At 43.6% G+C, this 119803-nt stretch overlaps 18 protein-coding genes, 1 non-coding gene and 1 pseudogene across 33 annotated transcripts, besides 8 other annotated features; 11 read left to right on the top strand and 9 right to left on the bottom strand.

Annotated features, from left to right (window-relative positions):
• Positions 1 to 2523: 2523 nt before the first annotated feature.
• Positions 2524 to 3073: a mobile genetic element.
• A 130-nt stretch (positions 3074 to 3203) lies between these two features.
• Positions 3204 to 3734, bottom strand: CG43296 (uncharacterized protein; the record flags this gene model as incomplete). Its single annotated transcript, NM_001259273.1, has 2 exons — positions 3204 to 3565; positions 3652 to 3734. 2 exons carry the CDS (start codon positions 3732 to 3734, stop codon positions 3301 to 3303), a joined length of 348 nt encoding a protein of 115 aa, NP_001246202.1. The 3' UTR covers positions 3204 to 3300.
• A 3326-nt stretch (positions 3735 to 7060) lies between these two features.
• On the top strand, positions 7061 to 14605 carry CSN7 (COP9 signalosome subunit 7). The gene is made up of 5 exons (NM_136535.3): positions 7061 to 7324; positions 7385 to 7637; positions 13607 to 13827; positions 14021 to 14174; positions 14312 to 14605. The coding sequence occupies exons 1-5, from the start codon at positions 7139 to 7141 to the stop codon at positions 14332 to 14334; spliced, it is 837 nt and encodes a 278-aa protein (NP_610379.2). The 5' UTR covers positions 7061 to 7138; the 3' UTR covers positions 14335 to 14605.
• Positions 14606 to 16142: 1537 nt separating this feature from the next.
• Lcp1 (Larval cuticle protein 1) lies at positions 16143 to 17271 on the bottom strand. 2 transcript variants are annotated; one of them, NM_001273872.2, is made up of 2 exons: positions 17218 to 17271; positions 16143 to 17153 (listed from the first exon to the last, which is right to left on the bottom strand). In NM_001273872.2, the coding sequence occupies exons 1-2, from the start codon at positions 17227 to 17229 to the stop codon at positions 16773 to 16775; spliced, it is 393 nt and encodes a 130-aa protein (NP_001260801.1). In that variant the 5' UTR covers positions 17230 to 17271; the 3' UTR covers positions 16143 to 16772. The 2 variants fall into 2 exon arrangements, with proteins under 2 accessions (NP_001260801.1, NP_476619.1); NM_057271.4 differs by having other exon boundaries at positions 16665 to 17153.
• Positions 17272 to 18533: 1262 nt separating this feature from the next.
• Positions 18534 to 18652: a mobile genetic element.
• A 261-nt stretch (positions 18653 to 18913) lies between these two features.
• On the bottom strand, positions 18914 to 19412 carry Lcp1Psi (Larval cuticle protein 1 pseudogene; annotated as a pseudogene).
• A 412-nt stretch (positions 19413 to 19824) lies between these two features.
• On the bottom strand, positions 19825 to 20813 carry Lcp2 (Larval cuticle protein 2). Of its 2 annotated transcripts, none has more exons than NM_001273873.2 (2): positions 20550 to 20813; positions 19825 to 20487 (listed from the first exon to the last, which is right to left on the bottom strand). In NM_001273873.2, the coding sequence occupies exons 1-2, from the start codon at positions 20559 to 20561 to the stop codon at positions 20119 to 20121; spliced, it is 381 nt and encodes a 126-aa protein (NP_001260802.1). In that variant the 5' UTR covers positions 20562 to 20813; the 3' UTR covers positions 19825 to 20118. The 2 variants fall into 2 exon arrangements, with proteins under 2 accessions (NP_001260802.1, NP_476620.1); NM_057272.4 differs by having other exon boundaries at positions 20002 to 20487; positions 20550 to 20603.
• A 524-nt stretch (positions 20814 to 21337) lies between these two features.
• Positions 21338 to 22123, top strand: Lcp3 (Larval cuticle protein 3). Of its 2 annotated transcripts, none has more exons than NM_001273874.1 (2): positions 21338 to 21528; positions 21585 to 22123. In NM_001273874.1, the coding sequence occupies exons 1-2, from the start codon at positions 21517 to 21519 to the stop codon at positions 21909 to 21911; spliced, it is 339 nt and encodes a 112-aa protein (NP_001260803.1). In that variant the 5' UTR covers positions 21338 to 21516; the 3' UTR covers positions 21912 to 22123. The 2 variants fall into 2 exon arrangements, with proteins under 2 accessions (NP_001260803.1, NP_476621.1); NM_057273.4 differs by having other exon boundaries at positions 21471 to 21528; positions 21585 to 22039.
• Positions 22124 to 22927: 804 nt separating this feature from the next.
• Positions 22928 to 23147: a mobile genetic element.
• A 527-nt stretch (positions 23148 to 23674) lies between these two features.
• Lcp4 (Larval cuticle protein 4) lies at positions 23675 to 24523 on the top strand. Of its 2 annotated transcripts, none has more exons than NM_057274.4 (2): positions 23675 to 23735; positions 23793 to 24523. In NM_057274.4, the coding sequence occupies exons 1-2, from the start codon at positions 23724 to 23726 to the stop codon at positions 24117 to 24119; spliced, it is 339 nt and encodes a 112-aa protein (NP_476622.1). In that variant the 5' UTR covers positions 23675 to 23723; the 3' UTR covers positions 24120 to 24523. The 2 variants fall into 2 exon arrangements, with proteins under 2 accessions (NP_476622.1, NP_001260804.1); NM_001273875.1 differs by having other exon boundaries at positions 23793 to 24258.
• An 899-nt stretch (positions 24524 to 25422) lies between these two features.
• Cyp4ad1 (Cytochrome P450 4ad1) lies at positions 25423 to 28834 on the bottom strand. Of its 2 annotated transcripts, NM_136536.3 has the most exons (9): positions 28615 to 28834; positions 27743 to 27852; positions 27410 to 27689; positions 26783 to 26852; positions 26599 to 26725; positions 26378 to 26539; positions 26020 to 26260; positions 25783 to 25965; positions 25423 to 25727 (listed from the first exon to the last, which is right to left on the bottom strand). In NM_136536.3, the coding sequence occupies exons 1-9, from the start codon at positions 28778 to 28780 to the stop codon at positions 25516 to 25518; spliced, it is 1551 nt and encodes a 516-aa protein (NP_610380.1). In that variant the 5' UTR covers positions 28781 to 28834; the 3' UTR covers positions 25423 to 25515. The 2 variants fall into 2 exon arrangements, with proteins under 2 accessions (NP_610380.1, NP_001260805.1); NM_001273876.1 differs by lacking the exons at positions 27410 to 27689; positions 27743 to 27852; positions 28615 to 28834 and adding an exon at positions 26945 to 27149 and having other exon boundaries at positions 25489 to 25727.
• A 1753-nt stretch (positions 28835 to 30587) lies between these two features.
• Cyp4e2 (Cytochrome P450 4e2) lies at positions 30588 to 33192 on the top strand. Of its 2 annotated transcripts, NM_001299267.1 has the most exons (7): positions 30588 to 30701; positions 30756 to 30958; positions 31386 to 31495; positions 31562 to 31911; positions 31970 to 32339; positions 32400 to 32574; positions 32635 to 33192. In NM_001299267.1, the coding sequence occupies exons 2-7, from the start codon at positions 30799 to 30801 to the stop codon at positions 33048 to 33050; spliced, it is 1581 nt and encodes a 526-aa protein (NP_001286196.1). In that variant the 5' UTR covers positions 30588 to 30701; positions 30756 to 30798; the 3' UTR covers positions 33051 to 33192. The 2 variants fall into 2 exon arrangements, with proteins under 2 accessions (NP_001286196.1, NP_477117.2); NM_057769.4 differs by lacking the exon at positions 30588 to 30701 and having other exon boundaries at positions 30739 to 30958.
• mir-986 (mir-986 stem loop) lies at positions 31010 to 31109 on the top strand. The gene has a single exon (NR_048064.1). It is a non-coding gene; the product is annotated as a mir-986 precursor RNA (primary transcript).
• Positions 33193 to 33478: 286 nt separating the features above from the next.
• On the top strand, positions 33479 to 35773 carry Cyp4e1 (Cytochrome P450 4e1). The gene is made up of 6 exons (NM_080032.3): positions 33479 to 33690; positions 33961 to 34070; positions 34131 to 34480; positions 34555 to 34924; positions 34990 to 35164; positions 35219 to 35773. Exons 1-6 carry the CDS (start codon positions 33531 to 33533, stop codon positions 35647 to 35649), a joined length of 1596 nt encoding a protein of 531 aa, NP_524771.1. The 5' UTR covers positions 33479 to 33530; the 3' UTR covers positions 35650 to 35773.
• Positions 35692 to 37932, bottom strand: Mal-A1 (Maltase A1). Its single transcript, NM_057279.5, has 3 exons — positions 36583 to 37932; positions 36034 to 36229; positions 35692 to 35971 (listed from the first exon to the last, which is right to left on the bottom strand). Exons 1-3 carry the CDS (start codon positions 37910 to 37912, stop codon positions 35764 to 35766), a joined length of 1734 nt encoding a protein of 577 aa, NP_476627.3. The 5' UTR covers positions 37913 to 37932; the 3' UTR covers positions 35692 to 35763.
• Positions 37933 to 39654: 1722 nt separating this feature from the next.
• Positions 39655 to 41810, top strand: Mal-A2 (Maltase A2). Its single transcript, NM_057277.3, has 3 exons — positions 39655 to 41178; positions 41240 to 41368; positions 41428 to 41810. The coding sequence occupies exons 1-3, from the start codon at positions 39677 to 39679 to the stop codon at positions 41498 to 41500; spliced, it is 1704 nt and encodes a 567-aa protein (NP_476625.2). The 5' UTR covers positions 39655 to 39676; the 3' UTR covers positions 41501 to 41810.
• Positions 41811 to 41936: 126 nt separating this feature from the next.
• Positions 41937 to 43920, bottom strand: Mal-A3 (Maltase A3). The gene is made up of 4 exons (NM_057280.4): positions 43737 to 43920; positions 42309 to 43674; positions 42100 to 42243; positions 41937 to 42037 (listed from the first exon to the last, which is right to left on the bottom strand). Exons 1-4 carry the CDS (start codon positions 43882 to 43884, stop codon positions 41971 to 41973), a joined length of 1725 nt encoding a protein of 574 aa, NP_476628.2. The 5' UTR covers positions 43885 to 43920; the 3' UTR covers positions 41937 to 41970.
• A 922-nt stretch (positions 43921 to 44842) lies between these two features.
• Positions 44843 to 46912, top strand: Mal-A4 (Maltase A4). The gene is made up of 5 exons (NM_136537.3): positions 44843 to 45663; positions 45725 to 45781; positions 45838 to 46036; positions 46123 to 46574; positions 46656 to 46912. The coding sequence occupies exons 1-5, from the start codon at positions 44852 to 44854 to the stop codon at positions 46873 to 46875; spliced, it is 1740 nt and encodes a 579-aa protein (NP_610381.1). The 5' UTR covers positions 44843 to 44851; the 3' UTR covers positions 46876 to 46912.
• Positions 46913 to 47069: 157 nt separating this feature from the next.
• Positions 47070 to 47882: a mobile genetic element.
• Positions 47883 to 47887: 5 nt separating this feature from the next.
• Positions 47888 to 48130: a mobile genetic element.
• Positions 48131 to 48780: 650 nt separating this feature from the next.
• On the top strand, positions 48781 to 51120 carry Mal-A5 (Maltase A5). 3 transcript variants are annotated; one of them, NM_001299268.1, is made up of 7 exons: positions 48781 to 49083; positions 49141 to 49601; positions 49659 to 50111; positions 50173 to 50481; positions 50539 to 50627; positions 50681 to 50824; positions 50892 to 51120. In NM_001299268.1, the coding sequence occupies exons 1-7, from the start codon at positions 48873 to 48875 to the stop codon at positions 51058 to 51060; spliced, it is 1836 nt and encodes a 611-aa protein (NP_001286197.1). In that variant the 5' UTR covers positions 48781 to 48872; the 3' UTR covers positions 51061 to 51120. The 3 variants fall into 3 exon arrangements, with proteins under 3 accessions (NP_001286197.1, NP_610382.2, NP_001163088.1); NM_136538.4 differs by having other exon boundaries at positions 50173 to 50627; NM_001169617.2 differs by having other exon boundaries at positions 48781 to 49601; positions 50173 to 50627.
• A 65-nt stretch (positions 51121 to 51185) lies between these two features.
• On the top strand, positions 51186 to 53623 carry Mal-A6 (Maltase A6). Of its 2 annotated transcripts, none has more exons than NM_165608.2 (3): positions 51186 to 52340; positions 52419 to 53014; positions 53084 to 53623. In NM_165608.2, the coding sequence occupies exons 1-3, from the start codon at positions 51198 to 51200 to the stop codon at positions 53148 to 53150; spliced, it is 1806 nt and encodes a 601-aa protein (NP_724679.2). In that variant the 5' UTR covers positions 51186 to 51197; the 3' UTR covers positions 53151 to 53623. The 2 variants fall into 2 exon arrangements, with proteins under 2 accessions (NP_724679.2, NP_995779.2); NM_206057.3 differs by having other exon boundaries at positions 53084 to 53224.
• A 1050-nt stretch (positions 53624 to 54673) lies between these two features.
• Positions 54674 to 57691, bottom strand: Mal-A7 (Maltase A7). 2 transcript variants are annotated; one of them, NM_001299269.1, is made up of 3 exons: positions 56107 to 57691; positions 55739 to 55882; positions 54674 to 55661 (listed from the first exon to the last, which is right to left on the bottom strand). In NM_001299269.1, exons 1-3 carry the CDS (start codon positions 57675 to 57677, stop codon positions 55577 to 55579), a joined length of 1800 nt encoding a protein of 599 aa, NP_001286198.1. In that variant the 5' UTR covers positions 57678 to 57691; the 3' UTR covers positions 54674 to 55576. The 2 variants fall into 2 exon arrangements, with proteins under 2 accessions (NP_001286198.1, NP_610383.1); NM_136539.3 differs by having other exon boundaries at positions 55466 to 55661.
• Positions 57692 to 57981: 290 nt separating this feature from the next.
• On the top strand, positions 57982 to 59989 carry Mal-A8 (Maltase A8). The gene is made up of 4 exons (NM_136540.3): positions 57982 to 59111; positions 59169 to 59623; positions 59684 to 59827; positions 59905 to 59989. Exons 1-4 carry the CDS (start codon positions 58011 to 58013, stop codon positions 59969 to 59971), a joined length of 1767 nt encoding a protein of 588 aa, NP_610384.1. The 5' UTR covers positions 57982 to 58010; the 3' UTR covers positions 59972 to 59989.
• mtt (mangetout) lies at positions 59984 to 118322 on the bottom strand. 5 transcript variants are annotated; one of them, NM_001144147.2, is made up of 19 exons: positions 117872 to 118322; positions 107142 to 108756; positions 79249 to 80208; positions 75245 to 75387; positions 72846 to 73016; positions 72186 to 72330; positions 69631 to 69773; positions 69160 to 69268; positions 68884 to 69055; positions 68634 to 68740; positions 67976 to 68125; positions 67672 to 67805; positions 67245 to 67435; positions 66453 to 66587; positions 66209 to 66371; positions 65881 to 66094; positions 65352 to 65503; positions 62504 to 62687; positions 59984 to 61972 (listed from the first exon to the last, which is right to left on the bottom strand). In NM_001144147.2, exons 2-19 carry the CDS (start codon positions 107584 to 107586, stop codon positions 61443 to 61445), a joined length of 4248 nt encoding a protein of 1415 aa, NP_001137619.1. In that variant the 5' UTR covers positions 107587 to 108756; positions 117872 to 118322; the 3' UTR covers positions 59984 to 61442. The 5 variants fall into 4 exon arrangements, with proteins under 5 accessions (NP_001137619.1, NP_001260806.1, NP_610386.2 ...); NM_136542.3 differs by lacking the exon at positions 79249 to 80208; NM_165609.3 differs by lacking the exons at positions 107142 to 108756; positions 117872 to 118322 and having other exon boundaries at positions 79249 to 80368.
• Positions 63138 to 63378: a mobile genetic element.
• Positions 76651 to 78306: a mobile genetic element.
• Positions 115601 to 115655: a mobile genetic element.
• Positions 118323 to 119803: the final 1481 nt, after the last annotated feature.

Here is a 119803-nt window from a genome sequence, read left to right on the forward strand (position 1 = left end):
CGGATTTACGCCGAGCAAGCCACGTAAATGCAATCAATTTAAGTAATAATAAATAAAAAATCGACGTTTTCTCCTTCATATGCTGCAAATATTTTAATTTGATTCATATTAACTACTTACTGAAACAACGATGCTACACCTTTTCCTGCTCATAGCCCCAATTTGTGACCACATTAACTCAGTGCTCGGATCCCTTTATTTGTCCAACCATATTGCATTATGTTCGGCATACTAATTAAGCTGTCAATTTCACAAGCAATCGCACTCCAATTATGCGCATCTGCAATGGCTTCCTAAAATGAATACATCAGCTTCTGGTTTCCAGTTTGAATTCCGAGTGGCATGGCGCACCTGGCAATCAAACAGCCGTACATAAATCAAACACGACTCTGATCAGGTCATATTATAGTTGTTAACGACCTCATCGCGGTTTAAATGGCTTACAACTGTGCTATCGGCTATCAATACTATTAGTACTTTCTACAACTAGAGGGAAACTGGGCAGAAAAATCGCCCGAAAGACGGACCAAGCGAAATACGCGATTTAAAATGCAATTTGCCCTGCTGACATCATTCCGCTTTTAGGCGAAAATTTCATCAAAGAATTTTGTGTTTTTCGGTGCTTTGGGCAGCGTGTAAAATATATTATTCACGGGCCACGATAAATGCAATTAAGCGGACAAAAACTAATTGAAAATTCCACTGTTCGACGTTTCCAAATTTAAACTTAAATCCAGCAAAGTCATCCGCACAGGATGACAAACCGGAACTCCTTTAATTAGAATATTAAGGCCGCCCTAAGTGTTCAAAACTTTAACATGTTCCACTTACATATACATGCGCAGCCCATTTCGTGGAAATTTAATTAAAAAACTTTTGGCCAATCGCGGGTGGGTTGGGTGGTGGGTGGTGCGTAGTGGGCGAAAATCTGTTTGTTCTGCAGCCCGACAAATAAATCTTTATGGATTAAGCGAGCCGCGTGTGTTGTTGTGCCACCTCAACAAAGAATTTTTGGCGCAGCTTTAAAAACTACTTTATTGTTCGCGGCAAGACTGCGAAAAGTTTGTCGGAGCGACCAGAAATGATAGAGCCCCGTCCCGAAAGTCGGCGGGGTCTAAGGATCCATCGACGGCCTAGTGATTTATGCCCGGCCAAAACTTCCAGCCAAGCGTGTGAAAGCCAGCTGAGGCGGCCAAGCTGCTGCATTTGGTTTAATGAACTCGAATGTTAATAAATAAATTTGTCAATGGCGCTCTCTCGGTGCGCTGGGTTATCTGCTGTGTGCCAGCAACATAATGAAACGAAGATGAATGGAAAATCGACTTTCGGCCACTGTTGTTGGCCAGTTTAATTTGCTGCCGAGGGCAACTAATGAGCTGCGATGAATGGCACACAGTCCCGAATAAAGGAATCCAGGGGCTTAAGCTGACAAAGGCTCGCGAACAGCAGTCGCTGGCACTGAAATTGTCCGGCAGCTTAAAACTTGCACGCGAATTCGGCTAATTAACGATAATTAGAGGGCGAAATGGTCAATCCTGCCCGGAATGGAAATCGATCGGGGGCCAAAATATGCGACACTCCATAATCAGGCGGACTTCAAAAGGCACCACTTTACTGACCCATTTAAATGTGATTTAATTTGATTTCTATATACGCACATGCAGCGCATTTTACTGCCGGCCGACCAATCGACTGGGCTCATCTGGTCATCTGGGGGCAATCAACACATCATCGAATCCGGCCGTCCTCCTCCTAATAGCATAGGCATCCCTATTATCCGTATCCGGCTCATCATCAAACACTGAAGAGAGGAGGTGGAGGAGGGTCAGCCAGCATTATCGTTTGTTTTGATTGGTTTTTTGTTCGCTCCTCTGAGGGGATAATGCTCCACACACGTCCTGGCTTCCTGCTCTCTGATGGGCCGCTTGTTTGTTGTTCGGGCAACGGCAGAAAACATTCATCAATTTCATTATCCCAGGGTGGCTAAAAACCTAAAAACCCGGCACACGGCACCCGGCATCCCGCATCCCGCATCCCTCACCCAATCCTCAACATTGTCAGGTGCTTACATGCGCCCCAAAATAGACGCATGCAGATTGAAATTGATGGCCCGGCAGAGGGCTTATTGCCCCAGCCACTTTCTAATGTTTAAGTTCTCGATTACACGACAAAAGCGGCTTTCCGGCAATTCAGCATTCCAAAAGGCCGGGATTACTATCTGGTGAAAAGTGCTTACCGGTTGCACTTCAAAATGCGATGGATAGCACAACGAAGTTCGGGTATCGGCAGAACATCAGATAAATTGGGGTACATATGGCCAGACGAAGCCGCTTTGCAGCTTAGCTGATAGAGAGCAAATGACAGGCGCCTAAAAAAAGGGTAACAAACTAGACGGAAAATTAGGCAACTAATCTCATTTCTTTACCTTTGCAAGGTAAGTCGCTTAAACTACGCACTGCATGTTTACTTAATGTTATATCACTTGCAAACAAAATAGCTTAAATAACTAATAAATATAAAAAAAAAAAAACAGCTTAAAGCCGACCTTGCGACTAAAAATAAAGAAAACATAATAAACTGCAGTCCATGGTACCAATCTATTAATACGAATACCTCACACACATGCGATTACCTCAAACAATCTCACCCAAATTGGACCAGACTCGACCAAATAAAAATAATACGACTTAGGCTAGGACACACAAACATAACCCACCAACACTACCTAAATCCCAATACAATACCAACTTGTCCGTTTTGTCAAGTTGATATTTCAATAAGCCACATATTAAATTCATGCCTATCCCTCCTACAAACCAAACAAGACATATTTAACAACACCAACCCTCTAGACCTTCTTAGCAAACCCAATCCAGATAACATACAAAAACTCATACTTTTCCTCAAAAAAACCAAATTATACCACAAAATCTAAAAACAAAACAGGCAATTGTACATAACAAGCCAGCAATTAGTTAGCAAATTAGATATAAACTAAATTAAGATATAATAACATTGTAAATAAATATAGTTAGTCTAGTTTTCAAACTATTCTATCTATCATAATAAATAAATAAATAAAAACTAATAAAACGAGAATTTTATGAAAGTATTAAACTTAAAGCCTTTACAACTCAATCTGTAATCATATTCTATTGTATGACTAATGATATTTTTTATTTCAATCGGTCCCTCTTGGAGCCTGATTAAATATATATGTATATATATATTTACCTTAAAACTAGGTGTCACAAGACATTACCAGGATATGTACTGATGCTAAGCCAAAGTAGCAACATATCAAATCACACCCAATCGAAAAATCCCTGCCTGCGGTTGCAAATTTGGCTTACTTCCTTCGGTCCGTGAGACAGCTCGAATAATATGCGACATGCTGAATTGATTGTATTGGCAACAAGTTGGGCCAGGACCCGGCTGTTCATCGATTCGTGCACATACCCACCACCCATGGGTTATCCTTGTGCCTGGCACCAGTCGACATCGGTTTGTATCCGTGTTTTCATCGCCAGCACAGCAAGTAGTTTTTCCCCGATTTTCCCCGTCGCTGGTGCATATAAACAAAGAGCGTTATAATAATACGCCATGCTCGACTAGATTGGGATTGCGCCAAGGAAGGTCGCTGTGGCTTACCAGTTTTCCATATCCACATCCTGTTCTCGTTTGGCTGGATATGTGGCCGAAAGTGGGGGCTGTGATGAAATTTGATGTGACATTGTTATCGCTGCAATACAACCGAACAACTGACAGTTTGTTTCCAGCTAATTGTGGGCCCTGCTCGATTTGTCCGGTCGGCACTCGGGAATTTCACGGGAAGAGAATCCGAACAATTTGTAATTTAAATTAACCAGCTGGCTGTGTTCCGTGTGTCCATTTGCGTTTTGCTCTCCAAGTCCGAGAATCCGATACAAATTGCATTTTTTCGCCGCTCCATCCCACATTGCCATAGCAATTTCGCTACAAAGTTTGGCTCTAAAAGGATCCTTGGTAAATTGTCGCAGAGCGGGGGAATTTTTATCAGCAGTCTTTGTGCAACCTTTGGCTGCATTCGCTGAATGAAGTTATTCAAAGGCTCTTGTTTATTACGCTGTATTTCTGTACGCCATTTTCCCTAAGTCCGTGCCAGCAGTGTCTCCCTGGGCTCGAGTCGCGCGAAAAGTCCGTGATTTGGGTCAAGTTAACATCGTTTCGCCTAAATGGGCCAAGTTGCTCAAGTTTCCCGGCCGCCTGTCATTTGCATCGATAAGCGGAGCTACTGCCCCAGCAGCAATAACAATACGTTCAGTAAGCCAAATAATCGCGTACAACACTCGCAGAAAAGAAGTATGTTATCTAAGCCTAAATGAGTCCTTTAAATCTTTCCCCTTATAGCTTAGTCATTAAGAATTTGGCTCTAAGTTAAGATCAAACTGCAAAATACTTATACAACCATTCAAAAAGGAACAATATATTGTGATCTCAATTTCCTGTTTATCCATCGATACATTTTTTTGGGTAGTGCTCAATCGCACACAGTTGCAGGCGGGGAAAGCAATTTGAGTCCTAATGAGCAGAGCAGCCAACTCACTAAAAAGGAAGGTCAAGTCTTTGTCCTGCCGATAAAAAATGATAAGCCAAAGGCGAAAGCGAAAGCGCTGCCGCAGCTGCTGGTCAAATTGCCGCGGCAGGGGCAAGGACACGTTTTAGTACACTGTTATACGGCCGTAGGACAGTCTGAAGGATACTGAGGCGGCGGGGCCCCACCCACATTTGCATGCGGCGCGCGTTCGCGGGGCTGATTCCTTTTATTTGGCCATTTTGGGGCCCTCGAACTGTGTTGATATTTTATTTTCATACATTTTTATGGGCTAGTAAGCAAATTGTCGGGCGGGGCATGGGCGGCGATGGGCGTGGCAGGGCGGGTGATCCCCGCCAATGATTTTAATGTGCAAGCCGATGATGGATTCAGAAGGCAAAAAGTGTAATTAATTTTAAAGCTCGGTCCCAGCTGAACCGACGATGGAGTACATGAATTGGGCAAATGACGTCCTTGCTTTGCCCGCAAATGAAATTGAACGCCCTCGTTCGGTAATCTCGGAAATAGGATTGAAATCCCGGGAAACTGAACACCCGAACAACCTGCCAACTGCCGACTCATTGTGCGTCAAATTAATGACAAAGTGAAATCCACAAAAAACCAGAACACGGAGCAGAGCGGGTAAAGTTTGCCGCCGTGACAAAGAGCTTTTCAAAACTGCGAGAATCAGCGGCAAGGCGGAAAGTCTACTATAGCTTACCCTATGCGGAAATTCCAGCCAGAGACCATATATGTATATGGTCATGCCACCAAAAACATCTGGACTAACTTAAAACCTAAAATGTTATATCTTTTTTATAATATGTTCCATTTCTCAGTTGGTATTCGTTACTTCCATTTGTTCATAGATTAATACCGAAACATGGGAAACCTGAACGTTACCATTTAATTTCAGCTTAGTGTTCTTCTGTTGCAAACCAAAAACGTTTTTTTCGCTCTGCCCAATCTTCTAAGTAATTTCCAATCCCCACCTGCTGACCACTAGTGGTCCATCGCAAGAATGGCCACAGGCTTTCGTCGGTTGGCGAGCGAATATCCTCGATGGGCGCAACTTTGCGCACGCAACCCGCAAAATTGCGAACGAAGTAAAGGCAGCGGGATTTCGCATTATTCCAAAAATGTTTCAAACGCAAACTAATCCCGGATGCAATTCGGATAGCAGTCGCCGCAGGAGAAGAACCACATCCGCCGCTCCGGATGGAAGCCAAAAGCGAATCTGCAGCCGAACGCACGCAACAGAATCAAAATCACAACCAATTTTGTAATGGCTGCGTACTGGCAAATTTGGCAAAATCCCATAAAATTTGGAAGGATGGTGGGTAGAGTGGGTAGAGTGGTCGGTAGGCGTGCCAATCCAATTGGAAAAATTACAAAACAGTCCGGTCAATTTCTGTCGAAGTGTCGGCATTACAAGAGGTATGGAAAACAAAGCGATACAAGTGGAAAATATGCTGTAAAATTGAACACTGTGCTGTGGGCAATTTTAAAACAGACGCAGTATCTTTAAGGCTCGGGCTCACCTTTTTCCTGTGAGATCCTGTGTGTGAGTGTGTGTATCCCCGTGGGTCCCTGACCTTTAGTTAACTTTTCATAATCGATGAGCTGGCGCATCTCATACAGGGAATGGCGGTCCCAATCACGCTCACTCCCACTTCCATGCCGAAGTCAACCCCCCAGACACAATAAAGGGTTTTCAACTTTGACCCTAGCCTTTTTATACTCGTATTCGCATATCCGCCCCTACCCACAGCAATAATAGCAAGTGTGGCTGGCGCAAAGTTTTGGCAGTCCAAAGTAGCTCAAGGAATATATTTTTTTAGGCCCAGCCTGCCGTTTCCGCCCTCTTCTCTCCTTTTTTTATACAGCCCCCTAGGGTGCGTCTGTGTGTGCCGCCGGATGGAATGTGGAGCGAAAAGTGTTTTAAAATGGGGATGCCCTGCTTTAACATAATGACCAACATTTCCAAGAGGTGAGTGCAAATGCTAGGCTGTTATTAGAAAAAAACAATGTAGCGAACGAGGAGGTATCCCCAAAGAACATAAAATAATCATAAGCATAATGAACGGGTTAGTATCTGTGGCTAAGGTTGCATAAATCTTAAGTTTTTAATTTACTTTTTCACACAGGGCCTGACCAACTTCAGATTGTTTAAGCTTGGCGCCCACTTTTATGGCAGTCAGCTTGTGCAAGAGACATAATAGTGTGACCTTAATTCTGTTTACCGTACCAAATTTAGTATATTTACTCTGCACTGTAATTTAAACTAATTTTATTATAGGGCAACACAAATAATATTTTTATAAAAACTGTAATTTGTTTTTATGGCTAGATATACAATAATTAAATCGTAAGTATGTCCTGTCATGTGCGTAGTAAGAAATAGTTAGAACTCATTACACTAATAAGATAGAATGAATTGAAACTTCGATAAACTTCGGTCGATATAATTTGGCCATCGATGAACGGTCACACTGGCACTGTGCTTGCAAAAATCAAAACAATCCCAAAATTTAAAAACAAATTATCCAACTTGAAGTTATCAAAATGACGCAGGACATGCTGCTGGGCAACGAGGAGCCGAGCAAGAGCAAGGAGACGTTCCTGGAGAAGTTCTGTGTCCTGGCCAAGTCATCCACCGGCGCCGCTTTGCTGGATGTGATTCGCCAGGCCCTGGAAGCCCCGAATGTCTTTGTTTTTGGCGAATTACTGGCGGAGCCATCCGTTTTGCAGGTGCGTCCATCAATGAAACACATTCTGGCAGTAACTTACCAACCACAAAACCACACATAGCTTAAAGACGGTCCGGACTCCAAGCACTTCGAGACCCTGAACCTATTCGCATACGGCACATACAAGGAATACCGTGCACAGCCGGAAAAGTTCATCGAGCTGACTCCTGCCATGCAGAAGAAGCTGCAGCACCTGACTATCGTCTCGCTGGCCATTAAAGCAAAGAGCATTCCCTATGCCCTGCTGCTCAGCGAACTGGAGATCGACAACGTCCGCCACTTGGAGGATATCATCATAGAGGCCATCTACGCGGGTGAGTTCGCCTAGGTGGATAGATTCAACTAGGTTTCAACTTTACAGCCCCGATGTAGTCTATACAATGTTGCATTACTTTTATTTGCGCAAAACTCATATAAAACAGTTGTTTCCACCTCTCAAAAGTCAAAAAAAAAAGTCCCTTTTCGCATGAAATCGATTTCACGGTTACTAGGGCATTCAACAAAAAAAGCTTTCCTCCTTTTCCTTTTGGGTTAAAAACGTATTCATTTTTCAGCTGAAAGTCCAGCCAATTCAGTGCCAAGCTGACAAATCTCGACCCTGCCTCGCTCCTCAGCTTGCATTATTAAATCAAATGCTAATTTTTGACTACTTCTCACCATGGAAAGGGCGCCTCCTCGTTCAATTAGCATTTTTCAGCAGCTGTACACCTGCGCCGGCGGCCCAGCAGCTGTGAAAGCAGTAGATTCATAAAGTTGTGCTGCCGTCTAGCGCCTCCCATTCCAGACCACCACACCCCGGCCACCGCCTTTGGGCAGTGCACTTGATTAGCCGGGACAGCTGGCGCATCCTGGCAAACGAAAACAATTGGGCGAAGAAACGAGGATTATGCTCGGCAAGATTCATTAAGCCACTCGTTATGGCGCCCCACCAGTTGATTCTGCCCAACTCATCCCCGCGGGGAAACAGTTTTTACTGTTGCCGACGTCGTCAGCTGGATGAACACTTTTGCCTCGATGATTTCCTTTTTGAGCTCACGCCTCAGTGGTGGCCGCCTACAATCAAACTTCGCTACGTAATTGCCACATAAAAAGTTTGCTCCAAGCGTAAGGTGAGGAATCACAAATCGTAAATATTTCCAACTGTGGGAAAATCTTTTGTCAAGATGCTGACCATTAGTAGTTTTGTATGTACCTAAATAGGAGTAATTTGATACGATTACAATCAGTGCATACAATTCTTAGAATCCTAATAGAGACTTGTAGCCTAAATTGTGCATTTGAAACTAACAGGCAATTAGCTGTTGCTATGACTCGCATATAGGAGACGATTGTTGGTAGATGATGTGCATAATTTGCCCACTGTTGCATAGAAACTTGAAATCCATCACTGTGCGCCGGCACAGCTGCATATTTACACAATTTGCACTTGTAGTTCCGGACCGAGGACCCAGTCTGCATTGTATGTCTGCTGAAAGCCTTAAATCAAACGCAACACCCAGAAGCCGGGGCCCAAATATCGCACTCGGAAACATCGTCCGTGTAAGCATACTTAGGGCCCTCGAATGTGGTGCTAAACTTGTTGGTGCTGTTGATTTTTGAGCTTTGGCCTGTGATCTATGGACCGGAATGAAAACAAACAGAGGCTGTGCTATATGGGGCTGGAAAACGAGCCTTTCAGGCGGATTTTTGGTTAGTCCTGTTCGGTTTTCAGCGGCTCCCGACAAGTGCCCACTCGACGTATGAAACAATCTAAACATACGTACCAGAACATTAGCGCTGGATAAGCAAATAGCGTGCAGAAGTTTTTAATGGACTCTTGGACGTCCATTATGTAAGCAAATAAAGTGACAACTCAACGCCATCTGCTCCTCGCAACATCGTCTCACCTGCCCTTCCTAATTGCTTTCCAAATCCAGGCAATGAACAGACAAATAAATTCCCCCGCCCCAGCGAAGATTTATGTTATGATAGCCATCATTAGAGCATCATTGCGGGTGGCAGGAGGCCAAGTGCCAGATGTCTGGCGGAATGCGAAATCATTGCGTTCTATTAGGCGCCGTAATCTGACATCGCAATTTAATGTAGTTGGCAACGGAGCGGGGCCTCCATTAGCCGGCGGGCAGGTTGAGTGGTTCTCTCGTCGCGATTCCAGGTCATCCCATTAGAGCATCATTTGTCTACCAGGACGCTGGGTTGGGGATATGGTAATTAAATGCCTTCTAGAATTCAAATTCGCCAGAAATTCATTTCGGCTCGTTCCATTAGTGGGACAGCTCTTGATTGTTTCGGCTTTGCTCAGTGTTTGGTTTACATTAATAGTACCTAAATTTATTTCAGATATAATAATAATAAGTAATAATAATAAGTATTCCCTCAAGTTAAGTTTTGTTACCTCTGAGGATATTTAGACAACATCATGTGCTTTAACTTGTATTTTAGTTCTTTGCTCTTTCTTTCATAGCAGTTCTACGAATGTTAATTAAGTTGTAAAAATAAGAGTAAGAGTGCGGATAACCGCCCTCAAAAATGTATTGTAAGCGAGAGTCTTTGGCATCTGCTCCTAAAATCGATAAGTCGAGCATTCCCCACCAGAACAGCCTCTGTGGTTTTCAATCTCCCAGGCATTTTCAAATATTTTCCCAACTGCTTCGAACTACTTTTTATGCAATAACATCCCGGCACCAGTAGCTGTATGCTGGGAATCGCACGAATATAAGCAAAACAGTTTGTGCACTCATGTCGAGGCGAGAGTGGTGGTTCGGAATGCCACCGAGTTCACCGAGGATTGCACCCTCGCTGTTGCCGTGTCGAGTTGCTGGGATTTACAGAATGTGTCGCAGAATGCGCCTTCTTGATTTTAGTTTTTTGGTGCACTTCTTTAATTTCTTTTGTGTGTCAAAGAAAAGTTTCGCATAATTCAGGGTGCTTAAGAGCGGCTTTTGAAGTAGCTTTCCACCGGGCCGGGGGATTTGCAATTCTGAGAGAAGTGGGATGAATTTGTTTGGGGGATGCACGGCGAAGTACCAAAGCGCTGGCCACTTGTGCATAACATTTTCTGAGTAGGCCGCAAAAAGTGTAAGCCCCTTTCGCAATCGGTTAATTAACAGTGTTCCAATGACGGGAACACTGCATGGAAAGCGGCTTTTATCCTCTGAAAAGCTGTTACATCAAAGGCCAGTTTACCTTAATGAACAAGCCGCGACCTTGCCGCAGAGCCGAGTACCCAAAAGAGACGCAGTTCGGACATAATTTGCTGCCCCCGCTCTAAATCCGGACGTATCCGTCTCCTCGGGACCCGCCGATTTTGCAGCTGCTTCTGATTGCATAGATTTCGGCGCCGGGAGCCCATTGCAGTGGGTTGCCCGGAAAACTTTGAGAAGGGCGAGTGTCTGTGGGTGGCTGCGCTGAGCACTTTGTCAGTTTTAGGTGAAAACTTTGCAGCAGCTTTATATTGATGGCACAAGTTTCCAGTCCGCTAGCTTGCGGTTGCAGCCCCGGGGTTCCCAAAAGAGCTGCTGCACTATATCAGTGAGTAAGGAGCTTAAACAACTATTTATTCCTAATTTTATTTGTATTGCGTACGGCAGTTTCCTTAACAATTAAAAAAAAAAAAAACAGAATCTAAATGCGTTCTTGCACGTTTCACTGTTTTGCGAACAGTGTCCATTTTAGGGGCTTATAGTGTCTGAAACAAAGAAAGTCCTGTTTTAATGAGAAGGATTTAATAATTAAGCAATTATAACTGCTGGAAGGCAGACAGCGTAGAAACAAACCCTTTTTCTGGAAACGCCTTTAACAAATTTTATCTTGTGCCGTTTGTCCTCGCCTGCTGCTGTCGTTCGGGTTTGCTCCGAATTTCAATTAATAAATTCTATTTCTCTGGGGCAGGTGGGGAACTGTTTGAAGAGTTGCCTAAGCTGTCAGCGACAGGTCCCCAGAACTCGGGGTCCTAATGGATCCTTTTACTTTTTAATGCGTAAATGGTATGAATACAGGTCCTATAACTTAAAAGTCTGTATGTGAGCCTATATGTCTGCTTCTTTGAGAGTCTTCTTTAAGGTGTATTTAGAACTAACTAATCTAACTTAGGACAGCCGGTTATAGCCTAATCGATGAAGAATTTGGATTTATTTTAGAATTGGATCTGTCTCCTTTACGTGGCGAAGGAAGCGTATAAAAACGGAGTAAATTGTCTTTTCAAACTGCGAATCCTAGAAATGTAACATTCTTTTCATGGCAACTTCAAATTCAAACGCTTTTTTCCCGAGTCACCAAAAGAGCACTCGCCGTGGTGGTCAAATTCCTGAAGGTTTTGTACCACGGACTGCGTTTTTTTAACGTTTCCATTCATTTCCAGATAGCCATAGCCACAGCCACAGCCATTGGATTTTCATCAGCATTTGCCATAGAACCACAGCCGTCGGCGGTTTGACATCATCGCCTTCTGCCGCTTCGAAGATTCATTCTGCTGTCCCTCAACGGCTTTTTCCGCAATTTGCGGGCGGAGCAGTAAGCATGATTGATTGCCCTGGCGTTGAATTTTCCGCACGCGACAGCAGGCGCCCACAGTTTTCACATGGCTGAAAATACAAGACACATGTCAGCGCCGGAAAACCACAGGCAGTTTACAGCACTTGTGGCCAAGGCGTCGCGCAACAGCGGAATCTGAAATTCCCCCATGTTTTCCAATTATTCGAGGCGCACTCGACGGCATCAAATCAATAAGCATTTTTGCGCCAACTCTCCAGCTAATTAGAAAAGTGTCTGACAAATTGTCAACCCAAATCGCAGGGCGTCTGAGCGAGTGGATGCGAGAAATTGAATCTTCGGGCGAATTCCCTGCATATTTGAGTGAATATTTATGACGCGAAGTCGGTGCCATAAACACAGAAACTTGGTCCGCAGACTTCGTCCCCAGTCCGAGTCCGACTTTCCGCCGACTCGCAGACTCAAGGACACAAGTGGTCGTAAAGTCAAAGGCAAAGAGCGCTCAAGGACTTAACTAGGGCTTAGCCATGGCCAAAACCGGCGAACGGAGAGGCGGCTGTCACTTAGCCACTTCCTCGGCCGAGCAAGTTAGTGCCTCGGGCCATAGTTCGGATCGGGGTAGAGGTAGTGGCAGAGGCAGAGGGGTTCAGTATTCGGGACTTTGGAACTGGGACTCAGACTCATGTCGGCACGGATGAAAACGATTCCAAATCCGCTTGCTGTAAATTGTAATCCCGCAGAGCAGCTACGAGCTAAACGACGAACGACGATTTCAAATTAATTACCCAAACTACTCCTGATGTCGGCCATCGCAGCAGAGTGCATTTTCCGCTTACGCCCGCTGGGCGGTGTATTTATTTGCCAATTGAGTCAGAAACAAAGCTAATCGCCCCAAAGCCACTTTCATTTGGCTTAAAGAGATCGCCCCAAAGTATTGAAAACAAAAGTTAATACGCTGCTATTTGATTACCCATTGTGTGTGACTGGGTCACCACAGTATTTGGCCAACACTTGGGAATCTGCTGTGTGGATTTTCGAATTTATGGAACCCGGCTTCCATTTCCTTGATTGTAGCCAGCTTCGTTCTGTTGTATTTGCGCTCATCTAACTATTTTCTAATCAGTTTAATTGATTGAGAGTTTGCTGTGTGGGATAAAGGTGGCGTGATTGATTGCGCATCCGTGCTTATTGCTGGATTGGGAATTATCATTAATTTCGGAATTGTAAATAATCCATGCGAATTGTCGGTCTATGGTTTTTGTACTTATAAGCTGAATGAATAATCAAATGAATTGGCAAAGTATTGAAATTCTATTTTGCTCGCCAGCTGCGTCCGTATTATACAGAATTACCCACTCCGTAGGTGTGCCCCTCGTTCTTGTTAAGAACGGATTCTTGTTATTCCAGAGCTACCGTGCCCTACCCAACTTTTTGACCAACTTGTTTTATTGCTTTAGCCCATTCAATGCAGATTTGATTTAAGGATACTTTGTGTATTTCCATTTTTCTGCAAGACCATTTTCTAGAAACTTAAGCCACTGCTGTTTTCGTTTACCTAGGAAGGGGCTGCCCTTAAGAAAACTGCACCACTCCATAGGAGTGGTCCATAGGCATCACAACAAACTTGTTGCAATGGCATTCAGTGCACTCAGAAGCTGGCACTTGAGGCGAGAGTTTGGCCAACTTCAAAAACTGCTCGTTCTGGGCAATTAGTCAAGAAAAAGTTGACAACAAGCTTTACAGGCAACGCTAACAGGGAGAAACTCTCTAATTTTCCTTTTAATCCTCCACGCAGACATCATCCACGGAAAGCTGTTCCAGAACACACGAATTTTGGAAGTGGACTACGCCCAGGGCCGCGACATTCCGCCCGGATACACTGGCCAGATCGTGGAAACCCTTCAGGCGTGGGTCAACTCCTGCGACAGCGTTTCCAATTGCATCGAAATGCAGATTAAGTACGCGAATGCCGAGAAATCTAAAAGGCTGATTAACAAAGAGCGCGTGGAACAAGATGTGAGTACCAAAGAAAGGATATACTTTATTTTCCCCGTCTTCAAATCGTATTAGATTTATTGGCACTACGAATTTTTGTTGGATTTAAATCTACATTACTTTAGAATACACATTTATTTACACATTTCCACTTACAAAAGAAGTATCAGATTTCGGATTGTGTAATTTTATTTGTCCGCTCTAATCCCCCCAGCTCATCAATCTTAAGAAGGTTTTAAAGAGCCAGACCTCGGATAGCGATGAGAGCATGCAAATCGACACCCACGGACCGGGAACCAGTGGCGGACTGGGTCAATCGGAGCTAAGGAAGAAGCCCTCCAAGCTGAGGAATCCACGCAGCGCGGCAGGTGAGTAACGCAGCTGAAAAGGAGGAGAAATCACTTTGGAGAACTTTCCCCGCTTCATTACAAAGCCATTAGTTAGAAACATTCTCATTAATTGTCTTTCCTCTCTCGCTGGGTGCGCTTTCCTTATCCTTTTGCAGTGGGCCTCAAGTTTAGCAAGTGAGATGAGGACGGTCGAGCGGACGAGGAGTCCGAAGCTGGTTCCAACGGAGCCAGCCGACGCCCAAGGTCGCAGGCAACTCCACGCGGCACCTGAGGGGCGGAAACCGCTCGGCTTTCGGAGAAACTCGCCTCCCAGCTAATCCCATCAAAACTCAGTTCGATTCACCAGATAAAGGCTGTCCTCGTGAAGGATTCCATAATTAGCATCAAATTGATCGCCAATAAATAACAAATACAAAACCTGTAATAATAGAAACCATACGTCAAAATTCACATTAATTAGACTATTTATTTATCCACATCTGCGTGATTGGCTCCTTTAAATGGGATGCCATTGTGATTTGCGGGCAGCCTATAATGGGCGTTTAATTAATGTCAAAATAATTCGGGCTTAGACAAATGTTTACTCGACACATACGTTTAAACACAAACATTGCGTGCTGTGGTCTCTTAGTAGCGCATGTGTACAATTGTTCATTTGGTTGTTATATGTATGTAGTTGTGGCTAATTACGTGCAGCAAATTAAATCTATCCGTAGCTCCTTTGATGGGAATTCTAATTTGCACTTGGACTGGTGATCATTTCTGGATTGTTTTCGTTAAATTATGACTGCACATGGTGAATTCGCACGCTTTTGATAAATTATCGAATGATTAGCCGGCCCATGAAAATACGCACCCTGCCGTGATTAACAAAGTGCACTAAGCTAATTGCAGTAATTACGAAAATGCGAATGAGTATTTTCGCGAAAATCGACGATTCCTGCTGCCTGGACAAAGCCTGGCTCATTCGAATCCTGCAATGGAGTCACAGCGTGCACAAATATTGAAGGCAGTCTGTTATTTGATATCCCCACATCCACATCCCCATCATCAGAGCAAAGAGAAGAGATAGTGGGAACAATAAAGCATTCTGTCAGATGTGCAAAGTAGTTCCCCCATTAGCAGGGATGTCTGTCTGCTGGCAATTACTTAATTACATTTCATGCTTTTGTTTCTGCGGAAAGCAACTGAAGCCACAGAGCGTTTTTTAAACGAACGAACGAAACGCTCTGGTGGGGAAAACTTGCGAGCTGTTAGTTTACATGTTTGCACTCAATATGGAAATTTGTCGCACGTTTATCAGATTGCTGCCTTTGCTGAAGGAGCACCACATAGCGGAGTGGTCGGAACTCATTAATGGTGCAAAGTGTCGTTTTTGAATAGTACTTTTAAATCATAAACGAAAGTACTTCGCGTGTTTCAATTTAATGAGGGGCATTTGGCTTACATTTTCGTATTTGCTTTTATTTATATGTATCGTTATTTTAAGTTAGGCTGCCTAGTTATAGAATATATTCCCTATAAATCCTAAAAGAACTCGAACCAAAGTAAGTCGACTTAACTAATCGCTAAGCAAAGTACATATATCGACACCTTTGCTTATCGAGCCCACAGTCATGCCCCTTCATTTGGGATTCACTCCAGATGTTTTCAGTTTGGGGTTTTAATAAGAATCGCCTACCGGATCTCAACTGGTTATGTTACTCAGAACATTGTTATTGAAAATAAGAACAGTACAAATTATCATTTTAACAGCTTGGTGACAAATTCTGGCTTTATGCCTTTTCCGATTTTTAAATTCACGCTTTTTGCCAATCAGTTTCAAAGCTAATTCTCTTTAAACCAGAATTGGCAATCGGGTTTGTGGCCGTGATAATTATTCGAAATGTTAAAGTTGCCTTTTCGACAGGCTCTATTAAAATCTAGGGCAGATTTAAGTTATTCAAAATATTGTCAGCAAGCAAATTAAAACGAATCAGCTGTTTTACCGATACGAATTAAGGCCAAAAACGTTTATTGACAGTAATTTCTGATGGAATCTGGAGACGGTTTCAAAAAGGCTTAAAGACAATTCCCACTGAGGAGTGAACACCGCTTAATTCTGATGTTGTATGTGACAGCCAAATCACAAATCTATTCCATTTCCATTGAAAATATACGATATATGATAAATAACCTGCTCAAGTTCCTTGAGAGAATAAATGTGTTACATATTACCGACTAATTTGATATCAGCTGCATTCCTAAGTGTAAATGGATAAAACTCTAGATAATGAAGATACATGTACTCTAATAAGTACAAAGTGTGCACATTATATACTTGAGCATATTTTGTTTTTGGTGTACCTTTGTTGTGAATTCGGTTTACGGTCCAGGTAGAGACCACATTACCATATTGTACTGAACGTGCTAAACAACTAAGTAAATCGAAGGTGGTAAACGGGTAGGACGGGTTCGAAACCGTTACAGTTGTTTGCCAAATTCAAAGTCAAGGTTGCAAACTGGTTTCTGCCGTTAACAATTGCGTGTATTTTACAAACAGTACGATTACTTAAGCTAATAGTTCGAAAGGTCTTCGGGGAACAGTCCGTAGTGCGATCCGCTTTCATAGAGGTTCTAGTGATGACGGGGGTGCTCGGGTGCTGGTGGGTGGGACTCCAGCCAGGCGACGGCGCGGGCGATGGCCTCTGGGATTGGAGGAGGAGTGGGGATCCAGGCTCCCGAGGGCTGGTATCCGTTCTCATTGGCGACGTACTTAACCTCGACGTGCTCGCCCTCGGGTGAGATCCAGCCGAAGTTGCCGTGGATGTTGCCATGGGCATCACCGCTGGCGGCCTGCTCGATTCCGTTGGAGGTGTGCAGGCTGGAATCGAATCCATCGGCACGAACATCATCGGATTGGGAAAGGACATCGGCGTGGACATCCTCCGAACGGCCTAGGGAATGGGGCACCGGGGGGTTGGCCACCGCCAGGCCCAAAACTGCGCAGATCATGACCTGAAGGAGAAATAGGCATTCGTTAGGGATCGAGTATGTTGGTTCGTATCCTGCGGACACTTACAAACTTGAACATATTGGCTGACTTCTGTCTGGTCGAGAACGAACGTTGACTGATAACTGATTGTGGTCGGGCAGAGCCTTTTTATATGATTGCCACCCAAAGTGAACCCATATCAAAACGCTACATCTTGCATTCAATTGGTTCGCTGAGTTATGGGTTGACTTCGCGGATGCGCCCACACCCATTAAAAAGCATCGTCACATGCGACAGCTTAGCAAATGCCAAACAACGGGATAAGTACTATATATAATCGCTTAATAGATGCTAAAATGAAACAATCGCATCAATAAGGGGCAAACGGGTCGGGTGGCATCCCGAAATCGAAACGAGTTTGACCCGCCCCTTCATTAAATCCCCTCCTTTGAGCTTGACTTGGCATTGCCAGGCCGTGAACCACTTTTGTAGTCCCATCAAGACTCCATGGACTACAAAGCATCGCCGACTTCTTAGACTCGATGTTTTGTAATATATAAACGTGTGTCTCTACCTTGGCACCATTTCTTCTTTTTTTTATCAATTCCTCTCGACGAACAGGTTGCAGTTTGCTTTTAAACAAATTCAAGTGTGTTTTACATTATATTTCATATGCATAGCGCCTTATATTATTTTTTTATATTTCGTAAAATTAAATAAGATAATAAGACCTGTTCCATATAGGAGGCTACCGAAATACATAGTTTTTTAGTGACAATTAAAATTGTTAAGAAAACCTAATGTTAACCTAAAGAGGATATTTACTTGTCTGTATAGGCATATAAACTAAAAGTTTACTTAAAATTTATAATTCCTATAGATACATTTCATGGTATTTAAATGTGCAAGCCGAACATCTAATATAAGAGCTTGAATAGTTTGTTTTTCAGATCAGTTAGACCGCACAGTATCCTCACAAATTTGGTTTGAAAGTTAAGATTAATTTGTAATCAAACAGAATAGCCTCTTCTGAGATTTATGCTAGTGACTATCGCACCTTTAACAATCCAAGCTTCTAATATTAACTGTTGTGACGAAAATAGAGTTTTTATTCAACTAAGACAATACAATATCTAAAAGTTACTCGTTCGGGACGCTTTATGACATTATTTATTTGAGGTGCATTTGCAGACAGACAAACAACCAAACAAATTCCCAGTCTTATTTTAAAAAGAGAGAATGCTATACTCAGCTGGAAGTGTGACCGATATATTTCAATACTTTTTTGAATATCGGTAAAAATTTGGAAACAAATAATAATATGAAAAAAATTATTGAATTGTTCAAAACGTGTGGGCGTGGCAGTTTTAGGCCGTTTGTGGGCCTCTGGAATCTTCATATCTAATCTTAACTCTCTAGTTTTTGAAGTCGAGGCGTTCATACGGACATACTCTGCTATTGATCGCTTTTAAAAATATATATACTTTATATGGTGTGAAACGCCTCCTTCTACCTGTTACATAATTTTCCTAGTATTCCATTTTACTTTCGAGTAACGGGTATTATCATTTCAGTTTATCTTCGTATGTTTTTATCTCATTATCTTCTTAGATTATTTTACGGTTCAATCTCTTTACTTTTTATGCTGCCTTTCTATTGGTTATCACACAATATAATAAGACAACTACAGCAGATAGAAGTTGTCTTTGTACTCTCTGGTGCGCTTCGTCACTACGTGGAATGCCGTTCATGGTGATTCTTCTCTCTTTTTGAAACCATTTACTTATGTCGGGTAAAAAACTTTATTGAATAATATATAACATGTCGATGGAAAGTCGGTGGATGGGTCTGAGATCGGGGTGAAGAGTCTTGGTGATGGTGCGGATGCTCGGGTACCGGTCAGTGGAACGCCTTCGGGATTGGTGCAGGAGTCGGAATCAAGGCTGATCGAAGCCTGGTATCCGTTCTCACCAGCGTCGTACGTGACCTCGACGTGATCGCCCTCGGGGGTGATCCATTTTATAGTGCCCTGAAAAATACCATCGATATCTGCTTTGGCGGCCCGCTCGATTCCGTTGAATATGTGCAGACTGCTGGAATCGAATCCATCGGTATAAACATCGTATGATTGGTAGTGGACATCGGCGTTGTCACTTTCGAAACGTCCTACGGATGGGGGATGGGGGATGAGCCACTCAATCCAAAAACTGCACAGATCACCACGTGAACGAGAGCATAGACATTGAATACGTTCGTATCCTGCCGTTACTCACGAGCATGAACATTTTAGATTCCAATTTCTGTTTGCTCGAGAACGAACGTTGACTGATAACCACCAAAACTGAACCCAAGTCAATACGCTACATCTTTCATACGATTGGTGCTCTGAAATCTGGGTTGACTATGAAGATACCCCACACCCATTAAAAAGCATCGCATGGCAATCCACGGGATTAGTACTACGAGTATATACTAGGGTAATCGGCTCGTGTGGCATTGACCATTGCTTTTCTATTTCAATAAGTTTGTCCATTGGTATTGGCTTCTCTAATTGGCTTTTAAATACTACTTAAAATAAAAAAAAAATGCATTGAGACTTTTAGTGAGAATAAAATTGTATGCAAACATTTGCTTTTTTGTTTTTCAGATCTTTTAGACTGCCCAGATCCTTCTCAAATTTTAAAAGACAAAATTAATTTTTAATTCAGCACATCTTTTCTTTATGGACACATATACTCATTTTTGATAAATGGATTTAGTGAATCGAATATAAAAGGTAGAAGGAAGCATTCCCAGCGAAGGTAGAGGTATAAAAGCTCGTATTATTACAGGAACTACCTAAAAAGTGCAATGAAGAACACACACATTTTTACTGCTATAAGCAAGTGCATGTATTTTTTTGAAAGTCAAGAAGTACAGCTAAACAACTTGGGCGATTTGTTTCGGGAGAACAGTCCGTGGAGTGGTCCGGGATCCGGGTGACGAGTCCTAGTGATGACGGGGGTGCTCGGGTGCTGGGGGGTGAGACTCCAGCCAGGCAACGGCGCGGGCGATGGCCTCTGGGATTGGAGGAGGAGTGGGGATCCAGGCTCCCGAGGGCTGGTATCCGTTTTCATTCGCGACGTACTTTACCTCAACGTGCTCGCCCTCGGGTGAGATCCAGCCGAAGTTGCCGTGGATGTTGCCATGGGCATCACCGCTGGCGGCCTGCTCGATTCCGTTTGAGGTGTGCAGGCTGGAGTCGAATCCGTCGGCACGAACGTCGTCCGATCGGGAAAGGACATCAGCGTGTACATCATCGGAGCGGGAAACTGGGGCTAGGGCGGTAGCCACTCCCACAACGGCGAGAATCATCACCTGGATAGAGGAAATGATACCAATTAGATGGCGAGTTCATAAATGTCCTGTGAGCCACTCACAAACTTGAACATGTTGGCTGATTTCTGTCTGGTCGAGAACGAACGTTGACTGATAACTGACTTTGGTCGACAGAGTCTTTTTATATGATTCCCAATTTGGTTGCTTTCCAAACGAATTGCTTATTACTTTTTGGGCCAAATCTAAGTTATCACGAAACGCCCATGATGCCAACAAAAGGCAGGGCCCATAAATTCTCCACTTGACTCTGCGATACAAATGTCAAAAAACAAGTCTTGCGCTGCTGAACAGATTCCGAAATGAAACATGCTTCGGTAGAAATTTTGTAGGGGCGATGGAGTACGGTTTTCGGATTCTGTGCTCATCGATGACGTTTCGAGTTGACCAAGTCTTTATCAATCATGCCTGTACAAAATCAAAAAACCCAATACACTTCACTTGATAGCAGTCCCATCTATTTTAAAAGGTTCCGAAGTGGTAATAAACAATATACCGGAATAAACGATTTCGCAAGTGATACTGCATATTAACGTGCTAGTTGCCTATGACATTTTGTTGTATCTCAATATTTTGGATGTCACTGTTTAATTTAAAAAAACCCGCAAAGCTTTTGGCCAGAGTTGTCAACGTGCCACACACCAAATGAAACACCGAAAACTATGCTATGCTTAAGTTTAGTTCATATTGAAGTTGAATTTTAGAAAATTAAATATTGTACTGCTTAATAATTATTCTGGTTTCTGGTCCGGTTTGCTTTGCATTTCGGTTAGACTAGGGCGAATATTTCAGTTGAATAAATAACTAAGAATGCTCATCTCCTAATGAAAGTGGTTAAGCCATCTCAAGTCGACTAATTTGCATCCCAGACGGTTTTTATTATATGCATCACATTGACTTAATTATAATACGCACATTGCATCAGCTTTTGATGATATATAAACACCGATTTGAGCATAGATTGTCATCAGTCTTAGAAGATTTCTAGTCCGACAATCCACCCAAATCAAAATGTTCAAGATCGTAAGTATGCCTTGAGGAGCATAGTGACTTCGCAGTCTAATCCTGGATTATCCTAGCTGCTTGTCTGTTCTCTCGCCGCCCTGGTGGCCGCCAACGCTAATGTGGAGGTCAAGGAGCTGGTCAACGATGTCCAGCCCGATGGCTTTGTCAGCAAGTTGGTCCTCGACGACGGATCTGCCTCCTCCGCCACCGGAGACATCCACGGCAACATCGACGGAGTCTTCGAGTGGATCTCCCCCGAGGGTGTCCATGTGCGAGTGAGCTACAAGGCTGACGAGAACGGATACCAGCCCCAGAGTGACCTGCTGCCCACTCCTCCTCCGATCCCAGCTGCCATCCTGAAGGCTATCGCCTACATCGAGGCTAACCCCAGCAAGAACTAAGTGAACCCGCCGACTAGGAACATGAAAGATTGGAGACAGCTAGGTTGAGTTTGGATAATTTCTTACCAGTTGTTTTAAATTTAAGGAAAATGTTATCGAATTCGAAAATAAATTAAACCTTGCAATATAAACCAAGTGCATGTTTTACAAATCTGACAGTTCGATTTAAGAGAAGGCTCCCGGTATTATATGGTATAAGAAGGTACAATTAGAAGATTAAAAGTAATCAAAGACACTTTGGCCTTCATTAAATTACAATTGTGTTGTTATAGTATAGTACGAAATTAATTTAAATACAAAAATCTTTAAAGCATCTAAAATAAATGTAAACATTACAAAAATCTTACCTGGACAAGCCGATATCTCCTTGCATTAATTTCATATTTCCGAAAACTGGGTTATAACTAGTTATTATTTTAAGTTAAGTTCATAGGCAGCCACAAGTAATTAAATGTTGCCAACCTGATGCATCCCAGATAAGATCGCAGTATGATGAAAACGACGAGGAACTTTTTTATATCTATTATTTGTAGAGGATAAGGGTACACTTGAATTGTTAGAACGCATGTCGGTATTATGGGTATTAAGGGTATTATGAAGCGTTTTCGAACCTAAAAAGTATGTATATTCATCATCATTATCACTAGCCGAGTCGAATTTTTGTTTTTATATTGGTCTTTTTATGAATATAACTGAAATTGGCATTATAAGCCTAGATGTAAAAATCAAATTCTTCATCTTTTTTTTAACCTTTTTTAAATAGTCATACACGTAACAAAAAATAACACAGACTTCCCTGAGGTTACACGGTTATAAGATCTTGTAGTGATTTTTGGAGAAATATCAATCAAATTGCTGTGCTTTCGGATTTTTGATTATATTATGATATTGTAACTTAAGTGTTTAATAGTGATTGTATAAGTAAGAATCGTATACATTGTATATGTCAAACTCCACGGGAATGTTCATATTGACTTAACGGAAACTAGAGATAAAATATACACACAATGTTTTTTTTTATTAAACGAAATTATTTACAATAATTTAATTGACTAGCAATAGTACGCTCTTCTTAGGCAACCCAATCTTATCGGTATCAATTTAAACTATTCTTAATATCTATGTTATTTACAAAGGTTATATGAGTAAGAGTTTTTGAGGAATAGAATGTTTATGCAGATTTTAATTTAGTAGGATTTATGTCAAGTCCCGGTCAGTCAAGTCTTGAGGGTGGTGAACACAGAATGTTAGATTCCATAAACCCGTTCCCAGTCATTTCGCAGATAGAAACCAAATGATGCTCCGAAAGGTATGCTGGATCTACAAGCGGTTCGCAAAAAAGTTTTGTTTTCTAGTTATTTTTCACCTCCTAATAATTAAACTTCTACTATCAGCAGCTTAGACATTATTCAATCAAGTTATTTTTATATGATTTGTCTGGAGTAATTCAAAGTTATCTGACTAAATATTCCGGAAGATGTTAAATTATTTCAATGAGAAGGTGGACTTACCCTTTTCCGAGTAACCCGATTCTTTTTAGAATAATTACGGTAGCGATTTGCATAGACAATAGAAATCAAAAAGAGTGCAGCAGACGATTTTTATCGCCACCAAGCATGTCACTTGAACCAGTCCGTAAAACCAAACGAGACCTATGCTGGCCGAAATGTTAATTAAAAACGGGTTGCATCAGCTTTTGATCAGCTTTAAGATTTCGTGGGGAGTGCGTATAAGCGTATAAAAGCCGACGAGTGATCCCGAATTGGCATCAGTCTCACGAGTTCTTTAGTCTGACAATCTAACCAAGTCAAAATGTTCAAGATCGTAAGTATCTGAAGTTTAAAGCCGGACAGTTCAATGAGTAATCCCGGAATATCCTAGCTGCTTGTCTGCGCCCTTGTCGCCCTGGTGGCCGCCAACGAGAATCCCGAGGTCAAGGAGCTGGTCAACGATGTCCAAGCCGATGGCTTCGTAAGCAAGTTGGTCCTGGACAACGGTTCCGCTGCTTCTGCTACCGGAGATGTCCACGGAAACATCGACGGAGTTTTCGAGTGGGTCTCCCCCGAGGGCGAACACGTCCGTGTGAGCTACAAGGCCGACGAGAACGGATACCAGCCCCAGAGCGACCTCCTGCCCACTCCTCCTCCAATCCCAGAGGCCATCCTGAAGGCCATCGCCTACATCCAGGCCCATCCCAGCAAGGAATAAGCAATCGACACGACCAGGACCCACATTCGAATCGGAGGTGCAACTCCAAAGACCTTGCCCTCTAACCCTTAGAATTTAAACAGCATGCAGACATTATAAATGATTATCGAGTTAGGAAATAAATTCGATACTCTTTGGCAACAAATCTATTTAGATATGGTCTTAATTTCCCTGACGGCAGCAGGAGTTACCTTGTTTATGGCTGATTTATTTTGGCCGAGGGAACAAACGCTGCTTCAGATTATCACGAACTGTCTGGATGTTACGTGATTGATCTTAGCCAATAGTAACCTGTTTAATTAGCGATACATAAAGTGAAGACCATCAAACCAGATTTAGGTATAAATTCGGTCTGTTTATTACAGTTTTAAATGCAATAAAATATTTCATTAAACAAAAGTCATGGCTGAGCAAAATATAACCGGATTGGAATTGCTTGCGTTTACTCTTCATCTTCATATTGTTAAAAGAACAGTAAAGAACGGTATAGTGAAATTTTCGAATACTTATTATTATTATTACTCGGTTTAAATGTTGGTGGTACACCGATAGAAATTTGTAAGAAAAAAGTTAAAATAACCATTTTTTTGAAAGAATTTCGGTGCCAAAATGAGACGGTTTGAGAGCGTTACACTGGAAAAAAAACCCTGATGCAAACATGGCTTTAACGATCGACTACCTGTTATACAATACCCTTCACATTGTCAATCATCTAGTATAAACTTCAAATCTAGGAGTAGAGAGTTGGCAAAAACATCCTTGAAGATGTTAATGGACTAGCTGTTATCATGATTATATCGGGTATTCAATAGTCGAGACTTTATAGCTCTCTCTTGTTTAATTTTTTTATAATTTTTTCTCATGTAAAAGTTGTTAGGCCACGCTTTTACAGCGTTATTAATAAAACAATTTTGAATGACACTTTCTATTTCATCCATGGTTTTCAGACACTTGATGATTAGTTAACTAATCCAGTGGTCTATTTTGGCAAACATTTTTTTATAAACATGGAACATAATAGATTGGACAAATCGAACAGGTGTTTCTGTGCGCCTAAGATCTGCACATCCCATTTTTATGAGTAGTGCGAACTCAATTCCGTTTGGCAATAAAATAAAAGTCAAGCTGGTGCTCGAAATGAATATTAATTAATATTAATAAGCAAATGCTTGCAAATTAACTTGAAATGTTTGCAAAGTCAACTTTGATAATTAGCAAGGAAATAATGATGACAACTGTTTGAAACGGGTTATAATGGTCACAGAAATGCGAATCGTGTAGAATATAAAATAGTTTTGAAGTTCATAAAAAAAGAGTAAAAGTACAATTTTATTTTATATCGTGGCTAGTAAATGAAGTATAATACAATCAAGTAAAAGGGTCCTTTAATGTTAATTCATCGCTTTCTAAGCCTAATCTGGATACCATTTTCCGATTTAAGCGTGACACGAATATTCAACACAGGATCGTACTCGCTCTGTGGGACACAATCCTCGCGGGAATGGTCGTTAATTCCCGGAGGAAGTCCATCCACGGCAGGCAGAATTTCAAAGCGGCGCAGCAATTGGGACAGCAAAGCCTTCATCTGGTACATGGCGAACTTCTCGGCTGCAACAATAATATAAATTAGTAAAATAAACTATCTGACACAATTAACACTAACCAATGCAGCGCCTTGGACCTGCACTAAATGGAACGCTCTTGAAAGCCTCGATGCCCACGTTTCCAGTTGGGTTCTCGAATCTCTCTGGCCGGAATGTGCATGGATCGTCGAAGTACTTTTCGTTGTAGCCCATGGCAATGAGGCACATGATCACCGTGGTGCACTTGGCCACCTTGGTGCCATCTAAGGAAATCGGATATTATATTATGGGAAGCCCACATTTCGGTCATTACATACTGATATCGATGGGATTGCGGTTTGTTCGAGCAATCAGTGGGACAGAAGGGTACAAGCGCAGGGTCTCCCTAATAATCAACTCTAGATAATGCATCTGATCCAGCCGAGCCAAGTCCGCTTCCCCCGCGAAGTTCTCGCCAAAGATGCGTCGCTGTTCCTCGGCAGCTTTTTGCTGAATCTCCGAGTGACGGGAAAGGGTGTACAGCGTGAAAGATATGGCGGCGGCAATGGGATCGTGACCCTATATAAAAATTTTGATTTATAGTATTTGTCATATGCAACAAGTAATAACTCATTTAGAAATGTTTTTTACATACTTACTGATGAGCTAAGGTTAATAAATTTAAGTGCTACGTACTGTAAATATAAATGTGGACACTTCCTCGATAATCTCGCGCTCCTTGAGGACTTTCCCATCGAGCTTGGCGGTCAGCAGGACGTCCAGGAAGGGTTTGTTGATTGGCTGGCCCTGCTGGCACGTGTTTTCCGCAGCCAACTGGTGTCGCCGTTGCGAGATAATCTGCGAGGTAATCAGCTTTGGAGTTTTATTAATTCTCGCCCTATATTGGCTGAATTTACCCGATTCAGTTCGCTGCGCAGGAGCGACAGAGCGCGGCGCTGCTTCATGTAGTAGGAGGTGAGGCGGAAGAGGGCGTCGAAACGCTTCACGATGCTGAAGGTGCGCTCCTGGACCACATCGCATAAGCTGAGAAAGGGAGGGGGAATTAAGAGCTTAGTCCCGGGACTCCTCAGATGAACTTACTCCTTGATGGCTCCATGCAAATCCGAAGTCTCTCCATTCAGTGAGCTGCTGTCCTGCCCAGTGGCGTTTTCTGTCGGAAAAAAATTAAGTGAGAGTGAAGAGTTGCAGATCCGAGCTTACTAAATGAACCTGAACGAATCCCGAAAAATCTCAATAAATTACCAAAGGCTAACTGAAAAATCCCTCAAATCCTTTGCCCCACAAGATGCAGCAGAGTGTGTATCAATGAGCGCGAGTGCCTCGACCGCGAAACTTTTCTGCCGGCACAATCTGCGGCACTTGTACCCATTTCCTATGCAATAAATCTTTTTTTATAAAACGTTCATAATAAATTACAAAAAATAAACGGCCGAAAAAACGACTTGACAAATGTGTAAAGTTTGGCAATCGTACACATAGAGCAAATTTATAAGTCTACTCTGTCTGGCCAAAAAAGTGCCTAGAATTTGAAGAAAATAGAATAATTACTATTTTAGAACTTCAAAGTTTAAGGTATTAGTCATAATATAATGGTATTGATTTGCGTGAAATGATATTAAATATGTAACATCGTTTTTTGCTGTGCACGTAAAATTGTTCTGCAAAATTGCGATGCCAGGTTCAATAAACAAGTGCACCACCACTCACCACACACAATATCCAGGGTACACTTAGCCACCAGCTCCTGGGCATCGAAGACTTCCTGTGTATCCGACAGTACGTCGAGTTTCTGGACGAACTGTCCGCCCGTCCGGTGGACCACTCGCAGGTAACCCTCGATGGCCGAGCGCTCGAAGGCAGGGGCGTAGAGCTTCTGGTGCTTTAGCCAGCGGGCACCGGAACTGGTGAGGAGGCCATCGCCCAGCCAGGGCCTCAGAAAGGAGTACAAGTGCTCCTTGTACAGCAGCGATGAGCTCGACAGGATGTTCTGCAGGCCAAACGCAATGAGCTGGTGGATGATGGGCGCGGTGGGGGACTCACCTGAATTTCAGCCGGATCACTCAGCATCATGTGGTACTGCAGGAAGACCAGGGAGCGGAATCCCTGGAAGTCATATTTCCGACAATATTGCAGGACCTTTTTGGGGTATTCTGTGGGAGACAGATAGAGTTGATGAGCCCTCAACACTTTAGCTACCAGCCCCTACGGCCTCGTTTGCGGAGCATTACAGCTGCAGTTGGACCGAATATTCCGCAAATTAGGCTTCAAGTTAATTTTGGTAGTTGCAATCAATTTTCTTGCACTTTTGCCTCGGTATATTTGGCCTAAGGAAATCATATTACTAATTGTAGCTTTGGTCAGTAAACAACAATCTCTGCATCCGAGTAATTTTACATTTTTTCGAACGTCTTCTTGAAGCCATGACAGAGCAATCTAAGCTGGCATAAAAATAACAAATAATAACAATTCCATAACAATGTGCAGCTCTTGCCAATCCATATTGAAATGGAACCCCAGCCGGGCAGGGAGCAGAATTATATCATCGAAAGTATAGTGCACCATCGCTTTTCCCCTGGGCATTGTGCATTTGAAATGATTACTTTAGGCACGAGCAGGGAAGGGCGGAAAACAGGACCGAATTTATTCAGCTGTGCAAGGAAAGGCACTCGGGAAATGTGCACGGCGCCTGATGATGAAAGCTGTAGCAAATATTACAATAAATAAGTCGAGGAAATCAGCACAATCCGAGATGAAATCCAAATGTGCAACTCGATACCACCGGAAAATGAACGCATTGAATCGCTGCAAAATTCCCAGGTGATTGCGGCGGGCTGATTCGGTCAGAGCCACGATTTTGGCATTAAACGTTGAAGAGTTCATAAATATAGGCAGGCTATTTGGTCAGTACTCACCGGCTGGCTTGAGACCGAACTGGAACAGATTACCCACGAAGGGGTATGGCGTGGGTCCTGGGATCATCTCCATGATGCCAGCCATGTGGTCTATGTAGTTGAATATCCTCACTCCCTTGAACACCAAAATGGTGGCCAAAATAATGGCAATGGCTATTAGAAACATGATGCCGCCCAACTGTTCTCGCTCGCAATGCCGCACAGACTGTGGTTTGCCGTAACATTCGCAGATTAGTCGGTGACCAATTTTCGCCCGATTATGCCTTCGATAGCTTATCTGAACTTTATGCATTTTATTTTTTGTTTGTTGCTTGCAATCGATGTACTATTAACATAGTACTTTATTGCCGTCGGTAATTGATAAATATAACTATTGTGGACTACCTAGTGGGAATTGACTCACTAAACTGATGACGTGTAGGTCTAAAGGCCTTTTGGTATCGCCAGAAGATTTGGGGCCAATAAACGATTGTTAGTCGCTTCGTGATAATGAATTAGGGCGGTAGCCATAATTTTTGACACGCAATAATTATTAATAGGGACACTTTTGATTGAGGGATTAACAACGGCACGATAAGCTGTTTGTTCAACATAGTAAACACAAAATAGATAACTTTTGGAAAAGCAATCAAATTGAAAAGGTGTGTGGTAAAAAGATTGATATTAACAACTAAATACATATAAATTTAAAAAAAAATTTGATTGGTGTTTATATTTATATTTATACTTACCAGACGATCATGACTTTTCAATTTATTAATGCATTTAAAAAAATTTTAATATTAATAAGGAATTTTAATAGCTACACAGCATTGAATTTTAAAACGAATAAGTTTAAATAGTTTTTTTTTTTCAAAATAGGACAAAAAATTAAGAATTACCATATACATAAGTATAAACATTTCTTAAGTTCGTACAACTACAGAACTTATCATTTAATTGTGTATATATATATGTACATATAGCAGTCGCATTCGCACACACTCCTAGTGCGATTAGTCACTAGGTGGAATGCCGTCCAAAGTAATTTATTTGCTTTAGCAAATATAAATATAACATATATATATATAATGTAATTATACATAACAGCGTTTTCTTGAAAAATATATAGCATTGTGCTGATAACGGAAGAACAACGAACAGAATAATGCCGCTTTTTAACATTTTCTTCTCTTCCACTAGATTTATCTTCAAAGCTATTCATTTTGATGTAAATTCACAAATTAACTCGTTTCCGAAAGCATATTTTTACGAAAGAATGCATTTCCCATATGCTTTTATAATGCTTTTATCATACTACAAGTCATGATGCAGAGACAATGTAAAAAATTGGATTTCTTTTAAAACGTTTTTCGTGTTTGGCTTAAGTTCGAATTTTGCAGCGAGAATATAAAGTATATATATTCTTGATCAGTATCATGTTTTATTGACTGATATTATATCGATATAGCCATGTGCGTCTCTCAGTTCTAAAACTATCTCTATAAAACTCTTCCAAAAAGATTGCTTCTATTTACATATGTAACTCAAAACGTGACGGAGCGGAACAGAATAATCGAAAAATAAACGCACACTGTGCTGATATCATTTCTTAAATGTAAATGTAAATTTAAATTTGCAGTGGATTTTACCTTACGTCTGTGATTTCTACCAAATTTAAGTCTTGCTGCTGATAAGCTAAGAAGAGCAAGCGACTTTCTCTCTCTTCTCTTCAATTTCTGTAAGAGTAATCTTAAAAACATTTTGCAAACATAATGTGTTCATCAATTCTCCCGATTTCTCTTTCTTGTTGTGAGCGAATGTTTATCAACGTTTTGTTTTATTCCATTTTTTGCTGCCATAAAACAATATATACTGGATACAGTTTTAAAAAAAGTTAACTGTTACACATTTAAGCGCAGTCTCGAAAACTATTGGTTCTCCATCTCATCTAACGATTAATCAGGGGGCTCATCTTAAAAAACCTGATATTGATTCGGCAAGTCATGCTGAAAGCACCAAAATATATACTTATATTCGGGAGACTACAGTTGGATTAGGAAAACGGCAGATAAGGGAGCAAGCGACTGGGGAGCTGGCTGATATTGGTATCTCTCGTATTTAAACCGCCCGCCGGCCCAAATAAGCTCTCATATTTCCAGTGATTCGCGGGCTGGACGGTTGTCGTGGAACTCGCGATCGAAAATGTGGTTCGTGTTGTATATTTTTCTGGCCCTACCACTGCTGCTGGTTGCATATCTGGAGTTGAGCACATTCCGCCGGAGAAGAGTGCTTAACAAGTTCAACGGCCCCCGCGGCCTGCCGCTGATGGGAAACGCTCATCAAATGGGCAAGAATCCGTCAGGTGGGTTTTTCATAGGAGCCGGAAAAGTCGTAGCGTTAGCCACGCAGAGGACACACCTGAAATTACCCATCTCGAATAGCGTTGTGACTGAGGTAACTGCGCATCGAATCTACTCAGCGGCGAGGCTATTCAAGTAAGGTTATTTTGGGCCAGCGACTTTACGACCGGAAAACAAGGGTGTTAACTATCAGATAATGGGGCTACTGGCACTTGTAGAAATGGGCTAATCGTAGCCTAGGTCGAGTATCGCAAAAATAATGACGAGGCTTTGATTTGTGTTGTGTAATATACGATGTATGTATGTATGTATTATACTGCACTAATGAATACTGAAAATCGCGTGCCAAAAACAAGCAATGATTATCTACGGAATACCGATATTGGTACGCGATCCGCCTACTAATGGCATTTTCTCACGTCTATATAGAAATACTCGACACGGTTTTCTCCTGGTGGCATCAGTATGGAAAAGACAACTTCGTCTTTTGGATTGGAACGTATTCTAATGTATTGGTCACCAGCTCCAAGTACCTTGAAGTGAGTTACAGCGAATTTCCACCAATCATGTAATCATGTGACTCTATTATTTTCGTACTTCTTCAGTTCATACTCAGCAGTCAGACGCTGATCACAAAGTCCGACATTTATCAACTAACACACCCTTGGCTGGGATTAGGTCTCCTCACCAGTACTGGCAGCAAATGGCATAAACACCGCAAGATGATCACCCCAGCATTCCACTTCAACATCCTGCAGGACTTCCACGAGGTGATGAACGAGAACTCCACCAAGTTTATCAAGCACTTAAAGACAGTTGCTGCCGGGGACAATATATTCGACTTCCAAGAACAGGCCCACTATTTGACCCTGGATGTCATTTGCGACACAGCGATGGGTGTGTCCATCAATGCCATGGAAAACCGCAGCTCTTCCATTGTGCAGGCCTTCAAAGAGTTAGTTTCGTACCTCGTAGTCGAACTATCAGATTGCATGACTCTTGATCCTTTTCAGCATGTGCTACAACATCAACATGAGAGCCTTCCACCCGCTGAAGCGCAATGAACTGCTGTATCGTTTGGCTCCGGACTACCCGGCCTATAGCAGGACTCTAAAAACACTGCAGGACTTTACCAACGAGATCATCGCTAAGCGCATTGAAGCCCACAAATCGGGTGCAGTTTCGACCAACGCGGGAGATGAGTTCACTCGCAAGAAAATGGCCTTTTTAGACACTCTGCTGTCCTCCACTATTGATGGTCGTCCCCTGAACTCCAAGGAACTGTACGAAGAGGTCTCCACATTTATGTTTGAAGGACATGATACTACCACTTCTGGAGTGTCGTTCGCTGTCTATTTGCTTTCTAGACATCAAGATGAACAGGTTCAGTACATTGCTTGAGACGCCAAATCTTTAAATGACTAACTTCCCTTGCTATTATAGCGCAAACTATTTAAGGAGCAACGCGAAGTAATGGGTAATTCCGAACTGGGTCGCGATGCCACCTTCCAGGAAATATCCCAAATGAAGTACTTGGATCTCTTTATCAAGGAGGCCCAGCGTGTTTATCCCAGCGTGCCTTTCATTGGACGATTTACGGAGAAAGACTATGTTATAGGTAACCATTAATTAAAGCAATTTAAAGAGCTTTACATAACAGTACCATACTTGCTTATAGATGGGGATCTCGTACCCAAGGGCACCACACTGAACCTGGGTCTCGTGATGCTGGGTTATAACGAAAAGGTGTTCAAAGATCCCCACAAGTTCCGACCTGAGCGCTTTGAGCTGGAGAAACCAGGACCTTTTGAGTATGTACCCTTCAGCGCTGGACCCCGAAACTGCATTGGTCAGAAGTTCGCCCTGCTGGAGATTAAGACTGTGGTATCCAAGATCATTAGGAACTTCGAGGTGCTTCCTGCTCTGGATGAGCTCGTCTCTAAGGATGGCTATATAAGCACCACTATTGGACTCCCTGATGCCGAGAGGAAGAAGCGCGATCCATACCGTCACAAATACGACCCTATTCTTTCCGCTGTGCTGACCCTGAAATCCGAAAATGGTCTATACATTCGGCTGAAGGAAAGGCACTAAAATGTCAATTTATTGATCTCTGTTAAGTTTGGTGCTTTAATTTTGCATACCTGTGTTTTTTTAGGTATGCCGTCCCCACAGATACAATTATTAGGAAGCTGTTAATCACTTTGTCTCATACAACACATAAAACTTTTGAAACAAATCAACTCGTTTTAATCTTTGAACCATTGAGACTATGTTAATTAGCTTAAAAAATTTGAAATTATAGTTTCCACACGTGTAAGCCATTTTCAAGAGAAATGTTCATCAAGAAACTTAGTCGCAGCATATAGAAGGTCATGCTGAGTGCCCATATATTAGTTTAAAATTTGGGAGATAGTCATAGGCTGCTTCTTATGTGTGGATGTATATCCAAGCGCGAGAGACTGAGAACTGTCTGCCGCAACCGGTTGAAGTACTGACGCAGAGAGTCTTGAGGTTTCTACTCAAATCCGATTTACTCGCTGCACCGATCGGTTGTCTGTGGTCGCATTCAAAATGTGGATCGTACTGTGCGCTTTTCTTGCCCTTCCACTGTTCTTGGTGACCTATTTCGAGCTTGGACTACTGCGGCGAAAGCGAATGCTGAACAAATTCCAAGGCCCAAGTATGCTGCCTTTGGTGGGCAATGCTCATCAGATGGGAAACACTCCCACAGGTAGGTGCTCCATCTAGACAATCTCAATGTGTGGGATCAAAGTCCCCTCTAGATAACATCGCTCGATAGGTGTGACTGATCACATAACAGTTGTGTACGAATGATAACACTGAGACTAAATATACTAAAGGTCACTGCAGTACCGATCAATGGGATTAACTTAACAAATCTTCGTCAGGGAATTCATCCGTCGTTTTTTGCTGTATTAAAGACTATGGCTTCTATCTAATTGTAGAGCAAGTAATGATATGTTTTAACTTTGCTCTCCAGAGATTTTGAACCGGTTTTTTGGCTGGTGGCATGAGTACGGCAAGGATAACTTTCGTTATTGGATAGGTTACTACTCCAATATTATGGTCACTAATCCCAAATACATGGAGGTGAGTGTGACATGTTAATAACGCTAAGGCGAGGATGGTAACAATGCAGCTTTTGCGCAGTTTATACTTAGCAGTCAAACTCTGATATCCAAGTCCGATGTATATGATCTTACTCACCCATGGCTGGGATTGGGCCTCCTCACCAGTACTGGCAGCAAATGGCACAAACACCGGAAGATGATAACCCCAGCCTTCCACTTCAACATCCTGCAGGACTTTCACGAGGTCATGAACGAGAACTCCACCAAGTTCATAGATCAGCTGAAGAAGGTGGCAGACGGAGGCAACATCTTCGATTTCCAGGAAGAGGCACATTATTTGACTCTGGACGTCATTTGCGATACAGCTATGGGTGTGTCCATCAATGCCATGGAAAACCGAAGTTCCTCCGTTGTGCAAGCCTTTAAAGAGTATGTATTATGGGATATTCCATAATATATACAAATCTTCCTAAAGATTTACATAAATTTTTTTTCACTTGTAGTATTACCTACACCATTAAGATGAGAGCTTTCAGTCCGTGGAAGCGCAACAAATACCTCTTTCACTTTGCTCCTGAATATCCAGAATATAGTAAAACACTGAAAACCCTGCAGGACTTTACCAATGAGATAATAGCGAAGAGAATCGAAGTCCGAAAATCAGGGCTTGAAGTCGGCATTAAGGCTGACGAGTTCTCCCGCAAGAAAATGGCATTTTTGGACACTCTGCTGTCATCCAAAGTGGATGGACGTCCTCTGACTTCCCAAGAGCTTTACGAGGAAGTTTCCACCTTTATGTTTGAAGGGCATGACACTACTACATCTGGTGTAGGTTTTGCAGTCTACTTACTTTCTCGACATCCAGATGAACAGGTAACCGATTTGAAGAACTAGTTTTGACGAAGCGAATTTAATAATATATTACTTTCTGTTTGCAGGAAAAATTATTTAACGAGCAGTGCGATGTGATGGGCGCTTCTGGACTTGGTCGAGATGCCACGTTTCAGGAGATATCCACAATGAAACATTTGGATTTGTTTATAAAGGAGGCGCAACGTCTTTATCCGAGTGTCCCTTTCATTGGTCGCTTTACTGAGAAGGACTACGTAATTGGTGAATCTTCGAAACAAATTTAGGCGTTATCAGTAATCAGGATTATGTTTTTAGATGGTGACATTGTGCCGAAGGGGACTACCTTGAACTTGGGCCTTCTTATGTTGGGATACAATGACCGTGTTTTTAAGGATCCTCACAAATTCCAGCCCGAACGCTTCGACCGTGAGAAACCAGGGCCGTTTGAGTACGTGCCCTTTAGTGCTGGTCCCCGAAATTGCATTGGTCAGAAGTTTGCACTGCTGGAGATCAAGACTGTGGTGTCCAAAATCATTCGAAATTTCGAGGTGCTGCCAGCTCTGGATGAGCTCGTTTCCAAGGATGGCTATATAAGCACAACTCTAGGTCTTCAGCCGGCAGAGAAGAAGAGCCGTGATGCTCACAACCATAAGTATGATCCAATTTTGTCGGCATCCATGACTCTGAAGTCCGAAAATGGTCTACATCTACGCATGAAGCAGAGGCTTGTATGCGATAGTACATGAATAAACACTTGCATGCTTATGGGCTACGACTTTGCAAACTTTGATAAGTACATGTATAATTCACATTTTATTTATCAGCGCTACTTTATTGTCACTTATTTGAATAAAATTAGCTTAGACAGCCACTAGGACGGTGCCCACATAGGGATTGGCAACGAACTCCGTAGATTTGATAACATCGCCATCGATGTACTGGGAGCTCAAGGACGTGGTAATGACCTCCGCCTGGGTGCCCAGTTCGTAATACTTGGTCAGGTCCAAGGTCTTGGAGGTGCTACCCAGGTTGAGAACGATTACATAGAGATCGCTTCCGGTCTTTTGTCTATTCGAGAGACAAACGTTTAGTAATCGAAGCTTAAAGATCTTAAAGATTGATAGACTTGCCGTGAATAGATGATCACATCGTCGTCGATTGCCTGAATGTTGAGTTCTCCCTGGCGAAAAGATGGCTCCTTGCGCACGCGCACCAGTTTCTTGAAGATCTGCAGGTGGGAACGTGGAGCTCGCAGCTGCTGCAGGGCGTTGTTGGTTTTGTAGTCATCAGCCACTGGTAACCAGGTGTGATCGGCACTGGTGAAGCCTGAAAGTGGTATATATAAATGGAATATCAATAAGAACCGCAATGTCAGTGCTACATAAGTAAAACTTAGATTAGTACAATAGAAGTATCACAAATGTTTTTCTTATCAGAACATATAAAGCTTCTTATCACACTGCAACGTCAATATATAAAATGTATTTGATTAGCTATTATATTCAAACGGCTATCATTCGTCATGTCTTTTAAAAATGTTAGCATTTGTATTCCAATAGAATGTCAGATGGCCCTTCAGTGAGGTGAGATTTCGGAGTCTTTGTAACGCACTTAACCAAATGTTTTAGTTCAGTGTAGATTGTTCATACTAAGCAGAGTAAATATAGATAAGTTCATACCTGCTTTGGAGGAGGCATCCCACTGGTAGGGAGATCGGGCAGGATCCCTGGATCGGGCGTAGTAGTTGTCGGGATCGGAGTTGCACGCATTCGGATCAACGGTGTCCTCCCAGCTGATCCAGACGTCGGTCATGCCCAGCTCCTCTCCATTGTAGGTGACCGCGTGGCCGGGCAGAGTCTGCAGCAGGATGTTGATAAGGTCGGTGCGCTGGACACCAAATCGGGAGGCTACTCGCTTGTTGTCGTGGTTGCCCAGCACCCAATTGGCATAAACGCCCTCGGGCATGGCGTCCATCCACTTCTTAATATGTTCTACGTACTCTCCGGCCTTAGAGGCGTTGTTGATGCTCGTAAGGAAGTCAAAGTTGAAGGGAATGTGGGAGCCATTCCTGACTCCATTTCCATAGTAAGTCATGATGTTTTCAAAGCTGGTGTACGCCTCCGTCATCAGCAGCCTCTTATCTCCGCCGTTCTCCACATGAAACTCATCCACCAACTCACGCCACTGGTACACCATGTCAATTGTTTCCGGCATGTCCTGTGTATAGATGTGCTGCGTGTAGCAGTGGTCATCGGGGTCGGGACAGTTCACGGAGTCGTTGGTCAGAGGCTCGTCCGGATACTGGTTGTAGCGATCGAGATCCACCTCAAACAAGTAGGGAACTGCATCTATACGGAATCCGGATACTCCCTTTCCCAGCCAGAAGCGAATAACGTTCTTCATCTCGTTAACCACGGCCGGATTGCGATAGTTGAGGTCGGCCTGCTGGATGGCGAACTGGTGGAGGTAGTACTGCTGACGCACCTCGTTCCACTCCCAGGCGCTGTAGCGAAACTCAGAGTTCCAGTTGCTCGGCGGCTCCCGCTCACCGGTCTCGTTGTTGATCTTGCCATCGTGCCAGATGTAGAAGTCTTTGTAGACGGGGTCACTGTCCACAGACTTGGTGAACCATTCGTTTTCGGTACTTGAGTGGTTTGGTACGAAGTCCAGGATGATTTTAATGCCCACCTCCTTGGCCTTGGCGATCATTCGCTCAAAGTCCTCCATGGTTCCATATTCGGGATGGATCTGGTAGAAGTCCGATATGTCGTAACCAAAGTCGACCATGGGCGACTTGAATATGGGCGACAGCCATGTGCCCGTGAAGCCGATGTCTTTCAGGTACTGCAGCTTTTCAGTGACCCCGTTCAGGTCGCCAATGCCGTCTCCGTCGGAATCCCGGAAGGAGCGCGGGTAGATCTGGTAGTAGTTTCCACTCTCCCACCACTCGGTGGCTCCCACGAAGCCAACGATGGCCAGTAATAGACACGCAGCTGATTGCGGGCGCATTTTGATCGATTTTGTTCGGGCTGGAGAGCTGACAGTGCCTTTTATACTAGTCGATAAGGTGGCTCCAATCGAGATCTGGCCATTTTGAGTGGCCATTTGAATTGCTGTGCAAACAGCTCCCATGAGTTCTCAGGGTGCTCGAGTCGAACCGAAACTGTCATTGTTTTCGTACTCCCAGCGAAGCTTTACGTAAAGCGATTAGCCCACTCCCGAATGTCTTCTGATTGCTGGAAAAATACCGATTTTTGCGACAAATATCATCCGGAATTATTTGTATACCCGTTACCGGTAAGTGTAAGCAGGTATACAGGTTCGGCGAAAATAAGGTATAATATCGGAATTATGGGAAATAAGAGAGCCAAACAGTTGAGAATACGGCTTTTGCTTCTAGAAAAGCAAACACATCTAGAGATAGTTCCAAAAGATTGCCACACGCTATACATTTAAACTAAATATGAAGTGAATTAAATTTTACATTCTGCTGCTGGGTTCCACTCTGAGACCGAAGGTTTTCTGTTTGCAATTTGAGTAATGGGTAACATATAGCGCAGCACCTGTCTTTTCTGTTCCTCCTTGTTTTTGTTATGGTAGGCCTTTCAAGTGGACATTAGTCACCTGATAATAGCGCAGACAAATCCTACTCCTTCAACTACAAGCAAACAAGCAACAAGCTGGAAAACCATGATTAATTAACACTTAACAATGCTGTGGAAATGTTTAAAAGATAACCTTGTGGAAGTTTTGGGGGCATTTTAATCGCGTGACAATACATAATCATCGTTGCAATACGGCCTAAACTGTTGTCAGTATCAGCGTAGGTCGACATTCATATGATAAGCGTTTTCGAGGAAAATATTTCCTGCGTTTATCTAACTCTATAAAAATGTCATATTTTACTCGCAGTAACTTGTACAGTACAGTAACTTGTAAAGTCCACTTAAGATTGTCCGTCCGCCTGTCTGTCAATTACAATAAATGCATCCTTCATCAGGTTGCGTTAGTGTAGTAAACTACCTTAAAAGGTAACTCAAAATATACATGTATTTGTTAGCTATATTGATTGTATGAAACCACAGATGGTTTAGATAGTACCCGTACCTCAAAAAGCTTATCATGAAAAATACAAAAACATCCTTTGAATTGTGGCTAGAGTGGTATCAAGAATTCTACATGCAATTTATGATTTCATCTTTTGTGAACTCTGGAGCATATTGAGGTGGAATTGTAAAGGTAAAGCCTAAATGGTGACCTAATTAGTATTATAAATCTAAACATTTTTTGTTGTCGAGAAAAAAGCATATGGTATATCAAAAGTATTTTGGCCGTGCACGCATTATTGCCCATTTATTATCTGTCTTGCTCAAATACACTGAAATATGTTTGTAGTAATTTTTATAAATTGTAAAATATATTATATTCTATAAATTCTATATTATATTTGTAATTAAACCCGTTACCCTACGAATATAAATACTAAAAGATATTGATGCAGCTTGTGATTCTCAGGCCAGTCATCAATTTATAACTTTAACAAACGTACTTTATTGCACTTTTACGACATTTCGCGGTCTAATGGAATGCCCAACAAAAAAGAGAGCATTCGAGAGCGGGAAAGACCAGTCCACTGTTATTTAATCTAGCAAATATGCGATAAAACTGATAGATTACCAGTTGGCCGGTGCAATTGTGCCTTATCGACTGCTCAATCGCTACATGGCAATTGGTATTAGCAAATTGAGTTTGGCCCACTCAAACGCTATCGAAATGCCAAAGTGGGCACATCTCGGGCTAGCAGCTCTCCTTCTAATTTCCACCACCCAGGAGGGTACTGCAGATATCGATTGGTGGGAGAACGCCTCGCTGTACCAGATATATCCGCGCTCCTTCCAGGACAGCGATGGCGATGGCATCGGGGACCTGAAAGGCATTACTTCGAGATTGGGCTACCTCAAGGAAATAGGCATCACGGCCACCTGGCTGTCGCCCATTTTTACCTCGCCCATGTCGGATTTCGGCTACGACATCTCTAACTTTTATGACATCGATCCGATTTTCGGCACTCTCGAGGATTTCGATGACCTTATAGTGGAGGCCAAGTCGCTGGGCGTTAAGATCATTCTCGACTTTGTACCCAACCACTCGAGTGACGAGAACGTGTGGTTTGAAAAGTCCGTGAATCGCGAAGATGGCTACGACGACTTCTACGTGTGGGACGATGGAAAACTGAATGAGGAAACTGGTGCAAGAGATCCTCCATCTAATTGGGTCAGTGTGTTCAGCGGACCCATGTGGACGTGGAACGAGAAGCGCCAGCAGTACTTCCTGCACCAGTTTCAGGTGAAGCAGCCGGATCTAAACTTTACCAATCCAATGGTCAGGGAGCACATGCTGGATGTCTTGAAGTTTTGGCTGGACCGCGGAGTTGATGGATTTCGTATCGATGCAGTTCCACACATCTACGAGCACCGCAATGCAGACGGATCCTATCCGGATGAACCGGTTAGCGGTTGGGGCAGTGACCCCAACGCCTACGACTACCATGATCACATCTACACCAAGGACCAGCCGGCCACGGTGGATCTCATGTACGAATGGCGTGAGTTTTTGGACAACTATCGGGCGCAGAATGGAGGCGATTCACGGGTTCTCCTGGCCGAGGCCTATTCTTCCGTGGAGACACTAAGTGCTTACTTCGGAAACAGCACCCATCAGGGTACCCAGCTGCCCATGAACTTCCAGTTGATGTATCTCAGTGGATACTCCACCGCCAAGGATGTTGTGGGATCTATCGACTACTGGATGAATACCATGTGGAAGGAGCACCAGACGGCCAATTGGGTTGTTGGTAATCACGATACCAACCGAGTGGCCGATCGTATGGGAGCTCACAAAGTGGATCTACTAAATGTGATTGTAAACGCCCTGCCAGGTGCTTCGGTAACCTACTACGGCGAGGAAATTGGCATGTCCAACGTGGACGTGGAGTGCACCGGCGACTCTTGCGAGGATCGCGATGGGGAGCGCACGCCCATGCAGTGGACGGCTGGAAAGAATGCCGACTTCTCTGATGGGGAGTCCACCTGGCTGCCTCTAAGTCCCGAATATCAACGGTACAATGTGCAGACTGAACGCGGTGTTTCCAGATCTTCCCTGAACATCTTTAAGGGTCTTCAAGAACTTAAGAGCAGTTCCGCCTTTCTTGCGTTCAAAGAGGATGGAGGTTTCTCCTACGAGGCGGTGACGGAACAGGTTCTACAGATCATTCGGTACGTGAAGCAAATCCTCTTCTAATCCTCTTGCTGATCCTAATATCCTGATATCCTACAGCACAAACAAGATCAGCGAGGAGTATCGAATCCTGGTCAACATGGGCAACGGTATGGAAATCCTCGATGGGCTCGCCCCCAAAACCTACGAGTATGTGCTGGCCACTGCCTACTCCACACACTATTCGGGGTAGGTTTTCTCTACTTTCTTGATTTCTATACTTTTAACTAACTTAAAACGATTTACAGGCAAAAAGCAGATCTGTCACAGAGAATCATTCTCATGCCCTACGAAGCAGTCGTTCTACGCTGGTTGGCTTAACTTCTTGTACTTATTTTGTTGTATCAAGAATTACTTCTTTAGTTCGTGTTAATCAGTACGAATGCCACTGGGGTCCCTAATAAAGATAGGCCCTGTTTCGACATATGTTTTCCCAGAAATATATTAAACCGAACTTTGAATGCCAATTACCACATCTAGATTTTATAGACACCCACTTAAGATATAGGCATTTGGCCTGAGCTGTCGCTTGGTTATCGCTATGGATTAATCTGCGAATAAACGTGATCGATAGTAATCGTACGAATTTAGTTATTGCCTAAATGGCCAATAAATTAAATGGCTATTATTCAAAACTTCCAGTGGGTCTGTTTCTAATCAGTGCTTATACAAGTTGGCATGGGGCCATCGTATAGATAAGCACAGTTAGTTAAGTAATCCAACCCTATTAAAGAAGTTATGCGATCAAAATATTTTTGTGTTATTCTTTATTAAGGATCTAATATATTAGTTTAAACTGTGCTCAGCACAACTGCTTCCTTGGGCAACAGCAGCACGGAGTTGGCAAAGGTGAGGTCGCTAAAAGGATAAAATAGTTAGTGTTGTATGTTTAAAGATATTTTATGGTGTCTAGTGCTTACTTCTTGCGACGCACACTCTTATCATTCACCACCACATATTGCAGTTGCGTGGTTATGGAGGTGAAGACAGAGTCCAAGTTGATCGATTCCACATCATCGTTGATGTTGATGAGGGTGATGTACGACTTGTAGCCCGCCAAAGATCTGTTGACAAGGAAAACCGGTCAATATCCAGTCTTTGTGTAAGTTCTATGATTGTTCCAGCTTACCGCTTGAAGGCCAGCACATTTGGACCAATGGCTGTTACGGAGACATCACCCTGCTTCAAAGTAGGCTCATCACGCAGAGCCCGCAGCTGCTTGTAGACGTTCAGGTGGCTAAGGGCTATTCCACGCTCCTTCTTCACATTGACCAACTTGTAGTTGCTGGCCACAGGCAGCCAGGTTACCGAGGCGTTGGAGAACCCGGCGTTGACCTCGTCGCTCCACTGGAATGGAGTGCGCACTGGGTCGCGAGTGAGGCGCTCAAACTCCTGTTCGTTCGATTGGCAGGCTTGAGGGTCCACGGTGTCCTCCCAGCTGATCCAAACGTCGGTCATACCCATCTCCTCGCCCTGGTAGGTCACACTCACGCCGGGCAGGCCCAGTATGATCATGTTGCAGGCGTCGATGCGATCGGCGCCCAATCGGGAGCCAATGCGACTCTGGTCGTGGTTGCCGAACACCCAGTTAGCCACCTGACCTTCTGGCATGTTGTCCAGCCAGTTGTGGATCAGCTCCGAGTAATGGTAGGCATCGGAGCTGTAGCTGATCTTGGCCAGCAGCTCGAAATTGAAGGGGATCTGGGAGCCCAGGTGAGTGCCATTTCCATAGTACTGCATCAAAACTTCCAGAGGAGAGTAGGCCTCGGTGAGCAGGACGCGGTCGTCGCCACCCAGCTCGGCGTCTATTTCCTCGATCACATCGCGGAAAGCGTAAACCAGCTCCAGGGTCTCGGGTTGATCGGTGGTGTAGATGTGCTGCAGGTAAGTGTAGTCCTCGGGATCGCTCACCGCCTCGTTCCGCGGTTCATCGGGCCAGTTGCCGTCGGCATCAGCTGGAATTTCGTAGACATGAGGAACGGCGTCGATGCGGAAGCCGTAAGCCCCCTTTCGCAGCCAGAAGCGCAGTACATCCTTCATGGCTTCAACAACCTTGGGGTTGCGGTAGTTTAGATCGGGCTGTTTGGCGTGGAATTGGTGGAGGTAGTACGCCTGCCGTTGCTCGTTCCAGGTCCACATGGATCCGCGGAACACGGAGACCCAGTTGGTGGGTGGCTGGCGGATTCCGTTGACCACCTTGCCGGTGTGCCAAACATAGAAATCCTTGTACTCCTCCTCGCCAGCTGCCGATCGTATGAACCAGTCGCACTCGTCACTGGTGTGGTTGGGCACAAAGTCCAGAATGATTTTGATGTCCAGCTCTTTGGCGCGCGCAAGCAGGGCCTCGAAATCCTCCATTGTGCCGAATATGGGATCAATACCCTTAAGATCAGCCACATCGTAGCCGAAATCAGCCATGGGTGAGGTGAAGATCGGGGAAAGCCAGGTGGCTGTGATGCCAATTTCCTTTAGGTAAGGCAGCTGTTGCGTAATACCTAAGTGCAAGAGTGAAGTAAGATAATAGCCTAAGTAGTACGCTTTCGACCCGCCTACTCACCTATGAGATCTCCCACGCCGTCGCCATCGCTATCCTTAAAAGATCTGGGATAGATCTGGTAGAACTGACCCGTCTTCCACCAGCCAACCTCCGCCAGCGAAGGTAGAGCCAAAGCCAAAAGGCACGAGAGCACCAGCAACTTGAACATGGCTCCCACTAAATCGATCGATTGCCAATGGCCAGAGGGATTAAAAGGTGCCCCTATTTAAGCATACCGCTCCCATTGATAAGGTGGTGATAAACCCACCATATAGAAAACTATTTCTGATTACCTCCGTGGAGCTGGCAGATTTACGATCCCACGACACTACGAATGGGTTCTCATGATACGCAGGCTGTGGAATTTATTGGAGTCAATTTCATGGTTGTTTTAGCCAGCTCACGCCTAGAGATCATGAGACAGATTGGCTGGTAAATGAATCCAACTGCATAGCCATATCTTATCGGTGGACTGGGTTTTCGGATTTCGCAGGGGGGAGAAATTTATTGTCCTACTTGGCTCTTTCAGAAAATAAAAATAATGAGAGAGAATGGGGGTTCAAGGTTGTGATAACTGATTTGTATGGAATGATTCAATAACTGGAACTATATGAGTGTAGGTCATAATAAAGCTAATGTGGGTAGACATTTTGATTAAAATTCGTCGACTTTAGACCACTGTCGCCAGTTAGAATGCCACCAGTCTTAGAAGCATATTAAAATCTTATCATACACTTTAAATTGCATTACTTGAACAAATAAATTATATGTTAGGTTCAGTAATTAAATCCTTGGGGAATACCCGTCAATATCAAATAAATGAAAATTGCTCAAATAATAGTCCTACGAGATAGTCATGTTTTTAAAGTAAAACACACAAAAAAACAGACCTAGATAACCGAATTATTGTCCCGATATTATGGTCAGATATTATCACTATCAGATTCAATTAGTAAATCACTCAATTTAACTTATACAAAATATCTTCCATTTCTATTTTGGAGTCAAAGGTCGCATCATATATTTTCCCCAGGTGGCCATACTGGCTTTCGCACTGAAGACTTAGAAACGATAAGACCTGTAGATTAGCGCCGTATATAAGAGACCGATTCCAATCATACCACTTACAGTTAGCAATGACCACTTGGACTAGCTTGTTCCTGCTTTTGGGCCTTGGCCTTCTGGCTGTCGATGCCGCGGCGCCCTGGTGGAAGACCGCTTCCTTCTACCAGATCTACCCGCGCTCCTTCAAAGACAGTGACGGAAATGGAGTCGGAGACTTAAACGGGGTGACCGAGAAGCTGGAGTACCTTAAGGAGATCGGCGTGACCGCCACCTGGCTGTCTCCTTTTCTGAAATCCCCGATGGCAGACTTTGGCTATGACATTTCCGATTTCAAGGCGGTCGACCCTCTTTTCGGAACGATGGAGGACTTCGAGAATATGGTCTCCCGCGCCAAGGAGCTGGGTGTCAAGATTATTCTCGACTTCGTGCCCAATCATTCCAGTGATGAGTGCGATTGGTTCCTTCGTTCGGCTGCCGGCGAGGAGGAGTACAAGGACTACTACATGTGGCACCCGGGATTCCTCGATGAGGACGGAACCCGTCGCCCGCCTACCAACTGGGTGAGCGTGTTCCGCGGCAGCGCATGGGAGTGGCACGAGGGTCGCCAGGAGTACTATCTTCATCAATTCCACAAGAAGCAACCGGACTTCAACTTCCGTAATCCCGTGGTGCGCGAGGAGATGAACAACGTGCTGCGATTCTGGCTGGAAAAGGGCGTCGATGGTTTCCGCGTGGATGCCATCTACCACGCCTTTGAGATTGAGGCCGACGAGAACGGAAACTATCCGGATGAGCCCCGCAACGATTGGACCAACGATCCAGATGAGTACGGATACACCCACAAGATCTACACTGTGGATCAGCCAGAGACCCCGCACTTGGTGTAAGTTTGGATGGTTACGGATACGGCTCAATTAACTCAATTAAGCTTACTTTAAAAACAGATACGAATGGCGCCAAATTCTTGAGCAGTTCCAGGCTGACAATGGCGGTGATGAGCGGTGAGTCTTCGACTTTTTAAAGTAAACAAGGGATTAGTTATCATGTCGCTTTATAGCATATTGATGGTGGAGACCTGGTCCCCCATTGAAATCGTAATGCATTACTATGGCAACGAAACCGCCGATGGAGCCCAGATACCGTTCAATTTCCAGCTGATAAGTAATCTGCACTACGATTCCGATGCCTATCATTACGAGTACTTGATTAACAACTGGCTTAATCTGATGCCAGAGGGGAAGAGCGCCAACTGGGTGGTAAGTTAATTAGCGATTAGCAATTAGTTGACCACTAAAATTTAATGTTTTCATGACTAATAACCAATAATAACCCCCGTGAATAGATCGGTAACCATGACAAGAACCGTGTGGGCTCTCGATTCGGAGCCGATCGAGTTGACCTCTTCAACATCCTGCTTCTCACTCTGCCCGGCTGCAGCATCACGTACCAGGGCGAGGAGCTGGGCATGCTCGACGGATATGTGTCCTGGGAGGACACCGTGGATCCGCAAGCCTGCAACGGCTACGAGGCAAACTACATGGATAACTCCCGCGACCCAGCCCGCACTCCGATGCACTGGTCGGATGAGACGATGGCTGGATTCACCACTGGCAACAGCACCTGGCTGCCGGTATCCACGGATTATCGCCAGAGGAACGTGAAAACCGAGCGCGGCGTGTCCCTGAGCCACCTGAACGTGTTCAAGCGTCTGCAGCAGCTCCGTCAGGAGCCCAGCATTGAAGAAGGATCCGCCGAGGTCAAGGCTGTTAGCAACTACGTCCTGGCCGTCAAGCGGTGAGTTCACGAACTATGCTCTCTTCTCTTCGTACAGAAGCAACGTTTTCTCCAACGTTCTCCAATGGCTATTCTTTGCAGCCACCTGAGCGGCGACTTCGTCTACATCTCTCTCTTCAACATCTTCGACTCCATCGAGAATGTGAACCTATCCAGTGTGTTTGGCAGCCTGCCCGCCAAGTTCCAGTACGCCCTGGTCACCGAGAAGTCCATCAAGAAGGTCGGCGACCAGGTGTCCGCCGGCAGCGTCACCCTCATGCCCCACGAGTCCATTGTGCTGCGTTCCACAACAACAGCTTAGTTTATTCCCCTCGTGATAAATTAAACCATTAAAAAGCATTATGATTGAAATCTCTTAAATGACCCCTCCCCTTTGGTGACGATTATATTAATGCTCTGAAAATCCCTGTGAACGCACTCGATCAGCACAAATATTGGGTAGCAATGGGTCACTTAAACAGCTGTAAAGTGTCGTTCATCGATAACACAAGTCTTTTTGGCTACAAGTTGGAGATTTTTCCAGGTCATGCTGGATCTTTTCCCATTATTTGACTATTGCAGTCATAAGCTGTTGTCGTGTTTCAGGGCCCTTTTTGCCACCTTCTTCTTTAAGTAGGTCCACAAATTTTCAATAGGGTTCAGATCAGGACTGTGAGGGGGCGTATCGATCACTTTACCACAGTTATAAAGGAGCTAGGTGCGTACACTCTTTATGTTTCTGATCATGGCCTGGTAAAACTTAAAATTTGGCTTGTTGTTGCTAACTAGACCATATTTTTCTGCACTGGCCTTCAAATTTGTTTTTAAAATTTCCAGATATTGCACGGCATTTATTGTGCTTTCAATGAAGGATCGTTTTCCCACTTCACGGCTGGAGATACAATATCATCCAATATCATCATCACTGATATCATCAGTGACATTTTTCCAAATTTTATCGTTGGAATGATATTTTGTTTTTCTAGCGCACTCAACGGTTTGCGCCATACTCTGCTTGGCCCATCGTTATAAAAGAGCATAATTTTAGTTTCGTCACAAAATATGACGTCATCCCAGTACTCTTCCGGATGTTCACAGCGAATGAATGACGCTTTTTCATATGGGCATCTGATAGCAAAGGCTTTTTCCTTGCAACTCTTGAAGAGTACCTATGGCGTCGGATGACTTGGCGCACAGTTTCGTGTGACACAGTTAGGTGACATTCTTCCCTGATATCCTGAGCAAGTGCTCTGACCGAGATTCGGGGGTTCGCAATCACTATTCGCATAATAAAGCGGTCTACAAGCTTGTTAATTTTGGTTATATATCTTATATCTTATCTTATATCTTATATATCTAGGCTTTTCGAGAGAGCGAGCTATGTACTTATGTAATGTGCATTTGGTCGGCGTGGAAATGCTGACCATGCCCTTATACTTTGTAGCCTTCAAGTGTACGATCATGTTACATCCGCTTTGGGCCTTATTGCTTGCATAAACATAGCAACAAAGTGCTTCTATATGTTGGTATGCTATTATACTTAACTGTTCTTTAATGTTACATAGGCACATACTACACAATTACACAAAAATTTATACGTGTGGGTATGTAGATAATTTTATACCAGTAAGAAAGCTCCAAGCTTTCTTGTAGAATCACTTATTCCTTGGTTACTAGGAAATTTAGTTTATTCAAAAATGTACTAAATGCTAAAACATTATATGTGATGGTTATTGGGGAGAGATTTGTCACAAACCTCCAACGGGTCGGACTAGATATGTGTTTTTACAATACTCTAAATGTTTTCTTAGTCAATATGCACCTATGATCCTCTTCGCTGATAAGTACTAGGTACCCCTCCCCAGAAATCAGCGATCGCATATAACTGTCTACTGAGCGTGGTGCTCATGTTTCTCACAAGATCTTCGCTGTGCTCTCTTTTTTCTCTCGAGCGGGTGCGCAGTTTATAAATAAAATCATGCATATTCTGCATGGGCGTAGAAAATGATCAAAAGGGGTCGGCTAACAAATTTCCAAAGCTTATGTAAAATATATTTGTTGAACAATATATTCCTCGTTGCGTAACTATCTATGTTAATTTATCGAATAATTTCATTCGATGCACTTATGCAATATTTTTACTTGATATATGTACCTACTCAACAACTAAGCCCATGCACTTTTCTCCCGCACTCTCTGAAATTTAAATATGGAAGGCCTCGCATAATTCTGTTTGCATTCGATCGTCAGTCGCATTTGTCTTCTGCCCAAGGCAGATCTGCTTTAATCAGACCGCTTTATTAAATACAGTCTGTTGCAATGATAAAATACCGACTGATAGCGTTCTTGGCAGTGCTCCTCCAGTTACACTGCCCAACTCTGGGCCAACCGTATCCCAATTACCATGCGGATTTTGTTGGCATCGGGGACCATGGCGCTGACCTCAAGTGGTGGCAGACCGCGGCCTTCTATCAGATCTACCCAAGGTCATTTAAAGACAGCAACGGCGATGGCGTGGGTGATCTGAATGGTGAGGAGAGCGATTAAATAAGTATGTATCAGTAAATATAATTAACTTGCTTGGCAGGCATCGCGGAGCAACTTCCATACCTTAAGGAGCTGGGAATCACGGCCACTTGGCTATCGCCCATCTTCACCTCACCCATGGCAGACTTTGGCTACGATATAGCCAACTTCACTGAGATTGCTCCTATTTTCGGAACAATGGCGGACTTTGAACACCTGATGGAGGTTGCCAAAAAGCTAGACATCAAGATCATCCTGGACTTTGTGCCAAACCATTCGAGTGATGAATGTGAGTGGTTCCGTCGCTCGGCGGCTCGTGATCCGGAATTCAAGGACTTCTACGTATGGCATCCTGGGCGTATGGAAAACGGCAATCGGCATCCGCCCTCCAATTGGATTAGCGTTTTCCGGGGAAGTGCCTGGCAGTGGCACGAAGGTCGTCAGGAGTTCTACCTGCACCAGTTCGTGAAGAAGCAACCGGATCTAAACTATCGAAACCCAAAGGTCCGGGAGACCATGAGTGTGAGTAATAGTCGCAAGTGAAGTTGTTTATATAATGTTAATATTTTTTAATCGCAGAACGTCTTGAGATTTTGGCTTGGCAAGGGAGTAGCCGGCTTTCGTATTGATGCAGTGCCCCATGTGTTCGAAATAGCGCCGGATAATCAGAATCAGTACCGTGATGAGCCGCGAAACGACTGGGACAACGACCCCGAGGACTATGGCTATCTGCAGCACATCTACACCAAGGATCAGCCGGAGACCATTGACCTGGTGTACTCGTGGCGAGCTGTTCTGGATGCGCACCAGAGGGAGCACGGCGGGGAGGACCGCATCTTAATGGCCGAGACCTACTCACCCATAGATATCGTGATGCAGTATTACGGCAATGCGACGGCGGAGGGCGCTCAGCTGCCGTTCAACTTTCTGCTGATAAGCGAGCTGTCCAACTCGTCGAATGCCCACGCCTACGAGGGAACAGTGCTCAAGTGGCTGCAGCACATGCCCAAAGGTCGCACTGCCAACTGGGTGGTAGGTGGTCCATGCGACAACAAACATTCATTCCATCTTAACTAATTGACTTTTCTGCCAGTTGGGTAACCACGATCAGCCCCGAGTGGGCTCCCGGCTGGGCAGGGATCGTGTGGACATGCTAAACATGCTCACTGCCACGCTGCCCGGCGCCAGTGTCACCTACCAGGGCGAGGAGCTGGGCATGACCAATGTGTGGATCTCGTGGAAGGACACGGTGGATCCATCGGCCTGCAACACCAATCCCAGCATCTATGAGCAGTACTCCCGCGATCCGGAGCGAACGCCCTTCCAGTGGACTGATGCCCAGGACGCTGGGTTCAGCAATGCCAGCAAGACCTGGCTGCCCATCGCCGTGGATTACAAGGAGGTGAATGTGGAGCAGGAGCGGCAGAAGCCCCTTAGTCACCTGAACGTCTTCAAACAGCTCTGGCAGTTAAGGAAGCAGTCCCAGACCCTTAAACGCGGCGAAACTGAAGTGAAGGCCCTCAGCGACGCCGTTTTGGCCGTTAAACGGTGACAGATAAAAATATTTCCACTGGCTTCGACAATAACAATTGATTTCGCAGGTATCTCGAGCGTGATTCAACGTACTTGACCCTTTTGAACATTTACGACGGAGTAGAAACCATAAATTTGCTGCAGAGTTTCCCCGACTTGCCACCTCAACTCAAAGTTGTGGTGGTCACAGAGCGATCTCAAGTCAAAGTGGGGTAGGTCAATTGAGCAATTGCTTAGGTTTTTTATTTAAGCTACTTTTTATATCTCCCTTGCTTTTAGCGATCTCGTGAACTCAACATCGCTGCAGCTCCAGCCCAAGGATTCGCTTGTCCTGCAGACCACCTCCTCGTATTATAGCTATGCCACAAACGGAGAAACTCGTTTTCTTCCCGTGCTGGGGGTTTATCTATGGCTGGCTCAAGTGGGGCTCTATCTAAGCAGCCGATGAGTTCCCACCATATGCTAGTTAATAATAAAATACTCACAATAAAGTCATTCAAAGCACTCGAACTGTTATCAGTTGAGAAATCTCTGGGGGGCCGTCTATAAAAGCGGGATCCCACCAGCTTACTTGGTCAGTCAGACATGGCGTGTTTTAAAGTCTTAATCGCAGCGATACTCGTTTTGGGGATCCACTGCGCCCTTGGGAGTGCAGCAGCAGTGGATCTCGACCTTGAGAGAGCGACCACGGCCGCGGACACCACTCGAGATTGGTGGCAAGTGGCACAATTTTATCAGATCTATCCGCGCTCCTACAAGGACTCCGATGGCGATGGCATTGGCGACCTGCAGGGCATCATTTCCAAGTTGGACTACCTAAAGGAGATTGGAGTGACTGCCACCTGGCTTTCGCCCATCTACAGTTCGCCCATGGCGGACTTCGGATACGATATTTCTGACTTCTTCGATATTCAGCCGGAGTACGGCACCCTGGCCGACTTCGATGAACTGATCGCGGAGGCTAAAAAGCGGAACATCAAGATCATCCTGGACTTTGTGCCGAACCACTCGAGTGATGAAAACGTCTGGTTCCAGAAGTCGGTTAAGAGGGAAAAAGGCTATGAGGACTATTATATGTGGCACGATGGCTACGTGAATGCCACTACCGGGAAAAGGGAACCACCGTCCAACTGGCTACAAGCCTTCCGCGGAAGCGCCTGGGAGTGGAACGATGAACGCCAGCAATACTACCTCCACCAGTTCGCCGTTAAGCAGCCGGATCTCAATTACCGGAATCCAGCGGTGGTTGCCCAGATGAAGCGGGTGCTCACCTACTGGTTGGATCGTGGAGTAGCTGGGTTCCGCATGGATGCGGTGCCGTGGTGCTTTGAGGTCTTGCCAGACGCTGATGGTCGGTATCCCGACGAGCCGTTGAGTGGCTACACCGATGATCCGGATGACTCCTCCTATCTGAAGCACATCTACACTCAGGATCTGCGCGAAACGGTGGAGATGGTTTTCCAGTGGCGCACTCTGCTGGACGATTACCAACGCATTCACGGCGGTGATACGCGAGTTATCATGGTGGAGACCTATTCCGGCCTGGACTATGTGATGCAGTTCTATGGCAATCGTACCACCAAGGGTGCTCAGATGCCCTTTAATTTTCAGTTCATTATTGGCGGCAATGGAGACAAGAACAACACTCAGCTCAATGCGACGGGATTCGTGAAGATAATCAGTAGCTGGTTGAGCCAAATGCCGGCTGGCCAGACAGCAAACTGGGTGGTGAGTTATTCAGGACATTCTCCAGGGCTTCTTTTTTTTATATTATTTAAAACTAAACATAATTCTTTTCATCAACAGATGGGAAATCACGATCAGCGGAGAGTGGGTAGTCGCTACGGCGAGAACCGCATCGACTTGATGAATATGCTGCAGATGTTCCTGCCCGGCGTGAGCATCACTTATCAGGGAGAGGAACTGGGAATGACTGACCTGGACATCAGCTGGGAGGACAGCCGGGATCCTGCGGCCTGCAATTCCAACTCGGATATTTACGAGCAGTTCACTCGCGATCCCGCCAGGACTCCATTCCAGTGGAGCGATGAGGCCAACGCAGGTTTCTCCACCAACGCCACCACCTGGTTGCCAATAAATCCAAACTATGTTACCGTAAATGCAAAGGCGGAGAATTCCACGAGTCCCAGCCACTTGAGCTTGTACAAGCAGCTGGTGGATCTGCGAAAATCAAAGACTCTGCAGTTTGGCGCCACTCGATATGCGAATGTGGGCGACAATGTGGTGGCCATTAGGAGGTATCTGAGCGGGGAGCCCTCCTACGTGCTGGTTGCCAATGTGCTGGACACCAGTGTCTCTGGAATAGACGTAGCCAGTGCCATATATGCGACTGGTAGCTACAAAATCAAGCTGCTCAATCCGCAAGCCAAGGCCACAGTTGGGTAAGTCTCCTCTTCCATCCCATAGTCAAGTCCTCAGCTAACTTTTCTTTTGCCCTCTCCTCATCGCAGTGATAGCGTCACACTGAGCAACTTGACGCTGGAGCCTTACGCAGCCCTGATTTTGGAGTCTGTCTAGAGTTTACATAATCATAATCATAAGTTTGAAGAAGAACAATGCGTATACATAAAGTACATCGATAATGTCTTGCTATATGGGCGCATAAGTCATTGGGGCGAACGACATTGCAAAACTTTTCAATTTTAAGGTCGCGTGCTGGGCCAACTTATTATAAATTATTAAGGAACTTTGTCCTCGCTCAAGAGTCACAGTCGCGACGAGAGCTGCTGGTGGAGGCAAAGGAAATTCCATTAGACGTGATTGATAAGACACACAAATCACGCATACGCAGCGTTGCTGCCACGCAAACCAAAGGACCGCAGAAGGTGATTCGGAAATGAGGCAACCATAAGCGAGCGTGCGTGGGCTTTGAATGTGTGGGTGGGTGCCTGGGTGCGCTAGTAAGTATAGCCCACGCACTTAAAAGCCCTATGTAGAAGGACCCTGTTAAGCTTTTAAATTTACTCATAAAAATTAAGTGAAATTATGGCAAAAACGACACAATCGCTATTTTTAGTCAGCTCGAGCATAATTTCCGATACCCCAAATCACTTTAAACTGTTGTGTACCATCATCAGGCCCAGTTGAAAACCCCAGAGCTCATCACCTACAATAGTTCTGTCATCGGCACGATGTTTGCGGCATTAGCTGGCAACCCTTTCCCCAAAAACGTCAACAGTACCCAAAACATCATCCCGCAAAACATCAGGTACGTGAGAGCCATTCAAATGAGCGAGTGCCGATAACCCGTTGGGCGCCAGTTATGCGCCATGTTTGCGGTGCAATTAATGAGCGACCAGTGATTAAATGAACTTTCAGGCCTCACCTGCCAGGCCAGCTCTGCAGGTGGCACGTGCCAAATCAAAAGCGAGTGAGCGGGAAGTGAGAGCAGCTCGTTAGGACCTGGTCCGAAATCAAACTCAAATATTAGCCTCGCATTATTAATATGCAAACGCTGTCGGAGCTTCGAATACGTTTCCCAAATGTGCAAGGATGTGCCGGGATGGTTGTGCTTTGCTCGCTTTCGACTTTTTGGGCCATGAGTCCTTGCAGATTACTGCGAGCTTAATGCGTTTTAAAAGTTTTCCAATCGAAAGGGGAGCAAACTTCTGTGCGACCAGCGTAAATATGCGAAAATCATGAAAATCATATTAAATGTAATCATCCCATCACCTTCATCAAACATTGTGGCTCAGACTCTTTGGGAAATTAACTTCATTATCTGCCCGAAAATGAAATGCACAAAGGCTGATGGCTTTGTGCGACTGGACTGCCACCTGGCCTGCGACTTGCTGTCCGCTGTCTGTTTCCTGCGGTTTTCATTTTCACAGTTTCATTCATTTTTTTAAGGTTTCTGGTCACGTGCGTAGGGGTAAAGTGGCCCAGCCACTCGTCGCCGTGTCGGTGACCTTTTTAATGGGCTGACGGGTCACGCAGCCATTTACAAGATTCCATTTCATTCATTTTTGTGGTTCTGCCAGCAGACACGGCTAATTTTTCAGCGTCAAAGCAAAATCGAACAAAATCGAATGGGGCGATTTCCCAAAGGGACGCAATAATTTGTAAGGATTTCGAGGAAACCGCTTAATGCATTTACTTCGTATTTCAATCTCGTCATTCTTCTCGAACAAGTCGTGATTACCGAGTTGGTATTTGGGACGGATCAAGCGGTCCGAAAGGCATTCTACCCAACTTCTTAGCCAACTCAAGTTTTTCGCCAAAGTATGTATGCTTAGCGGAATAAGTTTCAAAGAGTATGGTGCGTATACTTGATGCTCGGGCATCGCAAGGCGTCTGCCAATTACCATGCGTAAACGCAATTTAATTATTTATAACGCAATTGAAGTTCTGCCTTCGCCTGCCCTCTCCTTCGTACGCGAATACAAGAGTAAATACTGCAGGGCTGTTTCACGAATTTCCGAGATTGGTAATAAATCTAGCTATGAAAACCTCCCCACCTATTTGGGTGAACTTATGAGGCCCCTTGTGACGGTCCCGACTTCAAAGTGCTCCGAGATGATGGGGGCCTGGTCCCAGGCCAACATCCACAATTTTAGGCCTAGTCCCTGGTCGCCGTCCGTATTTACATTGTGTGTAACACACATTCTTAGGCTCTTAGGCACACACATTGTAGAACAGCAAATACTTGGCGAGGCCGGGACTTTTGCTTGACTTTAATTTGTGTGTAAATACTTTAAATGCGGAGCCCGCCGCCGAGTGGGAATTAAAAGAGTATGCCGGGCACTTGAGCTTATCTCCGAGTGGTGGTGGGGTAGATTTCAGGATATGTGCTGTGTTTCTGGGGTGGAGTGGGTTGTTTGTCTGGTTTTTCGCTTATATATTTATTTATGCAAGCCACGGCATATTTGCTTTTAGCCGAAGATAAATACCGATTGAGTGGCCTGACTTAGTGTGATTCAAGTGCGCCTGGTGGGAATCGCCATTTAATCGAACCGGGAAGAACTGCTGCTGCTCAATACCAAGGCCTCGCCGGCAGCCAGACTCAATCCGGTCACCTCGAACTGAGAGCTGAAAAGATGTCCGCACAAATGTCAGAACAGTCGGTCAGATGGTCAGATGGTCAAGATGGGGACGAGATGCCTTACCCCTCCGCCTTCGAGGACTGCAGGCTGCGGATAAGGAGCGTCAAGTGGGTGGGCAGCGTCTTGTCGAATTCGTATAAATCCACAGTGACACCCTTGCTGGCAAAGTTGGCCACATAAATTATGGATGCAGAGCCGGAGATGTAACTGTAAAGGTAATGGTTCGGTACGTACTCGAAGGAATTTCTGCAGTATACGTAGCTCCCGGTGCATAACTCTTGGCGAAGAAACTACTTTTATGCGGTTGGCATATTTCATTTCTGAAGTGTGACTTACTGGCTCACCAGTTTATTATGGCTCGGGGCTATATACGCACTTTATATCCCCACATTTTGAGACAAATATGAACTTAGTTGCTAAACTTTACTTACCGCTTCACCACAAACACATTCTCCCCAACAACTCCATATTTAGTGGATCCGTTCTGCAGCGGAAGCGACGATTTCCTCAGTTCCACCAGCGCCTTATAGATTTTCAGATGAGAGCGCTGAGCCGCGGCCTCCGTTTCCACATTCAGCGTTTGGTAGTCTGCTGCCAGTGGCAACCATGTCTTGGATGCAGTGGAGAACCCGGCGTTGGTGCCATTCGTCCACTGGAAGGGAGTTCGCGAGGGATCACGTGTGAACTGCTCGTAGATGTCCGAATTCGAGTTGCAGGCAGCTGGGTCTTGGGTGTCTTCCCAGCTTATCTCGCCATCGGTCATACCCAGCTCTTCGCCCTGGTAGGTGACACTAGCTCCGGGAAGGACCATGACCAACATGTTCATGGCATCTGCATTGGCGGTTCCATATCGACTAGCCGCCCGTCGCTGGTCGTGGTTTCCTATAACCCAGTTGGCGGTGCGTCCGGCGGGCAGGTTGTCCAGCCAGTTGTCAACTGCCGTTTTGATGGATCCGGCAGAGACACCATCGCTTGCCAGAACCGTAATCAGATTGAAGTTAAAGGGCAGATGTGCCCCGGCCGTTGAGCGATTTCCGTAAAACTGCATTGTGTAGGCGGGCGGAGCATATGTCTCGATGAGAAGAACCCTCGTTTCGCCTCCGTGGATGCGCTGGTAGTCATCCATCACCACGCGCCACTGGTACGCCATGTCAATGGTCTCCGGCCGGTTCTCGATGAGATCGCTCTTCAGGTACTTGCGGTCGTCGACGTCGTCCGTCAGACCGCTAAGCTCTTCATCGGCATACTGACCATCTGCATCCGGCTCGATCTCAAAGAGCACTGGTACGGCATCGCAGCGGAAGCCAGCAACGCCAAGGTCCAACCAGTAGCGAAGCACTCGCTTCATCTGCTCCACGACCAGGGGATTTCGGTAGTTAAGATCAGCCTGCTGCACTGCGAACTGATGTAGGTAGTACTGTTGACGTTTCTCGTTCCACTCCCACGCACTTCCTCGGAAAGCTTGCAGCCAATTGGAAGGGGGTTCCCTCCCGCCAGTAGTGGCATTCACCCTCCCGTCATGCCAAACGTAGTAGTCCTCGTAGCCCTTCTCTCGATTTACAGATTTTACAAACCAAGAGTTCTCATCACTTGAGTGATTGGGTACGAAATCCAGAATGATCTTTAGGTCCAATTCGTTTGCCCTCTTGATGAGAGCCCTGAAATCATCGAGTGTTCCGTATTCCGGCTGAATGTCAAAAAAGTCGGATATATCGTAGCCAAAGTCCACCATGGGCGAAGTGAAAATGGGCGATAGCCAGGCTGCCGTAACTCCCAGATCCTTCAGGTACTCCAATTTACTGGTGATACCATTCAAATCTCCGATTCCATCGCCGTCGGAGTCCATGAAGGATCGCGGGTATATCTGATAAAACTGGGCATTTTCCCACCAGTCCTTTGTGACTGTCGTCGAAGTCGTGGTTTCACATGACCAGCTAGGATGTGCCAGTATAACCAGCCCACAAACCAGTAATCCAAAATGATCTAACCGCGTTCCCTGCATGTTTATTACTTGATAGCGAGGACTCAGCGCTGTTCCTTTTATACAGAAATACGGAAACGGGATTACCAGAGCTTAAATGATAGCCCCACATCGAGTAGGGTATGCATTTACCAAAACACTCGAAAGAACACTTGAGCTGGAAATTTTCCAATAACAATTTCGAAGATGACAAAGTGAATGCTCCACAATCGATTAGGGTGACTTACCCTAGAGTAATCAAAACATTTCCACTTTGAAAGACTTAAGTCTTATCTAACCGGTTGTGTGGACAGTCTATAAAAGGGCGAGCACTTGCCGGCTGCTCGCACAAGGTATTTTGATTTGACCCAGGCAATGGAGCTTTTGTCGCTGCTAACACTTCTGCTATTAGCCATTGCCTCGAATGAGGCATGTCAAGTGCAGAGCTCGTCCAGTGAAACGACCAAGGACTGGTGGCAAACCGCCCAGTTCTATCAGATCTACCCGCGCTCCTTCAAAGACTCCGATGGCGATGGCATTGGTGATTTGAACGGCATAACCAGCAAACTGGAGTATCTCAAGGACTTGGGCGTAACGGCTGCTTGGCTATCGCCTATCTTCAAGTCGCCCATGGTCGACTTTGGCTATGACATATCCGATTTTTTTGACATTCAACCGGAGTACGGAACACTCGAGGATTTTCGTACATTGATCAAGCGAGCCAAGGAGCTGGATCTAAAGATCGTCCTGGACTTCGTACCCAACCATTCAAGCAACGAGAGTGAGTGGTTCCTGAAGTCGGTTAAAAGAGAGAAGGGCTACGAGGACTACTACGTGTGGCACGACGGGAAGGTAAATTCCACCACTGGGAAGAGGGAGCCTCCGACCAACTGGCTACAATACTTCCGTGGAAGTGCCTGGGAGTGGAACGAGGTGCGTCAGCAGTACTACCTACACCAGTTCGCAGTGCAACAGCCAGATCTGAACTATCGCAATCCTCTGGTTGTGGAGCAGATGAAGCGGGTGCTGCGCTACTGGCTGAACGAGGGCGTCTCTGGATTCCGGTGCGATGCACTGCCTCCGCTTTTTGAGGTCGTGCCCGATAGCGACGGTCAATTTCCGGATGAGGTTGTGAGTGGGGCCACCGAGGACAAAGAGGATCGCGACTATCTGACCACCACGTACATCGAAAATCAGCCAGAGACTATAGATATGGTTTATCAGTGGCGTACTGTACTTGATGACCACAAACGCATTTTCGGGGGCAACTCGAGTGTCTTGCTGATAGAGACGTACTCCCCCGCCTGGTTTACCATGCAGTTCTACGGGAATAGAAGCACAGAGGGAGCCCACTTACCCTTCAACTTCAACTTGATCACAGTTATGGAGCAAAGCGGTCTTTCTGCGAGCAACGTGCAGGAGGCAATCGATTTGTGGCTAAAGAACATGCCCGCAGGTCGCACACCCAATTGGGTGGTAAGTTAGGGCCATTAACCTATTATCTCTATCTGGTGCTAATAATAACGACTCCAGCTAGGAAATCACGACAAACGAAGAGCAGCCAGTCGGTATGGAAAAGAAAACATCGATGGCATGAACATGCTGGTGATGATTCTGCCGGGAGTCAGTGTCACCTACCAGGGCGAGGAGATCGGCATGACTGATGGGGAGATCAGCTGGGAGGACACTGTTGATCCGTGGGGTTGCAACTCGAATCCGAACATCTACGAACAGTACACCCGCGATCCAGAGAGGACACCATTCCAGTGGACTGGAGGCACTAATGCCGGTTTTACGAATGGATCCTCCACCTGGTTGCCACTGGCTGCTGACTATGCAACGATAAATGTTGAGAAGGAATTAAGCGATGATCACTCACACTTGAAGATATACAAGGCACTGGTGGCACTACGGAAATCTTCTAAAACTCTGCAAAATGGGTCCACAAAGTACCAGGCACTTTCTGAGGACATCTTCGTAGTCCAACGGTAGGTTGTGGGATAATTTTCCTGATTAGTAGTTACCTTACCTGGTTGCGCCCTTTGTAGATCTCTGACCAAATCGGCCACCATTGTACTTGTCATTAACTTCGGATCGGTAGCTAAAACCGTTGACTTGAGTCAGTTTGACAAGAGCCGTACCGAAAGCCTGCAGCTGCTCATAAGAAGCATTGATTCCACAAAGAAGGAGGGGTAAGTAGAGCAGAGCGCATTAGCTTATTAAGCTATTTTATAATTTTTATTTGATATTTTTATTGTCTCTTGAACAGCACTCGGTACGATCCGAAAGCCTTGAGCCTGGATCCCTCGGAAGCCTTAGTCTTAACCACCGAATAAAACTCGTTTTTTAAATGGAAAGTGTTTTTGATTCTTTGATATTCGTCTTGCTTTATTCGTAAATCCATATGCGGCCAAAAAACATTTAGCGTTTTTTTTTTTTTTTATATAATAGTAATATTAACTATACATCAAGTAACTAATTTGAAAGACATTCAATTCTTGGATGTTCCATGGAATTCTCATTAACGACTATTTACACTGAACACACAGACACGGAAAACGAACAAATTTCGCTATTTTTTGTACCCATGTTTTGGCTAGACATGTATTGCATTACTTGCGCTCTTTAACAAATATTTAACTATGTGTTTTCGGAGATAGCACATTTCGAGTTGAAAGCTGCTCACAATTAACTTTAATACGAATTCACATCGAGGTGTCGCTACGACTAAGAAATGCACCCCTAAATACCATACATACATATGTACACACATCTCAGTTGGACAACAATTAAATCTACCATGTTGATGGGCTCAAACAACACAATAAATGCAATTGTAATTGTTCTAACTAGCTGCTACATTGCAAAGGGGCTGTGTCCCAGCCCTTTTGGAACATAATTGCGCCCTCGAAAAGTCCTCTTTATCCAGTGCTCACTGTACAACGTTTGCCTCACTTAGCCTATAAGTTTCGTGTACTATTCAGATAGCTTGTAAGTTGCTTCGGTTGTAGAAAACACATTTTTGAAATTATATCACATTTTCATTTTTTTGTTTCTTTCGGAACGCTTTGAAACAACGCTTAGAATTCTAGATAAGCTTAAGTACTAAACACTTATTAATAGATTAAGGTTGACAATTTATTTTAAATATATATTTTTTAACTCTTGTGCTGAAGTGTAAAATGGAGAAACACATTTGTTTTTGGGAAGAGTTGCGAAGGTTTTTGATCAGCCGACTCTTACTTACTTATGACTCTTGCGTGCATGTTAAAATCTGAAGAAAGCCTTAAGTGCCACAGGAATATCTTCATTATTGAGATACATTGTTGTACAGCTATCGATAAACTTATATAAAAGAACGTTAAGATAATTTGTGTCTATGGGGGTAAGGTATAACCAGAATTCACTCAAATTAATAAGCGAACAAAAGTGGTAAATGAATTATTTCGCCTTCTAAGATCTGAAGATATTTCTGTGGCCCAGCTGCTCCCAATTTAGTCCCGTCCTAGCACGACCTCCTGCCCTCCTCTTGTCTGCTTTTCCGCATCCCTAGACTGATGCCGGGAATCGCTTGGGTCAACAGACACTTTCCTCTACTTACGTATGGTTGCGAGAATCTCGAATCTCCGGGGGCAGCTAAACGGGAATTGCGGCCCGCTTCTTCGCCGCACTGCCGCTGCCCGTGCTGGCGGTGTCGCTGGAAGAGCTTTGTGTTCCATGTTGCTGCTGCGGATGTTGCGTTTGCAGCTCGGCTTGTTGTCGCTGCTGCTCCTTCAGCAGCTGTTGCTGCAATTGTTGCGCGTTTAGCTATAAGTTTGTTTGCAGGACCGGCGGACGTTGGCTCCCGTTGTTTCCATGCCCATTGTTGGGAGCCACGGACATGGTTTCGCTGCCATCCACCGTTGCCAATGGAGTTGTTATTGTAGCCACCAGCGCCTCAGTTGTTGTTTCGCCAGTTGCCGCTGTTGTTGTTATGGTTGCTGCTGGGCCGCTTATGTGATTGTTAGTCGATGTGATGGCAAATGCCACGGCCGGCTGGCCATGTTGTCGCTGATTGATTTTATTATTGTTGGCCACGACTTGCTCTGTTGCCACATCGCCATCGCCATTGCTGTTGCTGTTGCTATTGCTACTACCATTCGTATTGCTATTGCTGTTGCTGTTGCCGTTGCCACTGCCCTTATCTGTGGGCGTGGTCGTGGCCGTTGTGGCATTGTTTGGCACATATTGATCGGCATATGGTATTTGATTGTACGCATTGATGTCCAGCGACGTGATTATACTGGAAATTGTCTGAGTGGCCATTTCGCACAATTTCTTCGTCTTTAGCGAGTTTTCTGCAAGTTATGGGTAGTGAATGGAAAAAATTCAGTTTTATTCTTTATCCTAGTCATTTTAAAATCAATTAAATTAAGAAGGATATACCTTTTGATTGTCAGCCTAACTATTACTTTGATAAAACTGTTCAGCTTTTACAGCTTGAGTTATTTTAAGACTTGCTATATTACCCAATTTATGATAAACTTTTCTCAATTAATTGAAGCATTTCCACAAAAATTAAAAATGAATACGAGAGATAGGTACAGCTGGTGCAATGGGTTAATAAAGTAATATAATTTAATTGATATAAATTCATTGCAAAATACGATTAATACATTGTCAGGAGATAAAATCGACTCACTTTCAATAATTTGATTAATTGATCGATAATGATTAACGAGGCAAGCAACTGTTATACCTCTTAATTGCACTATTCAACAGCAAATTACATATGTCAATAATACATTTGCCCGACACGAAGTGTGTGTATTTTGAGCGCTACGCTTACTGACCCGGGACTCGTTAACCGATATCCCTTAATTACTGACCTGTGTTTGTGGGAGTGATATGCTTCTGGATCTTCTCCTCCTGGGCACAGGTGGCGGCGGTCACCACGGCGGCGGCCATCATGGACGAGGGTCCTGTGCCAGCGGTGCGGTGCATGTTGCCGTAGCGAGGCGGCATCATACTCTGGCGCACGTTGCGCTCGGGGCGTATGAGTATTATGTACAGCTGCAAGGACACAAGCGTAGGGTCGAGTCAGAAAAGCAGTGCGTCTTTCCAATTAGGTTAATTTCCCGTTCGAGGCATTAATCGAACGACCCATTGTGTGTAATAGCTATTTGGAGGCGATATCCAATTTCGTTGTTCCCCAAGATGGCTTATCTTACGGCTTTGATTAGAAGTCAGTGCGTGACCTGCCACGCCCACCACCAAGTCCCATTCCTAATCCAAATTCAAGTGTCATTAGCCATTTCCTGCTTCTACGGCCAGCAGTAATGTGGTCAAAGCAAAGGCCAACGACTTGGGCCACTTACAGGGAGCAGAAGTGCACGCCTGAGCCCCATATTACCATACTTACACTTTAAGAATAATATAACAATGAACAATGTAATAGACGGATTAAATCATAACACGTTCACGCATTCGTTCATTTTTGTTTGATTAATTTAAATATAATTTAGGGAACGCTATAGTCGAGTTCCCCGACTATAGAAAGATCTGCCGGAACGGATATTGAATACGGAAACTTGTGCTGCGTCTACGTCTCTGGAATCAGTATGCTTTATCTCAACTTATTAGTTTCGACGTTAATACGAATGGACGGACATGGTCAGATCGTATCTGCTATTGATTCCAATCAATAATCTTTATACTTTAAATGCTTGTTTTTACCTGTTACATACTTTTCAACGAAACTAGTCTACCCTTTCACTCTACTAGTGAGGTGTAAAAAATACCGCTAATAAGATTACTATTCAATACATGAAAACACTTTCCCACCAATTTCTTGAGGTGTCTTGACTTTCTAATATATATTTAAAGCCAAATCGAATTTGTTTTTGGCCACGTGAGCGAGTTCCTGGTTCAGAGCACACATACTCCTTACTAGAATGGCACCATCTATAAAACGCTTAGTGAAAATTTAGCGCAAATTGCGAGCAGTGCTCCAGGTTTCAACTTGCGATACGCTGCGTACTGTTACGTAGCCTGCACGGTGGGTCATTTCCGCTTTGCTTTGACATTGTTTGGCTGCCATTTGGACGCCCCTTGTTATTGTTTTCACCGCAAACAAACGCGGCAAGTTCGAAAACAAACTGCGGCAGAGCCGGACGGACAGCAGAAAGGGCGCGTGGCAGTCGGAAGTCGGAATGGCTTGCCACCTCGGTTGCCAGCCTTTGTCCTGCGGAAGGAGGCGTGGCTGCCGGCACCTTTGCGCCAGGGCCTTAGTTTGTTGCCTCTTGGTCCGGTGATCCCCAGTTGTTGTGTGGCATGCCGCATTCATGGCAGCCTTTTATTGTTTTCCTTTTGCCAGACACAACCAGTTGTAAATTGCATTTTTATGGCTCAAGGTGTACGGTGCGGTTCGTGTGCTTGTGCACACTGTATTTGCCGTGTGCGCAGTACAGTGTTCCTTCCTCGTCGCAAACCAACCGTGCATTAGGTGACATCTGATAGCGTACAGTTGGCCCGGTTAGCAGCCACTGGGCCAAGAAGTATGCTCCACTCCGACATTTAATAATAGCCTTTTGCTGAGTGTTTACGGCCCTTCGCCTCCCCGGGTTTTGTTCTACTTTGCACCCGGAATATGCAGACAGACCATAAACTGTAGCTTGCTCCGCTCCGGGACCAAGAACTATGACGTGTGCGGTTGTGGGAGCTCCGCTCCGTTGCTAATCAAGTTTCTGGCTGATTTACTATTTCTACCTCCTTGCTCTTCAATGGCATAGACACTGGCGAAGGTCCTTTCTGGCATCTTTAAGTGTTATATGGAAGCCTTTGGAAACTAACTAGAAAAGTGTTTCCCCTTTAATAGCCATACAATTAAGAGACTTTCATTATTTGCCAATATAACTTGGATTTTCTGATCTAACTTTCATGCTTGGAATACTTATACAAAAAAAATAATCAAACAAGCTATTCGACATTTTCTTATAAAATTCCTTTCCTGCGTTTCACATTGCACATTGCTGTCAAAGGTCGTGTTTCCGTGTAATGAAGATATCAGTGCTTAAATGTAAGCTTCCTCCTTGACGTTTAATATCGGGGTAAACAGCTTCTTTGCCATGCTGCATCATCTAGTCCATGAACTCAACTGGCTGGCTATATTTGGCTTGTCTGGCAGTTTACTTGCATCTTAATAGCTAATAGCAGGGCGTATTAAAAAATATGTTGGCATGGGGACCGAGTATGCCAACATAAAGGACGCGCGCCTTTGGGAGGAGATCATGACCAGTTCAGCTCCGTGGGAGAACATGGCTTGTTGACATTTAAGCTTCATCTCGGGGAAACATCATGAAATGGGCAAGGACCAAGGAATATGGACCAAGAGGAAGGGTAGGCATTAAAAACAATATGGTTGGAAGCAACACATCGCAATCGATGCAGCCGGTTGTTGAATTGCCAAACCCTTGGCTTCCGCCTGTCCTCATCTTCCGTCTTATTGCATTTTAATGAAACACTCGTCCACGCGTCCTGAATAAACGGAATGAAATGGAATAAAATCGCCGATGGCTTCTGCATACTGTGGCACCAAAAATCATTCAACGGTCGCCAGATAAATGCGCAATAATTAATGCATAACGCAATTACCAATCAATTTACAGAGGACCCGTGTGGATATGAATCCCCCCAAGCCGAAGCCCAACCCACTCCCAGCTATCCGGACTCACTCACCTTGGGCGAAAAGAGACAGGCGATGGTCACGCTGGCGGATAAGCTGATGGTCACCGACATGCTGGTGATGCGCAGCGGAACGTGGTTGGCGGTTCCGAAGTAGAGCGGTACAAAAGCCAGCCAAATCACACAAGTCGTGTACATGGTGAATCCTGTAACAATAGGGTTAAGTAATCAATCAAAGTGGCCAATTATGGGCATTATGGCTTCATAATTATAAAACATTTCTGCACTAGAACTCTGAGGTTGCAATGCATAAAATATAGACTTATAAATATTTCATGCGTGTATTGTTTCGAAATAACCAAATTACCCAAATACAAAACACATAACTAAATTATAAGGAGTTCATTCATACATGTTGTGCTATTTTATGCACTAAATAAACCAGTTAATAGCATTGCTGCTATAATGAACCAGGTTATAGACAATGCAAACCCATGCATGGCTTTTTGTACAGACCCTTCCAATACAATGCCAATTACGCCGAATTATAGCTCTTCTGGAAATAAAAAGCTCAATTACTCACCAATATGCTTCGATTCGTTGAAAGCCTCCGGAATCTTTCGCGTGAGCACCGCGTAGACCGTGCAAATAACAATCAGGAAGATTGGGTAGGAGAACGCAATCATGTAGGAGGCGTCGATGTACGAGTCGCAGACGAGCAGATTATCCTCGCGTGTGGGATAATGGTGCATGGCATGTGATGGCGCAATTACCATCCAAACGCCGTTGATGAGTATCTGCGAATGGAGTGAATGGAAAGAATGACACGGAGTCATCGCAGGGCATCTCGATTCCACATCCGCCCCGTCGGTCACCGCCAGGAGCGCCACCAGACCACTCCACACACTCACCTGCACACTAACCAGGCACGCACAGATTACCAGCTGGGACTTGGGACTAATGAAGGAGGGCCTCTTGGCGGATTGTTTGCCCGCTTTGAAGATCCGTGCAATGCGATTCGTTTTGGTCAACAGTGCTGCATAAACGACCGTGAAGCAGAAGCCGACACCAAACCTGTGTGGAAGCGGAAAAGCGGAAAAGAGGGAGTTTCGGAGGAAAATTCACACGCATCATCTCGGCAATTTGCACACTCACCGCTGAATGGCACACACTATGTTGGTCGGCTTCAGGACCAGGGCAAAGGTGACACCGTAGCACATGAAAATCCCCGCCAGCAGGATGTAGCTCAGCTCCCGACCAGAGGCACGCACTATGGGCGTGTCGTTGTGCCTGTTGGGTGGAAGGTGAAGGAGGGAAAGGCGTTACTTCAGTTTCAAACTTGCGACGACGTTTTCTTGCGCCAATTAATGCATCATTTTTATGTGTCTGCCGGTTAACTTTGTGGCGAAGTTTGCCCGGAAAGGGTGAAACTTTTTAATTGCTTTCCATATCCATGCAAGCGGACAATTGTGTGCCAATAAATACAGTCAGAGAAAAACATAGCTAGAAAACAGGCCCTCATGAAATATTTGGCACTCAGATCAGCTTGATCTAGATCCTTTAGCTTGTCACTAGTATAACAATAACTATACTTATAAACACAAGAACGAATGCATTGACTATAATATACCCGTTACCTTATCTTCAAATTATTTAATTATTGTTAAAGTATTATATATTGTCTAAATTATTTGAAGTTGAGAAAATATATACATTAACAAGGTTTTATGATAATATTGGACTATGTATTATTAAAAATGGTCTTAATAGAAAAGGAATATAACATCCTGATGGGTTTTTGGATTTAGAAAGCAAATTTCATTGTTAAATGTTCGATCTTAAGACTGAATTGTTTCAAATGGTTTTATAAAAGCCATTAATAACTATTAAATATTATTAAAAGTAATTTCCTATACCCGTTTTTATCACGGTGTATGCGCTGCTCACCTGACAAATACGCCCATTACGAAGAGCGTTACTAAGATCCCGGTCGCACTGAACGCCATAGCACCGATGGCCCAAGCGGACTCCGGACGCAAATATATCTCCGGGATGGGGCGGCAGTACTGCTTGTGGGCGTCGGGAAGAGTGCCCAGCTTGCACAGCTTGCAATGGGTCTCGTCATCCGGGTGGCGGATCTGCAATGGACGCACCGCACAAAGGAACACTTGATAAATGGATGGGGCGAGCACAAAGGCGGCATGTTTGCCATTCACTTGCAGCCCCTTTCAGGCCTGATGGCTTAATTGTTTTTGCCCCATTTTTCCCATCTCCCGTCAACGCGTTAGTTCCGGAATAATTCACTTGGCGCTACATTTCAATCTATTCGAAGGGCCAACAAATAAATTACTGGCCTCAGATGGGCTTCACTTACTTGATAGGTTGTGCAATTGAAGCAGTGCCAACAGCAGCTCTCGCCTTCCACGTACTTCTTGGCCTGACCCACAAGACATGGCAGGCTGCAGACAGACTCCGGCGGCTTGGGACTCAGCCGCTTAAACTTCACCTCTGGGTTAGCGGGATAATGAGATCAAAATTAGTATTGATGAGGAGCAGTGAGCACGAATACATTAGGTTACAGGAGACTAAGGATGCACGAATTCAGTCAGGTAAACTTAATGTTGAAGGGTTCCTGGTATTATACTTTTAAGTATTTCCTACTGGGGGCTTTATCTTACCCGTCATATTAAGCCGCAGCTCGCCCTCGGTGTACTCGCCCACCTTGACCCAGTGGTACTGTCCCGCCTGGGACTGCTTGAAGTGGATGATGTTGTACCGGGCGGGACCGTCGCCGTTCCCGTCGAAGCGGAACTCGTCGCCGCTGAGGCCTGCGGAGGGATTGATCGAATAGGAGTTAAATGGGTTTATGGTTTCACGCCTGCCAGAGACGACTTCGCCGACTTTGCCGCTTGCCCGCTCGCCCTATCAGAAAATTGACAATCTGCGCTAGTCAGTCAGGGCCTTTGGCTCCTTCCCGTCCGTCTGTCTGTGTAATTTATTGAATTTCAATCGAGTTCAATGACGATGACAAGCAAGTCAATTTTCCACTCGAAAGCATGGCCAATGCGCCTTGTAGGACTCTCGCAGGCTGAGATATGCCATTGTGTGTGTAAGTGTGTGTGCGGGGCTTTTGGCCCAACTGCAAGGACGGGTTGGCAGGAAATTTCCACTTAAGCTATGTGCGCATCACTTGCCGACTGAAGGAACTAAGCGAGAGCAAAGGGATCTGAGTCAGTCGGACATCCTGTTTTGAAAATTCCCGGGAATAGTTACTCCGTTAATTTAACTTGCTTTTATCCGGCAAAAGTGGATACACGGCTTCTATTACTCACTCACCCTCAAACTCCACTTTTCGCAAATATTTCAGCAAGTCTGCACCCTTCGTTGGCTTCATGGCCTCGCAGAGCGAAGGACCTCCGCCGCACAGGTCGCGGTGCATATCCCTAAGGAGAGGAAATCACATTACATTTTATTTATTGCTACTCCATAGGTTGATAAAAACTAAAAGGGTTGATCAAAAGAACTATTATTTTCTTAATACGTTTAAAATGATAGTGGGTTGCTTCCAAAATAAGCTTAATCGTACCTTAGGGCGTATGCAAATGCCATCACCGCATCGCTGACAAACTGCAACTGGTCCTCGAAGTCAGTGTTCTGGCGTGAAAGTCGCTCCTTTGTGGTGCACTGTTTGGTGTAGTTATTGTACGGAGTGCTCGTACTGCCGGGATATCGGCACTGAAAGTGATCCTCCCAGAATTCTGAAATCAAGATAACCATTTAGCGAAAGGGGATACTAATAAAGGACTACTTATATCAGAGCATTAATGAACACCAGCTTAATTTTAATCGGTAATTCACTTACCCACAAACCAGGGATTGCGTTGATTGTTCTCCACCGTCAGACTGAGGAAGTACTCCTCGAACCCGCGCACCGGATTCGCCTGCGGCTGCACAGACAGCGTGCCTTCCACCTGTTGATGACACCAAGACACACGCGGCGTATACTTAATGAGCTTGATCAGAGAGGAGGACCATTTCTGGGCTTGAAGGGCTTAGACAAATTAATTAGCCACGCACAGACAAAGGCACGATTAATCCAAATTGAACCATAATTCATCATGGGAAAGGGCGTGTGAAAGTGTTCTTTCGGCCGCCATCATTTATAATTTTTTGGTTATCATGTAATGGGGTTGGGCCCTCGTATGTGCGTGCGTGAGTATGTGACCGAAATCCGAGTCATTAATCAAACCGAGTTGTTCCGCCCATTTAGGCTCATAATTTCCGGCTGACGGTAACTGGCCCGTCATCCGGTCTGACGGAATAGTTCACCTACCTCCGGCTCGTAGTCGTCGGACACCAAATTCCGGGCACTCCAGCCATCGGATCCGATCCAGGAGAAGGAACCAGTTGCATTCGCCCGGCGCACCGCCCGCATCACTTGGCGCACCTCTTGATCCGAACCGAAGATAATGGCCCCTGGGCAGCGGCGTATTAAAAGGATGCGAAAGGAGGAAGAAAGAATTTAATTTTAATTGCAATCAATAGTGAATGAGCGGCTTTTGTGCGCAAAAGAAAACAATCTGCAGCTGCCAACTGCTCTTGTGTTCTCCTTTCCGAGGGCGGATTAAAGTGTTTTTATAGTATTAAATGACAGCCCATTATTTCGCTTTGAATATTAATTACGCAAATGCTATATAAATTAAGTTGGATTACTATAGCCGTTAGGCGTAAAACAAGTCTATAAAACAAGGGTATGGGGGGTACAAGGGGTACACATGACGAAGGGTATATATTGATGTAATGCAACCACTTTTTCAGATGTTCGCCATTTGGCGACGTATCTTTACTATATTTAGATTTTCTGCCAAGGTATTGTTCTTCAATTTGCAAGGAAAACAATATTTTAATTGGTCCCAAGAAGCGAACAGAAAGTCCACAAAAAGTGTGAAGATATCATTAGAAACTCCAAGCAAACAACGTTCCCAATGGCCAATTGGTAAAGCCGACACCTAAGTCGCTTGTGTTCTACGGATGGAAATCAGGAGCTTCTAAAACTATCCTTTGGTTAGGTGCTTACCAAATTTTCCAACGCTTTCAGCCCTTATTGTTTCGCTCTGGACAAACTTGTATGGGATACGTGAGCTGCAGTTGTCACTTCTTAACGGTCCGCCCAAGAGGTCCTTTGTCTTAGCCATAATTTTTTGCCCCTTCAACATGTCCCGGTATCGATTTGCCACTGCCGCTCCGCCACTCGAAGTAAGAGGAGGGAATCTTATTCAAAGGAAGCGGCGGCGACAACGGGAAAACTTGTCGATACTTTTGTGAAGTTAAGGATATTTTCCTTGGATTTTCACTTTGCCTTAGACATGCACTTGAGCGGCTTTCTCGTACACAGTAGCCTGTTTATACCAGTCGAGAACCACGGTTATTCTTAGCAGGGATATAAAATTTAATTTAAGAGCCCACTCGGCAGGATATTTATGCAGATTAGGGGGAAACTTTAAAGCCGGGCCAGAAAGTGATCTAAAGCGGGTGGGGGCCGGTCATGTCCTGGCTGAAATCGCATCAGCTTGCCACATTGGCGATAAAAAGGAAAAACATGTCGGCCCCCCGCCCACATTCCATTTAGCTCCGGAGTGACATGTGTGGGGATCCGAACAAGCGTAAAGTTCACCCCTGGCGGCAGTTACCAGCCGCAGTTACGGATCCGGAAGGGCATCATTTTTCAGGGACCCAACTGGAGCCCCCACCAGAACCACGACCAGGACCAGGAGCAGTGAAAGAACCCTCGATATGCAAAATTAAACAACTGATGCCAGGGAAAATACTTTGTCAAATTGATTAATCGTTGCGAGGCGGCTAGCGCCCTGTAAGCGGCGTCAAATCACAAATCACAATAAATAATGGTGGCGGAGGAACCCTTTTCTTGGGCGACCGACTGCTTTACGACTCCTGATGGCGCATTTATGTAAATCAAAAATTGTTTGCCAGACAAAAGTCAATTGTTATTGGTCGACCCGTGTGCTTTTTATTGGCGGGCACGACCCTGATATTCTTCACCCTTTCGAGGCACTGACTAATGATATGCGCAAAGCTGTGGGCGGTAATTATTTTTAATTTATATTTCTTTTCGGCGTCTGCGAATGGCAGCTGATATTCGACAGGGGAACACAAAATGTGAAAAGTCAAATTGATTGACATTTATTTTTTGTTTATCTCGCTGCTGAATCGCATGATTGGCGCAGATTGGGGCAATGCCATGTGGAAAAATCGTTTTCATTTAGGATGAAAAATCGTTCCGATAAATTTGAACTTGGCCAACCCTGACTGGAATTTTTAATTGCTTGCCATGTCGAATAGGTGGTGTCATTCATCAGACCTCAGGGACGCCAAGTACTCCTGGCTTTTTGTCCACGGACAATAGACAGGACCTTCATTTTTGGCCATAACAAATACACACTTTTTTGCACAACTACAGTATTGGACGTATCAGTTTGCCCACTTCTGGGCGACTATCTCTCAATTTATTTGCAAATAACTTTTTCCGTTTGTTTTGTCGTGAACTTTTTAATTTCCCGCTGGCACAGATGGCACAACGGCGCGCTGGCGAGGGAGTTTTTAAATATTTTCATTTAATTTACGCAATTTCCGTCGCCCAGCCAAAAATCCTAGCATAGTTCTCGACTCCGGATCGCATTCATTGTGCGGGCGTTGCGAAGGGCTTTCCTTTCGCATTTGCACTGCGCCTTCGCTTTGACATTTTCATTTTAAATTGCATTTTGACTGGCAGACTGCAGTCGCTGTTCCGGTTGGAAATGCACTTTTCCTCCGCCACATCGCCTCCGATCCCTCTCTGCAATCCCAACTTCCCACTCTCCAGTTACATACCTCGAGCCCGCGGCTTCGTCAGCAGCTTCTGCACTATATTGTCGTAGGCGATGTCCTCGGCCACTCCCGAATCCTTCACCAGCTTCTCCTTGATGGCAATACAAATGTTATGGCGTGCGAGGAGCTCCTCCAGTTCCTCGAAAGCCTGAAAACAAGTGCAGTGTGGGTGAGCAATAAAAACGCATGTGGTGGGATGGGTAAAATGTTTACACAGGTACAAGTTGGATAGGATACAAGGCGTTCACTTAAAATGTATATCGTTTACACTGCAAGCGGCTAAGGATATAAACATATGATAATGGAGTGCTGCTAACGCTTTTAAACGGCACTTGGCATTATTTTAAAGTTCCACCGTTTAAGGATTACTAGTTAAATGATTTGCCCTATTAGGTGAAATTTATGTAGTCCTTTGAAAAAGAGGAAATTTAAGTGGCTGAAACTTATTGAACTTACTTATTATTGACTTTTCAATGTTTAATGGTTATCCAAAATAGATTTTATCCAAGAAGTATCCAAAGTAAAATGAAGCAACATACATTAAATTTGAATTTTAACAAGCTCTTTTAAAACATAGAGCTTCTCATTCTTTAACTCCATTTCTCAGCCATAGATGCACTCCTTTCTTCCATTTTAATCAAAGTTCCATACATAAACACTCACCTTGATTCCGTAATTGCTCTCCTCGTAGATAATCGACACGTAGCTCCATCCCATCCGCTTCACTATCTCCACCATGGCCTTCACCTGGTAGTGATCCGAGGGAATAGTGCGGGAGAAGTACTCGAATCGCTGTTTGTTGCTCAGCTCGGGGCTGGTGGAGAAGTACGACACCTGGATGGAAAAAATGTGGTGAGGCGGGTTACAATATGATGGGATAACATTTTAGTTGGAAACGCTATTGCTTGGGTGGCACAAAGTGGCAAGTGTGCTACAATATTTTATGTAAGAACCCCTTTCACTTTAAGGTCGCCATTTAATTTTCATATTTTTTCGCACTCGTTCTGGGCTATCGCTTCTGCAGAACCTTTCGTAAGCTCCTTCCCAGTTTTTCGCTCATATTTTCTCGCTTAAGCTGTTTTCCAAAAACCACAAACAATGCTGCTGTCGAAGAAAACATCAGCTGGCATTACCTTGCGAAACCCAAAGCTGTGGCAACTGCAGCAAAAGGCCAACTGTGGTGACCTGGCCCAAGCCGGGAAACCAATTTCACGCACACATAAACCGTTTGGTTAGAGAAGGATCCGCCCACAAACACTTGGGGCAGGAAGTAGGTGCATCCTGGGGCAAATCGTCGATGGCGTGGCAAGTCAACTGCAAGTGTTTAATGAACTACTTGGCTTCTAATTAAGTGTCATTACCATTAGTCAACAGCTTCTGCGTAAGTGCTTGATTACTTGTCAAATGCTCATGGCAAGACAGGCATTGCAACTCATACCAGACCTTATTTCTGAGTCTAATTTACCTATGGTTTATGGCATTCTCACTTTTATTTAATCAGAATTACTTTTGATTTTCATGAGCGTTTAAAGCGTCGAGTTATAGCAAAATTATTGTGTAGCTTTGGCTTTGTTGACTTTTGATAATTGACACTAGAGATGCAAATATTTACTTTTATTAAAGTACGAAAAATTGTGAAAAACTAGTTGGAAAATTCAAGTGCTATTACTCAGTCCATAAAAACAAAAAATAATAAAATATATTTAATTTATATATAATACTACGAGTTTAATACATATTTTTGTACTTTTTTCAAGATAAATAAAATGTAATGTTTGAATAACCATTTAATTCAATGCACAAACTTCTGACGGCAAAAATTTTACTTTAAACAAAAAAGACAGCAATGCTTTGTTCAAGCATTTAAAACATTGTTATCCAAATACGATAAGCCATAAAATATTGCATTTACGGAATTTTTAACTGCATTGTCATTTGAATTGTGTCCTTGCGAACATTTTGCATTGCAGCCAATTTCCGCTAAGCCTAAACGAAACTCACTAAGTCGCTATCGACCAGAAATTTGAATTGCAGAACACACAAAATTTGCTCGAAAGTGCTGTTTATGCGAAGCCAGCGCAGAATCCACGCGTGCAAACCAAATGCAATCAAATGTTTATTGCTGATTTATGAGGTCCTTTCGGGACGATAGCTGGGCCTGCATGGAACGGCTGCTGCTCCTTCGACTGGCACTTCGTGTGCGTTTAATGGCATCCAAGTAGTAGTGAGTACATACTATATATATATATCGAGAAGGGATCTGGCAGTTGGCTACTTAGTTATTGTCGCGTTGTTGACTTTTGGCTCCAGCTCACGTAGCTGGAGCAGCCGAACCGGGCACTCAATCTCCTTCAACTTCCTGCACGTGATTCATGCCGGCACTCGGAAAATGTTATATTCCTTCCTGAATCAGAAATGGATATTAGTTTGTGGCGTTTTTCACGCTCTAGTCACTACATGAGGAACACCCAAAAAACTGCAATGTCGTTTGCAGTTGAAATACGAGCAATGCTAGATACAAGCTTTTTAAGCGGTAATGCAAGTGACGGGTATCTGATAGTCGAAGTACTCAACTGAAGCGATCTGTCCAGTTTGTTATTGGTTTTGGTAGGAAATTAATATGTAAGTCAGTTCTTTAGCAGCTAAGAATCATCATTTTGGAATTGTATATTAAAGATAAATTGAACATATAGTAAAATAATTACATTAATTGTTATGATTGCTGAGAGTCCCTACTGTACACTTCTTGGCAACTGCAGCACTATGTTCCTCTAGTTGGCCTGCGGGACTCGACTAATTTAGTGGCACGTGCAGACACTTAGGAATCGGCAAAGCCAACCGAAAGACCTGCAAGCCATTGCAACAGTTACCATGTGGCTCCTGGAAATTTTAATTACGAAATAGGAGAAACTTTTGTTGGCCAAACTAGCACATATACATGTAGTTGCGAGCATAAAGCAAAATCTGAACTAAAAACAAAAAGGACTGCCCTTTTATGCCATGACCTTTGGACTTCGCACGCACTGAGTCGAACAGTTAGTGATCACACAATGGAAACTCACCTGGGGAATTCGGAATAACCGCAATAAATTGGCAACTTGTATGGATGTGACCGAGGAGGCGGCACCCACCACCCCCGAGATGACCTTGCGCACCTGCGTCTTATTGCAGTGATACTCCGCGTCATCTATGTTGCTGATGGACCCTGAAAATGTAAATATCGAGAAATAGTTGAGCAGTTTTGTTTATATTGTGCTGGTAAAAGAAACTTCCCCCCGAAATTCGCATTATTCAAAAGCAATTATATTGCAGCTGGTTTTTCCACCTGAAACATGGCACAACTCAATACGCCTTTATTTTGTTTGGCCCCCGACATCGGACCATTTTAATTTCATTTTATTCTGTTGGTGAAGAGTTCGAAATAATGTATACAAAACTGATTAAAATGCTCATGTGTGCAAAATTAAATATAGATCTACAACTTTTCTCTACAAAATACAAAAATACAAATACAAAATAGCATGCTTTTAGATATTTTTACGTTTCTGCGTAAAACTTTATCAAAAATGGTGATAGGTCGGTTCACGTTGGATCGGAACTGTTTATTATATAGCTGCCAATAGAAAATTAAATGGAAGTAAATGTACCTTAGTTGTTTTTCATTATACCAGTTTCAACACCAGTTTAGGTAGAAGTAGATTAATCAATAATTGTTGCTTTTAATCATAAAGTGTTCTTATTCGGTATATATTTATTTGTGTATATTTAATATTCAAATATATAAGTACAGCAATGGTATATAAACTTTGATTTGGTCCTTTTCTTGTTATACTTATATATACGTGTATTTTTTTTTCATAGAAACTTACTTTCAAACTCTAAATTTTATGCTAGATGCCGCAATGAACAGCCTGAGCAGCTGCAGAAAGTCTTCTCTAAGAACTTTAAAGGCCACAAGTTAACGCCTTAACGCTAAACTATAGTAAGCCAACTTCCCAAGAGAACCGGCATGCCCACTTCTATCAAGTGCTTCCAGCAGCTGCGCTTAAGTGCAAATTAATTAACACTCCGCCACGGATAGTGGCTTCATTTTGGCCGAACAATCGATGCCCAACTAGATTATTATTAACCAAATACACACGATTTCGGAGCGAGGTGGCGGAATTTGTGTGCGGGCACAGTGGGGCATCGCCATAGTTTACGGCCTGCCTAATCCTGTCAATATAATTCAGTGACTTGGAAAATTATATTTTTCATACGTCACCCGCAACAAAGACAGAGACGGGAGTGCACGGAGCGAAAGAGATAGAGAGGAGCACAGCACGTCGCTCAAATAAATCCTTGCCGCGCACATAAATAATGAAATTATGGAGATTAGAAAGTGTTCTGGGACGATGACAAGGATGCTGGCTCTGTGCCCAATTGATTATGGATCGTTGGCTGACTGCTCACTATGTGTGTGTGTGTGTTTTTTTTTTTTATTATTTGACTTACGGTAGGAAAATTAAAATCTTCTAAAGATACCACCTACCGTCCGTAGGTGGCATGCACGATTCATAAGCCCTATTGGAATTATGCCTACGTACTAAAACAAAAACCTCCGCGTGCTCTACAGTCCTTGCTCGCTCACCGGGACTGCCAGTCAAGGTATGACTTCGGTGAGCAGGATGTGAGGCCAGGTCGCACTCCCTTCCTTCAGTGTAGTCCATGGGGGCTCCTCCTTCCACCCTTTAGTCGCCTTTTACGACGAGCCGGGGACGCTGAGGATGAATTCTTCGCCCGCCGTCACCCAGGACACCAGTTTGGGCTTAGACATCCACTCTGTTGGCCATCTCGTCTGATCGGACACGCTTCATCATATTAATGATAATGCTGTGTCCCCGCTCCCAAGCCCCCCTGTTCGCCATCATAGCCGCGAACAAGCCACTAGGGCTGAACGGGGAACCTGACAGCGTCTTTAGCTGCTCTCTCTCCGCCGTGAACCTGGAGCAGTGCATTAGCACATGTTCTGCTGTTTCTTCACCGTCGACGCAGAACAAGCATTGGGCTGACTCTACGTGACGGAACCGGAGTAGATAGGCCCGGAAGCAGCCATGGTCCGTGAGGAACTGGGTTAGGTGGTAGTCCAAGCATTTGTGTTGGCACTCTGCCCAAACCGTCATCTCTGGGATGAGCTGATAGGTCCACCTCCCCCGTCGCGACGTTTGCCATCTACTCTGCCATTCACCTAATAGCCACTCGTGTGCCTCTTGCCTGGAAGCGCCACTCCGCATTAGGCTGAGAGCCTTGATCTCCAGATCAATCGGCGGCAGGCCTGCCAGCGCTAGCGCCGCGTCTTCGGATATGGTCCTGAAACCTCTAATGAGCCTCAGAGACATTGACCGTAGCACCGAACGAGCTCCTTTCAGGTATGAGACCCTGCCAGTGGCATTGCTCCAGACTGGTGCAGCGTATAGTAGCGAAGCCTTTGCTACTGACACCAGCAGTTTCCTGGCCGGGTGTCTTGGGCCTCCGACGTTGGGCATAAGCCTCGCCAACGAAGAGGCTGTGATTGCTGCCTTCTTGCTGGCGTGGCTCGCGTGGTCCTTGAACGATAGTCTGCGATCTATCATTACCCCCAGGTACTTTAGGGACTCTTGAGAGGTCACCTGTGTACCCTTGACGGAGACCAGCATGTTCTCCACCTTTTTCCTGCTGCTTAGTAGGACTGCTTCGGTCTTGTGAGCCGCTATTGCTAGCCCGGCTTTCTCGAGCCAGCGGATGGCAGCACCGATCGTAGAGTTGCATTTGTCTTCCAACCCTGCGATTGTTTTCGAGACAGCTGTGATTGCCACATCGTCAGCAAAACAATGCAGCTCTACTCCTACGGGCCTGTTGATGCCCAAGATCCCATCGTACATAATGTTCCATAGGATTGGTCCAAGTACCGATCCTTGGGGAACACCTGCCGAAACTCGGTATCTTTTTGGGCCATCTTCCGTATCGTACCATAGGACCCGGTCCCTAAAGTAGCTGCCAACGACTATCCTTAGGTACTCCGGGATCCCCATACGGTACATGGCCGCGAGGATTACGGGCCATCTGGCGGTGTTGAAAGCGTTCCTTACGTCCAGAGTCACAATTGGACGTGTGTGTGTGTGTGTGTTGTGTATTGTGTGTTGTGTGCGCGCACTGAGTGTGTGCAGCTCTTTGTTCGGCACGATAAAAGTAATAAGCGGCATTTTGTGTGTCCTTGATCTTCCCTCGCCGTCCTTGCGCGAGGCAATCTCATGCCCAGCCGTTTTGTCTTAAGGGAATTATGCATATTAGTTGGCGAGGGAGCTCCCTTTTTTCGCCCGGAAATCCTATAATTTATTTATTAATTTAGTTTATTAATGAAATTTATATCTGGGGGATGTTGATTCGTTGCACGAGAGTTGAGCAACCACTTTCTCCGAACCAAGCGTTTGGATTACACAAGCCCCAGAGATACCGCTCCCTAATTCAGTTTATCATTTGCCTGAATAAATTTGCAAACAGTTTCCATCCGTGGCTTTCACAACACAACAACCGCAGTAATGCAACTGCAACTGAAACAACTTTTACTCACAATGAAATCCACATAAGTTTCACAACCAGAGGTATGCATAATTTGCATATAAATGCGAAAATAAGCCGATGCTGTTTCACGTGGCGTATGAGCAATATGTACGCCAAGATGCACCGCAACAATTTCACGTTTAAGCAGACTTTTGCTTTGTCCCTTATAATTTGTAAATAAAATAAAATCAACTTTTAAAGGTTGTGAAAATTTTAAAAATCAATTGTGAAACGTAATTATTGGCAATCAAACGTTTTAATACCGTGCTTTAAAACCTAAGCTGTATTAAAACCTTTTAATCAAGTATTCATGGATGAAAATTATAATTTATATTCAATATTTAGAGAAATGTGGATTTGCTGTGTATTTTTCATTTCAATATTTCGCTCCCTTGCTCAGTAAAGGATATTCAATATTCGAGAATCTTTATTCTTGATTTTACCTTTTCTTATGCTCTTCTACTGCTCACTCCCATTTACTGCTTACCTTTGATAAAATCCACGGCCATTTCAAGGCCATACGAGTCCTTATCGCAGTCGTCGAGGATATGGGCACCCAGGGTAATGTTCGGCAGGAGCTGCTCCCGGTTTATCCTGTCGATAGTGAAGAGCATGGCCTCCAGGGCCTGGATGCCACCCTGCGGCATGATGGGACCGCAGGTGATGCTGTCCTCGCGCGAGTGGACCATCATCAGACCGCCCAGAATGACGTCGCCCTCCACGATAGCCTCCCGCTTGACGGGCCAGTGCCTTTGCGGCTGGGTGGCGTACAATCGATCGTTTTGGAAGCTCACCGAATCCGGCAGGGATCTCAGGTACTTGCCACTACCATCCGCCGAGCTGAGCGGCAGCATTAGGTTCATGTTGTTCAGGGGCAGATGGCGACCGCGATGGCGACCGGAGCGCGGCGATGCTAGGTCAATATTAGCATATCGCTGGTAGTCCTCCAGCTCGAAGTGGTCGTAGGTAAGGTCTGCATTAGCCGGCGAGGAGCGCCTGCCATCTGGCAATGGGTCATCGTTGGCATAATCCGGCGACTGCAGGTGGCTCATCCACTGACGCCAGTGCTTGCCCATCCGCTGCTGCCGCTGCTCCAGCTCGAGCATCTCGTAATGGCTCTGTCTGTGCTTCCGGGCGTGACTTTTGCCGCGATGCTGACGATGATGGAGGTGCTTGCAGCCAGGATTATTGCCATTACCAACGTGAGCTTGATGGCTGGCACTGTGACTACGACTGCGACGATGACTGGACGCCACCCCGTCGTCCGCCTGTTCGATGTCGCCGACCACCTGGCTTTCGGTCTGCAGGATGTGACAAGTGGACAGAACGACCAGGAGCAGGAGCAAACAAATTTGCACGGACCATTTGCTTTCGTCACAGAATGTTTTCATTTTGGCCTTGGCTTCGGTTTTTACCGTGATATATTCTGAATTTATTTGTATATGCGCTGATTTGGGTTGGATATGCTTTGGATTAGCTCACAGTTCAATTGCTTTTGGCGATATGTGCGATGCATTTTGGGCTTTGTGCTTGTTGATTTCTCACAATTTATGGGTTTTTTTCCGCTTTTGCATTTTGGCCGTGGCTGCATTTGCAGCCGAATTGATTTTGAATTTATTCAGATATACCAATAAATATTTTTAACTAGCGATAACGGGTCAAATTATTCAAGTTTACAATATTATTGTTTTTATACCGTTTATGTTAACATTTTATTTATATAATTTGCAGGCTTAAATGTCACAGCAAATAAAAGCGTAAATATTTAATTGATATACTCGTTCAATTTATTTTTAAATGATCTTCACAAATATTTATTAATGTTCTTTTATCCTATACGTATGTTCATTGAAAATTGTCCAGAGGTTCGTTAAAAGTTTTAAAATTACGACATGGTCACCCCGCAATATTAACAGAAATACCTCCATTTCAACCAGGCCCCCAAAAGGTTTTCAGGCCCCAAGCTTATAACTGTCAACCCACTGCGAATATGGGGCTAAAGTGGGCGTGGCCCATGGGCATTTGCCCATAAAAATGATTGCCCTGAGGTAAATTAAATTTGCATAAAATTGTGCGCGCCGCCACAAGACGAGGAAAATACCGGCAAAATGCAAGGAATCCTTTGCGACGGGTAGTGGAAAAAGGAGCGAAAAGACGGTCTTGCCGGAGGGTTGACAACGGTAATTAATCAAATTGTTGGCATCGTAATGAGCTTCTCGGTGCTTCCAGCCGCCCCCCCCCCCATTCCGGTCACCCGTCTTCGCCGACCAAGCATCATCTACTTCACCCGCCCCACTAATCAACAAACGCGTTAACGCCACTTTAGACAAGGCCTGCAGTTGGAGTTTACAAAATTACTTATCATCAGTGTAATCAGCGGCATTATCAAGGTAACCCGGAATGACACTGGGGTCTGTGGGTCACTGGGTGGGTGGCTATACGGTTGTACGGTTGGATGGGTGGTTGGGTGGTTGGGTGGTTGAACGGCTCCAAGTTTGTCAATTGTCGGGGTGCCGCCAACCACGTCGGCTGCAGCATCTGCGCCTCCGGGTTCCAGGACGCATCGAATAATGAGATTGCGTTAAACAAATGGTGCTTTCCCTTTTTATTGTGCGTAATAGACACTGGAGGCTGCTTACACGCTCGTAATTTATTTTGATTACATCTGTCGCTGCTCCGTCAGAGTATCTTCTCATCCGACAATCGCTTTTCCTGTGACTCCGGGCCCATCGACTTGTCGGGTAGATGTTTTCTCAGCTATGGCTATCAGCGATTAATGTGATGGTACAAAGTCGTAATTAGGACAATCTCAACTTCGCCCTTAATAAAGTCCGTAGAACGACTAGGCTGTCAAAGTTAATAACACAGCGGTTGTCACCAATGTAATGCTGAATAAATCCTTTTAAGGAATACCCACATTTACCAATAATTTTTTCGATTCTATTATCGGAAACCTATTTATAAAGAAAAAAAACTAACCTTGTGGGAATTCGCCTTAACTTCCTTTGAGAGTAGCGACCAAGAATTAAGTTAACTTTCCGAGAATTTTATTTATTTGTACTCTGATCTCTTGGATTGCACATCCTAAACTTTATGTAAATAATTTTTAAAGGATTTTTTCGACATTTTCGCTTCACTTCGATTTCAGTGGAGGGCACGTAATTTCCCATTCTTGGCCATTTCTAGAGATTTTTTTTTGCATAACGAGCACTGCCTCCAGCTGTCAGTGACACTTGTCTCAACGTGTTTTGTTGGACAATGTTCATGGCGAGCATTACGAGGAGCGATCCCCGCCCAATCCCCAGAAACCCTACAACACCCTACAACACCCTTGAAAACCCCATCCGAACCCATCCGAACCCATCTCAGCCTGGGCCAACTCAGTTGAACACCCACTCCGCTTTGTCATTGTCTTATTTTGCATTTTGTATGGGGACTTTGATTTGATTGAGCATTTTGTTCGTTCGCCGTGTCCCTTTTCGCTGATTTGAATTTTCGTTAAATTTCGCTTTTCTCTGTCACCGAAACGTTTTTATGTAATCCCGGCCAGACTTTAAGAGCCGCAGACGATACCATTTTGTTGGCTTTTCCATTCGTTCAATCGGTCTGTTGTGCAAATTGATTTCGTCGATACGATTTACAGTTTCATAAAGTGAAGGACTCTGATGAGTTTTCATGTAAATCTGACCCTTGGAGTGGCGTGTACATTACTCTGGCATAAATTAAGTCGTCCTTTCGATACGTCAGTCCTTCTTTTGCTTTGACATTTAATTTTCGAGCACTACTCAGTGTGCTCTTCACTGTGCAATGTGCATGTTCAAGAGTAGGTTTTCTTAATATATCAAAGGAAATACTTCAGTTGTGTAAATCGCAAAATAACGAGCGCACTCATTAGGGAATTGTTTCTTTTAGTTTGTGTATTCTTATTCAGAAACCACTTATTGGTTGCTCTGGCCGTACAATTGTGCTCTTGATTTCGTTAACTTTCTAGTGTCAGTGCTAGGTGATTTATGGCCTACCCACTCTAATTTCACATCTCATTTGCTGTCGTTCTCAAAATGCCGACGAAGTGCGGCATTTGCATAAATTCGTGGGCGAAACAATAAAGAAAATTTCACATCAAGTAACATTCAATCACCTGTCACACACCTGAGCCTCTTGGGCTGCAGCTAATGTCCTGGCCCAGGATTAGGTTCAGGCGTCGCCTTCAATTTGCCGGCAGGAACACAAAATTAATAGTAACACATGGAGGCCCCAGAAGTACGCCGCTCGCACCCAAAATATGAATAATTCGGTGGGGCGAGACATGCAAATGCCTAACATCTCCTCGTCCTTTGCGAGTTACAAATGTGAGTCTGTGATAAATTTCGTTGACATGGCAGGAACACAGAAAGTTGGCAGCCTCCCCAGCGACAAGGGATCAGGTAGCGGGTAATCACGCCATTTCAAATTCCATGTGCAGATACGTCTCGCCTACGCTCCTGCGAATTTGTGACAGTTGTGTGAATACATTTTTTAATTTTATTACCGCGCAAATGTATTACGGGCAATAAGATTCGGGTGGCCCAAAGTTATGAAATTGGCCATGTCTGCGGTGAATGATCAATCAGATGATTTCTACTCGTCCATTTCATATTCCCAGCACACAGCATTTAGTGGTACACACAAACAAACAATATATGGCGAGGTTCCGGTTTTTTGGCAACTGAAAGCGTTCCAAAGAGCATGAACTAAGATATTTGGTATGCGTGAGCGTACAAGGGATGCACAGAGCTCTGAGTTTTCTTTATGGGCAAATAATAAATTTAAGGAAAATCTTCCATCACCCACTCTACCACATCCCCGCATTGTCAAACAGTTCAATGTTCTTCCCAGGGCTTCCCTTTAATTTCGGCCCTGTTTGTCTGCGTGCTTAGTTGGGATTATAAGAGGTCCCCGGGGCAAAAGCGCGTCAAACACATGAAATCAATTACATTTCTCTAGTGTAGGCACAGCTGCCCCTTGCCTTTGACTCCGGTCCAGATGGAGCTTTGTCTAGAGTTCCATTGGCCCTTGGCCTTCGGATTGCAGGCTGCTCGGTTTTCCCTTTTCCGCTCAATCCGGGCGAAATCTCAGGTATTTGGGAGCTAATAAAGTTTGCCTTAAAGTATTTGGCATAAAACTTTGCCTGCGTGGGCCGAGCATATTTGTTTTGATATTAGTGGGTCCTCGGCATGCATGACGTGCCCTCCATTTAGTCTATTCATATTTGCTTAGTTCAGTCTTTTGGCCCGCCAAATGGAAGTCCTTACACGTGGCCTTCTGCGCATTGGTAAGCAATTTCCATGCCCATTTGCCGGGCTCGTATCAATAATTTCCTAGGTTTTATTGTTATTCGCCAGCCAGTATTTTTATGTATTTGCTAGAACGAACCATCCGCGCCTGGGGCCTAGATGGCCCCATTCCTCGGCCCGAAACGGGGTCGGTACTGAAATAGTTCGTTTGATGACCGTAATGGAGATATCTGCTACAGGACTTGGCTTATTTGCAAGCGATGGCATATTAAATTCCATGTTAATGCTGAGCACCCAACTTGTGTTTTAATAAAGTTATATAATAAAGTTATGACCAGTAAGCCTACAAATTAATTGAATTAATCGTCATCAACAATAACATAAGAATTTAATGCTCTTATGTGTGAAAAGCTTTTTGTAATAAATTAATGCCTATTAAATAGGCACAAAGGATCCGCGCACTATTGAAACAATGCATTCAATTCAGCGCCAATGACAAATGCCACTTAATAGAAGGACGATGGAAAGCAATCACATGACTTTAAGGAGGCAAAAATCAAACAGTCGCACAAAAGAGCCGGAAATCAAACGGAGCCATTAAGTGAAATGTATCGGAAGTCTCATATAAAAATGCAATTATCCTGCCACACACACTACCGCACACCCACTTCCACTCACACACTCGCAATCTTTTAGGGAACGTATGACAGGAAATCAACAGGCAACGCCATGTAGCAATTTAGCAGCAAATTGTTTTCTTCCACATGTGGCAGTGGCAGGAAAACCTCAAACCTTGAGCTTAATCAAATGGCATGTCGACCAGCAAAGAGAGCCAAATCGAACAGGAACCTGCTGAAAATGAATGAAAGTTTGCTGCCAGTGAAGCTCCACCAATCACCACGTGTATTGTCTATGGTGTATTGTCTTGCGTATGATATATCCCTGGGTCCATCGAACCAAGCTCAATGGAAATGCGAGAATGCTTTCTATTCTGCAGTAATTAAATTCAGCTTGACAAATACACGCATTACACTAACTAAGTCAACGTGGTGGCAGCTAGCGGCCGTAAAGTGAAAATTTTCATAATTAATTTTGGACCCATCTCCTCGAATTCCCTTCGTACCCTTGCCACCTTCAACACCTGTAAGTCATGGAAAATCACAGATTCGACTGGCAGACGCAGAGGAGCAGAGGAGTCTGCTGTTCGGGTGCAGCTACTCGATCTGGTTTGCACAATTCCATGTCATAAGCATGATAGCCCTCGGAATTCCTCCGCTTATCGGAGAGGTTCACACTTCTCCCTTAATTTCCCCCGGATTGGGAGCGGCGGGAAGTGCGGCGCACAGGACATCGTTTTCGCAAATGGCTGTGCACGGCGCTGTAAATAATCCACACCATGTTTGCTTGCCACTTGGCAGGACCGAGATCCTTATGGCAACTCAGCAAGCGCAAATAAGTTTGTGTGTGCTTGCTGCTGGCTAACAGTCAATATCAGCAAACTGCCACCAGTGGCAGAGAGTGGAAAGCAGCATCAGACAGCTGGCGAGGGCAATCTGACACTATATTGGTTCGGAAATCGAATGCTGACATGGGGCACAATACGCTGGAATGCACTCAGCCGGGCTCAAATTTATTTGCCTATCCAATGTGGGTATTTATGAAGTTCCGTGCTGCCGGGCGAATCAACACTTTATGACATTTATTCAGGAAAAAATCGAAACTCGTCCCCTATACCAGAGGTTTTCCGCTTATCGAAACTTAAGCAACAGCCATAAAACATGTAAGTTAAATTCCATTAATATAAGTTTAAATTGCATATGCTAAAAAGTTGTATCAAGCAGAAGGATCCCGTAAAATATTATAATTGGTGGCAGTGCTGTAAAAAACTGCCTCGGAACTGCCATATAGGGTAGATACATTAGTTCCAAAGTTACCAGCTTACTGCTCTCATTATTTGTATGCAAATTTAAATTATTTTACTTGAATTTACCCTTATTTCAAAAAACATCCTGCATAAACTATATAAACAATGTACTTGGAACAAAAAGGGCAGTCGCAATTGCTTTATGGCCCTTCCGCTTTTTAGCTGCTAGTGACAGCTTATGGCTTTTTTATGTCCAAAACCCCAAAAAGAGTATACCAGAAGTTGGCCAAGCTTGCAGGATGGTGAAAACCAAATTGCGCGCCGTTTTAATTTATGCCGCAGGCTAAGTTCCGATTAGGGAAACTGCAATTTGGCCCACGGATAATCATTTACACGACTTGCGGAGTTAAGCATGCACTCCACTACCCCCCAAACGGCCCATAAATCACAAAACAAATTGAGAATTTAGGAGCTCTCGGCATGCAACAGGATGAAGGAGGAGCGTCCTGTGCAAAAAGCTGCAGAAATGCAAATTGAAAATTGCACATGGTGTTAACAATATTTTATGGAGTTCACTGGCCACAGGAGACCAACGCCCACTGAGCCCGGAGGCGTGGCTTTAGGCCAAGCTGCAATTAAAGTAAGCCGAGATAATACATTGCATTACGCCAAGCCTGGACTTTGGCTGAATGTTATGACTACGGGCCACAGAACTTTTGCTAAGTTGTGAACTCATGGAACTTGGGGCTTTTCATGAATATTCCAGTACCCGGATGACCAGGGAAAAATGCCTGAACGAGCACTTTTACTGGCTACATGAAATGACGTCAAATTAGGTGGATAGGTGGTAACATAGAAAATATTATGCCTGTAAACGAGATGAAACGAATTGGTTGTACAAAATATAATTTAAACACACGTAAGAGTCGTATTTTTTACGATATGCATATAATTTGACTTTTTAACGCCGTCGGACGATTTTCGACTTTTGGCAACTCGTAAATAATTAGGTCTCAAGTTGGAGTTTTCGGATTTCGAATGCGTTTGACAAGACACTTGAGTTTCCTTTGCATTTTTTATGATTGTGCGTGTAAAATAAAATTAACTTTACTGCCGGCTTACATGGCGTATGTGTAACTTTTCATGTCCTGGCTATAAAGTGTGAATTTCAGTTGAGTGACGGGGGAAACGCTTGAAAATGTGTTTAAAGTCCGTATTTCGGATTGTGTCATAAAAGCTAAGGCGGCATAAACAGCAATTGCAAAAATTCACTCAATACAAAATTTGCATTAAACATTTTACTATATCTTATAAAGTTAAAAACAAGATATTTTTATTCTAACTATTAAAAACATTCGAGCTTGATCATCACTATTTAATTTAAATACCTCCCAATTTTAAAGCGCACAGAGGACATCTTGAGCTGAGTAGAAAATGTATATAACTTTTTCGTTTGTGAAAACATCGCTAGCGGCAGCTGTGTTTACTTTGGCCAGCAAAAAGCTCCGCGGGCAAAAACTTAATAATCCCCCATGCGCCCTGTTGGCAGTCCAATACTGAAAAACACTTTGTGGGGGTGTCGCACAATTAAGTAAAATACGCCAGGTGCTGCTGCCACTCACTTTTTTATGTAAAATTTAAATGAAACATTTTGATTCGCGTTGAAATGCGAAAGGCCAACAAGTGGAAAAACATTTTTATATTTAATGTTAATATACAGTCTTTGCGATGCAATTACTTGTAAATACAACACGTTGCTCCCCTTTTTCAATGATATATTGTTGTTTTTGGGGCCCATCTCTGAATCTGATTGCTTTTCAATTATCACGAAACAATATTTAAGAATGCGCTGAAGTTAAGCGGCTTTAAATGTTTAACGCGCCGCCCACGGCATTAAATCGATCCTCTGTTTCTGCGCGGGGCTTCAATTATTCAGCATGCACATGGAGTAAAAGTGCAATGTTGATGTTTTTTTTTTATTTTTTCGGCTTTTTAATTAAAACTCATTTGCGCATTTGTGGGCTGTCATTACAAGTTACGTGCAAATGTGTGCGGATATGCAAAGGGGAGCGATTCAGACGTGCCTTGCCACATTTATGCTCCACATTACCGGAAAATAAAAACTAAAACGGCCGGAGACGAAGTAAGGCATCCGAGCGTGGTAAGTGCCAAGGAAAACACACACGTGAGTAATTCAGAAAACCATAGACAGAATTAATATAAAATACCGAAAATTGAAACTTCAAAGTGGCAGCTCGTGCGTGCCACGTCCTGCCTCTTTTATTTTTATGAGTTCCCGGCCAAGAGCAAAAATTGGCATAATATTTGCCTGGAAAAGGATACGTCGAGCCGAGGGAAATAAAAAAAGCAGACGCATAAATATCAATCTATCAAACATTTGGTAAATTTGGGATAGGAGATATATTCGGAGAAAAATGTTAGAAGCTCGGGTGAATGGTTTCCGAATCGATTCGAGAAGATGGGGCTTCATTTTTAACAAGAAAATTATTCAAAAGTGTACACACACATAAAGTAAACATAAATCCAAAGTGCTGGAAGAGAAATGATTTTAACTCAAGAGTCCACACTCGAACATAATCTTTTTTTGTAGTAGGTTGCTACAACACGCATTTCCCTGGCTGTGTGTGGCTTTTCACTAATAAAGCTGAATAATAATCTTTCGACTGAGCAGGCTTAGCTGCTGCACCATTAAGATTGATGTCGATAAAAGATAAATTTGTATGCGGCACTGCAAGCGGCGTTTATATACCAAATTCAGCCACTAAAGCAGCCATAAAATAGGCTTCATAAAGCACTCAAAACCGCATGAGAAGCCTCCTAGACGAGGCTTTCCCTCCGAATCCCTCCGATTTCCAGCGATTACCGCCCAGGAACGCTCTCCTGTTATCAACAGTCAATAAATAAAATCTCATTAAGTTCGAGGCGTCGCAGGAGAGTGCGAAAGTGCAGGAGAATGGAGCCCCCTCCGCTGGCGGTGGAGTAAAATTATAAAATTTCCATTTTATTGACATTTGAAATTGACTGATATCGGCGAGCAGAACCGAAAGGGAAAGGGCATGCACGACTGACGCTGCGGTTGAGTTTAAGTGTCTAAGGCGAACCCAAAGCAAATTTGCGGCAAGCGAAATAAAAGCCAGGAAGCAAAGAAAATACGGGCTGAAGGGGAAAAGGGAAAAGGGGAAAGGGAAACGTGGCCCACGAGTCAATCAGGTTCGATGGAAAAAATGGTTCAATAAAGTCAACACCCCTGGCGAAGGAGAAGGGCAGGGGGCGTGGCATGGCCCACGGCCAGCCACTGAGCCAGTCAGCCGGAGTTCAAACAAAAAGCGTCGGCAATATTTGTTGGCATCCAAATTACATTAACGCCGCGCCCACAGAGGCCAAGGCGAAGGCGAAGGCGCTGGCAAGGACGACACATCCTGGAGCCCAAATGAGTGAGTCCCAAGTGTCGATGGCTGATAACAGCCGGAAGCCAAGTACAGAAGCCTCGACGGCCACAGGGGCGAAAGCTCAAAAGACAAAGACTTTGGGGAAAACAATTTTCAGCAGCAGAAAAGTGTGTATATGAAAAATAAGAAATAAGAAACAAGAGCAAGTGTATTCAAATTGGCTAAAAAGCAATTCTTTTCGGAGCGGAGGTGTGTTGAAGGCGTGGCTGCCTGATGGGTGTCACACGAATTTAGACGTATCGCGGGGACGAAAAGGAAACTTTCGCCAATCAATAATTCAAATTGTGCGCCCGCAAAGCCAGACAAAAACAATGGAAAAAGAAATATTCAAAACAATAGCGTTAATTTGCATCGGCCAGCCAGTGAAGTGAACAAACTTTTATTTACGCTGGAAATTCAAAGAATATGCGGCTGATGAATACAATTATAAAATGTAAGGAAAGCAAAACAAAATAATAACAAGTCAAACTAAAGTTGCTGCAGAAAAAGCATAGAGCAAATATTTTTATAGATTTGTTATGTTTCGTCAAATAGGCTCTTTTCTAGGAAAAATACTATAAAAATGGTTGCCTCCTGATACAAGTACTCTTGCAGAGGGTATATTAAGAAAAATTAAGAAAAATTAAGAAAAAGCATAGAGCAAATTTTTTTATAGATTTATTATGTTTCGACAAATAGCTTTTTTTCTAGGAAAAAATACTATAAATGCTTACATCCTTATATGAGTACTCTTGCAGAGGGTATATTAAGGGTATATTCTTTTTGTTGTTTGCAACATACTTAGCGAGGTCCTTACTACCATATATGTACGTATATATATTCTTGATCAGTACTAGCAGCCGAGACGATACAGCCATGTATGTCCGTCCGTCTGACCGACCGCCTGTTCTATGCAAACTATTCTCTCCGTTTAAAGCCAGCTGCGTGAAACTATTCATGACACTTTTGCTATGTGTTGGTAAAAATATTTTTTAAGCTTGCGTTGGCATTTTTTCCCTACACATTCCAAATTAACTTTTAATATACAACACATTTCGATAAAAACGCAAGTTCGAAACCAACAAATAACCCATTTTGAGCAATGATTTTTGTATGAATCCATTTGAACGCTATTTTATGTGTAACTATTTGAATTATGCAGGGCAAAAACAAATGACCGTTAACAATATACACAGCAATTTTATATATGCTTTTACACATATAAAAGCTGGAAAAAATATAAAGTTTGTTTAATTTTTTTTTTTTTAATTTAAAATTAAGTGTACTTTAAAGCGAAGTTCCATCAAAGAGAATAACCCAAACGTGTTTAATTCCATTTGTATAAAATAAGAATGTGACTGGTGCTAAAACTCATAACAAAATGAAAGTTAAACTCAGTTTCTCAGCCATTTTCCAGCTTGTTTTTAAAGTGTCGTAAATCACGTAGTAGTTTGTAGTTTGCACAGTTTCTGCCTTTTTGGCCATGGCTTGTGGCAGATTATGATTTATTGCTTTGGGAGATTGCAGATCCAACTTGCAGGATGCAGTTAATTCCTTCGGTATTTTATGGCAAGTCGAACGAATTCCCTTTGAGCTATTTTTGATGGACATATTTCGATCAAAACATCCGTACTCTTTTACTTTTCAGCCCAAAGAGGCTGTAGCCCTTTTAAATATTTAACGAACTACGTATTGGCGCATGACGATTTAAAAACAGAGCTCCCACTTCAGTTTCACTCTACGGCAGACAATCGCTATATGCTACTATATATATATATCAAAAAGCACGTGTCTGTTGCCCAGGTCCGAAACAGCAAACAAACAAGCTGACTGAATTCTGAGGGGAATTTCGATCGGGATGTGGCCCCATATGGAACAAGGATGGGGCATGGGCGCTCCGACATCATAATATAAAAATCAACATCAAAGCAAAGCAAAGGCAAGCTTAACTTGTCGCCCATAAAACAAATTGGCATTTTTATTATTATGACAAACAGTCAGGATGTCACACAGTCAACCCATCCAAGACCTCGCAGGAGACTGAGGAAAAGCCGGAAAAGCGGCGACGGGCCACAATGAGCTACGCTTATCTTTTGAAAGCAGCTAAACCGCTTTTGATTATGTGGAAGTTGTTGGCCAGGACAAGAACGGTCTGTCAGCACGAGGAGGTCTAATAAAAACGCCAACATTGTTACGCATACGCCCCATCGCCGGCCCTTGTTTTTTGGCCGTTTTTAATGAGTTAACTGCACAGCCATGGCTCATATGCGGATTTGCGGGGCTAGAATGCCAGACATCTTGGTGCACCGAAATGCCATTTTGATGGTGTCGAAAAATGCCATTTTGATTTTCGACTTTTATGAGAAGCCCGTACCATTGTTGCTGACCAGAGACCTTGGAGAGCGTTGAGTTTAGTACATCGTAAAAGGGTTTTGTAGCTCAGGCAGAAAGTTTCTATCAAGTTTCCATCCGAAGTTTTTGATGTGCAATTAGTTTTCAGGGCGATGAAATGATTCGAACTCTGGCCAGGACCCGGCATTAAAATAGCTTAAGGACAGTAAAGTCAGAGCATTAAAACAGTGCCGATAAATCTTTACAACAAACCTGTTCAAGGATATAAATTGAGCTCGGAATTTTTAATTCAAGCATTTTACTCATTCCGAAATTGCTTTCCTATATTCTATATAATGACGTAGTTAAATGAATACGTATATATTTTAATTAAATAACTAAAGCAATTATAACTTAAAAACAGAAACCATTTGACATTTGTTCTATGTGTGAAAAGCTATTTGTCATGTGTTAGCATGTTTAATTACTATATACAATTAAATAAGTGCATAATCGGCCAGCATTTAATTGCAACTCATACCATCGTCAGTTTTTGTTCTTTGATTAGGAGATTAAATATTAATAACATTCAAAAACATGCTAGAAAATGGATTTAATTTATTTCACAAAATCACCAAAGCACTTAATCTATATTAATTTATATGTCAAATAGGGACGCTTAGACTGCGGACTAGAAAGTTGGTCCAGCTTTAATCCTGAAAGATGGCTCACTTAAAGTTATAAGCCCTTCCGACGAAATGACTTTCCGGCAAGGACCCAATAACTATGCAAAATTATTTGCTAAGCCAGGACTGACAAGTCATTTTGAATGCCAACCGGGCCAAGGGGCGGGCCCAACAACTGGGCTCCGGTACAGCAATTGAGTTTCTAATTGCCCGCGTTGATGGCGCATAATTTGCCAGCTCATAAATAAAAATGTCCTGACGGCCAGCGAGCTGCCAGCATCTGGAGGCGGACAAATTCGCAGTCCGTCCTGATTCCCTGGAAAAGAGTCATCCTCGGGCCGCGTTAAATGTAAAATTTATAGGCCATTTTCGTTGGCCAGCACGGTAAGCCTTTTAAAGGCTTTAAAGTTTGACGGACCCAAGCCCTAATCGGCTTGCCATGCTAAACACGCTTTTTTGTCTACGGAAAATTCAATGTATTGGAATTAATTAAAGGTCCTGGGCCCCGAAAACGCGCTCCCAATCTGGGTTCGTCCTTAAGCCAGCCCGCTACTTTCGTTTGGCGGCCAATTTTCAAATATGTGTGTATTCCCCCGCTTTCGGCTTTTAATAGCTCGTCGGACGGGATCATAAAAAATCGCACGAAAAAAGCCCGTAGCGCTGCATAAATATTTTTATTTTTATTTCTATTTTTACGATGAGGCAGATAAACACGGAGAAATAAACAGGCAGCTGAATAAAAGACGCGAAGATGTAAAATCCCCACGATTTTTGCCATCTGAAAGTAGTTGTTGTCTGAAAACGTTAATAGCCGCACCACAAGAGCTGGTTAGACAAAGGATCTGCGGGACGGGTGGCTTCAGCTGTTTTTAAGCACATTTAATGCCCAGAGTTTGTGTAATTGGCAAGCTGGGAACTGCAGGCACAGGACCTTTCACCTCGCCGAGGGCTGGCTTCGTGAGCGGTTCAAAGGACACCCGGAAAAGGGTCGCCGATTTCGATATTATTGCCGAAATTGTGTCAAAATTCCTTAAGCACATTAAATTGCTTGGCCGAAGGGTCGACAAAGAGCAGAGAGTGGCAATTGTTCACAAAAACATTCCAAAAAGGGAATTCGTCCCAAAAACACAACAGCTGCGAAAGCGGAGATTCACATTTTAGAGAGATGCTCGTCGTGTGAGTTTTTCTTTTAAAATTAGTCATTGAAAATTCATAAACAAATAAACGATATCACTGCAGCTTTTCTATGTGTTGAATTAGCAACGTAAAGCCAGATCTCAAATCTAGTGTATGTTGAAATTTTCTTGTTGATTATTAAGTCAATTTTCATTCCTTAAAATATTTAATCAAAGGAAAAACGTGCCAAAAATCATATAAAACTCACGTTCGCTTAGAATATAAATGCGTGCATATTCAGTTGTCAAAACTTCTACCAGGGTCTCAAGCATATTCGGCTTTCGAGAATTACCGGAATGCAAACGGCAAACAAAGCACAATTGGAAAATGGGAAACGACAGCAGTTTCAAGCCATTTGACAGCCCATTTTAATATGCTACCAATATAGGCAAGAGCCCAGCCAGCGAGTTAGACAAACGGAAGTCAAGGGGAAACCGGAAAAGCATTCGACACAACAGCTGCACGAGCGTCCAAGCTGCGTAAATTTGATTATGCCAAGTGGTAGCTGCAAAAAAGGGTCAAATGTGTCACACGTTTCCGGCTTTTGTTGTTTCCCGGCCCCCACGTTCATGTCCCAAATTGTACTTTACGGCTTAAATACGCCGCACGGCTGTCAATAACGGACGATGTTTCTGGACGGAGGGGGGGGGGGAGGAGCGCCAAGGTCGCAGCTCCCGTCCAGTGGAGCCTGAATTTGCTTTTAATTAAAGCTGGAACCGTAAAAGTAAGCCAAAGGGAATAAAGCCCTTAAATTTCAGTTCCTGCTCTGATGGATTCTGATCGCGCTAATTACAACCCAGCAGCCCTCCCACATCGCAATGGGTTTCAACTTCCCGTATTGAGTTTCTATTGTACTTCGATTTTGGCCTCTGATGAATGCTCTCTTTAATTGCCGTTTCCATTGAATAAATATCCATTGCGGCTAATGAAAATACCTGTTAGCTGGAATTTAAAAAGCCCAATTTTATTTTTAGATTGATTAAATTAGTTTTCAGTTTGGATACTCAAGTGCGTAAGTCGATGCCAGACAAATTAAATTTCACAATGTGTCGCATGAACCTTACTTAGTATATCTGTGGAGTTCCCAGCATGCAAATCGACTTATCAGCTATAGATTCCCCCTGACCAAAGTCAATTATACACCAGAGATTTGGTTTTGCGGTTGACAAATGCAGCTGGCCGACTTCGAGCCGCAATGCCTCGGTTGGGGTTAACCTTGTGAGCACTTTGTGGCTGGCGAAAAGAGTTAAAAATAACAAGCAAAGCTGGCTCTCCGCCCGAAAGCCAATTAATTTACCACTCTGTCGCACTTGACAGCCTCCTCAGGAACTCAGACCGCCCGTGCCTTGCAGATTCAATTAGGCGCCGGCGCAGACGTCCCTAAATATGCAAATTCATCGCGCACACACATACAGGCGTGGAAAATCGTGACCATAAATGCCGTTTAGCCAAGCCCTACTTAGTTGGAAAAATGAAATGCGTGTGGAAAAGGGCTCCAAACGGTGGGCGGATGGGTGGGCAACTACAGTACTGCAGTACTAGTCGACACCCGGCTAAGTTTCGTGGCTAATGGCGTCGGGCGAAAGTGCAAGTCAAGCAGACGACGTTGCCGTGGACTCAAGGGCCAATTAAAGTGGCCGAGAGAGGAAATCGTTCCAGCCACTCGCTCTGGAGATGATCAGAGTGGGCCTGATAACGCTGATAACGAGAATGGAAGCGCAAGCAGCCTGATAGTCAATCGCCGAGAAGCCATTCCCCTTCCTTCTCTAATACATAGGTTTCATAACCTTCTCTCATAAACCAAGGTTTCCCATACACCATTAAAGTTACCTCAAAGTATGCTAAAATGTATTTTTAAGTCCGAAGACCTAAGAAGCACACTTTTCCAAAATGCTTTTCCAGTGGCTTCTAAGTTTGGGTAATTCTGCCATAAACTTTATTTATTGAAGCCTTAGAAACAAAGTGTTTTTGACACACCACCATGAGGGAATATGTCAAATTGGTTCCACCTGGCATTTATGCGCAGGGCCTTCAATCGACACTCGAAAAGTACTGTAACTTAGTTTATTTCGCTGCAGTTTCCTGCACTTACACGGCAACTATCTTGGGAAACTTTTTCCCTCAGAGCGAAAAGTTTTCAGTTGTCACGCCGCCATCACTGGTTCCCTAGCAATCTGCCAGCATGTAGCCGTGGATGTGGTTGCCGCTGTCTAGTTCCGATGTTAATGCTTTACGCATAGCGTGGCTTAATTATTTTTGCCATCTCAGCCGCTCCACGTTCACCGCCTCCTGTCATCGGGAGTGGAGTGGAGTGGAGTGGAGTGGAGTGGAGTGGAGTGTTGAAGGGGGAGTGTCTGTGTACACGTGTAGGCCGCCGAGCATTTGAGATAAATTACCACTCAAGGGGGGGCGCCAGGCGCCTGGCATCTAATGAGTGGCATTTGATAATACACATGTTTCCGGCCCGCCAGGTGTAGCCTGGCCCAGTGTAATTGCCCAAATATGGAGCCACACGGCCCACTGGCACACTAAGCTGTAATTAAGTTATTATCTAGTTGCTGTTCCTGAGTTCTGGCAGATGGCTGATTGCGTGCCAGCATCGCATTCGCGGAGCTGTCAATTGAGGAAGATTGCAAGCTGTAAAGATTTTCGTTAGCCACCGTCCGCTGCTAACGATCACATTAAACATTAAATACTTGACGCCGGCCTAATGCCTTTAAAAGCAATTCCTTGCTCCAACTTTTAATTTGATTACTCGCCGCAGACACGCACAAGCCGAGTACAAGGGCCCGGCCCAAAACTTGTCGCCGGCAGACGTGCGTGGGTTAGCCAAGAAGTTGGGATGTGCAACATGACAGCCCTCCACATCGCCACTCACGCCCAACAACGCACCCTCTTCGGCAAACAGGATGTGTGTTCAGAGTTGTCCATCAAGGAGCTATGAACTTGGCATTGGTGTAGGATAAAATAAGTGGTAAAATATATAGGAAAATCTAATCAAATTGTGTCAAAACACAATTCTTTAACAAAAGGATGTACATCTTATTAGGATTTAAGTTGTGCTTAAATAACGACCTTAAAAACATCTCATAATTTATTAGGACATGAGCGAAGAACCCAAAATGCATGATTATAGGAGCACCAAAGATTATTTTGAAGCCCATGTGAGTTTGAACTGAGTTCCTAATAATATCATCGTCTAGTTGGATTTATTCGCTTTTAACTCATATTTATGAGCATCGCAGGAAAATAGTTAGCTTTGGCAACACTGGCAGACTAAGCACTAGCTCCCAGCAGAACGGACGAGCCGAAAAGCCAGAAATTTATGGGCTGCGTAAATATAAATTTCAATTCCCCCTGGCACCCACATTGTGCCATCCTGCGAGCTTCGACCTGGGCCACCTTCCTGGGGTGCCAGTACCTTTTCCTTTCTCCACTTTCTTTCTATGCTAGGAGTTGGGTCGCCGAACCGGCTGCTTATTCTTGTAGTTTACTCGTAAATATGGCCTGTACATGTGTTTCGGATGAGGAGATGGGCCCGAAGCACTCGAAACGGGTCCAGACAGCCGGGCACTTAGGCAGCCACTCAGCAAGAGTCAACATTTTCATAAATGGATGGGAGATTGGGCCCAAGTAACCTCTTTTGGTTGTATTATAGTTATTCGTGTGCTCAGCAATATATCAGTTTTCGAGTTGAGCCAGATAACTTCATATCTGCTGGGACGGAATTCCTCAGCTGTGTGTGTGTGTGTGTTTCATTAGGCATACGCCCCGTGGCCACCTGACCGAAAAATACTACTCCCGTTTTGGAAACTATGGAAACCACATAATAAAATTTAGCTCAATAACAGCGTATTAAATTGCATTCTCTCGCTTTTGTTTACGGAAACAGTTTTAAATTAAAATTTCATGAGCAGACAAGTCATGTTTTCAGTAGTTCGCTTCGTGGTTACAGCACTTCCTGTCATTTCTTAAGATGCGTGCAGAGAAGTTTGCTCTCAGGCAACGTTAGTTGCTCCAGAAAGATGCTCGCTGCATCTGCCGGGAGTTTCCAATCAATTTCAATCTGGGCAAGAACAGGATGATGTCTGCCGTGGAGCGAACTGCTGACACACAAAAGACATCGGACAAGGACACTGGCGACAGGAACGACAAGGACGATGAGGACGACGAGGACGACAAGGTTTGCCGGCTGACAGGCAACGAAGCAAAATGTTAATGGCAGGCAAATGTGTGGAAATGTCGCATAAATCAAAAGAGCAACAGCAATGACTGGTGCGGGATTCCCCCAGCCTCACAGCCCATTGAGCACATGATATTGTGAATTACCGCTGCCCACTTTCCCGTCGCGTGTATACTCGCATGTATACACCCACATATGTATGTATATGCTTGTGTGCAGGGCGGATCGGAGCGTGACTTGCATAACATCTTGGCAAGTAACGCAAATTGAAAAAATCCATTGCCTACTTACTGCGTGTGCGCCCTTGCCTGACCATGAAGCCCTGTTTATGGCCGGCAAATAATTTAATATTTCAGCCAGGGCTTGCGGACTCCCGTTGCCCATGGCCTTAAATAATTGTCGCGAATCTTGAATTCTGCAAGCGTGCTATGGCAAAATTAATTATAGCATTTGTGGCCTTACCGAAAGCTAGTTCACAAGTCAAAGGTTAGCTGCACACGAAGCGCTTGGATTAAAATGCATAAAGGAAATTGCAGTACCCACTGCCATAAAAGTAATTGCCAAATAAGATGAATAATTTCCATAGGAACTTAGAATTAAGGGTTTTCCTTGCAGGAGGAAATAGGAAGACAAAAGTGCACTGTAGCTAACAATTTCCACTGGGCAATTTCCCCTTATACGCTTACATCAAAAGCCCTTGCGATCTGGTTGTTGACTTTAGCGACAAAATAATAATCCATCCGCCGTGTGTGCCGATGCCAAATTGTATGCTAACAAATGCAAACAGACCGGCTGGGAAAAAGAGACAAAGCGCCTAAAAATGGCGTGTACTGCCGCTCGTTTCCTCCGCTTTCCCATTTCCACTTTCTCCACTCTGCTACTTTCTCCTTCCCACTTTCTCCTCGCTCCATTCTGTTCGCAGCAAAAGCGCAAAGTCATGACAAACAAAAATAAATGCTGGCCTCCTGTGCGTGTGTATATGTGTGGGTATTTGCACTCCTGCGAGCAAAAGTGTGTGCGTGTGCGATGTTTGTTTGCTATGCCACGCCCCAGCCAGCCGCCCACCGCCCATCGCCCATGTGTAACAAAAAGATCATTATTGCTGGTTGTCGCTGTAGGAGTATAGTACGGCATGGTATATGGCAAATGCACACACACATCACCACATGGGCGTACATAAGGCACGGTCTATTGTTCGGCATTTTCGAGCATGCTTAGCGCTCTCTATTTATTTTTGTCTGATGCTCACGGTAATCCTGTGGAACCGCCGAAAATGCGCATGTGGAGGCCACAGGACTAAGCACTTAATATTTTACGGCACATACTGTTGTGCAGGCACCGTGAAATATATCATTCGCAAGCATATGTATGTACGTACTAGCCGCACGCAGTGTCCTTTGCCATCGCAATGACTCATTTTTTTTTTTTTGCGGGACGGTGGCAAGTGGCAAAAAAAAAGAACGCGAACTGCAGGCAAATTAGCATCACAATCTCTGGGAGTTGATTAACTTTCTGCTTGCGCTCTGCTCTAGAACAAACGCCATTAAATCTTATCTAAATACAATTAAAATTAAATCGCTGACCGCTTGTTCGCGGCGCCATAAAAAAACTTTCGCACAGTTGGCAAAAGTTGCGCAGTGTCGTAAAAAAGTCGTAAAAGTCGGTGGGGAAATGCGAAAAAATAATTGCATAATTAGCAGCACTTGGCTAACAAGTTGTGACAGCAGAAACCACACCACGACCCGAATTCGCAACTATCTGAAACTGACTGCAGTTTTTTTTCCCCATAACCCCCGGGCCCCAGGCACTACCTTTGACTTGTTCACCTGCACCATTCCCGCCTACAGCTGTCAAATCGGATTTAATCACTGAAGTTTGCGGCAGAACTTTTGTCTTTCGCCTCGCTAATTCGCACCTGTCAAAGGCGCGTTGATATGGCAGCTCATTCTCTCTTCAGCTGTAAAGTTCACGTATGCATATTTCTAAATAGGACTTTAAGCAAACTTTTATATAATAAAACTCAGACTGGCAACAATTTAGCCGGACTCTAGCGATTTGCACTGCCGAAAAATCTCAGCCCACAATTCCAAAATGACTTTACTTTGGTTACACCACTGAATAACATTTTTGTAAGCAGATGAACTGCGATGGAATGGATGGAACATACAGCCATTCAATATGCTTTTCTTTTAGTGTGCTGTACGCAAACTTTTAGCTTCCTTCTGAGGGCAATGTAGCGAATTCCCTTGGCGAACTTCCACTCTAGCACTTGCCACGCCCTCCCGTTGGCAGCATTGGAACTGAAACTTTTTGCAGTTGCTTAACTTTACGCGCAAGTTATAGTTTAGCACAGTTGCGCCATTTCCGCTTCCGCCGGATGCGATGCAACCCGACAACCAAACAACCCGACAAGCGGAGCACCCGAGTTCCGCGAAAACATTTGACGCAGGGTCGCCGTGGCGTTTTTCTATTTGATTTTCTAATTATTTTACTCATGAGAATTAATGGCCTGGCCACGGGGGCAACAGGTCGAGCGCAAGTAGGAGCAGAGTCAATGTGTATTTACGTTTCCGCCTTTATGGCTCTGTCGGGTCATAAATAAATTAATAGAAAAGTGCCCGCTTGCATGCTCATTAGTAGACACCAATTCGTTTTAATTATTGAGCATACGCCCCGTTGAACGGCAGCATGATTATTTATGTTGACATCTCCGCAGCATTCATACAAAAAGCGTGTAGTCCCGCCTTCACTTCCCCGAATTTGTTTGCTAATTAGCTATTTTCTCTGCTTGCCAGTGGCTCACAACCACATCACTCACTGCTCATTAGTTGCAATGTCGCTATCCTCAGTGCAGTGTCGAGCATGTAAAAGTGAATGAATTACCAGCCGTCTTCGCATTTGCATATTATTCTTCGAAATATCTTAAAGATTATTTATCAAAAGCATTAAAACGCAATTAGTCAAATGAAAGAGCGCCACGGTCGCCTTTAGTGCTGTGAAAGTGAAAAAGTTGGAACTTTAAAGTGCACCATTAAATATCACATTTCGTCCTGTCGCTCTTATATACGGTCGTTTCCTTTAGTTCAACGTGCTTCCTGTGCCGACAGATCTCTGTGGAGCCGACAAAACTGCTGAAACGACCGACGACAGTAGCAAAGGTAAATAAAGGTAATGGGAAGGCTGGGATTTCGCCAGACAAGTTTATTAATTGCCCTATTTTGCAATTAAACAGAGGCCAGGTCGAAACAAAGCGGATTTTAGCCAAAAATTGGTCAGCAACTATGAAGGAAAGACGACAAACCCAGACTGCGGCTTGGGCATTCATCACAACTACGTGACCGGGGCCTAGAAGCTCTCAGCATTCCGGCGACCGGGTCCCAAAACTATCATTAAAAGCCGACATGCCCTGGAGAATGAAACAGGCAGAGACTTTGGCAATTATCGCTGGCCCATGGCATTTTTCTAATACGCTTAAGGGGTGACAGGAAGGTCAGGAATAAACGAACATAAAATTACAAAATGTCAGCAAGTCTGTGAAATGAAATATCCTGTGGCTGCAGGACTGCGGTAACTGACAATCAGCTCACACACCTGCTTGCTTATTTTGTGCTTAAAATTATGGGACCATTTCCTTTTTCGTCACTCCAATTCCCTCTTATCTGCCAACAACCTGCCGGCAGTCTGTGATTTTTGCATAATTTTGCAATTACACCTAAATTCTTCTAATTGCTGTAGCCTGGCAGCAAAGTTTATCAGAACACCTGGGCCGCACACACGGCGTATGTGTGATAATTCGTTCGAGATACTCTGCCCGTCGACCGGACGTTTCTCAAATGAATAAATCCAAAAGAATGTCAACTGTAGCATCCACAGAGTCTTTTAAATCAATTTTCCACAGATTTTCGCTCTGGCACTTTATTTAAAGGCATGACAACAAGCACATCACTCCCCTGCTGCTCACTTTAATTAAAATGCTTCAACTTCAGATTCGCCTGTCAAACTTTTCCTATTTTAGACCTTAAAACGAATTGCTGTGCCAATTCCCAACAACTTATAATTAAGGTAAAAAAAATGTAGCTTAGTAGCAACTTTGACCAACTTTCTGTGTTCAGATTTATTTCCCAGTGTCCGGCCAAATTTACTTTTCCCCCAAAAATAATTTAGAAGTTGTATTAATTAATATTTGTTTGGTCCTTTTTTTTGCTGCCAGGCCGAACCAAAAGTCTACAGCCCAACAGAAAAAGGAAAGGTTAACCAAAGTCTGACCTGCACAGACTTCATGTTTATATTTTGATAATGAAATTAGTTTCGGCCTTCCTTAAGATTTATCTTTTTGCCTGGCGAGACGTCTCCAGATTTATTAAGCAGCGGCAGTAGCAACTTAATTCTGAAGGACTCAAAGCCATCGGCTTACACTTCATTTGCAATGGGGTTTTCGTATTTATTTGGCTTAGATTTGTTTGCTTAGATTTGGTAATATTGCTTTCATTTGCTGCGACATTCATTGGCCAGATATAACTGCACATTTATGGCTTTTGACTTAGTTCTTACCCATACACTTTAAGTTTATTTGATATTAAAGTTCTTTTCAAGCAGAAATTTAGATAAATCTAATATGAATATACACCATTTTTCATTTGCATATTGTAGAACCTTGGGTTTCCGTCACTGTTTTATATATTGTTAATTCGGAATTATGGTAATTTTATTTATTTAAAGGGAATTGAGTTGTTTTGTTTTAGCTTCGTTGAATTTGATTTAGTTGTATATTTGTTTGTCACGTATTCACGACATCCTCGACACATCCACTTCATACGTGCTTTATCCCCCGACGCTAGTTTATAGTGTTCCGCCCGATAAGGATTGGGAATCAGGCCGGGTTATCCACCGCGGACGTGTGCGCTGTTAAAGGACCGGTGTGGAACTGAACTTCCACTGATATCAGGCAGGATGGCAGGAGCCGTGTTCTAAAAAAAAGTGACACGACCGTGTTGTGCTAAAACCGTAGGACAGAAATGAGACTTCGTGCATTTGCTCGGGTCTCTTCGCACTCGTAGTAGAATTTATGAATGGAACAAACACTTGTTAGCATGCGCCTGGGGGGGGGGGGGGGGGGTTGGATGGCCGCAAGAGATGTCCTGCGGCTTTCGCCCGTTCAAGCCGTACCCCCAGCCCCACCCCATCGAACTATTCATTCTGACTGTTCGTCGTTTACGGCCGACAACTATTGCCCTTTCATGGAATCGCTGGTTATGCCGATGTTTGCTTTTCCCGCCATTGTGCGACTGGCTTAGTAGCATTCCGGCAAATTGATTTCTGCCCAGGCGAGCTGGCATTACATAAAAAATAATTGTGAATGCATAAAAGACTTAAAAACACCAGAGCGAACAATTAATTGCTAATTACATTTGTGGGGGTTGTCTACTGGACCGCATATAAAACAATAGTTTATTAAGGAAAGTGTATAAAGTATCTGAATACATCAATTATAATATTTTTTCATTCAACAATCACAGAAATAGAAGTCTTTTAAAAAATCATGTTCATCATCTGGAAGTGCAGCCTTACAAAAAACAAACTCACTGTGCAGAAGATACACAATGTAGTCAATGGCATCTGCAGGACAATCTGAAATTGCCATTGCAGCAGAGGACAAAATGGTTACGTCGGCCCACGTTTTAGACCCTTTCAAAATGGAGTTGGAACTTCTCAAAATGAAAGAGATTGAGAATGATTAGACTCCCACATAATGTAACTGGAACTTCTCAAAATGGAAGAGATTGAGAAAGCGACCACTCAAGAAGCCATGCCAATTTCAATGTATAGAACAATATGTGGGTAAGTTAAGGGAATTGGCTTTATGCCTTACAGCACTACGGAGAATTTCAACTGTTTTGCATAACTGAATTCTCTTCTTTATGCCGCATTGCCACATTTATTGAAGCTATCGCCTTTATATAGTTACACGTAGAGTACAAGAAATAAATTTGGTTGGGTATAAAGCATTTATATCCAAGTCGATGATGCCATGATGTCCGTCTGTAAGTGTAATCTCAAAGTCAGTAGCTTCACTATTAATTAGCTTCGTAGCTATATCTGATAGTCGAAAAACAGTACTAATGATTTATTTATTTTCAAAAGATATCATTAATGTGAAATTGTTTAACTGTGAAAAGATATATCTTTCAAAAATAAAGTAAACTATAAAAAAAAAAAGTGTTCTTTAAGCTCATCAACAATTCATTAAGGACGTTAAAATTTAAATTAACTGGTAATTAAGTATGATTAATTATGTCTTTTAAGCCCATACCAAAAAGTGGACAGTGAAAATACATTGCACCAGAGTAGCACAAAAATACTCAACACACTGGATCAACTGGATCTTGATTAGAAATCTACTTTTTGGGGAATCTTGAATGTGAATTAGTAAAACGAAAAAGCTTAACACTTTCGATGATACATACACCATATACATATTTGCATTCGAATATTTGTTAAGGCAACGGTTTTGCCTGACATGCCACAGACACACCAATTATCCCCATCAAAACTCAAGTGAAAGCCCAACCGAAATGGGAATGAATATAATTCCCTGCTAAGCCAGCTTAAAGGAACACAAATTAAACAGGCACAGGAAACTAGACAAAGCAAGCCAGAAATCCTGGTTAAAAGTCATAACACACAGGCACGCACAAAGCCGCATTTGTGGGAAAGTCTTAGGGAAGTCGGAAAAGAAGGAAAAACGTCAGCAAAAAAGAGGGAAGACAAAGGACGAAAAACGCCGAAATGTGCAATGGAAAAAAATTCAGGCAAATGCAATTGAATTTCTTGATTCCTTTGACGGTTTGGTTTTTTTTTTTTGAACGGATGAAAAGAAGTTGAGCCCCGTTTTGTATTCGAAATGCAGCCTTAATAATATATAATTTAGAATTCGACGGCGGCTATAACATTCCAACAAAAGGCCTTACAGCAAAAGGCCGTTTGTAATTTATAATTTTTTTATCTATTTATTTACAATTGAAATTTAATTATCCATTGAACGCATGGTTTTAAAATCCACGTGTTACTAGGGTTACCAGATCGGAAAAGCATAAGGACGCAATTTTTTCGTGGAAGAGCAACAAAAAGTGATACTTTTTTCTGTTTTTGTGGAATAAAGAATAAGGGGAAAGAGAAGAGCTTTTTCTTTTACTCCTTTTTTCATGGACTAAGAAGCATGCACTTTCACAAAAAATATTATGAAGCATCGCGCAAAAAAAAAAACTCACAAATTTCGAATTCTCCGCATTCCGCACTGTTGTTGTTGCTGAGCTTTCACTGTCCCAAAAGTCCCAGGACCTGTACCAAGCTTTGAATTTATACCCAAGACTCGAACCACACAAAAGCTAACCGACTGTTATACGGGACTAACATAGTTTCCACACGGAATCCTGTAGACCATGAAACTCAATAAGTAGCACTCCTGACTTGTAATTTTTAGATCGTTAAAATATACATGCTTTAAATTTACTCATTCTCCAAACTCAACCAATGCATCCCATAGTCATAGTAAAAAAAATACCACAAAATTTCCTCTAGTACAGAAATAAACAGAAGTGGTCTTTGCGGCCTGCCATTAAACCACTGATTTTAGCAAAAATTCGCTAATATTTAATGCAACATAACTTAGAACTTACTTTATTAGTATAGCCCATATGCTTAGTTTCACACAATAAAGAGGGTATACTTTTTAAGCCAATTTTGGTCTCTATCAATTAAGTTTTAAGCTTAAAGTTAAAATAACATACATTCAGTAAGGTAGCTAATCGACTTATTTAAGTTAATTTGTATATAATACATATATATGATATATTTACTTACTACTATTCGTTAAAGGAACTACCTTTTAAACAATTGGAAGCTGCTTTGCGGTGTTGTGCCCCTAAGGGGTTTGGTAAACAGACAAAGTCAATACCAATGCCGGAAAAGTGGGCGGGCGACTCCCTTTTCCGGTAGTGATGCAAGGCAACAATTGAATTCGAAGGAACTTAAACATGGAATTTGCGTGTATATTGGCAAACGATTTGCACATAAACGAAAGATAACATCGATTCAATCTCTATTCAATGGAAGTTGAAAGTGGTGTACAATGGTGGTGTTCAATACTTGTTGAAGGTAATAATGCTAATGACACGGCCATGCAAATGAACAAACCACGATTTCAATTTGTGGGAGGATTATTTGATGTGCATTGTTTGCATTTTCCTGCAAAATGCCTTCCTGTGATATTTTCTATGGCACAAGAGTCCGTAATGAACAATGTGGAGTTGATGTCAAGGGCACAAGACCCGTAGAGAACTTATTAAACAGGTACATGTAGAATAAGCAAATATTTAAATACACTTACACGGATTCTGAGATTCTCATTTGGATTTAACACTCGTTTCAGACGCTTAACCTTATCTCGCCCTTTGTAAATATTATTTTACATTTATATTTCATTTCACACTTTTTTCTGGATTAAAACTTTAAAAAATCTGACCACGGCTTGGCTGGGTAGAGCCACCCACAAGTATTATTTACACGCTGTCAAAATGCATAAATGTGTGATATATGCACTTTTTTCCAAGCAATCAAACAAACCATTTTAAAGGCTGCCTCACACGAGGCTTTTGTGGAAAAAATCGAAGACTGCCGTATATAATAAATAAAAGGAAAGACTTAATTTGGTCTTGCAAACGAAACAAGTAACTATTTTTTAAAGCCATTCTCTACATTGCTGGTAAAAGAGCGGAGTTTAATCTTAATAGTATAATTAAAACGTTTCTGAGCTTTATCCGTATGGCAATTGCTATTTGGTAAGCCACAATACTGTGGTATACCATCCTGGAAGCAACTTTTTCCTAATTTATGACCTGCCACACAAATCAAAATAAAAGCTGTAATTTGAAAAAAAAAATGTTGCAACAGAAAAAGTTTAATAAATGAAAGGAAAAAGTTGTTTAGCCGTAAATTGCCGAATAGCTTGAAGAAACATAAAATTCGGCTCTTTGTAAATTTGTCAAAAGGAAAAGGTTCCATTTAGCAATTTAAACGCATTTATTTTATAAACTTTAAACATATTTTACAACCATATTTAACTTTATTAAAAACAGAAATTTTTTTTAAATTGTGAAATTATTATACATTAATATCAGCATTATGTCAGCGTTAAAAAAATATAAAGAAAAATATAATTGTTGATTCAAACTCTCACTTTATTATTTATATATTATTGTACTACTTAGAAATATTAAATTCAATTTCAGGAACGGCACATTTAGCAAATTGTTAAATTCTTCGTTTATTAATTAGGAGCGTAATTATTATTAAATACATTTTCAAGCCCATTTCAGATTTCACTTAATTGGGAAAGCGCGGAAAAGCGGGATGCACTTACCTTTAATAAAGTCGACTGCCATTTCCAGGCCGTAGGTGTCCTTGTCGCAATCGTCGAGCAGGTGGGCGCCCAGAGTGACGTTCGGCAGCAGCTGTTGCTTGTTCACCTGGTCCAAGGTGTATAGCATCGCCTCCAAGGCCTGGATGCCGCCCTGCGGCATTATGGGTCCGCAAGTGATGCTGTCCTCGCGCGAGTGGACCATCATCAGGCCGCCCAATATAACATCGCCCTCGAGCACAGCGGCATGCTTAACCGGCCAGCCGGATGACGATGATGGGGACGGACTGTCCAGAGACTTGGCCAGTATCTGGGCCACATTCGCCGCACCGGATCCGAGTAACCGAGGCGTGGGCACCGCCTTGCCACCAATCCTGGTCGCCGTGCTCGTTATTGCCGGCGATATGGTCGGTGCTGCTGGCGCTGCCACAATATTGGCAGTTGTCATTGTTGGCCACGCCTCTGTGGCATTTGCATAGCCATGGGTTAGTTCGGCATCCGGATTGAATTTTATATCGTCCCTCTGAACACTCTGGCCAATCTTATTGGTCTTGTCCGACTCGCTGCGCTTTGTTTTTGCTAGTATTATTTCTGTCGTGGGAGTGGACGTGGATGTGGTAGAGGGTGTTGCTGGTGTCTCGGCCTTGTTTGTTGTGCTCGGAATCACTGCTCTTCCAATTTGGTCTTCTATTATTGCTGCTACATTTATCCGTGCCATTTGCCCCACTGCGGGACGTGGGGGCAGCGTGTGTTGCTCCCGAGTCGGCGATGTTGCTGCCGTGGCTTGAATTGCTGCAGTTATTGCTGCTGATGCTGCTGTTGCTGCTGTTGCTGCTGGTGCTGATGTTGCTGCTGCTACTGACACACCTGCTGCTCGTGGAGGTGCTGTTGTCGTCGAGCTTGCTTCTAAGGTTGCCGCACTTTTTATCCCCCTTGGTGCGCCTGGTCCCAACTGGTTTCCGGTTGCCATTGTGGCGGCCATAAAGGAATCCAAAGTACGGAGCACAGCTGGGCGAGTGGAGGTAGCCGCTGTGTTCGCAGGTAATTGGTTTGCAGGTGTCACTTGCAACTTATCCGTCGCGCCGCCTGCCATCCTATCTGCAGCTTTCGTCTGTCGCTCAATGGCTTTTATGGTTTTACCAGCTAGCAGTACAAGCGTTGAATTTAAATTGTCACTTAATGCGGCGGCCGACCTTCCGTCATCAGTCGCTCCGGCTAATTGCTGGTCGGTCGCGCTGCCTGCCAGCAATTGTTGCTGCTGCAGCAGCAACATGAACGCAAGCAGCAGCGGTGGCATCGTTATTCCTGGTGCACTTCAGCTGCAGTGGGCGATCAGTGTGGCAAGGACTTGGACATAGACATCGGCATGGACGTGGGCACGGAAATCGGCAATCTAGCCGGGCAGCAGAGCCTGGAGGAGCACTGCCAGCCAAAGCATTTGCTTCGCGGTGCGAGCGGTTGGTTAAATTTCAATTAAGTCTCCACAGGGTCCGAAAATTTGTCTGGCCAACACGCGTTTTAATTAAGTTTGACTCGCCGCGCTGAAATTGATGTGGCTGCTAATTTACGCCCACTCCAGTCCAGAGCATTTTTATGGGCTGCCAACTTTGTTGCACAGCTGAAAAATAAAACGCAAGTGGAAACTCAAGTTAGCCAGGATATAAATAGGAAAGCACAACGACCAGAAACGGAAGGGAAGTGAATTATAAATGTTGGTAGTTAAGCCAGTTTAATGAGCAGTGAAAATATGCATAAAAATGGCCAAACATTTGTATTATTACAGCTGCGCACAGGCGCTTTCATTTTGGCTAAAGTTATCCTCTCAACGAGATGTTGTTGAAAAGATAAACTATCTGATTCAAATCTTAAAGTGAAATGCAAGAACTAAAGAGATCGACTGCTAGCGAATGTTTCATTTACATTTTATTTAGATATTTATATTGGTAAGCAATCTAAATACTATTTATACAGCTTTGGTTATAAAATTGTGTCAGTTATCCTTATCCGTAGTATAAACCTATTTTTTTTTTAACTTTTCAACGATTCAAGTATAACCTTTACGACAATAAATAGTCATTACTCAAAGCTATATACTGATTGGTTGGACACACAAAACAAACACAATTAAAAGGGTATTCATTTCGGAATCCAATAGTTTATTGAAAATTAAAATAATAGTTGCGTTATACCATTGCCCCTATAAATAGTCATCGTGCGCATTCCAGTTTATATCTCAATTATTCACGTTTTGAGGAATGTCAATCCCCACTGCAGAAGGACCAATGCCTGTCAGCCCAAATTGATGAGATTAATTAAATTTTTGGGATGCAATTCAGGACTGAGATACTGGGCCAAACATTTTCATTAGTCGGGTCGCTCGTTAATTTATGGCCACGTTTCGGCAATATACGCCAGTCCACCCATCTTGTCTATTTTCACATGGCAGTTGACACTTATTTTGGGCCTTGTGACCGGATTCTCTCCGAAAGGCGGGCAAATCCTGCAGCTATTTTTGTCAACAAAGTCAACAAATTCGGGTGATATGCTAGAATATACGAGCAGAGGCGTAAAATGTGTTTTCTGGCCCAGCATGTAAGGCAGACTTGGCTTTAATAAATGCATGGACCATATTCAAGCTGCTGTAAGTTTAAATGCCATGGGCTAAGTGTATCAACATTTCCTTGGTCGAATGAAGCATAAATGTGTAAAAATGGCTAAGCAAGCATACCCCAAGTCAATTGCCAATTGGACCATAACTTAACGAGTAAATAAGTGCTTGGCAACCCACGAGTCCATCGAAAACCCATTACACGGCCTCATTAAGTGGCGACAAAATGGCTAATTGCTTTTGGCCCAGCTAGTGGAGCCCTTTTGTCAAGCAGCCTGTTATTTAATTAGCCCCCTATAATTAACGCAAATACTTTGATTAGATTGCCAGCCCCTGCAACTAAGCATCCGGCTAAGCCCTAAGTTGGGACTCAAATATGAAGACTGGGTATTATTACTGGTCCATTCCTGGTAAGTGACATTTTGCGTATCCATTTTTCTATCTTTTCCAGCCGGATGTCCTTATTTGCTGACACAGGACAGGCAGCTTAATGCCTACGCACTTTCTGTTTGCCCACATTTGTGTGAAAAGAGCTTACTGGCAACTGTTTACATTTGCAATAGACTGCAAAGCAGGAACGCAAATGCTTAGACCGTTTTAAAAGCATACTTTATTGAATTTATTATTTTGCTCGCTTAATCGCTCTGATTTGTAAGCAGAATTTGCAGACTCCGCAGGCATGTAGCAAAATCTCATTTATTACAATTTTCCAAAGAATTTTCCGCCTCAAGCGCAGAGGCTCTCTCTTTGACCCTCGTTCAGCAGCCTCTTTAGACCAAGTCTTTTATGTGGTGCATGAACACATGCAGATAAACCATTCAGGTAATGGCCACGTTACACTTTCTGGCCATGATTTTTTATGCGCAAATTATGCACAAAGTTCAGCTGAGCGCAAGACCCGAAAAGGGCTGCGGTAAAATTCAAAATTAATGACCCCCCATCCTGTTCCTGTTCCTGGAGCCTAGTGGACCCATATAGTGGGCTCTCAATTTGAAATATTATTTATTAACCCGACCATAATGGCTGGCACGTGACGCGACCGACTGGATCGCCGGACTGGCGGCTGACCACTTAAAGGATGATTATCCATAATGAATATGCAATCCGGCCCAAGCGCAAAAATTCGAGATTAAATATTAACAATGTGTGCGGCGCCATTTGTCAACACGCCTGCGGGTGTTGGTAAAATTTATAATGAGCATATAAATCAGTCAGTCAATGGGCTGCTGCCACTTCACAAGAAGTACAATTAAATCTATTATTTGCGAGTGGCAGTCCCAGATCCTTTAAATAACTCCCATTGTCGGCATAACACACGAAATAAGGCGCTCTTCAACGAATCCAGTATACCCTTTTAATCTACGATAATCTACAATAGTCGCAAATCAAAATATTTTTTAGACCTTTAGTAAAGTAAGAATGCATAAAAGTCTAAAAGAGTATTCCATGGGTAGCATTCAAAATAAGCCGTGAAATGTAATTTATTCCGCCGCACGCAATTTGGTCAACATTTCTATGCCATGGCCCAAAAGTTTGCGATAATTTTTCCGTGCATCTTATTCGTATAATTTCATTTATTATCACTTTTATTGTTTTGCCAATTAAAAAGTTGGGACATTTATTTTCAGCGCTCTCACTTTGTCGTCTTGGCCGGCCAAGCGAGGCATAAAAAAAATTTAGAATTCAACTGTAAGAACTTCGGTGACTAAAAGAGACTGTGGAAAAGTTTTCGGCCAACTTTTAATTAGTGGCGTCCAACATGCATAAGCCAAAAACCTCCGTGGAGTGGCTAAATCTCCCGTGAGCGAAACCCAAGCGAATGAGAAGCGAAAGCTGGAGCTGATTCTCCATTCATGCCCGTCATCGCTGCCGTTTAGGACGTCTTTAAAGTTGACCAGGTCAACAATGGCTTTGCGGCTTGCTCTACAAGTTGGCTTTAAAGGCACTCATCACATGGCCACTTCATAGGTCCTGCTGTCGTCCATTGTGATGCTAGTCAGAGAGCTTGGCAACGCTCCATGCAAATGTCTGCCAGTTCTGGAGAACTCTTAGCTCTTCACTCTCCCGTTTTTCAGCCAGGGCCAACGAAAATAGTGCTAAATTCAATGTGATTTCGTTCAAGTTTTCCAGTCGAAAAGTTTCTGGTCAGCGGCGCCAATAAATGTGGCTCACGCGCCAGCACGCGCCATTGCTCGACCCCCTCCTGTGCCCATCGAATGTCCTTTGCCGGCAGGACTCTGGGCCAACAGATTGGCACGGCCATAAAGCTATGCCGGCGGCATTTCTCGCGGCTGTTCCGACCCAGTAGTAAACAAATTAATCCCATTTCGCAAGTGAGCCTGCGGGCCCGGAGGTCGGTATAAATTAAGTAATTAAGTCGATTCAGGGCTTCTAGTCGGGTTAATTGAAGCTGTGTCAATGCGTTTACGCGCTCTATGCCCGCGCTCCTCCGCATTTCCGCCATAATTAATTGGTTTTTGAAACTGGAAACATTTGAATTTCCAATATGCGCGCGCCCACACACATGCTGCAAATTGAAAACAATCTTCGGGTAGAGTATTAAGATTTCATAAGTGGATTACGTCAAGTGCGGAAAAGGAGCGGCGAATTAATCAAAATAAATCGCGTTTGGCCGACAAAGTCGAAAGTAATTTTCAGCACACAGGGCGTATGCGTAACGCAGTCGAGGCGGCGCAAGGGGGCGGCCCCAAATACTTTTAAGTGCTCTGCAGGAGAGCACTCATTACGGAAATTGCTTTACACAGACCGAAATGAGCTCAGGCACATTTCGCATTCCAGAAGCTGTTCAGCACAAGGAACTCCCCTTCCCTTCACCAATTCGAGGCGACTCGAGTTGAGTCGACTTGAGTAGGGCCGGCAATCATATGCTTATTGAAGTGGGACGCGGTCCCCGCATTCCGCCTCACTTTATCAAATGAATAAGTAAGCAAAACACTGAGCCTGAGCGTCGGCGAAATAGGAGCCAAAGGTAAAAGGCATGGCAACGCCTTTCACGAAAACATATGAAACAGTTGGGGTACACCGCACTGGTGCTCACGGCCCATTTCCTGGCAAAACACTGTTTCACTGAACGGTTGAACAATCTTAGTGTCTGGCTAGAAGGGTAAAACTATTGCTTACTCTTGGGATTTCAGGATAAAAATAAATATAAATAGTCTGATAAGAATACTAACATACGAAATTACCTAATCTTAAATAAAATATTTGGACTCCTTTAATATTTTTATTAGAAATTAGAAAATAAAGTATGCACGCTGTCCGCTTAGGAAAAAAAAAACTTTCACTTAGTTCAGTGCAATATTTTAGGAATACATTAAATATACAGTACCTTTTCCTAGAAATTAGCTAAGAGTTACCTCCAATCATGGTTGGGGCAGGAGTACTTTTTACATCCGTCCACTGCAGGAACAAATTTTATACAGCCCCTATCCAGAAACCTATTTAAACTGCATTTATTTTATTTCAATAACAAAAATTGTACAGAGAAAGGTATTCAGTCAAGTATTTGTATGACCATCATCTAAATAAGATACTAACATTTTCGGCTGCCGTCCGACATATACCACCAACTTATTGGAACTCAGCGTACAGTAACAAACAAACTACAGCGATGTTGTCCACAAAAATCAAATTTTGCTAAGACTACCCTCTGTCCCCGTTTTTTGTTCTTTAAAAAAAAAATGTCAATTTTTCCCGGTTTTTATGTCTGAACTGTCAGTTTTTTATCAGACGGCTGGCAGTGCTGATGGTTAGTTCGAGTGCAGACTTCGCGAAAATGTTATGCCAAAAATCTGCTGCCGTTTTAACCAACGCCAGCGTTCTGGAAAATAGTTACAAATAGTTACTGAAAGGGATGGTTTGAAGAGAGTTTTCCTAGAATTTCTGTTTCATGGCGTGCAAATTGCAGCCATCCTCAGACCGTTTAACTTTTTACTCAATCTGTTGTATTAGCATGCCCAAAGCTTACAAAGAAAAATATATCAGTTCATTTAAAATGAATTAGGATAAAATGAGGGTTATCTCAGCTGCTCCAAAGGATCCTAGAAGACTGCATAAAAGCACCTTTAATTTTCCGAAACCTCGACTTTCCTTGGTTGCCTATACGTGAAGCTCCTTTCCGTCCACTTCAATCCGACTGTGCTGTCTGTCAGCAGTCGGGAATGCAGGATAAAAGTGAGCAGGAGATTGGAAAGTAGGAGGAGCGGGATCGGGAGAAGGAGGATGAACAGCCTTGGGCTGCCAGACAAAGAATGTAAGCTCGTCCGCGAGGAAAGCGGCTCCCAGTTTCTCGGGATCCTGACTCATTCTGTTGACAGGGCGGCTGTTTGCTTGTTTGTTTATTGATTTTGTGTTTTTTGGCGGTGCGTGTATATGGAGATTGGCACTGATAGCATTCGAAATGATATACACGCCACATTAAATGGATTATTTAATGTTGTCACTCACGTACGTATGCCGAGCAAATGATGCGTGCACCAGATAGTCCTCCTCCGCGGGAGATATTGCCCCGACAACTGAGGCACACAATGTTGCCACGAATGCCCCGAGTACACCAGCGGGAGTCATTTCCATTTGTCTTGCTCCCTGTCGTTTCGATTCCTCAGCGAAGGAGGTTAAAGTTGATTGTGCTTGAAATTGGTCGGTTTCGCTGTTTGCCCCCGCTTGGTGCCTTTCCCTTTTTAATTGGGAATCGGAACAGCCCCCGGTTTTGTTCACCTCATCCTGATTCCGAGCTCTGGGTGTTTGAAAACAGTTTCAAATTTCAAACGATTTGAAAAAGTTTTGCATACACAACATTATGCATCTTTAAATATTTAAAACTTTATAAATAATACGAAGATTGCCATTTCTAAGTACGAAAATAGGTTCTGAGTGCTAAAACTTAACCCACAATCAAAATCTTAATTGAGGAGGCCGAGTGTAATAGACAGTAAATGGATTATAATTGCGGGCTATCTAATACCGGCGCATGACAGCTTATTTCTGCTCATTAGCCATGGAGACTCGCCATCAAACGGGTGGGTCCATCAAAACGCACATATTGCATCTTATGGCTGCACTGTTGGCTAGGCTTATCAGCCATTCAATAGATGCCCAGCTTGACCGCCAGCAAGCTAATTAAATGGGGCCCAAGGGCCTGACTTGCCTAACACACAATATCGGGGGAGTCGCTCATCTGCCCATGAATATAATTAACCGCATTATTCAAGTTTATCGAGTGCGCACTCCACACACGTCCTCAATAAATAATGGCAGCACAATGGGAAAAGCGGGAAAGCGGGAAAGTGGGAAAGCGGAAAAACGGAAAAACAGCGGCTGTGACCCCAGCCACATTGGCTTAGCTGTTGATCTACGACGGTAATCCCTCATATATTCCCGTACGAGGATGTTCACATACTTACTTCAGCCATGAGTCGCGTATTTGTAACGCAAATAAGGACGAAAAACAACGAACTTCCAGCAGGAGCTTCATAAATCAAAGGACTCAAGCATAAATATTTAATGGAGATTAAAGCACTCGCTGAAGAAGTTTCCTCTGCTTATGTAAGTCCTAAAAGTGTCAGAGGAGTGGGGGCTATACAAAATGTATGGCTCCAATTGCACAAAAGCGCATCCCGGAGCCAATTGTATTTCAATTTGGGTGCCGGGCAGCTCATTAGTGCAGGATGTTCCTCCTTCGATTGCTGACCAAAAGAGAAAAACCAAAAGTTGGTCTTCCCAGAACCAAATTGCAACTAATCCTATTATAATCAAATGCAAATTCAGCTGCGAGAGAGATTTTTGAGAGGCTTTCCCAACATTCAACTGGCTGATTATGGTTCCTAACAAAATCAAGAGCAAAGCATACAGTCGAGTTCCTCGACTATCAGATACCCGTTCTTTAGCTAAAGAAGTTACGGACAGACGGGCAGCTTTCTTAAATTCAAATAAAGCTCAGTTAAAGCTGTGCTCTTGCCGACCCTCGTTCTCAATTTATTAAATGCCCGCTGGCCGGGCTCGGTACATTTCAGACAATTGGCCATTTAATGACAGCCATGGTCGGCTTTAAAGAGCCGTAAACCGCTGAAAGAAAGCAGAAATAATAAATATTAATGGCAGCTGAGGGGCCTCGAAGGCCACCACTTCCAAGCCCAAACTTTCCTTCCTTTTTCGCTCCTAAAATATTTATTTATTCACGCACTCGCAGGCCCCCGGGCTTAATTTGCACTAGAGCACTTATTGTTCTTAATCTGCTCATGGAAAATTTAATTAAGGCAATGGTTTCGTTTTGGGGCGAATTCAATTTATGATAGGGTCCAGCATCAATCATGCATATCCAGTGACAGCAAGGCGTTCCCGTGGCCACGCCTCACTACCCATCCTAATATCCTTAAAGCTCCTGCTCCCGCACCAAGCACCCCGCATCCACAACCGCACCCCCACCGAAATGGCCGAAAGTCCTTCGAGCATGAAAATGTTGCAAACGGCAGTTTGTGCGCAGAGACCCAGGACATCGGGCACCTCGTCTGAATTTAATAGACTTTCCACACTTTAAATAGGAAACGCCTTCGCATAATTGCTGTGTGAAGGCGCAAAGGGCATTTTAATTAAGTAAGCTTGGGGCAAAAAGAACACGGCCAAGGAGTTTGAAATCGCCAAGAGAATACGTGATAACCATTTTTCAATTTAATCAGCACGAACTGGGCAGTTATGTCCTTAAAGTGCGAAAGTTTAAGTCACACTTCTCTGGTAAGCGCAAGTATTTGCAGATGTAAAAGTTAATTCATCATAATCAACTTTGTAATGCTTGAGATGAGAACTTTGCAAGAGTTTCCTTTAGTTCTCGAGGGTAACTATTTAACCTGACCAAAAAGGTCTGACCAAGAAAGTGTAAACCTTTTTCCACCCTTTTCCAAGGCACTAAGCTCGAAAACTTAATGTGGAAACCCACATAATCTGCCTGCTCGTTTTGGAAAAAGTTGTAACAATAATAGAAGCCAATGTGGGTATAAATGCTATTAAGAAAAGAGTTTTCCCGATTCGTTTTTCTTCTGATATAATTTATTGCACCAGGTATAGGGACACTTTACCTGACAGATGAAACGAAAACTTTTATTGTTTTCTTAAAGCCATTGTGGCATTTGTCCTAATTCTCTTGCTCAATGACCCATTACTAATGAGCACAGTTCATCCAAAAGCAGTGTATTAGCCAAAAGAGGAATGAAATGAAAGATATAAAAATGTAAGTCCAAATTAAATCACGTCCGACAAAACTGCAGTCAGTCCATTCTCCAAGTTAAGCCATTAAATGATTGAAGGCTCGATGCAGAAGACGTAATTTTCCGGAGGGAAGATCTACAGACTTAAATTTCAAGCAATAATCAATTACCAAGGATTGACGAATTTAAGCCGTAAACTATGAATTAAATTAAACTTTCCCAGAAGTAATGAACCACTACGATTCGGAAAACTTAATGACAATTGCTTTTGGGTAACATTGAAATCAGCGCCCTAGTCTAAACGAAATGTGGGACGCTTCAGTTCGTTTCGGGAAATTTGCCAATTTATATTATACAAATCCTTCGATTTACATTTAACTTTGCAGCCATTAATTTTTACAACACCCATCGCTTATTCATTTCTGCCTTTCTTTGTTTGTTTTGAATTTTCATTTTCTGAACGCGCAATTATTTCACCGAATAATTGATTTTTATTAGATCTTCGTCCTGGCTGGCAAATTAATTTTCCCCTAGTCCCCACATTTGTCACCCCAGGAGAAAGCAAGCCAGCATCCTCCCGGCTGCCGACAAAGGCGGAGCATCAGTAAGTCATATATAAGCGCCGAGCGCCGTCTTTGACACTGGCCCAGGTTCCTTTTGTTGCCACTGTGCCCCCGGCATTTGCCCTTTGACCCTGCCGCCCTCTTGGCCACGAGAGGCGAACTCAGGGCCCGTGCCATAAATCAGCTTTGTTGCATTTAAGTCGGTGCAAACAAGCTCACAACAATAGCAATAAGCCAGCCAGCTAAGAACCATATTTTTGCCTACCGAGATTTATAGATTTGCATTTGTCTTGGAGCGAACATTTTGCATTTATTGTTAGTTGCGATGCAGTAAGAACTTACGCTTTCACTTTTTATCCACGAATTCTCTGCTTTATCCTATTAAAGTTTAAGCCTCTGCTTTATAAATTCCAGACACTTTTATGTAACTTGTTTATATTATATTCAGCTTTAACGTTTCCGCATAACTTCTTCTTATGCACGTAACTTTAATCTCGTTTTGCTATAATCTCAATTGTGTTCAATGTATTTTCAGTTTTCACTGTATTTATCAATTATTTATTTTTGTAATTTCACACATCTTTTTTTGTATTTTTGAAAAATTGAATAATTTTTTTATAATTTTTATATTTAAACAGCGTGTTTTATAATTCGATTTGTAAACTCCAGTTGTCAACGTTTTCTACGTAGTCACTTGCACTTTTTGTATCGTTGGGAAATGTGTTCACAACATGTTTTTCAACCGACAATGGCCAAGGGATCGACCGTGCTCTGTGGATTCGCGTTTGGAACTGACTGAAGTTTTCCGAGACGGAGACAAGGACATCGGGATGCTGTTGGCTGATGTTTGGGAAATTTCTTTACAGAGCTCTGTAAACGGCTGCAGGAAACGGCTGTTACTTGCCACTCGGCAAGGATATTAAAAATTATGGCGAGAGCTAAGAATTTTATTGAAAATAAATATGAAGGAATGCATTAAAAATACATTTATTTTTTTGCCTGTAATAATACATTATGTTTTCACTGGGGCTAATCGTACCGTGCCTTATGGGACTAAACATTACACATACGACGCGGGGGTCATTTGCTTTTAGCACCCCTTTTGGCAGCGATTCAATGTTCTTCGGTGTCTTTAAGCCTGTTAGCTAAAAAGAAGATAACCACAGTCATAATTGATGAGTGCGAAAATGGAACACGAATCGTGGGCCAGCAGAACATTCGTCTTCTTTCCGGGAGGCTGATAGCTCCGTATGCAATCAAAAATGTAGGAAGCCATAACTTTTTCCTTCGCCATACATCAAACACGCTTGGTTGGCTTTTCCGGGCAGACCGACAATGTACGGCAATAGTTGACAAAACATCTGCAGATTAGTGCGTCCTCCCGCAAACGAAAATGTTGAACATGTGTCGCACCCAGAAAAACAAGTGCTTATCGTGGTATGGGATTCTCAGAAGATTAGCCGCAAAACCTAATACACACTCTTCATCTCTGCTGACTTTGTGCAGAGTCATTTAAAACGGTTTCACCCCCCGTCTCACATTCAAAACTTTTACCTAGCACAGGAATCATGTAGATTTTTAGTTGGGGCAGAGAAATTTTGAAGAGGACATCCTTGGCACAAAATAACCAATGGCCCCAACTTAGTTGGTAAAAATAAAGGATTAAAATGCGTGTGTCCTCTCTCTTTCTCGGTTAGCCCAAAATTGACTTACTCAAACATGTTAGTGTCGTTGTGATATAATAACAATTATATAACTTTCGGAGGACCAAATATTCTCTTCAACATTAAGTCCACTTTGCTCGTTACCTTTATTTCATTTGATTATTTTCTCACTCGATTTTCACAAAAATCACTAATTAAATCACAGTTTTCTTTTAAATTATATAACCACTATTTTGCTAAACTATTCAATTTCAGTTTATTCTCTAATGACATGATTAAAATACTTTCAAATTATCTTAAAATTGGCAAATAACTTCAATTAATGGGCCATTAAATACTAAATACTGAAACAGTATATTCCAGCTACCCGCGATAAATTCGATATCCAATTTTAGTTGGCTCAGAATCACGTGCACATTAGTTAGTAATTACCTGCTCTTCTTTCCGTAAATCAAAGACTGCTTTTTTGTAAGTTTATATTTTCTATTAATTACTCACATTCAGTCTGTCGTCAGCTGCAAATGAAGTGCAAAAAAATTGTTAAACGCTTTACGCACAATTAGGCAGTCAGCCAGAAGACGTGTAAAGTGCGTGCCAATGAGCACTAAAT

The sequence above is a fragment of the Drosophila melanogaster genome, chromosome 2R (genome assembly GCF_000001215.4).
Source record: "Drosophila melanogaster chromosome 2R".
Lineage (NCBI taxonomy): Eukaryota > Metazoa > Arthropoda > Insecta > Diptera > Drosophilidae > Drosophila > Drosophila melanogaster.

Excerpts from the sequence above, each read along its gene's own strand:
- Cyp4e1 (NM_080032.3), top strand. The coding sequence starts at position 33,531 with ATGTGGATCGTACTGTGCGCTTTTCTTGCCCTTCCACTGTTCTTGGTG. Across the intron at positions 34,925-34,989 it reads CTCGACATCCAGATGAACAG|GAAAAATTATTTAACGAGCA; the intron begins GTAACCGATTTG and ends TTCTGTTTGCAG. Across the intron at positions 35,165-35,218 it reads TGAGAAGGACTACGTAATTG|ATGGTGACATTGTGCCGAAG; the intron begins GTGAATCTTCGA and ends TTATGTTTTTAG.
- Mal-A7 (NM_001299269.1), bottom strand. The coding sequence starts at position 57,677 with ATGCAGGGAACGCGGTTAGATCATTTTGGATTACTGGTTTGTGGGCTG. Across the intron at positions 55,883-56,106 it reads AATGTGTTTGTGGTGAAGCG|TTACATCTCCGGCTCTGCAT; the intron begins GTAAGTAAAGTT and ends TTACCTTTACAG. Across the intron at positions 55,662-55,738 it reads CAGTCCTCGAAGGCGGAGGG|CTCTCAGTTCGAGGTGACCG; the intron begins GTAAGGCATCTC and ends ACATCTTTTCAG.
- Mal-A1 (NM_057279.5), bottom strand. The coding sequence starts at position 37,912 with ATGCGCCCGCAATCAGCTGCGTGTCTATTACTGGCCATCGTTGGCTTC. Across the intron at positions 36,230-36,582 it reads GGATGCCTCCTCCAAAGCAG|GCTTCACCAGTGCCGATCAC; the intron begins GTATGAACTTAT and ends TACCACTTTCAG. Across the intron at positions 35,972-36,033 it reads GATGTGATCATCTATTCACG|ACAAAAGACCGGAAGCGATC; the intron begins GCAAGTCTATCA and ends TCTCTCGAATAG.
- Mal-A8 (NM_136540.3), top strand. The coding sequence starts at position 58,011 with ATGGAGCTTTTGTCGCTGCTAACACTTCTGCTATTAGCCATTGCCTCG. Across the intron at positions 59,624-59,683 it reads GACATCTTCGTAGTCCAACG|ATCTCTGACCAAATCGGCCA; the intron begins GTAGGTTGTGGG and ends CGCCCTTTGTAG. Across the intron at positions 59,828-59,904 it reads GATTCCACAAAGAAGGAGGG|CACTCGGTACGATCCGAAAG; the intron begins GTAAGTAGAGCA and ends TCTCTTGAACAG.
- CSN7 (NM_136535.3), top strand. The coding sequence starts at position 7,139 with ATGACGCAGGACATGCTGCTGGGCAACGAGGAGCCGAGCAAGAGCAAG. Across the intron at positions 13,828-14,020 it reads AAGAGCGCGTGGAACAAGAT|CTCATCAATCTTAAGAAGGT; the intron begins GTGAGTACCAAA and ends TAATCCCCCCAG. Across the intron at positions 14,175-14,311 it reads GAATCCACGCAGCGCGGCAG|TGGGCCTCAAGTTTAGCAAG; the intron begins GTGAGTAACGCA and ends ATCCTTTTGCAG.
- Mal-A2 (NM_057277.3), top strand. The coding sequence starts at position 39,677 with ATGCCAAAGTGGGCACATCTCGGGCTAGCAGCTCTCCTTCTAATTTCC. Across the intron at positions 41,179-41,239 it reads CAGGTTCTACAGATCATTCG|CACAAACAAGATCAGCGAGG; the intron begins GTACGTGAAGCA and ends GATATCCTACAG. Across the intron at positions 41,369-41,427 it reads TACTCCACACACTATTCGGG|GCAAAAAGCAGATCTGTCAC; the intron begins GTAGGTTTTCTC and ends AACGATTTACAG.
- Cyp4ad1 (NM_136536.3), bottom strand. The coding sequence starts at position 28,780 with ATGTTTCTAATAGCCATTGCCATTATTTTGGCCACCATTTTGGTGTTC. Across the intron at positions 27,853-28,614 it reads GTTCGGTCTCAAGCCAGCCG|AATACCCCAAAAAGGTCCTG; the intron begins GTGAGTACTGAC and ends TGTCTCCCACAG. Across the intron at positions 25,966-26,019 it reads CCGCAATCCCATCGATATCA|ATGGCACCAAGGTGGCCAAG; the intron begins GTATGTAATGAC and ends CGATTTCCTTAG.
- Mal-A6 (NM_165608.2), top strand. The coding sequence starts at position 51,198 with ATGGCGTGTTTTAAAGTCTTAATCGCAGCGATACTCGTTTTGGGGATC. Across the intron at positions 52,341-52,418 it reads GCCAGACAGCAAACTGGGTG|ATGGGAAATCACGATCAGCG; the intron begins GTGAGTTATTCA and ends TTTCATCAACAG. Across the intron at positions 53,015-53,083 it reads CAAGCCAAGGCCACAGTTGG|TGATAGCGTCACACTGAGCA; the intron begins GTAAGTCTCCTC and ends TCCTCATCGCAG.
- Cyp4e2 (NM_001299267.1), top strand. The coding sequence starts at position 30,799 with ATGTGGTTCGTGTTGTATATTTTTCTGGCCCTACCACTGCTGCTGGTT. Across the intron at positions 31,912-31,969 it reads ATTGTGCAGGCCTTCAAAGA|CATGTGCTACAACATCAACA; the intron begins GTTAGTTTCGTA and ends GATCCTTTTCAG. Across the intron at positions 32,575-32,634 it reads GGAGAAAGACTATGTTATAG|ATGGGGATCTCGTACCCAAG; the intron begins GTAACCATTAAT and ends ACTTGCTTATAG.
- Mal-A3 (NM_057280.4), bottom strand. The coding sequence starts at position 43,884 with ATGTTCAAGTTGCTGGTGCTCTCGTGCCTTTTGGCTTTGGCTCTACCT. Across the intron at positions 42,244-42,308 it reads AATGTGCTGGCCTTCAAGCG|ATCTTTGGCGGGCTACAAGT; the intron begins GTAAGCTGGAAC and ends CCTTGTCAACAG. Across the intron at positions 42,038-42,099 it reads AAGAGTGTGCGTCGCAAGAA|CGACCTCACCTTTGCCAACT; the intron begins GTAAGCACTAGA and ends TTATCCTTTTAG.
- Mal-A4 (NM_136537.3), top strand. The coding sequence starts at position 44,852 with ATGACCACTTGGACTAGCTTGTTCCTGCTTTTGGGCCTTGGCCTTCTG. Across the intron at positions 45,664-45,724 it reads CCAGAGACCCCGCACTTGGT|ATACGAATGGCGCCAAATTC; the intron begins GTAAGTTTGGAT and ends CTTTAAAAACAG. Across the intron at positions 46,037-46,122 it reads GGAAGAGCGCCAACTGGGTG|ATCGGTAACCATGACAAGAA; the intron begins GTAAGTTAATTA and ends CCCCGTGAATAG.
- mtt (NM_001144147.2), bottom strand. The coding sequence starts at position 107,586 with ATGACAACTGCCAATATTGTGGCAGCGCCAGCAGCACCGACCATATCG. Across the intron at positions 80,209-107,141 it reads GGCAGTCGACTTTATTAAAG|CGCATATACAAATAAATTCA; the intron begins GTAAGTGCATCC and ends AACCCAAATCAG. Across the intron at positions 62,688-65,351 it reads CCTGTCTCTTTTCGCCCAAG|CTGTACATAATACTCATACG; the intron begins GTGAGTGAGTCC and ends GTGTCCTTGCAG.
- Mal-A5 (NM_136538.4), top strand. The coding sequence starts at position 48,873 with ATGATAAAATACCGACTGATAGCGTTCTTGGCAGTGCTCCTCCAGTTA. Across the intron at positions 49,084-49,140 it reads TGGCGTGGGTGATCTGAATG|GCATCGCGGAGCAACTTCCA; the intron begins GTGAGGAGAGCG and ends CTTGCTTGGCAG. Across the intron at positions 50,112-50,172 it reads GTCGCACTGCCAACTGGGTG|TTGGGTAACCACGATCAGCC; the intron begins GTAGGTGGTCCA and ends CTTTTCTGCCAG.